Source organism: Phascolarctos cinereus, unplaced genomic scaffold (genome assembly GCF_003287225.1).
Source record: "Phascolarctos cinereus isolate Bilbo 61053 unplaced genomic scaffold, phaCin_HiC Scaffold_4;HRSCAF=312, whole genome shotgun sequence".
Lineage (NCBI taxonomy): Eukaryota > Metazoa > Chordata > Mammalia > Diprotodontia > Phascolarctidae > Phascolarctos > Phascolarctos cinereus.
Genome location: NW_027555847.1, coordinates 376,779,070 through 376,899,770, shown reverse-complemented (window position 1 = coordinate 376,899,770; position 120,701 = coordinate 376,779,070). Strand labels below are relative to the sequence as shown.

General features: G+C 39.3%; 1 protein-coding gene across 1 annotated transcript; it reads right to left on the bottom strand.

The window, feature by feature from the left end:
- Positions 1–36,462: 36,462 nt before the first annotated feature.
- On the bottom strand, positions 36,463–92,317 carry SKOR2 (SKI family transcriptional corepressor 2). Its single transcript, XM_020985790.2, has 8 exons — positions 89,105–92,317; positions 87,970–88,030; positions 87,492–87,566; positions 73,355–73,420; positions 72,878–72,976; positions 55,451–55,518; positions 46,562–46,627; positions 36,463–37,057 (listed from the first exon to the last, which is right to left on the bottom strand). Exons 1-7 carry the CDS (start codon positions 91,856–91,858, stop codon positions 46,565–46,567), a joined length of 3,186 nt encoding a protein of 1,061 aa, XP_020841449.1. The 5' UTR covers positions 91,859–92,317; the 3' UTR covers positions 36,463–37,057; positions 46,562–46,564.
- Positions 92,318–120,701: the final 28,384 nt, after the last annotated feature.

Below are 120,701 nucleotides of genomic sequence, written 5' to 3'. Positions count from 1 at the left end.
AGATGTTCAATTGTGAGAATACTCCTTTTATCAGTCTTAGGATCTGACTGAGTTTCTGGTCAGCATAACTAGGTCTTTAGTTAAGGCTCTCTGTTGTTGTTGTTCGTCCTTCATTTTTGAAGAGGACCAGTAACATTGGGGGTGATGTCTAGATTTGCTTGTGAATTGGATTTAAGTGAGACAAAATTGTGCAAAGTTGTGAGCCCCTCCTATAAAGTCATCAAAATCTAGTGGCAGGACAAAAGTCAGGACAACTGACAATGGCCCAGGATGAAGTGGATGACTTGCTATCTTCAATGTCCAAGTGCTCCACGGCGCCTTCAGCTGCTTTCATGGCAGTTGGAACAAATTGTTCTCATCTGCTCATTCCACTGGGGAAAGTTTTCACTTGCTTGGGGTAGACACCCCCATACCTCACCAATAGGTTTGAGGCCTGTTCACTACCGTCAGCCTGGTTTAGCCAGTATGCCAAGATGGTTTTACTGGGGTGTGGCTGCACTGCGTGCTACAGCTTCTTGAAGCCACAGGTGAGAGTTGAGTGAAAGATGGACACCAAAGGTGGATAAGCAGCCCTGAAAAAGGTTCGGGGAAAAAAAATTCTCTAAACAAGTAGAGGTGATCCAGCTTCCCAGCCACACAGGTCTAGGTTCAAACAATGCAATTAATTCCCACCCTTGAATAAAGTTTTCCCACAAGACAGAGTTGGACTAGACCCGTAATTGAATAAAAAGGGAACTGAGCTAGCTCCAGAATTGAGTCACAAGATGGAGTCAGTGTGGTTCATTCAATTCCCACCATTAACCACTTGCTGTCCTAATGCCCTCAATTCCACATGCCAGATGAAGAGAAGATGAAGCTACTTGTGATGTTTAAGCTTGAGAAGCTAGGACTTGGAGGTGGGGATGTAGGATGTCCACCTAATACTTGAAGGGCTGTTACTTTGGAAGATGGAGCAAGAAACACATCAACGAACAGGCACTTATTAAATGCTGTGCCTAGATGCTAGGGCTATAAAGACCAAAAAAAAAATCAGCTTTCAAGGAGCTTATGATTAGAATTGTTCCTCTTGTTGCCAGAGGATAGACCTAGAACAGTGGGGTAGAAGTTGTCTTAGGCTTTGCTGCGAGTGCCTGCATCTGCGGCCGTGGTCTGATGCCGGCAGAGTGTGAAGAGAGAAAGAATCACTGGCCAGGTGGAAGATGTGAAGAACAAACTTCGTTTATTGATCTGAGGGCTCAGGCTTATATAGTACTGGATCAAGCAATAGTAACATTATTTTTCATGAAAAGCACAAGCTTAATTAAGTGATTGCCTTACTTCCTTGTTCCTTGTCTGTTACTTTCTTTCCTGCATCCTGTCCTGTACCCCATCCGTTTCCTCCCTTCCTGCATCCTGTTCTCAAGAGACGGAACGGGGGTGGGGTGGGGTGGGGGGGGTGGTGAGCCAACATCCTGAGTTTCACAGCTGTCAGGCTTAGTACAAACTACAGGTAAGACCCGGGATGGCCTAAGCCTTCCAACTCCCCAAAGCCAGCCCTCTACAAGGCTCGATGTCAGGAAAAAATTTCTTAACAATTAAAGTTATGCAGGAGTAGAAAGGGCTGCTTTGGAGGGCAGCAAATTCCCCTAAACTGATGGGTTTTTTCTTTTTTTTTTTTTTTTGTCAGGCAATGGGGTTAAGTGACTTGCCCAGGGTCACACAGCTAGTAAGTGTTACATGTCTGAGGCTGGATTTGAGCTCAGGTCCTCCTGAATCCAGGACTGGTGCTCTATCCACTGCACCACCTAGCTGCCCCTTTATTTATTTGATTTTTATATATCTTTTTTTATATATCTTTTTTTAAATATAAATTTATTTGTTTTTAGTTTTCAGTATTTACTTCCACAAGATTTTGAGTTCCAAATTTTCACTCCATCTCACCCTTCCCCCACCCCATTCTACCTCTCCCTTTCTTCTTCTCCTAGTATAATCCTCTCTCATCCCTTAATTTTATTCTCCAGATATGACCCCTTAATCTTCAACTCACTCTGTGCCCCCTATCTATCTCTCTATCTCTCTATCTATACATACATATAATTTTTTTTCCTCCAACTATCCTAATACTGACAAAGGTCTTATGAGTTATAAATATCATCTTTCCATGCAGGAATGTAAACAGTTCCACCTTAATTAGTCTCTTAGGATTTCTCTTTCCTGTTTACCTCTTTATGTTCCACTTGAGTCTTGTATTTGAAAGTCAAATTTTCTATTCAGCTCTGGTCTTTTCATCAAGAATGCTTGAAAGTCCTCTATTTCACTGAATGACCATTTTTTCCCCTGAAGGATTATACTCAGTTTTGCTGGGTAGGTGATTCTTGGTTGTAATCCTATCTCCTTTGCCCTCTGAAATATTATATTCCATGCCCTGCGGTCCCTTAATATAGAAGCTGCTAAATCTTGTGTTATCCTGATTATGTTTCCATAGTACTTGAATTGTTTCTTTCTGGCGGCTTATAATATTTTCTCCTTGACCTGGGGACTCTGGAATTTGGCTACAATATTCCTAGGAGTTCGCCTTTGGGGATCTCTTTCAGGGGGAGATTGGTGGATTCTTTCCATTTCTATTTTGCCCTCTGGTTCTAAAATGTCAAGGCAGTTTTCCTTGATAATTTCTTGAAAGATGATGTCTAGGCTCTTTTTTTGGTCATGGCTTTCAGATAGTCCAGTAATTTTTAAATTTTCTCTCCTAGATCTATTTTCCAGGTCAGTTGTTTTTCCAGTGAGATAGTTCACATTGTCTTCTATTTTTTCATTCTTTTGGATTTGTTTTACAGTGTCTTGATTTCTCATAAAGTCACTAGCTTCCAATTGCTCTATTCTAATTTTTAAGGAAGTATTTTCTTCAGTAATCTTTTGGACTTCCTTTTCCATGTGGCCACTTTTGCTTTTTAGGGCATTCTTCTCACTGGCTTTTTGGACCTCTTTTGCCATTTGGGTTAGGCTGTTTTTTAAGGTATTATTTTCTTCAGTATTTTTTTGGGGTCTCCTTTAGCAAGCTGTTGACTTGTTTTTCATGATTTTCTTGCATCACCTTCATTTCTCTTCCCAGTTTTTCCTCTACTTCTCTTACTTGCTTCTCAAAATCCCCTTTGAGCTCTTCCAAGGCCTGGGACTGATTCATATTTTTCTTGGAGGCTTTGGTTGTGGGAGCTTTGACTTTGTTGTCTTCTTCTGGTTGTATGTTTTGATCTTCTTTGTCACCAAAGTAAGATAATGTAGTCTGACTCTTTTTGTGTTGCTTGCTCATGATCCCAGCCAATTCTTGAGTTTTAAACTCTTTGTTAAGGTAAGAGTCTGCTTCCAGTGTGAAGAATGTACTGTCCCAAGCTTTGGGGGTTTGTATAGCTGTTTTCAGAGATACTTGTAGGGACTTGTAAATTTTCAAGAGTGAGTTCATAGAGTGAGTCTTGGGGAAGTTTTAGATTGCTTTAAATGTCTCTGAGATCCTTTTCCACTGACATTCTGCAATTACAATAGTATTTCCGACTATTAGTGTAAAAATGTTGTTCCCTCAAATGTAGCATGGGGGTGTGTGTCATGTGTGGTTCAAATGGAGGCAAGATTAGATGTATCTCCAGCCCTTCTCCAAAGACTCTAAGCTGATTTAAGACCAGCCTGGCCATTTTTCTCTCCTCTGAGGAGGTCCTAGGCTAGAATTCCATCTTTCTCCTCCCTTAAATATTGTTACTCTAAACCTAGAGTAACAATATTTAAGGGAGGAGAAAGATGGGGTGGGGGTGGGGAACCTGTGGCCTTCTGGGTCAGGGCAGCCTTTTGACTGAGTCCAAGTTTTACAGAACAAATCCTTTTATTAAGGGAATTTGTTTTGGAAATTTTGAGTTCAGTCAAAGGGCTGTACTTGAGGACCTGGAGGGCCACATGTGGCCTCAAAGCTTCAGGTTCCACACCCCTGTAGGGGGTGTAGTTTTCAAGTTCAAGCTGAACTCTTGATTGCTATTTTTTATGGGGAGAAGAGAACTCCGAGCTTTATATCCAAGGCTTCCTTGCCACCAGATACAAGTTCCACAACAAATGTGCTTGGGAAATAGTGAAGAAACTCATTTATCCAAATCAGTAGCAAAACAGAACTCAGAGAAAGTATATGTCATGTACTCAAGGCCATTGTCCATCCTGGTTGCCCTCCCCTTTGTGTAGTCTCCAATTTATGAATGAATGAATAAAGCATTTACTAAGAACTTACTGTATGCAAATCACTGCGTTAAGTACTGAGGATACAAAAATGAAAAATTAGACAGTCCCTGCTCTAATGGAGCCCATATTTTAATGGAGGGGAAATGACACATATGGAAGATTTCAGCTGCAGGTCAGATGGAAAAGTTTTATAGTCCTTATAGAATAGTGACAAAGTAGATGGTAATAACATTTCCTTAATGTTATTTTCAGTGATGAAATCATACCAGTTTCTGATGTTGAGTCATTTGGCAGTGAGGTTTGTGGTTAATTCTTAATTAGCCCTTTCAAAACCCATTGAAAAAATTTAACTTACCTTTTAAGCTACTTATTACTGCAGGGTATCGGTAGCAGTGAGTGAGCAATCTGGCAACCACAGCAATGTGTTAGTTGAGTAGACAGAGAACCACAAGACAGATTCTGAATATTTTTTTAAAAGGTAAAATTAAAATAGAAAATTATAGACAAATAACAAAAAATGAACCAACAATAATGAGGAAAAGCTAAGGTTAGAGCCAAATGTAGTTCTAATAACAAAAGCTGACATTTGTATAGTACTTTAAAATTAACACATTGTTTTATGTACATGAGCTCACTGGATCCTCATACAACTGTGTGAGGAAGGTCTTCATTTATTATTATCTTCATTTCACAGATGAGGAAATCGAGGCTGAGAGATTAAATGACACAAAGCTAGCAGGTATTATAAGTGGAATTCAAACCTTGGGCTTCTGATCATCAGCTTTCTTCCTACTATATCATGCTACTTGTTATTATTATTGGGGAATGTTTTCTCTGTGGAAAAAAATCATCCAATTAATAAAAAGGAGTCTTCTTTCTGCTTGTAATTCTGTCTCCACTGATTCTTTCCTATTTCTCCTCTACATTTCATGAAATGCTTTTGCATTCTAAGCTTATTAAGATTTTTAAAAGGGCCATGCTTGTAGGGAAGTGTGACTGCATGATAAACAGCTTCATTCTTAAAACAGATTTTAAGAAGAAATTTATGCTGATTAAGTGGACATGTACTAATAGGAGTCAGAGCTACCCTCTCTTGCTCCCTGTTCCTCACTTCTAGCCCATTACTTTTGTTGTTGATGGTGGTCCTTAATTTTCTTTTCTTTTTGTTTTCTTTTTTTTAAAATATAAATTTATTTATTTTTAGTTTTCAACATTTACTTCCACAAGAATTTGATTTTCCAAATTTTCACCCATCTTGCCCCTCCCCCACCCCAAGATGGCATGCATTCTGAATACCCCTTCCCCTAGTCTGCCCTCACTTCTGTCTTTCCCCTGGCTTCTCTTGTCCCCTTCCCCTTCTATTTTCCTGTAGGGCAGGATAGATTTCTGTACCTCATTTCCTGTATTTCTTATTTCCCAGTTGCATGTGGAAACATTTTTTTTAAACATGTGTTTTTAAAACTTTTAAAACTCCCTTACTCCCACCCCACCCACCCTCACTGAAAAGGCAAGCAAGTCAATACAGGCCATGCATGTGCAGTTATGCAAAGCACTTCCATAGTAGACATGTTGTGAAAAACTAACTCTGTTTCCCTTAATCCTATCCTGCCCCACCCCATTTATTCTATTCTTTCTTTTGACCCTGTCCCTCCTCAGAAGTACTTCCTTCTGATTACCCCTTTCCCAATCTGCCCTTCTCTCTATCATCCCCCTGCTCTCTTGTCCCCTTCCTCCCCTATTTTCCTGTAGGATAAGACAGATTTCCATACCCAACTGAGTGTGTATGTTATTCCCTCCTTAAGCCAAATCCTATGAGAATAAGATTCCCTCATTTCCTCTCACCTTCCCCTGTTTCCCCTCCACTGTAAGAACCTTTTCTTGTCTGTTTTGTGCGAGATAATGTACCCCATTCTACCTCTCCCTTTCTCCTTCTCCTAGTATAATCCTCTCTCACCCCTTAATTTTATTCTCCAGATATCACCCCTTCATCTTCAACTCACCCTGTGCCCATCTATCTATCTATCTATCTATCTATCTATCTATCTATCTATCTATCTATCTATCTATCTATCATACATACATATAATTTTTCCCTTCCCACTACCCTAATACTGACAAAGGTCTCATGAGTTATAAATATCATCTTTCCATGCAGGAATGTAAACAGTTCACCTTAATTAGTCTCTTATGATTTCTCTTTCCTGTTTACCTCTTCATGTTCCACTTGAGTCTTGTATTTGAAAGTCAAATTTTCTATTCAGCTCTGGTCTTTTCATCAAGAATGCTTGAAAGTCCTCTATTTCACTGAATGACCATTTTTTCCCCTGAAGGATTATACTCAGTTTTGCTGGGTAGGTGATTCTTGGTTGTAATCCTATCTCCTTTGCCCTCCAGAATATTATATTCCATGCCCTGCGTCCTTAATGTAGAAGCTGCTAAATCTTGTGTTATCCTGATTGTGTTTCCACATACTTGAATTGTTTCTTTCTGGCTGCTTGCAATATTTTCTCCTTGACCTGGGAACTCTGGAATTTGGCTACAATATTCCTAGGAGTTTTCCTTTGGGGATCTCTTTCAGGGGAGATTGGTGGATTCTTTCAATTTCTATTTTGCCCTCTGGTTCTAAAATTCAGGGCAGTTTTCCTTGATAATTTCTTGAAAGATGATGTCTAGGCTCTTTTTTTGATCATGGCTTTCAGATAGTCCAATAATTTTTAAATTCTCTCTCCTGGATCTATTTTCCAGGTCAGTTGTTTTTCCAATGAGATATTTCACATTGTTTTCTAATTTTTCATTCTTTTGGATTTGTTCTACTGTTCTGATTTCTCATAAAGTCACTATCTTCCAATTGCTCTATTCTAATTTTTAAGGAAGTATTTTCTTCAGTAATCTTTTGGACTTCCTTTTCCATTTGGCCAATTTTTCTTTTTAGGGCATTCTTCTCCTCATTGGCTTTTTGGACCTCTTTTGCCATTTGGGTTAGGCTATTTTTTAAGGGGTTATTTTCTTCAGTATTTTTTGGGGTCTCCTTTAGCAAGCTGTTGGCTTGTTTTTCATGATTTTCTTGCATCACTTTCATTTCTCTTCCCAGTTTTTCCTCTACTTCCCTTACTTGCTTCTCAAAATCCCTTTTGAGCTCTTCCAAGGCCTGGAATGGATTCATATTTTTCTTGGAGGCTTTGGTTGTGGGAGCTTTGACTTTGTTGTCTTCTTCTGGTTGTATATTTTGATCTTCTTTGTCACCAAAGTAAGATAATATAGTCTGACTCTTTTTGCACTGCATGCTCATGATCCCAGCCAACTACTTGAGTTTTAAACTCTTTATTAAGGTAAAAGTCTGCTTCCAATGTGGAGAATGTACTGTCCCAAGCTTTGGGGGTTTGTGTAGCTGTTTTCAGAGATACTTCTAGGGCCCTGTAAATTTTCAATTCTTCCAAGGTGATATGATAGGGGTCGAGGTGTTTACTCTTTTCCTGGCCTGAGCTCTGGTCTTTCAGTAACTGGCCCCAAGCAGTCCTTTCTCTCTTGGAACTGTGAGGAGGGTTTCCTCTCTCCACAGCCACTACAAGCTCCACTACACCAGTGCTGCTCCTCACCCCAGGACTGCCACCCAGAACTGTGGCACAGATCCACACATAGGCAAAGCAAGAGATTCCTGCCTCAGCACTGCAAAGAGATCCCTGCAGTCCCCCTCTGATCAGCCACTCGATTCCCCCTCAGTCAGTGGGCTGGAAGTTCAGGGCGCAGCCACTGCCCTGGCACCAGGCTCTGTGCTCTTCGCTCTGGAACTGACTCTGACCTAGCTCTTCTCTCACCGCAAAAACAGACTTCCCACTGACCTTCTAAGTTGTTATTGGCGTTGGTGGATTGAGGAGTCTGGAAACTGCCACAGCTGCCTGTAATTCATTCCTCTGAGGCCTGCTCCAGGTTCGCTGTGTGCCCACTCCGAACTGAGCTCCTGTCCCTGCCCCGCGTGATATGTCTTTCTGATTAACCATCCAGGCTGTCTTAGGCTGGAAATTTGTTTTACTCTGTCCTTTTGTGGGGTCTGCTGCTTTAGAATTTGTTTAGAGCCATTTTTTTTTTACAGGTATTTGGAGGAGAGCTCAAGCAAGTAACTGTTTTCACTCCATCTTGGCTTTGCCCCCTAAATGCTCCTTTGGTGGTCCTTAATTTTCAAAGAAGACCAATGACATTACTATATAGGGTACACAGGATGCCTGAGGAGAAATTCGCAGGAAGGACTGTGTAGGAGCTTTTGGAATAGCGGCTCATGTGAAAGTCAAGTGATTGGACTTGGGGAGGTAAGGTTGGGCACGGACTTGTGGCAAGAGAGCTGCAATGACAGCTAGTACAAATTGTAGTCAGGGACCTTCTGGGAACCTACTGAAGTCACATATTCTAGATCCACTAGAGGCATCAATTGAGACGTTGAACTGTCCTTTGAAACTGTGATTTTATTCATATGTCAGGGACTTCACTAACTGGTTTTGTGAGTTTATGGGGACCATATTGAACCTCCAAGGAAGAAAAGGCACTCAGAGAGTGGATTTCTCCAAAAAAAAATTTTATTTATTCATTTTGGTCAGGCTTGGTGGTGGTTCAGCCTGATTTTATCAAGGCAGGGAACTCCCAATATGGAAGTTCCTCTACATCCCACCTTTAATGAAGATTAGTAACCTATCTGCAATTTGTAGCCTTGGGCTGTGATCTGGAGGACAGAGAGTTTTTGCTCATCATCACATAGCTGTATGTGCCAGAAGGATTTCCAATATGTACTAGATATTGGGGATACAAATACAAAATCAAGACAGTCCCTGCCTTCAAGGAACTTAAGTTCTACTGAGTGTACACATGTTCACAGATAAGAAAACACAGCTGTTGGACAAGTTAACACATTGACCACACCATTTCTTAGGCAGGAGACAAAGGAGGGCTTCTAGCACCTCTTTCTCTAGCAGGTTTGTTTTTGATCTGGTCGGACAGGAATGGAGTCATAATAAAGGGTTAAATAAGCTTACTTAATTCTAGTCTAGTCTTCTCAAAGGGAGTTTGCTGATAATGGGAGCACCAACTCCTACAGCATTCCCTAACAACCCTTCTTGCAGAGGCCAGTGTGAAGGGGGGCAACTATCCCTCCGACTCGATGGGGTCAGTCGAGACCAGCACAAGTTGTGCATTCCCCTAAATCCCCTCAAGCCTCAATGGGGGCCAGTTGAGGCAAACATACGGATTCCCTCCCTCAAGCCTTGATGGGGGCAGAGCAAGGCACACACAGCATTCAGCCTGCACATTCATCCCTAAGGGGGTCCCCAGTCACTGACTAGTGCCCACTTGCTTTATAGGGCAACAGATGAAGAAGGCACATTGCCAGTAATAGACTCACAATTTTACATTACTTCACCCCTATATCTATTGCGACTGCACAGTAGAAACTGTTTTGAACCATGATAGTGAGAACTCATATATCTATAACAACTGAGAAGTAGAGATTGTTGTGGCTATGGATGCACGTAACAAAAAATCTGCTTTACATACACTAAAATTCACCTTCCTTACAACAGCCTATATACATCTGAATATAAAGTGACTATAGGGGTGAAGAGGCTAACATCTAGGGGAGGCCATTTTAAGTGTTCAGTCTTGAAGGGACCTGGGGATTCCAAGAGATGGCAGTGAGAAGAGAAAGCATTTTAGATGGAGTTTCAAAGAAAAATATGTTAATACTATTTAATGGGGAAAATAAAGTAAAATAAAAAGTACAAAGCAGAGAACAAAAGAAGACCTAGAAGGAAGCACAGAAAAACTGGGTTGCTTTGAAAACAATGTGTAGGATTTATTACATAGATTTTTCATGAAATTTGAATTTATTGTTTTATATTGAATCCTTTCGTATGTTCTATTGTGTACATGGCAATATTCTTTTTTTCTTTTCTCATTTTGTATTTAAGTTCAAAATGAATAAAAAATTAAAAAAACTATTTAATATGCTCTGTGACTTAGGCTCAAGTATGCCAGAAACACTTTTACTGAATGTATATCAAATCCATTTCTAGTGTGGAGAAAAAAGATATCCAGACCAGGCGTCATCTCCCATGACTTCTGTCATGATTCCCTGACTCAAGAAGATAGAAGTTAACAATGATGAGAATCTTGACTGAAGAAAAGGTCAGAATGTATTAAAATTTTGTTTAAAAATATGTTTTTAAAAGTTTTGGGTTAACATTCTAGAACCACTTGAATCCTTTCTGGACCCACTCTCTCTTAAGAGTTTCTTCCTGTGTCAGTATCTTAACCTTGAATTTCAAAAGAGGACAGACATTGTCCTTATGTGGGTCCTAGTACCAATCACTCACTCCTGGTGGTGAGGAGGCAATCATGTCACCTGTACAACAGTTATGTTTGGTTATCACCCTTACTCTATTTCAAAGGAAGGTCCTAGCCTTTGTTCTTCCCACTTTCCTAAAGGATAGGGTTTGGAAAGCATTTTAAGCTGGAAAAATAGTGTTTCTTTATATTTCTAGAGAAAGTAGAAAGGAGAGTTTAAAAAAATTCTTCAACAGAGAGGGATGCAAAGTCTTGGAGATAAGAAATGAAATATTGTGCACTTGAAACAGCATATAAGTCAATCTGACTAGAAGGTAGAGTGAATGGAGGGGAGCTTCTATAATCAACATGGAAGTGTAGGCTGGAGTCAGTGGTAGAGGGCCTTAAATGCCAGATAAGGCAGTTTGTCTTTTATCTTACAAGCAGTAGGGAGCCCAGGGAACTTTTTGAGTGAGAGGATAACATGGTCAACCTTGAGTTTTAGAAATAGCCTTTACGTAGATATAGAGGATGTATTAGAGAAGGGAGAGACTGTATACAAGGAAACCAATTAGGAGGATCTTGAAATAGTCCAGTCAATCAATCAACAAGTATTTATTGAGCACACACACACACACACACACACACACACATATGTATAGGGGTGTGTGTGTGTGTGTGTGTCCCCTCAATAGAAAATTAGCTCCTCAAGAGTGTTTCTTTTTTGTCTTTGTATCTCTAACAAATGCTTATAGACAATATATAAATACCTACATATATACATATGTGTATGTGTGTACATATATATGTATATAAAAGTACAAAGTCATTTTTGGGGTATGGCTCTAATTGCTGGGAGAATTAGGAGAAATTAGAATTGAACTTTTAGAAAACAAGGGATTCTAAGAAGTGGAGGTGAGGAGGAAGGTGCTCTGAGCATGGGCAGCAGGCTAACAAAGGCACACTGATAGAGTATCGTGGGAGAAACAAGAAGTCTAGTTCAGCTCCAACTTAAACATGTGGAAAGATGGGTTGGATCCAAGTTGGAAAGTGCTTTAAATACCAGAGAAGTTTACATTTCACATAGAAGTAATACGGAATCATTGGAGTTTATTAAGCAGGGGAATGACACAATCAAATGTGTGCTTTAGGAAAATTATTTTGACAGAAGTATAGAAGATGAATTGGAGAGTGGAGAGATTTGAATCAGGGAGATCAATTAGTAGCCTATTGTAATAGTTCAAATGAGACATCTAAATAAAGAACTGATGGAGTCTGAATGCAGATTGAAGCATACTATTATCACTTTATTTTTTTCATTTTTTTTGGTCTGTTTTTTCTTTCACAACATGACTAATGTGGAAATATATTTTACATGATTGCACATATATGTATATATATGTGTGTATATATATATATATCCCATATCAAAGTGTTTACCATCTTAGGGAAGGGGAGAGGGAGAGAGAGAGAGAAAATTTGGAACTCAGTTTTTAAAAAATGAAAGTTAAAATTTGTCTTTACATGTAATTGGAAAAAATAAAATACTACAAAAAGTAGTTCAGGTGAGAGATAATGAAGACCTGAACTAGGGAGGTGACTATCTGAGTAGAGAGAAGATGGACATGAGAGATGTTGTGAAGGTAGAATTGACAGAACTAGAAGTGTCAGCCTCAGGGCTGCCAATGCTCTCTGGTAGGGCTTGAACCAGATTAAAATGTACTTGGGAAATATTTAACAAAATAAATAAACACTAACAAAATAATAAAAATAAATACAAACAAAATAACACAATAAATAAAAATACAACTCCCGTGATTCTCCCTGATTCTCCCAACAGAACATAGATAATATTAATAGGTGGTCTTTTAAATTAATATGTGTCCTGCAGAGACCTTTTGTATGACTTGTGCTCCCCTTTTTATTTGAATTTGATACCATTGGATGAGACCTTGTAACTGATTGGATTAATGGAGGGATGGGGAGTAAAGAGTTGAGGATAACTGTGAATGTTTGTGGCCCTGGGTGACTAAAAAGATGGTGTCTCTCTTAACAAAAATAGAGAAATTCAGGAAAGGGATGAGTCTTAGGGAAAAGATAATGAGTTCTGTTTTAGACATTTTGAGTTTGAGATGCCTATCAGACATCCAGTTGGAATTTTCTGATAGGCAGATGGTGATTCAGGCTTGGACCCCAGGAAAGTAGGATAGGCTATATAAAATCTTAAAATTATCTGCAAAGAGATGGTAATTAGTCCCCTGGGAGTTGAGGTCAGCAAGGGAGAAAGTATATAGAGAAGAGAGGGCCCAGGACAGAGACCTGGGGAACACTTGGGGTTTGATATAGAGGGTTTGATACAGAAGACAGTCTAATGAAGGAGACTGAGGAGCAGTCATATAGGTGGGAGGAGGACCAGGACAACATAACAGTGTCATAAAAAGCCAGAAGAGAGAGCATCTGGAGGTGATCAACAGTGTCAAATGCTACAAAGATGTCAGGAAGGATGAGTATTGACCAGATATTGACCAGATCTGGCAAGACAGATCTTTGGTAACTTTGGAGAGAATAGTTCCAGCTTTACAGATGAGAGGAGAGGATGTGTCAATAATAAGAGTGGCTATCTTTTTTTTTTTTCGAGGAGATTGGCTAATTAAAGTAGGAGAAAGATAAATGGCAATAGCTTGAGTGGATTGTAGTTCCTTTGAGGGTTTTTTTTAAGGATGGAAGAGATAGTAGGGAAGGAACCAGTAGATAGGGAAGGAATGAAGTGATGAAGGACTGAACTAAGTTTATTATGGTGTGAATAGAGAGAAGGGAATGGATGTGAAATAAGTTAAGGAGGTAAAATTGACAAGATTTGATAATGGGTTGGGTATGAGAGTGAGAAGATATGAACCAGGGTGGCTGGAAGTAATGACCTTTACAGAAATGGGGAAAATCAGAGGAAAGGTGGGTTTAGGGAGATAGGTAATGAGTTCACTTTTGGACTTGTTGAGATTGAGGTGACTATGGCGTATACCAGCAGATTGATCATCACTAGAATATGCTATTAAGCCTCCCAAGGTGAGCTTTGAGGAACATTATTCATTTGGTTGTGAAAATTCTGACATTTTTACTAAAAACAAATATATCTCTTTACTTCAAGTGTGTACCATGTATGTTTCCCTCTGCATTCCACACCTAGTATGATATTTGATCTGTAATTGGCCTTTTTACTTCTATACATTATAAAGGAATTTAACAAAAACTGGATTTTAATTCCAAGGTCATCCATTGAAATTTGTTTTCTTCTTAGGAAAGCAACTTCTCTTTGTGTCTCTGTGGGTCATTTGCAATCAAGCAGCAATGCTATAATTAAACAGAGGTAAAGAGTCATATTTCAAAGAACAGTAGGGTCAACAGCAGACATTTTCTGATAGCCACAATCAATCAAAGCCATTTCCCGTCCTATATCCCCCTTAGACTCAAGTAGGAAGAAAAACTTCAATACCCTCTTTAGAAAGCTAATGTTTAGAAACACTGCATTAAAATAAGTTTTTTTCCTTCTAATTGTTTCAAACAAGGTCCATCAGTTATGGCTTCATATTTTAACCTCATAATGAAGATATATATTTCTAAAAGGGACAGGACTGTAAAGATTACATGAAACGGACATCACTTTAATCTCAACAAGATCTACATTGGTATCTCAGTGACCACACAAATCTCCTCTTTGAGTCATTGTATCATGGTGGTCAAAAAGTAGACAAAGTTGTTGACATTAAAGAGGAAAAGATATTTTGTTCTGTTATTAGGAGGTTACCTTTCACTTCATTATATTCCTGTGGTCTCCTTTGACAGAGTAGTCTGTCATCATCAAGGTTTGCTGTAGACTACGTTATTGACAAAGACGACATTGGCTGAACAGGTATTTTTAAGTTAATTTTTATTCTTTTTAATTATGAAATACTTATTGTTTCTCTCACACACTTCCCTCTTCCCCACCCATGCGAAAAAAGAAAGAAAAACCAAACATTTCTGACAAAGAAGCATAACCAAAACAAATTCTCATATTGGCCATGCTTAAAAATGAGTGTCTCATTCTGATTATTAGCCCATTACCTCTCTGTCAGGAGGTGGGTAGCATTTTTCATTATCAATATAGTACTCTTGAGTCATGGTTGATCATTGCATTGGTCAGAGTTCTTAAATCTTACAAAAATATTGACATTATAGTAGAAATTATTTTCTTGGTTCTGTTTACTCTTCATCAGTTCATTAAAATCTTGCAGAATTTCTCTGAAACCATCTATTTCTTTGTTTTTAGCTTACTCCTTACTCCATGTTTATATCTCAGAGTTTCCACTCAGCTCTGGTTTTATCATTAGGAATACTTGGATGTCCTCTATTTCATTGAAAATCCATTTTTTTCCCCTTATAAGATTGTACTCACTTTTGCTGAGTAAGTTATTTTTGGTTGTAGGCCTAGATGTTTGGCCTTTTGGAATATTATATTCCATGCTCTAAACTCCTCTACAGTGGTTGCTAAGTCCTATGTGAGCCTAACTGTGGTTTCTCAGTACTTGAATGCTTTCTTCTGGCTGCATGCAATATTTTTTTTCTATGACCTGGAAGTTCTAGATTTTAAATATGATGTACCTGGGAGTTTTTATTTTGGTGATTTTTTTTTCTTTGGGAGCTGATGAGTGGATTCTTTCTATTTTCACTTTATTTTCTTGTTCTGGTTAAATATGTCTGATTGGTTTTCTTTCATGATTTCTTGCCATGTGATATCCAAGCTCTTTTTTTTTTTTTTGGTAATTGCTTTTAGGTAGTCTAGTGATAATTAAATTACCTCTTCTTGACCTGTTTTCCAGGTCACTTGTTTTAAAAATGAAATACCTTACATTTTCTTCTATTTTTAACCTTTTGAGTTTGTTTTAATATTTCTTGTTGTTTCATTAACTTTTTTTTCAGCCAAAGACAAGGTTTATTAGAACATCATTTATATTGGGCATTTCATTATCTTCTGTTTGGCCATTCTAATTTTCAAGGAGTCCATTACTTTGGTAACATTTTGTACTTCTTGAGCTGAGCTGTTAATCTTTTTTCAAAGTCTTTCTTCTATAGCTCTCATTTCTTTTCCAATTCTTTCCTCTGATGCTTTTCTTTCTTTCTTTCTTTCTTTCTTTCTTTCTTTCTTTCTTTCTTTCTTTCTTTCTTTCTTTCTTTCTTTCTTTCTTTCTTTCTTCCTTCCTTCCTTCCTTCCTTCCTTCCTTCCTTCCTTCCTTTCTTCCTTCCTTTGTCAGGCAGTCAGGGTTAAGTGACTTTCCCAAGGTCACACAGTTAGTAAGTTGTGTGTGGTTTTTTTTTTTGGTGAGGCAATTGGAGTTAAGTGACTTGCCCAGGGTCACACACTAGTAAGTATCAAGTGTCTGAAGCTGGATTTGAACTCAGGTCCTCCTGACTCCAAGGCTGGAGCTCTATCCACTGAGCAACCTACCTGCCCCCAAAAGAGTATGTTCTTTACTGAGGAATTTCTAATCCTGAATCAGAGAGTTATTTGGGGAAACAGATTATGATTCAATATCAAGGGAAGTAGGTTCAAAGATAGTTAATAAAAGGATGGGAATTTAAGAATACTCAAAGGACCATGCAAATTTTTTATCAGTTGATGCCCCTGGTTCTTCTAATGTTAAATGCCTGAAGGCTTTACTTAGCTTAGTGTTCTGTGTTCTAAGGGAGAATGGTCCCTGGAAATGAAGTTTCCTTCTCCAGAGAAAAGCTGCTCATGGCATAGTATTGGTTAACTGGTAGATTCGTCACCATATCTTTTAGCCTAATACTGTCTACTTCAATGGAAAAAAAAAACACTCACCCACACACACAAAAGCAAAAAAGTCTGAAGTTTAAGCTTCTCAGCTCTAAGCTCAAAGGGAATTCTTTTGCGAAAATGAAACACTTCAGCTTAGGGAAAAATCAGAGAGAATCTCCACAACCATGGGCTTAACATAGTAGAACCTACCAATAATAGGACCAGTGGAATATCATCATGCAGAGACTACCCAACACAGAAGGCCAGTGGGGTCTGGACTCAGTGTATGCACTGGAATGGCATCAGCAGAAGACATGAATGATCCTGCAGGGTTAAAGTCATGAGTTATCCCTCCACACATATGACCTGGTCACATGTATTCCCTACATGTATATCCCTCTACATTTGTCCTGACCATATGCGCTCTCAATCTGTGTGTTCTTCCACATTTGTTTCCTAGATGTGATCACTGATGATATGTCTATTTGTGGGAGAGTGTGCTCCAGGTTTGTGGAGGAAATGTTCTAATGCAGCTTTACTTCATATGATATTCATTAATTTCCTTTTCTTTGAACTAGCTGGGTGCTGTAGTTAATTAATAAGAGCATGAAGATTGGTGGGGACTTGTGAGCTATGTTTTGAGTGAATGCAGACCCACAGAGTACCTTGAACATAAGGTATCTTTTCTCAGGGCCCAATGAGTAAGAGGGGGATTCTCACACTAAACCAGCATTTTATAGGAGAGGATACCATAATGTTATAATATTATAACATAACACAACATAATAAAATATTTTTGTTATCATTCGGTAGTTTCAGTCATGTCTGACTTTTTTTTTTGGTTAGGCAATGGGGTTAAGTGACTTGCCCAGGGTCACACAGCTAGTAATTGTCAAGTGGTTAGTCCGAGGCCAGATTTGAACTCAGGTACTCCTGACTTCAGGGAAGACGCGCTAACCACGGCACCACCTCTCCACATGAACATTTGGAGTGGAGACGTCTCTATATATCTCATGTTTCTTTTGAGGTACTGAAATTCTGCTGCGCTCAGAAAGCACAGTGCCTTCTTTGATGCAAGCAGTCTTTTGCCAGTGTCTCCTGTGTCATCAATCAATTCCAAAGTTCTTTAGAGAGATCTTTGGAATGTCCTTATATCACTTTTTGTGACTTCCATGTGAGTACTTTCCTTGTGTGACTTCTCTATAAAACAGTCTTTTAGACAAACATATGTTTGGCATGCAAACTTGAGGCCAGACTATCAGAGCACTGCTCTCTGCAGTAGAGTTTGAGTGTGTGGCAGTTTAGCTTGAGAAAGGATCCCAGCATCTGCTACCTTACCTTGCCAGGTGATCTTCTGAATCTTCCTAAGACAATTCGTGTGGAATCAATTCAGTTTCCTGGCGTGTCGCTGGTAGACTGTCCAGGTTTCAAAGGCATACAGTGAGGTCAGCACAACAGCTCTGTAGATACTCAGTTTGGTAGGCAACCTAATACCTCTTTCTCTCCCACACTTTAAAAAAAAAACACATTTCCACATTAGTCATGTTATGAAAAAAGAATCAGAACAAAAGGGAAAAACCATGCGAAAAAAAAAAAAGAGAAAATAGTATGCTTCAGCCTGCATTCAGACTCCGTAGTTCTTTCTCTGGATGTGGATAGCATTTTCTATCATGAGTCTTTTGGAATTGTCTTAGATCATTGTGTTGCTGAGAAGAGCTAGTCTATCAAAGTTGATCATCGCACAGTGTCACTGTTACTGTGTACAGTGTTCTCTTGGTTCTGCTCACTTCACTCAGCATCAGTTTATGTAAGTCTTTCCAGGTTTTTCTGAAGTCTGTCTGCTCATCATTTCTTATAGCACAATAGTATTCCATTACATTCACATACCACAACTTGTTCAACTATTCCCCAATCGATAGGTTTCCTCTCAATTTCCAGTTCTTTGGCACCATAAAAAGAGCTGCTACAATATTTTTGTACGTGTGAGTCCTTTTCTATTTTTTTTATGATCTCTTCTCTTCCACACTTTCTTTTGGAGCCTACCAAACAGCTAGCTCTGGTAATGCATGTGTTAACCTCATCATCTGTGTGTCCATCACTGTAAAGTATACTGCCAAGGTAAGTAAACTTTATCCACAGCATTCAAAATTTCTCCATTTGCTGTAATCGATGATTCTACATGTGGATGGTGTAGTGCTGGGTGGTGGAGAACCTGTGTTTTCTTGGTGTTAATTGTGAGCCCAAAATTATCACAAGCAGCAGAAAATTGATCCATACTTTGTTGTATCTTGGCCTCAAATGCTGCATTGAGTGGGAACAAAAAATCATGTACCAACTGCCCCTCCTCTTTAGTCTTGGCTTGTAGCCTTTTCAAGTTAAATAGTGTATCATCAGTGCAGTAGCTGACCTTGATATCATTTTTGTCCTTATTGAAGACATCTGACAGTATTGCTGAAAACATTGTGCTAAAAAGCATGGGAGTAAGCACACAGCCTTGGTTCACTCCATTGGTGACTGGAAAGAGTGAGAGCATTGTCCATTATCCAGAACTCGTACAAGCATGTCTTCATGAAACTGATGTACAATATTGATGAACTTCTCTGGGCACCCAAATTTTGCCATGATTTTCCACAAGCCCTCATGATTGACACTATCAAAGGCCTTGGTTAGATCAGCCAATGTTGTGTATGGACCTCTGTTCTGCTCCTGGCATTTCTCCTGGAGTTGTCAGGCAGCAAACACCATATCAACCATTCCTCAGCCTTTACTGAAGTCACACTGGCTCTCAGGTAGATGACTATCTTCCAAGTGAAGGATCAGCCTATTAAGGAGGCTTCTGGCAAGAATCTTGCCAGCAATGACTAAGAGAGAGGGACCACCCCCCCCATGATCTCTTTTCTTTTCCTTCATAGAGATGGACAATGGAGGCATCCCTGAACTCCTGTGAGATATACAATGTAATACAATAAGACATATGATATGATACAATATAATATAATACAATATAACATGACATGATATAACATAACATAACATAATTTAACATAACATAACAATATAATATAATATAATACAATGTGATAGGTCAAGCCTGACTGAGGTTAGTCTAGTAATTCAGGTTTGAGATTGGAACAAAAGGAGAAACTCATAGTCCATTTAACAGTTAAGAAAAGAAAGTTTATTCAGTCATAGGAGGGGATGTATATATAGCAAGGAAATTTCTCCTTAGCTGAGCACAGCTTCCTTGTGCTAGTTTTGCTTAGGCTCCTCATCTCCTCCCTTCTGTGGCTAAACTCCTTGAGAGACCTGTTTATAGTAGGCTCCTTCACTTCCTTTTCTCTCACTCTCTTAACTCCTATAGCCTGACTTCTGACCTCATCATTTAACTGAAGCTTCTCTCTCCAAAGTTATCAATGACCTCTTTCTTTTGTTTTTGCTTGTTTGTTTGTTTTTGTTTTTTTGGCTAGGCAGTGGGGTTAAGTGACTTGCCCAGGGTCACACAGCTAGTAAGTGTTATGTGTCTGAGGCTGGATTTGAACTCAGGTCTTCTTGACTCCAGGGCTGGAGCTCTATCTACTGCGCCACCTAGCTGCCCCCTCAATGACCTCTTAATTGCCAAATCCAATTGCCTTTTCTCAGGCGTCATCCTTCTTGACCTCTCTGCAGCCTTTGATGCTGTTGATCACTTTCTTCTTGATACTCTTTTCTCTGGGTTTTTGTAACACTTCTCTTTCCTGGTTCTACCTGTCTGACCAGTCATTTTCTGCCTCCTTTGTTGGACCTTTATCTAGATGACACCTGCTAACATAGAGAGTCTCCCAAGGCTCTCCTTTTCTCCCTCTATACTATTTCATTTGGTGACCTCATCAGCTTCCCTGGTTTGATTTATTATTTCTGTGCATATTATATCCCAGATCTACTGGTCTAACTTGCTCCTGACCTTCATGTGGTGGATTTTGAACCACACATATATCTTCTGCCCAAAAAACTCTGATTAAAAAGAAAAGCTTTCCATTCCTTATGCAGGTGTGCCATGTTTAAACAGCCCACTCTCCATCAGTCTGTACTCATGTCTCCTTTCACATATGCAGAAAAATTAAATTACATGTAAAATGGAAATAATGGCATATTATCTATAGGGATGAATCTTTGAAAGCACTTTATAAATCTTAAAGTGCTATTTAAATGTGAGTTACCATTTATGATAAACCTTGCATGTGGTAGATACTTAAAAAAGATCTTTTCATTTCTTGCATCCATCCCTTCCTCTCCACTTTTACAATTACCACCCTGGTTCAAGCCCTCATCACCTTTCATGTTGCCCTTTAAAATAACTTATTAATTCCTGCTTCCTGGTTCTTTGTTTTCTAATATATTTTCTCTACATAGCATCCAAGTGATGTTGCTAAAATACAATCTGACTATGACAAGGCCATACTCAAAAATCTTCACAGGCCTTCTATTACATCTCACCTAAAATACAAAATCATCAGCCTGACCTTTAAACTCCTATATAATCTGGTTCCCACCTGTCCTTCCAGTATTATTTCATTCTACTCCACTTTATGTGGTCTCTGTTCTCATCAAACTGCTCTACTAACTATTTTCCAAACATAATATTCAATCTCTGTCCTCTGTATCTTTGTAGAACTGTCCTTCCTGTCCGGAATCTTATTCCTTCTCACCTACTCCATTTTGAATCCTGTATTCTTCCTTGAAAACACAGTTCAGACATCACCTGTTAAAGGAGGCTTTCCTGACTTTTTCCTGACTTTCCCTACCCTCCTAGTTGATGTTCTGTTTTGAAGTTACCTTCTATTACATAGTGTGTACTTTGTATTTACAAATCTATGTACAAGTTATTAGCTCCCAGTAGAATGTAAGTTCTTTAAAGGAAGGGATCATTTAATTTTTTTTGTCTTTGAATCTATTAATACCTGGAACATAGTAGGTATTTATTAAATGTTGATTTCAATTGAATTAAAGCTGGTTCTGGCTACACTGAAGTATTATCAGGATAGTGTTCATAACTGCATTGGCAGTACGATTAGCAGTGTTCTTCCCATACTTGAGGAATTATTTTTTTTCCAAAGGTCTGATCAAGGGCTGCCATATTTTAGAGACCAACATGATGCACAAAGTCTGTAAAGCAGGGAGCCTTAGACCTTTTTACTTAGGTCACAGACCTCTTTGGCAGTCTGAAACCTAGGTACCCTTTCATAGAATAACATTTTGATATGCACAAAATAAAATGCATAAGATTAGAAAGGAAATAAATTATATTGAAATACATTTATCAAAATATTAAGAAAAAAAAACTAATCCACAGATTCCAGGTTAAGAGCTCCTACTCTAAAGTGATGACTTTAAGCAGGTACAAATAAGACTCAATTTTTGGGACCTTGTTCAATCAGAGAGTAAGTGAACAATATTTATTGAGTGTGACCCTCAAGGGCTATAAACTTTGAAAAGAGCTTGCAATTATTGATGAATCGTAAGACTTCTTTTTAAAAATTGGCACTATTGCTCAGCAACATTTTGTTATGACTATAATGCAATAAAACCAAGTCAAGGGAGCATCTTCATGAATACTATGTGGAAAGGAGAAAGATGCTACATCTCTCACTTTAAGTAATCCTAATATACTGGATTTAGAACTTACAAAACTGATTAGGCTAGAGAAGTGATTCCTTTCCTATAACCCAAAGACTTGCATTAAGGGAATTTTCAGGCTAACATATATCATGAGTTAAGTAACTGCGTGGAAGAATATGTGGTGGGGAGTAAATTGTAAGAAGCCTGGAAAAATAGGAGGGGGCTAGGTTATGAAGGGCTTTGAATGCCAAACAGAGCATTTTGTATTTGCTCCTGGAGGCAATAAAAAGCCAATGGAGTTTATTGAATAGGGGAGTTTGTAAAAAAACATATATTTTGATATATGTAGACCTCTCTCCCTGCAGATCTTTTCCACGTGAGCCCTGAGACACTGCCATCTTCTGCCTCCTGACTGTACTTTTGGAGTCACTGGACTTTATCTCTTCCTGCTCATAGTTCTGTGAAGTGGGCTTCTCAGGACTTCCAAAGACACAATAATATCATATGCCACACCATCTAATCACTAGCTGTTCTTAGCAGACCTCTCTCCATCTACTGATACTATACTCACTCCTCAATTCCAATGATACTGAATTCCTTGGCTGCTGAAGACCAAACCCTCATCCCTAGCCCCAACTGTCCATGCCCTCATTCTCATCCACCTGAATCCTATCCCCACAATGTCCTACTAAAGATCTTCCCTTCCCTTTCACTGTGCTCTGGAACTCCTGCTCCATAATTGACAGACTTCTCATGTTAAACCCGTTTCTCTCTTGATCTTTCTGTTTCCTAGCACTTGTTGAGACCTGGTGTTCTTCTGATGACACTGCTTCCTTGGACATCATTTCCACTACTGGATGCATACTCTCTTGTTCCTGCAAACTCACTGGTTGCAGTAGAGCACTTGGAATACTCCTTGTTTCCCAATGCTACTTCTGCCTCTACCATCGTCAGTTCATTCTATCCAAGTTTATCACCCATTTCAGATCCTTGTGGTCCTTATCTACTTATGCCCCAGGACATCCTCACTTCTTCCACAGCGAGTTTAGTACCAGTTTCATAGTCTCACTCTACTTCATTTCCTACCTCCCTAGTAGGGGAATCTTAACATACATACTGATGTTTCCTTAAATACCCCAACTTCCCAGTTTTTCACTACTCAATTCCAATGACTTATACTCGTACATTCTACCTCAGCTCCACACAGGGGTAGTCATACCTCATGATCTTGCCATAATTCAAATCAGTTCCACTTCCATATTTATGGACTCTGGAATTCCTTTAGGGGATTGTAATCTTTCCCCATTTTTCCTTATCCCCATGACTCCTAGCCCCATTCTTCATCCTTACCATTACCTCCAATCCATCCTTCTTCCAGTACTTTCCTAAGCTGTGAACTCTGCACTGGTTATACTCTCCTCCTTTCCCAGTCTTGACCCCTTGGTAAATTAGTTCAGCTCTAGGTTTTCCTCCGCTCTTGAATTCCTTGTCTTTCTATTTTTATCACTGGTCATGGCTGGTTAAAGCCCAAGCCTGGATTTCCAATGTGCTATAGGATGAAGTTTCAGCAAGTCACAAAACCTTGCTGAATGGTTCAATGGCAAATTAAATGGAATCTTATCTCATTTGGGCTCTCACTTCAGCAAAGCAATCCTTTTACTCCTCCTAACTGATTCTCTATTCCACTCACCATAGCACATATTCCTAACTTTCTCTTCTCTTTTTAATCCTTCCGTACCACTCTGCCCTCATTCTCTCAAATGAGTATTTTACCATATACTTCACCATAAACCCCAAATAAACATCAAAAAACCAAAAATCCTTACTGTTGGGTGCAAATTGATGTGCTAAAAGTGTTGGGCAAGATACAAAGACAAAATTAGATGTGGACCCTGTGCTCATGGTGATATGACAAATAACCAAGTAATCCATATGCCAGTGAAACCATTAAACCCTTCTCTCCCAACAGACCAGATTCTCTTTAGGGGGTGCTCAGTGTAGGGAGGCTGCATGTAGTATACCTGGAAATGCCTGTGATGGGAAATAAAAAATGAACTTGATGGGAGAGGCTGAAGGGAGCTATATCCATGAGGCTTTATGTGTATGTATTGGGGGGGAGTTGAATGTGTTAGTCTACATTTGGTGCAGTGCATCCCTTAAGGGGTTTCAAACAGTCCTTTTAGTAAAAATATATTCTAGGGCCTTCAGCTAAACAATAAGAAGATAAAAACAGATAAAAGACTAAGGCAAGGAAATGAAAAACAGTAAGCTGGAAGGTTCCCCAGAATCTTAGGGATTCCACCTTCATAGTTCTGAAAACAGATTTTAGACTCTTCTTGCTTAAAGGACTGACAGTTGGGACCCAGATCAATCCACCTTGAGGCAAAGTTAATCTAAAGTGCCTCAAGTCTGTACCAGTTTCCTTATTTGCAATAGTCCTGGCTTGAGTCTTGGGAGCATAGGGGCTTAACTCACCCCTCCTGAGTTTCACCAATGTCTTGGCCCACAAAGGGAATAACATGATGAAAATGGCATCTAAGGAAGACTAAGAGTGTTTTAGGGAGGGTAGAATCTGGAGATAAGGAGGCAGCCTCCTTCCTTTAGGAGCCTGTTGGGGGGTGGTAATTCAGGTATGAGGTCATGAGAACCTGAACTGGGATGGTGATATAGAGGAACAGATAGGAAGGGAAATATATGAGATGTTTTGAGGGAAAAATCATCAGATTTGATGACGGAATAGATAGAAGAAAAGGGCCCATTGTGTTCTGTTGCCTTTTAATCAGATGGATTTTTTTCTGTCTTTCTATGCTAGAGATAGAATCTTGGAAACTAAGAAAAGCACATTATGGTGGTGGTGGTGGAGGAGGGGGGCATGGGTACAGGTAGCTGAGAGTCACATATTTAAAGTACTCTTTTGGTATTTAAAGCCAGTTTTCACACTAGACCTGTGGTCAAAAAAATCACCATCAGTTTCTTATCACCTCACACTAGGATTACCATAAACATTTCCTAATTGTTTTCCCTACCTGCAGTGTGTATTTTTTTCCCTAGTCTCCTCTAGACACTGGTGCCAGATGCATCTTGTTTCTTCTGATGATAGGAGTTAGGCTTCTGTGGGAGGGGGCAAGGAGAGTGGAGAGGAAGGGAGAGAGGGGGAAGAGGAAGGAAAGAGGAGGAGGGGAGAAGGGAAAAAGGAGGAGATGGGGATGGGGAAGATGTTATTTTAAATCCAAGAATCTTTTTTCCTCTAAAAAAATGGAGCTGCTGACCATTTGTCAAGGTGCTATAGCAGGGATTCCTGTTTCAGGTATGGTACTGGACAGTCTCAGAGGTCCATTCTATCTCTTGATTCTATGACTGAAAGCTTCCTAAAAAAATAGCACTTACACAGAATATTAGAGTCAGCTGCAGTCACATTGCGTCACTGCTACTGAGTTTTATTGTGTTCAGTGGAAAGGGCTTTGACATAGGTCCCCCTGGGCTAACCCAGATAGCCTCCTAGCCCTTGTCAGAAAAATTCAAGGGTCTTCTGGGCTCATAAGCAACTTGCCATACTGGTTATCAGTTGATTTTCTTCTTTCTTGAGTCTTTTGCTTAATATTAAGAAGCAGGCAGAGTTAATGTTCACACCTTCCTTATTTGCTTTATCCCCTCTTTGTTGCCCCCCTTCTGTCTGTTTGGTCCCCTCCACTCAGTACTTTTGTGCTGCTCCTGGGATGACTCCATTTGACCTTGTTCATCCTGAGCAGCATCCTGCACTTCAGACCAGTGGTATAAAACTTGTGTGTAAAGTTATTAATTATGTCATTGCTTGAATCTAGATTTGCATAGTAATAAACCAGACTTGTATTGCTCAGAGACCAGACTAATTGAATGCTTAACTTAGGACTCCATGTCATGCTGACCCCAGAAAACTTCAGGGGATCTAAAGATTGGTGCTTAGAAATTCTAGTTAATTTCTAGTTTTCTGAGAAGCACATTTTAATTAATCTATGTGAAACTTAATGTATATTCCTTATGTGGAAACTTATTATGTATTAACCAATCATATGACTATCTCCTTGCACTATGTAATGTATAACTCTTAGAGGCCTGGGGAGAGCAAGCCATCTCTTTTGGTTTTCCCCTCTGCTGGATGACTTAATAAACTTCTTCCTAAATTTCTTTAGTTTTGAGTTTTGTTCTCAGCCAACAATTTCAAATAGAAATGTCTACTAAACTATATGTAAGGGTCTCTGTGGGCCCCATGTATTCATTTAGAAAACTGAATATAAATAATATTTCTCTTCCATTATATTTTTATTTATTTTGTTAAATATCCCAATTACATTTTAATCTAGTTGGCCTGCACTGGGAGGGTCCCATGTTTGATACCTCTGCTTTAGATTTTTTTGACTTTTATGATCTCCTATCAAAACTTACCTGTCCTATGTCCCATTCTTCAGAGCCTTGCTAGGTAACTAGCTAGCTAATATGGTAAGCTAATTTATGCTAATGTGCCAATAAACAATAATGACTTGGTGATTCTCTTCCCAGATAATATATTTCATATAATTTAGAGCTGGAGAGGACCTTGGAGATGATCTAGTTCATCCCCCTCATTTTACAGATGATGAAACTGAGGCCCACAGAACTGTCCAAGGTCAGTGAATGGCAAAACAAAAATTCAAATTCAAGTTCTTAGACTCCATATCCAGTGCTTTTAATGGTGTACCATATTTGGATTTGGTAAGGGACATTCAGTATCTTAGCACAAAGAGGTAGCAAGTTGGTGGTGATGCTATTTTTGTGTAGACAGCATCTTTCAGAGCTCTCCAAATCACATCATGAAGGTGGCTGCCTACTCTGTTACCTGGGTGTAAAGCTGGTCCCTCATTGTTCATTTGGTTGACCTCAGAAGCACGAGTGATTAAAAAACAGCTGCTCATGAAGTCACTGTTTCACCAATGGAAGAGTTTAGTGCTAATTTGAAGCAATGTGTAACTGTGTTTTAAGCATATCCTTTGGGAGAAATATTTTTGGTTCTTTACAAAGCCAATCTCAGAGGGGTCATAGAAGGATATTTTAATCACCAAGCTAATTATAAGGAAGTGCAAATCAATAAAATTTGCTAAATGGCCTAAAATATAACACAGAAAATAATTATTAACAATCAATCAGGAAGCCACTATACTTACTGAACAGTATACAAGCTAATGAAAAAATTGGGTGGGAAGACTGAGTTTCATTATTTAAAAAATATCAGAAATGAACACTTATCTAAGGAGTGGTCTAAATGCAAAGATGAAATAGATATTAGGAGATGGCATTACATTATTGTTGTTGTTATTATTATTATTTTTTGCTTAGGCAATGGGGTTAAGTGACTTGCCCAGGGTCACACAGCTAGTAATGTTATGTGTCTGAGGCCGGATTTGAACTCAGGGCCTCCTGAATCCAGGGCTGGTGCTCTATCCACTGCGCCACCTAGCTGCCCCTATTGTTGTTATTATCATTATTAATTTTGGCCACCTCCTAGAGCAGCTAGTACAGCAGATAGAAAACTAGACTAAAAGTGGGAGGACCTGCGTTTGAATTCTGTCTTAGCCACTTAGCAGCTATGTCCCTTCTCAGTTGGAATTTTCTTCACCTGTGAAATGGGGCTAACAATATCTGGATTATCTATCTCACAGGACTGTTCTGAGCTTCAAAAGAGCATCTATGTTGAAAGTTCTATACAACGTCACGTATCATAGAAGTGCATGGTGTGGGGGGTAGTACAGTGAACTTAAAGTTAAGAAGACCTAAATTCAAACTTGCTTAAGATACTTTGTGATTCTGGGCAAGTTTCTTAACCTTTATTAGCCTCATTTGTAAAATTGGGATTATAGTACTTATCCACAGGATCAAATGAGATAATGTATGTAAATTGCTTTGGGAACCTTAGGTTGATGTTCAGTCATTTCAGATTCTTCACGACCCCACTTGGGGTTTTCTTGGCAAAGATGCTAGAGTGGTTCGCCATTTCCTGGAAACTGAGGCAAACAAGGTTAAATGTCTGAGGCTGAATTTGAACTCAGGTCTTCCTGACTTCAGGCGTGGTGCTCTGTCCACTGTGCCATCTAGCTACTTGTGAACCTTATAGTGCTATATAATTGTTTTTCTTACTTACTCTGGATAACTACTGTGAAGTTAAGTACACATTAAGGCTGGTAAGGCCCTTAGAGAGACTTGGCTAGTATGGTGGAAAGAAGGCTGAGCTAGATGGCAGGATGCTTGGATTCTAGTTGTAGCTTGGCCACTGACTTGCTATGTGGCTTTTATACATCTGAGTCTTAGGATATGTGATCATGAGGGAATATTTCTGTGTTATAAGAAATGATGAGATTGTTGATTTTAGAAAAAACGTGGATAGAGTTACACAAAATAATGAAGAGCCAAATGAACAGAACCAAGGGAATATATAGTAACAGCAATATTGTTTTAAGGACACTTTGAGTGACTAAGTCATTTTGACTATTATAAATATCCAAATTAACTACAAAGGACATATGAAGGAAGACACTATCTGGGTACAGAGAAAGAACTGATAAACAGAAGTATGGAAAGAATGATTTTACACACACACACACACATACATATTTGTGTCTAATGATAGCCATCTCTAGGGTGTGGGGAGGGAAGAAAAAAAGGGAAAAAATAAAATTTACATAATAAATTTATTATGTATTTAAAAGGAATAGCAAGTTGTACATAATAGATTTGCAGTTTCATGTGCGATCATATTTTTATTATTCTACTATGTTATGGAAATGCTTGTTTTATTTCATAAATTAAAAACAAAATAAAGAATTTTTTTAATGTAAAGGGAGGGGTGCACTAGATGGTCTCTGAATCCCCATGTAGCTTTAACACTCAATGGTTCTATGACTTGAGGACGGAGGGCAGTGAAGCTTAGCGGAAAGAGTGTGGTATTGGAAATTAGTCCTAGGGGGCCTAGTCCTAGCTTTGCTAACTAGATGTGTTACCTTAGTTTTGCAACTAACTAGCTGTTGTAACCTAATTTTATGAACTCTTTCAGCCATAGTTTTCCTCATTTGTATAAGGAATATAAATGCCTACCTTACTCACCTCAAGAGAATAAAATGATGAGAATAGTGTAAAAATGCTTCAGAGTTAAAAGTGCTATACCAATAAAAGGATGCATCATTATTCTGACTGATCATCGATGCCTAAAGGCTGAAAAACAGGATCATTTAAAACTGGCAGAGATGTCAATGTGCTTTGGGAGAGAGAGTTGTTAGTGAGTCAAAGAAGAAGTTGCATCTTGCAATAGGCACCATAGCAAATGTAATGAAATCCTTTATGACACTAATGATGAAATTTACAATGAAATGTTCAGGCTCTGAGAAATTAACTTTGTGGAATCAGAGTCAGAAAAAGAAAGCAACAACTTACTAAGGGCATGTTTATCCTGATTGTCCAAAGTCAGAGCCCACATTCCACATGGTTTTAAATAGTCCGCCATGTTTCTCTTTATACAGACTTGCTGTGTATCTGCAAATACATCCTAGGTTCTAGTCTGAGCTCTCCTATTTATTCATAGTATGACCATGGAAGTCATTTAACTTCCCTGGTCCTTTGTTTCCCCATTTGTACAGTAAATGGACTTCACCAAATGAATAGAACCCTGGCTTTGGAGTCATTCATTTGTAGCCAGTATGTGTTGAGCTCAGTCTCTTAGAGCCAGGCTGTCTATATCTAACCTTTGGGTTCAAATAGGGGTACTTTAAAGGGTATGGGATATTTTTAATGCTAGTAGATAGAGGTCCAATCTATTGTAACTCTGCCCCCTTCCATCACGTTAGCAAACAGTGACTAGCCCCAGTTCTGTCTAAATTAGCTCTTACAAAGGGATAATTGCTTCAAAGATACGGTAGTATTAAAAGCACAAACATTTCCCCCCAACATCTTGGGGATATATTCTTTCCCATATTACCTCTGTCTCCAGGGAGTGGGCTCCAACTTAGCCCAGACTTTACATATCTTTGGTCCCACCCAGTTCATATCCAAATATAGCATTATTGATAGATGAGTCCTCTCAGTTACCACGAAGTTAGATCCAAGGATTGCTCCTCAGTTTTGGGGGGACAGATGCTGGGCTGGCTGGCTGTAAAACCTGGACTTCTGAAACTCCCAGACACACAGAAAGCTCATTCTCTTGACCTTTCAAAATGCCTGTGGTTTCTCTATCTAAAATATGAACAAATGCTGAGATGAAGGACCAAGAATTGTTTTCATGGGGCCACATGTCAGCCTCAGAAGGAAATGCCCAAAGTGCTCTTTCTTTAGAACATTGCCTCTTATGGGACACCATCAGTGAGGGAGTCATACCAAGTACAGGGATCTACCAAGACAGGAGAAGGCTGACTAATCCTTTTGAAGGCACCCCTAGTTCCAATTTCACAATTAGAGCCAAACAAAGAGGATGTGGTCAACCATGCAGTTAGCGGACTGGAAACAGTTATAGAATGTCTATGCATGCTTCAGAGTCTTTAATTAAAAGTGGATAGAGCACTGGGCCTGGAGTCAGAAAGACGTGAATTCAAATCCTGCCTCAGACACTAGCTGTGTGACCCTGGGCAAGTCACTTAACCCTGTTTGCCTCAATTTCCTCATCTGTAAAGTAAGCTGGGGAAGGAAATGGCAAACTACTCCAGTGTCTTTGCCAAGAAAATTCCATGAACAGAGTCCATAGGGTCATGTAGAGTTGGACACAGTTGAATGACTGGACAACAACAAATGTGAATCCCATCTCTACTACTTGCTACCTGTGTGAACTTGTGCAATTCAACTGATGTTGCTGGGCTTTATCTTTATTGCTGGGCTGTTTCTTTATCTGTTATAGTTGATGTCTGAGGTATTTTTACCTCCAAATTCTGAGTTTAAATGATTCAGATTCAGCTTAAGAGCAGTAATAGATATGTGTTTCTGTACACTCTCACTGTACTATAGCATGTTAAGATTATATTGCTCACTTGACCTTGTTTTATTTCTGACCTAGGTTAACGTAGCAAGGAATTTTAAATAAAGTTCACATTTCTTGATTCCTGTTCAGCTCTGTGATATTGGGCAGATCACTTCCCCTTTCTCTCTAGGCTTCAGTTTCCACTTTGGCAGAATGCTGCGATTGGACTAGATGGCCTTTGAAGTCTCATTCGTCTCTGAATCCAAGATTTCTACCTTTGTTTTGGACCTGACCTGTGATGTTATGGTAGAAGGCACTCAATGAGGAAACTTGCTAACAAAGCGGATTGACACCTTCTTTTCAATTTATAGTCTTAAACACTTACCCAAAGCACCAGGAGGTTAAATGACTTAGCCAGAGTCACACATGTCAAAGGTAGGACTTGAGCCCAGATTTTCCTAACTCCAAGGCAAACTCCTTAGCACTCCCATATTCTGATGCGCCTTCTGTTCCCTACACGTCAACTCTATTTTTTACAATGCTGGTCAGTACCTTCAGAACTGAACCTGTATAGTGGCATGAGATGTCCTCCTCCCCTTGCCCATGGCAAATGAATGAGCAAGTGTTCAGAAGGACCTCTCCAAAATGGAAGGACTGGAAAATCATTTTCAGACATCATAGCTTCAGACTGTGACTTGTAACAGGATCGTAGGTGGGATGATAGATTTAGAGCTCAAAGGGGCCTTAGAGATTATATAGTCAAATTGTAGAGGAAATTGAGATGCAGAGAAGGGGTGTGACTCGTCCAAATATTATTCATGCCTGGAATGCTCTCCTTCCTCTGGGGTCCAACTACTGATATTCCTTTAAGTCCCAGCTAAAATACCACCTTCTACAGGAAACCTTCTCTAACTCTTCTTAATTCCTGTGCTTTGCCCTTATTAACTATTTTTTTTATTTATCATGTGTATAGCTTGCTTTGTATATATTTGTTTGCCTGTTGTTTCCCCCTTTCAGTTGTAAGGGACTGTCTTTGGCCTTTTTTTTTTTGTATCCTCAGCACTTAGCACAATGCCTGGCATATAGCAGGTATTTAATAAAAGTTTATTGACTGATAGTATTTGATGAGAGATTTGAGCCCTTTACCTGTAACTCCAACTCCAGGATTCTTTTCTTTGTACTGTGCTGCCTTCCAATAATTGGTTAGGCTAAGCTTTAGGTTTGGTTGCAAAGGCCTATCCTTATGATTATACTTGGAACAAGAACAGAAATTTTGTCTGTGCTTCCTTGAGTCTTTATCAATTAGCATTCCTGTGGCCTTAGGATTCTCCCACAGTGAAACATTCAGAGATAAATGGGCAACATTTTTTCTCCATTGTGAATCTACAAGGCCAAGTCAGTGTGCTCACTTTTCCTTCTGAAGCTTGAAAATGTGCTATCACTTTTTTTTTTAGCATCCTGCAGCTTTTGAGATATGTGACTTGTTAGTTTTCATATTGAAGCTCCAGCAACTGAAGGCATGTTAGCTAGAACAGGAGCAAATTTGAGGTTACATTGTTACCTCTGTGTTTCTAGCTGGGTGTTGTAATGGACAGAGCTAAGATGACCTGAGTTAAAATCCTGCTCAAAGGCACTTATTAGCTGTATAACCCTAGGCAAATCATTTACTTTTTCAGAAGAAGAGAAAGGAAAAAGCATTTATTAGGTGGCTACTTTGTGCCAGGCACTATGCTACCTGCTTTACAAATTGATAATTTCAATTGATCCTCACAACAACTGATGCTGGGAAGTGCTATTGCTCTCCCTATTTTGTTGTTCAGTCATGTCCAACTCTTCATGGCCACGTTTGGGGTTTTCTTGGCAAAGATGCTGGAGTGGTTTGCCATTCCCTTCTCCAGATCATTTTAGAGATGAGGAAACTGAAGCAAGCAGGATTAAGGGACTTGCCCAGGGTCACACAGTTAGTGACTGTCTGAGGCTGGATTTGAACTCAGGAAGATGAGTCTTCCTGACTTCAGGCCCAGCACTCTATCTAGCTGCCCTGTTTTACAGTTGATGAAACCAAGGGAGTCAGAGATTAAGTGACTTGCATAAAGAATAGTCAAGACAACGAACATTACAAGAATGAAAGTAAATAGAGAGGAAGCTACAAAGAAACATGCTAATATAAGAATTTCAAAAGGTAAGAAGACTTAAGTAAATCTCCTGAAGTATTTGAGTATCATAATGAAAGGGAAAACTGCCTTATCCTGATCTTCAAAGTGGGGGGAGGGGGGAAGGAGGGGTCAACACAAACAGTGTGAGGGCAGCATCAGATCAAGAAAATCTGTACTTAATCACAGACAACCACCAGGACTTCAAGGCACTGTTGGCTTACCTACCTAACATCAAATCATCTGGTTGGAATCATGCTTTCCCTACCCAGTCACTTGCTAGCATTTAGCATTCACATCTTGGACACAGTAAACAAAAGTAGAGTTTGACCACAGAACATTGCAATTAAGAGAAAATAGTTAGGAAGGCACTTCTGCCTGTTTTAAACAGCTGGCTGGTAGGACTATCATTCAGAGACCCTCCAATCATTCCCAGAGTTTCAGATTATTTTTTCAATCCCTGCAGTTCTTGTTCTGAAAAGACTGATAATTGGTCCTCTGAGTTAACAGTTGGTTCTTAGGAAAATGAGTTTTGCTGTCCTCTGGTGGCTGGTCACAAAGCTACAGCTTTTTGTCATAGATGAGAGATTTAGAGCTGGAAGAGACTGGAGAGGTTTTTTCCCGCATTTTATAGATGAGGAGGTTGAGACTCAGAGAAAGGGAGTGACTTGCTCATGGTCACACAGGCAGTGAGTAATGAAATTAGGATGTGATCTCAGGTCCTTTCCAGGTCCAGTGCTCTTCCCACTGTACCACCCTACTCTCAGTTGCCCAAGATAGGACTATAGTAATCAAATAAATAATAAAGATTTTGAATTGGTCAATATGTCAAAGACCTATGAATTCTTCAGTGTGGAAATTCCCTCCATTAACATAGATTGCAACTGTTCTATATTTCAGAGTCTTAGGAGTTGTCTGAGGTTTAGGGAGGTTAGGTGATTTGTCCTTGCACATACAGAGCTAGTGTCATAGGTGGACCCCTTTGGCTCCAAGTTCAGCATGTTAGCCACTATTTTGTCCTGTCTCTTTTTTTAGTTGTTTGCCCAGATAATTGTATCTTCTGACAACATTCTCCTAGAGTTTGGTGTTTAAAGAGCTTAGGGCCCAATTGCTGTATGAAGCATATGATTTTACATGGAAGGAAAACTCAGTTTTACCCTAACCTATGCCAGCAGTTTTGAGAATTCTTTCTATGGGCCACAAGGAGGTACTAGATGCATCTAAGTAATTGCTTACCCATTTGCCATAGGTAGCTCAACATAAACCTTACTGGATTATAGGAAATATAGCTGAAAGCATACAACGCAATAACTAAGGATCAGTAGCATCACCTTCATCTATGAAAGGCTGCACATGAATTTTTACTGGTGGTACTGGAGATAACCATCCCAGACCCTGACTCAAATACATATCTGACAGTGTTTCTCTTCCCACTTTGGAGAAGGTCCGTGTTAACAAGCATCCCTACTTTGGCCTCCAAGTGACTAAAATGGCACAAGAATCCTTATTTCAAAGGAATTCTACCAGGTTTCATCAGACTGTTTGTAAGAACTTGTGGGGAAAAGCATCAAAGTGATGATGGGAGGAGGTGAAACTGACAAGGTTCATCTAAGGAGAGAACAGCAGCATGTGGCTTTTGTGGCCTGTATTGCTCACTGGAAGCATGATCCTCACATCTGCAATTGGCTTAATTTTATGAAAATAAGTTGAGTGGAAACACATCTGCAAAATAAAGAAATTTGAATGAAGGAACAAAGGAATAAAGAACAGTGAGAAGAGACAGGGAGAATAACACCAAGAGACATTCTCTGAGAGAGAAATGGTCAAAGGATATGGATAGTTTTCAAAAGATTTGCAAGCTATAAGTGACCATGCCATATTAAAATATGATCTAAATCACTGATAGCAAAGAGCAATGCAAATTAAAACAACTTTACCTCACTCCATATAAATTAGCAAAGATGAGAAAAAGACAAGAACAGTCAGTGATGGAGGGGCTGTGGTAGGATAGGCACATTTATGTGCTCTTGGTAGGAATTATGCAATAAAAGTGATGAAATTATCCATACTTTTAATCCAGAACTCCTACTATTGGGGATATTCACCAAAGAAGGTTAAAAAAAAACAAAATAAGAAATGATATATATCAAAATATTCATTGTACCACTCTTTTTGGTAGCAAAAAATGGGAAACAAAGTGGTTTCCCATTGATTAGGAAATGACTAGAAAAGCTACAGTGCATATGAATACAATGGAATATAATTATGCAGCAATAAATTGTAGCTATGAGGAATTCAGAGGCATGCAGGAAGACTTACATGAACTGATATAAAATGAAATGAACAGAAACAAATGATATGCACAATGACTACAGTAGTGTCAATGGAGAGATCACTGAAGACAAGTTGAACTTTGAGTGATGTGCAGATCCTGGAGAAGAGATAAAGGAACACAACTCCTCCGTCATGGCAGAGAGAGGTAAGTGATTGCTAGGATGGAATGTTACATACATTGTCAGACAGGGTTTATGTATCAGATGTTTTTGCTTAATTATGTTCCTTTCACACAAAGGCGAGTTCAATATGGGGATGAAGTGGGAAAAGATAGTTATATAAAGACAAAAAACATAAATGAAATGCATTTTTATAAAAAGGAAAAGATAGGGAGATGATGTTGATGACTCCAGAATTATAGCTGTCTGTTACCTGCCAAGGGAAAGATCACAGTCTCATTCATTTAGAAGTAGAAGGGACCTAAAGTCTAGTTCAACTGCCTCATTTTACAGATAAAGAAGTGGAGTCTCAAAGTTTAAGTGATTTGCTCACAGTTACACAGGTAATAAGTGGCACAGGCAGGATTTGAACCCAGGTCCGCCTACTCCAAATCCAGTAGTCTTTCCCCAGCAAAAAAGCTGCTAAAAGGATAGTTTCTGGAGCCCTGCATTATCTAAAGTAATCTCTGTCCCATGTGGTTAAAGTCTTGGTTATACCCTGGTTCACCTGAAAGATTGCTCTTTGGGGAGTAGGACACCCACTGGGCATTGGCTTATTCACTGCCTCAGAGGAAAAGGCGATGTTTTTTGGTCACTGACAATCTCAGAGGATCTAGCAGGGTTTCCTTTCCCATACTAGGTCCCTGAGTGAGATCTGGAAGGCTGAGACCAACTGATAATATTCATGGCTATCAGCCTAGCTCTTAATAATCATTTTTGAAGGAGTTCAGTTTTCAAAAATAATTTATTCAAATATTTATGCCAAAATACTTCTAAAAGCTTCCCAGTTGTCTGTATTAGCTCTTCTCCCAAGAAAATGTACATTTAACTACATGAACACAACTATTACTTCATAGCTTTTTATTATAGACTTTTTATCCACATGAATGTTAAAGAAACTACAACAGCATTAAATACCATTTTTGATAACAGTGATTATATTCTTAATTACACTCAATATTAAATTGTAAAATATTTCCAGAGGAATACAATCTTAATTCATACAGCAGGCAAAGTACCAGAGGAGAAGGGGCCAATTGATAGAATATCCACTTTGCTATTGAAAGCAATACATTTTGCTGATGCCTTCCCATCTGTCCAAAATATGATTCTCACCCCCTAGGACAAGTCTTGTGTTTTCTTTACTTTCAAGAATCACTTATTCAAAAGTAAAAGACAATTTTGTAGATGCTCTCCTTGTTTGCAGCATTGAAAGGACCAGGGATTGCCTCCATGGATTATCCACACAATTGGTTAAAAGCATTTTCCATACTCTATGAAGTTCAGTCCTCCTTCTAGAAACACCAAGACTCAAACTTTGGTTCCACCAAAAGATCTGTGACAAGCATTTACTGATCTTGTTTGTTTTCCCCTCCCTCCCCCCGCCTAATAAATGGCTGCTACATTCTATTTTACATGGTTGTCCATGATGCTTTGAGGTCACTTGTCCTTGGGTTCATGTGAACCTGATTATGTATTTTATTCCCAAGCCCTTTCAATTCTCAGTCTGTGTACAAGTCAGGTTGCTCAGTGGTAGGTTGTATCATACAAGAGAACGGTTGCAGGTGCTCCTATGTTCCTGTAATAAAAAAAGAATTAATTAAAAAAAACCTCCTATCATTGATGAAAGCTGAACTTTCTCTATATGAAATTCTAATCAGTATACATTTAAGAGAAAACATTTGTAGCATTGTTGCTTTCCAGAATATAAAAACGAGAAAGTAAAGAAGCAATTCCAAGTGCAGAGCTCTGTCCACAGGAGGCATCTTAATAAATGTTTATTGAATGGAACATGTTTCATAGACCATTATGCACTTTCGTAGGTTGTACATATTAAGAATGAATGTGTAGAGCCAGTGTGGAGTAGTAGAAAGAATGCTGGACCTGGAATCAGGAAGGTCTAGGTTCAAATCCCACTTCTGACACCAGCTATGTGACCACAGGCAGGTAACTTAACCTTTTGGATCCTCAGGACTTATCCCCTGAGAGGTTTGATATTGGAACAAAATGAGACATTTACAGGTTATTTCAACAATTAACAAAAGGAGATCTACTGAGCATGAGAAGGATAGTCAATAAGAATTGAGGACACCTCAAATTGATTCAGCCAAACAAAGCTTCTTTACCCAAGCTACCAAGAATCAAAGAGCGCAACTGAAACTCCTCTTGGCTGTTTTATATGCAGGTGACCATGTAGTATTGTCAACAACCTCGCTTTTAAGTTCCCTGAGCCAAACAAGACTCAAGGATGATTATAATACCTTTCAAGGAAAAATTAGCCTAACTTGCAAGGGGCCTGGGAGTGAATGTGTCCCATATTGTATCTACCACCAAGGTTATTATGAGAATCAAATGAAATAACTACCAGTGCTACATGAATGTCATTTGTTATCTGCCAATAGTAACCCAGACCAAAACTGACCCTGGAAGCACCATTTCTGTTTGTTTATTTTCTCAGAACAGAGATGACCTGTGGTCACCAAGATCTCAAAATGTCATGGCTTCATGTCTGATTCTGTGGTTGAATTGGCCAAATTCTGCTTATTTTTCTTGCTCATTGTCCTACATAGCTATAGAAGTGTTAGATTAGGTTTTGAGTCTGAATAAAAGTCATCAGTTCAATAATGAATTAAATTTTTTTAAGATCAGGTTATATAAGGCACATGAAGTTGGACTCTCATTTCAGGCAAGTTTGACAATAAACCCTTAGAAATAAGATCACTATTCAATTAAACTGTGCAGAGCCCAAACAAAAATCCTAGAATATTTGTACCTCATTCAAAGAGCAGCCTTTAATTTAGACTATTCTTATCTCCCTTTGAGACTCAGGAACTCTAAAACCTTGTTATTGTGTTTGTAATAATTAGTCTAGAAATGAGGTTTAAAAAAAAAACCCAAAACCAAAACCAAAAACAACAGCTCTTAAAGAAGATGATTCATCTGATCATGAATGAGAAAAGTCAATTTGCCACACTTTCTGGCGAGGAAAGCCAGGTTAATGAATTTAACTTAGGGATTTCTGTGGATTGTAAGCTCAATATGAGTTAAGGCTAATGTAATCTTAGGCTTCCTTTAGAGTGGTGTAGGGTCCAGATCTAGGAAGTTTATGATTCCATTCTATTCTGTCTCGGTCATACCACATCTGGAGTGCTGGATTCATTTCTGAGTGCCACACTTTATAAAGGACAACGATAAGTTCTCCACTTGAGAGTAGCCAGAATGGTGATGGGACTTAAGATCGTACCATGTAAGAATAGGGATGTATAGCTTGCAGGAGACTGAGGGGTGGAATATGACACAGTTGTCTTTGCAAATATTTGGAAGTCTGTCATTTAGAAGGGGAAATAGACTTAGGGTCATGGATTTAGAGTGGGAAGGGATTTCAGAAACCATTTAACTTAATCCCTTTGTTTTACATATAAGGAAACTGAGGCTCATGTGGATTAAACAACTTGTTTAATTACCAACAGGTGATAGGGATCAGAGGTGGGATTTAGGAACAATGGGTACAAATTTCAGAAAAGTATATTTAAATTTGATTTTAGGAAAAACTTCTTAAAAATTAGAGGTCCTCCAGAGTAGATGGGCTGCTTTGAAAAGTAGTCAGTTCCCCTTTACTGGCGTAAAAAGCTGGGTGGCCACTTGTCATGCATGTTGCAGAGGGGAGTCTTGTTCAGCTATGAGTTTGACTAGATGATCTCTGAGGTTCTTTTCAATTCTGGATTCTGTGCCAACAAAGCAAAATCAGGTTGACCCTGCTCTGAGGTATAGAACATGATCTCTACTTATCTTCAATAAAGCTAAGCTAATGTGGCAGAAGATTCAACACTGAAGGGGGAGTCAGGCTCTCACTAGGTTCCATGAATAGTCTTACTACTTTTATTTTTTTATTTTTTAGGCAATTGGGGTTAAGTGACTTGCCCAGGGTCACACAGCTAGTAAGTGTCAAGTGTTTGGTCTGAGGCCACATTTGAATTCAGGTCCTCCTGACTTCAGGGCTGGTGTTCTATCCACTGCGCCACCTAGCTGCCCCTAATCATCTTACTTTTCAGATTTGTCAAAGACGTTCTAAATGATTTTGGACAAGTCGTTATTCTTTCCAAGACTCAATTTCTCCACATGTAAAACAACTAACTCCTATCTTAAGGGTCTTATAGGATTTACCTCAATAATATTTGTATGGAATTTTAAGGTGCTTAGAAGAAAATCAGTTAGAGATTGTTTAATTATAATACCCGCTTCATAAATATCTTGTATTACCCAATTATTTACATGTCTCCACCAATAGAATATATGCTCCTTGAAGGCAGGGATAGTATTTTTTTTGGCCTTTTTTTGTTCCCCCAGTGCCTATGACACAATCATCACCTAATAAATATTTGTTGACTGACTGACAGATAGTTAATGTAACAGAATTTATTTTGGGGCATTCTGCAGGGTTTGTGGAATTATTGCTTGAAGAACTAGGTCATAGGAAATATAACAGAGAGGGAGGATGAGTATTTTAAATAGCTTTAGAATAGACACTGGCTTCATAGACAAAGTGGCATTCACACACAGTATCATGACATGTTCTTGAAAAGAGGTAGCCAAGTCTTCCTTAAGCCATTTCCCCTGAGCTACCCATTCCACTCACAAAGCACAACTTGACTACAAATCATAAACGAAAAAGTAATACAATGTCAAGTCTCAAGGCTTGTTTTAGGAGGTAATTTTAAGATAAATAAAATGAAGTCTTATTTTACCCAACTGATAGATTAAATATATTTAACCCAACTGAGGGAAGAGACCGTGCCTTGAAGGACTTAATTCACTCAGTTTTACAATTCTTACCTTGAGGCTTAGGTGACCTGACTGATGAGTCAGTGCACAGAAAACTGACATTACCTACTATATCTAGCCAGTTCCAGGCTCCATACTAACTGATCATGCTTCCAGCCAGACATCCTGGCCTGAGAGGGCAGCTAGGTGACTCAGCCGATAGAGCACTGGGCCTGGAGTCAGGAAGACTCTTTTCCTGAGTTCAAATCCATTCTCAGACACTTATTAGCTGTGTGATCCCGGGTAAGTCACTTAACCCTATTTGCCTCAATATCCTCATCTGTAAAATGAGCTGGAGAAGGAAATGGTAAACCACTCTAGCATCTTTACCAAGAAAACCCCAAATGGGGTCATGCAGAGTCAGACATGACTGAAATGACTGAACAACAATATATAATTGGAGTTGATTCTGTCTGTGGAATGTTGAGACTCACAATGCCTGTGATTTTCCAAACCAAATGCCAGACCCTGCCCTGGCCACCATTCCCCTCGTTATGTTGTCTTCTATTAGATTGCAGGTTTCTTGAGGGCAAGGATACCCCCTTTTTGTATTTGTATTCCCTTGTTTAGCACCATGCTTGGCATACAGCAGTGCTCAATAAGGGCTTTTCATTCATTCATTTGTTGTTATTTCAAGTGATGCTTAGATAAATTCAAGAACAGATCAGATAATAAACATTTATTAAGTGCCCTACTATTTGCCAGGCAATATGGCAATATGCGTGGTGCTGATCAAAAGGAAGTTAAAGATTTTCAGGTTTTACACCTTTACTTTTTGCAGTTTTTTACATCATAGCTAAGAACTATTCTGGTCTTCCAGATGGTCATGCTTTTAGGACCTGATTTGGATATACCATTTTCTTGACTCTTAGGTCCATGTGCAAGGCCAAAAGGGTTTGTAGAAAAGGACTATGTAGCAAAACTCAACAGTTTATTCAATGGGTTGCCTGTGGTTTGGAAAAGATTCTTCCTCTTAATAGCCATAGAGGAATCTAGTGGATGTCAAAGCAGCGTGCCAGCTTAAAGTTCATCCTTGCATTAGACTTTTAATGTATCAGCACTAATTTGGTGACTTGTGGTCACTGAACAAGACCAAATCTCTCCCTCTCCTGGGGTATAATGATTTTTTATTTTGTAATTCCTCTTGAAGCTACTCCTCTCAAGCTTGGCACATTGAGAATCCAAGACTGCCTCTAACAATATGGTTGTGATTCTCTGCTTGGCTGATTTAGCTTAGCATTTAAGTAACCACTAATCTTCTGAAAGCACAAGGGTCTACTTAGAGAAATCCCTGTTGTCTGCAAGGATGGTGTGTTGAAGAAACAAAATCATGAGGAAAGTATCAGTTACTAAGCAGCATGAATAGTTTTTACACACGCATACACACGCATACATGCACACATATGCATACATATATGTATGCATATACCCACAATATGTCACCAGCAGTAATGGGTGGCATATGTTCTCAGTGTTGGTGGTTTCTAGAAATGGAATATGTTGCTGAGAAAAACAAAGGAACAAACCAATTCTTGTTCAAGAAAGGAAGGCAGAATACAAGATTGAGGAAGGATTCAAACATAGTCTCTAAATATGGTTAAACAGCCATCAAAACTACATTTTACTGGCAGCTAGCTGTTGCAATAGAGAGTTGGATTTCAAGGAAGACCTGAGTTTCATTCTGGCTTCAGATGCGTACTAGACAAGTGACCCTAAGGGAAGTCACTTGTCTCAGCTTTAGTTTCCTCATCTGTAAAATGGGCATAATAATAGCACCTACCTCATATGTGAGGGTTGAATGAAATAACATGTGTTATTTATAAACCTTAGAACATAATATAGATGCTAGCTATTATTGTTGATATCTTTTTTCCTTGATTTGAAAAAAATAAAATCACTAGGCTAGGATTATGGAAATTCAGCTAAATTATTTTGCATCAGAGAGGGACCTTAGAGGCCATCTGGGCAACCCCCCTCATTTTACAAATGAAGAAATAGTCAGTAGGATAGTGGAAAGAGCCTGGATTTGCAGGCACAGCACCTGACTGTACTAAATGTGTGACCTTGGGCTAGTTACTTAACCTCAAGTTTTCTTCATCTGTAAAATGGAGGTGGTTGGACTAGAACAAGGATTCTTCATTTTTTTTGTGTAATGGAACACTTGACACTCTAGTGAGACTTATGAACCCCTTCTCAGGATGTTTTTAAATGAATAAAATAAAGTACTTAGAATTATATAGGAAACTAATTATCCATGAATCCACGTGGAGTTAAAAACCACTGAACCTAAATTAGATGGTGTCTAAGGTCCTAGTATCATCTCTAAGTATGGTCCCATAGCCAGCCAGCAAATCACAGAGCTGGGATTTAATCCCAGGACTCCTGACTCCCAGGCCAATGCTTTTTCCATTACTGATATTTTGGGTCAATATTTCATAGTAGTTCTAGAGTTGGAAGAGATCTCAGAGGTCATCTAGTCTAACCTCTTCATTTTACAGATATGGAAACTGAGGCCCAGGGAGGTTAAATGAATTTTCCCAAGGTCATGGCAAGTATTAGAAAGTATTAGAAAGAGAATCTGAGCCCAGGTCCTCTGACTTCAGAATCAATGTTCTTTCTACCTTATTACATTGACTCCTCTTTTTTCTTGGATTGATCTAGTAATTGTCCAGTAATTGCCTTAATCATCCATTTAGCTTTGTTAGTGAAAGCCTGGTCTGTGGTAATGAAGAAGAAATTTCCTGAAGTCAGATTAAGGAATACTACTTGAAAATATAGAATAGAACAAGTCTCATGAACCATAAATGGATGGCTACAAGGAAATACAAATAGAATGAATGATACATTCTGTGGAAAGCTTTCTCCAATCCCTGAGTTGTCTCCCTGGAGTGTCAAGGAGTCCATTGCACAAAGAAATTAAGAACCCCTGTTCCAGTCCAACCTCCTCCATTTTACAACCCTGTGAGACAGGTACTATTATTGTCCCCATTCTATAGATGGGGAAGCTGAGGCACTGAGAGGACAGTTGTAATGACTTTCTAATTGGTTTCTCAGTCTCCAATTTCTTTCCACTCCAATCCATCCTCAACACAGCTTCCAAAATTAGTTTCCTTAAGAACGTATCTAACCATATTACTCAATAAACTCCAGGAATTCCCTGTTGCCACTAGGATAAAATGTAAACTCCTCTGGCTTTTAAAGACCTTCACAACTTGGCCTTAGTTTATTGTTCTAGCCCAATTTTACATTATTCTCCTTCTTGTACTCTGTAGTTCAGACACACTGACCTTCTCTCTGTTGTTCACACAAGGCGCTCCATTTTCTGTTTCCATGTCTTGGCCTGCAATGCACTCACTCCATTTAGATTCATTGGTTTCTTTTAAAACATAGCTCAAATTCCACCTTCTACATAATGCCTTTTCTGATCCCCTGATAGTGCTCTTTTACTAACTACTTTATATTTGCTTTATATTTATTCTGCATATATTTTTTTTCTTTATATACTTATATAAGGATAAAGACTGGAGTCGTGATTCCATTGATATAGAGAACTCCTAGGTGAGTAAACCCTTACAGTGTAGGATGTCACCCTCTCTGCAACTTATAAGTTAAGGGAGTTGCCTAGATCAGTTGTCAAATTCAAATAGGAATAGGGGTCACTAATTCCATACATAAAGGTCCGTATTGACCACATATTGACTTAGTTTTAAAATGTAATGTTAGCTATGTTTTATTGTATTTTTATCCTGTTGAATATTTCCAGATTACCTTTTAATTTGGTTTGGGCCACACTTGGGAGTGTCATGGCCACATATTTGATAACCTTTGTCCTAGAGCAAAGAGGGGTTAAATGACTTGCCCAGGGTCATACAGCCAATATTTGTCAGATATGGGACTTGAACCTAATACTTTCTGGCTTTGAGGATAGATGGTTTTTCTATCCATTCTGCCATGTTTCCTCTACATACATTTGTAGGCATGCATGTTTTCTTTCCTGATGGATTGCCAGCTCCCTGAGATGAAGGGTTGTTTCATTTTTTTGTCTTTGTATCCTCAGTTCCCAGAACCATGTCTGGCACATATGTAGTGCTTGATTGATAGTAAGGGGACTTGAAATCATGCCATTTAAGCATTAGTTGAAGGAGTATTTAGTCTGAAGGAGAGAATCCTTGTGTATGCTTGTGTGTGGGGGGGTGGGGGGTGAGGGTGGAGGGATGGGGGAAGAAGGCAGAGAATAATATAATGACTATCTCTAAGTATTTGAGGAATTGAGGGAGAGAGGGAAGAGGGGGGATTTGATTGGTTTGGCTTGGGTCTCAGAAACAAACCTAGAGCAATGGATGAGAGTTGTAGAGAGAATGCAGGTTTTATTTTAACTTATTATAAGGAACAATTGCTTAACATTTGGAGTTCTCTAAAAGGGGAGTGGGTTACTTTGAGAAGTGATGGGCGTTCTATCATTAGACATCTTCAAAGAGAAGCTGGCTGGCCAATTGTTGGGGAAGCCGTCTAGATGATTTCAGTTCTTGTCCACATTTACCTGGAGGACCTCTGAGATCACTTTCAATTCAAATTCTGTGATTCCATAAAAATTTGGAATAGCGAAATACTTCTCTACAATGAATCCTATTGAACTCTTAAATATTTTCGCAAGAAAAGTAATGAGCAGTGTTATTCAAATGGTAATGAACCAAACTGTGAGAAAAGGAAGCCCTCAGATCCAAAGAGCAATTCCACCTGGTTACTAGTATTAATAGGAAAGTATTTCCAAATACTGAGGCTTTGAATGGAAGCCCAGCCATCTTGTTTTATTTATGGTGTGAAAATCAAACTGAGCTGCTTTTAGACCATTTAGAACATTTAAATTCACCTGTTTAAGCTATTTTCAGCTAAGCTATGTGTCACTATGATTTCTATTTTTAGTCTCATAAGGCTTAATTCAGTACCTACTCTTTCTAAGGTCTGAGTTTTTTCTTAGTTTTAACAATTCCACAAGTCAGTGTGCCTGGGTCATCCTAATGTATTCTCTCAGAAGGAAGGGGTGTGCATCATATTCCCTGCATTTTCTCTAGGCCTGTCCTTAGATATATACCTCTATCTTCGCACAAACCAATAAATGCCTACATCTTTTCTTAGAAGCATCTTACATCTAGTAATTCAGGGATTTTTTTGTGCCTTAAGATACCCATAATGTTGAGAAGTCATTGTCTTTTCCAGGACAGCTAGGGAGGTAGAGTCAATCAAGTGTAGCCTTGGGCCCAATTTAGAGGGAGCCCAGATAGCTACTGTTTGTGATTGGGAGTATAGTCTCTGTTATTCCTTATTGCAAAGGACATATATGTGCTGGGGATAAAATTTTGCTGACGGGAGATAAATTTGTGAGTTATTACGTCTTGTAGACTAAAGAGGGGATGTGTCTTAAGTGTGTTGTATTGTTATTTTTCCTTGGTAGAGAGAGGTATCAGGGGCTACAGCAGGAATCGATCATTGACACCACAAAAGACCCAGATTGTCTTTTTCTCAGCAACTCATTGGAATGTGGCACAACCCTGGGTGCAGTAGAGATTTGCTTGGAGTAAAGAGTTGGTCTTAGTTCCTGGCACTTGTATTTCAACGTGTGATTTCCTTGGTGCAAAGAGTTGGTCTTAGTTCCTGGCACTTGTATTTCAACCTGTGATTTCCTTGGTGCAGGGAATTTCTAGTGGGAAAACCCTCTTCTACCAATGTAGGTTAGAATTTTCTTTGCCACCAACAGTCTTAGAGAATTGCCTGAGGTGTTGAGAAGTTAAGTGACTTGCAGGTTCACATAGTCAGTATGTATCACAAGTGGGACTTTAACCCAGATTTTCCTGTCTAAGGGGTGGGCTCTCCATATATGCTGCCATGCTGCCTTTGTGCATTTATTTGATAAACATTATATACCTACCCAGGAAATCAGCTCGGGGGGGGGGGCTGGCATAAAGCCCTACCACACCATTAAAGAAGAATAGGGATCTGTTTTGCAGACTGAAAAGGTAACTCCCTTATTTTTAGTACCCTACTGTCAAAATCAGAAGAGGCACATGGCTGGTGCCAGACTTTAATTTCAGCATGTACTACATAGTGGAGGCCTCAAAACATTCTGGAGTCCATCAAGACATTTCTTTAAAAATACAGATGGAGCTTTTTCCTTGCCCTTGACCTAGTAATGCATCAACAAGGAGCAATTTCAATCACTGATAGATCAGATTTCCAAAAGAATCTCTCTTTCTGGCTGTCTCACCTTTTAGCTCTTGCTGAGATGTGTACCAAGCTTCTCTTTCCTAATCAAGCTGGCTGCATAGGGGATCTGTAAAAGAAACACAAGGAAAACCACTCAGAGCAGCTATGGAGGATGACAAGGTACCTAATGTAAAGCTCTTGGTAAACTTCAGACAATCTTAATGCAAACAGATCCTTCCCAAGGGTGATATTTTACAATGGAAAGGGCTTTGTTAAAATGGAAAGATCTTCAATTATTCTGGAGTAAGTGAGCTTTCAAATGTGTTTGTTTAAATATCACTGATTTTTTTTAAAAAAAGGACCTCAAAGCTGAAACTCCATTAGTGCAGACATTGGAAGTTGGCCAGTGTAGACAATATGTCAAATCACTATAGGACTTAGAGTGTCCTTTCTGTCAACACTATTATTTACTCTCTCTAGATAAGAAAACTGAGTCATGGGAAAGTTAAGAGATCACCCCAGTCAAAGGACGAGAATGTGCCTAGGATACAGATTCATAAACTGGAATGTGGCATAAGTGGAAATCACAAGTAGTACTAAATCACAACATGTTAAGTACAACATATAGGCATTTTAAAAATAACAAAGAACTAGTAGCATTTATTGAAAAATTACACTTGAAAACATAACCTCTGTATAAAAAAAAGTACAGAGACTTTGAATGGAGGCCAAACCTTGCTTGCCATTTTGATTTATGCAGTGGAAATTCAAGTCACTAAAACTGAAACACTCTTGGATAATTTAGAGTATTTAAATTTGTCTTTCTAATCTATTTGCAGCTAAGGCATCTTTCACTATGATCACTATTTTTATCCTCAGAGGCTCAATTTAACTTTCTAGCTTATTATACAAAAAGAATTTAAAGGATGTGTTCATGTATCATTACTTTTTTTTAAGTATGTCAATGCCAAAATCCAATTGTGTAGTAAGTTGTCCCCTGTAGACAACACATGGCAATTCACTAAAGGATTTAGAGTCACCTTTCAGCTCATATTGTGATTTATTCTCTCCAGCACGTAATGTGAAATTTGCCTGGCATGTATAAGCAGGAAAGAAAAGTCAAGTCAGCAATGATTTTTTAAGCACTTACTGTGTGCTAGGCGCTGTGCTAAGTGCTGGCGATACAAATACAAGCAAAAAGAAAGATAGTGACTGCTTCCAAGGGGCTTAGATTCTATTGAGGAGCCAAAAGTGGAAGGGGAAAGGGAAGGTAGCTGACATAGTGGAGAAAGAAGAAAAAAGGAAAATTATTTGATGGAATTACAGATCTGTACACATGTTTTGCCTGCTCGTGAAACCTTTCTTCCATATCTCAAACAGTGTGTAAAGGAAACATAATCATGGCCAGGCCTGTCATTCCATAAGGAGATGAATAAGATCCCTAGTTAGATGGGACCAACAAGACATCAGTGATGTTTGGAGATGAGACTGTGTCTACACTCATAAGCAATCACCTGTGAGCAAATTTTGATGGAAACAATCAGTCAATTTTATCAATGATTTCATCTCAGTGATAATTGAAAGTAAATAAAACTACTCTTTGTCATGGGGTTGAGAAAAGAGAAGGCTGCCCTTCTGAAATTTTGACTCAACTGACCAGGTGCTTTATACTCATGCATACACAACCCAAATCACAGATATGTGGGTGCAGGTATCTCTGGCTATGGAAGCATGTATCTAGCAGAGGGGATAAATGGTACTGTCATTAATTATTCATATTTTAATGTATAAAAGTATATTGTTCTGATCTTATACTTCAGGGGATAATCTTGATAGAGGAACTATAATATAGAAAGAGTACCTTAACACTTCTCTACCATAGTTACTTCATCCATCCCAGACATGGATAGAGAAGGTTTTGAATCTCAATTCCAGTCATCATGTATTATAATTTCCTAAAGCCTAGGGGTCATTTCTCCTTTTTTTTTGATGTGTGATTTAATATGACTTTAAGTGGGATTTGATACACATATTACAAGATACTATAGGAGACAGAAAGAACACAAAATTTTGAGTTTGAAAATATACTAAAAAAAAGTATAGCTTTGATTTCAGTATTTTTGCTACCTATATCCTTACAAAAAAGCCCCTCTTTCAAGGACTTAGCTTCCTATTTCTGCACCCAAGGTCAAGAAGTCATCTTCAATCACAGGAAAGTGTCTTCAAAGACCAATGATTTTGGATCCAGATAGGGACATCTTTTCAAGAGCAGCAATAAACTATTTCACAAAGATGGAAGGACAAGCAGGAAGAAAGAAAGACAATTTTTTTTAAAGGAAAGAGCTGTAGAGAGTAAGCATACTGGCTCTTAAGGAATCCAGGAATAGAACCGATGTCTGCAGTCATGGTTGCCCCTATTCAGCCTGCTGTGGGTTTCATTGTTCTGCTGTTTTTAAGTAACCACGAATTGAGAGTTGTGATGCACACTGATTCATCATTCCAATGTCACAAATGACAAACCAGGAACACATCATGATCCTGAGATGCTATGGTTCACTGAGGCTATTCAGGTCATAAAAATCCAGGTGTATGCTAAACATGGAAGGTCCTACTTAGACTGATCGGGATCCTGGAGGTTTGCTGTAAGCCAGTCATTGCAGAGAAATCTGTGGTCACTGGGAAATTTCCCTTTTCGTTATGTAAATGCTCCAAATCCCCAAGATTGGGGAGAAAAAAGATAACCTGAATAACATCCTGTCTTAGAATTTCCAAACACCCCAACATGTCTAGGTGGATCAAAAGTGTGAGGTTTGGGGGTATAATAGTGAAGATGAACACTTTCTCAGCAGATTCTTTACCAAAAGAATTGTCCTATTTCAATACTCTGAGTTTGGTCCAATTTCATGAAGGGAGAAAGAGGACAAAGAACGGCCTCTGTAATTAAGTATTCATGGATTAACTGTTAGATGTATGCTAATTAGGAGGAAAAATCAATGGAAAAAGACGTAGTATATTGCAAGCTTACTTTCTGCCAGAGTCTCACTTAGAGCAGTTGTCTTAGAAATCCAGAGCTAGAGAGCATCATAGAGAGAGAGCTTGCCTCAGAATAAAGAAGACAAGGAGGAGAAGATGATCATCATGATCGTGATAATGATCATGATGAACAGGAGTAGTAATAATGATGATGATAAATAGTAGTAATAATAATAGTAATGTTAATAATAATGGATAATACATAAATAATGCTAATACTAATAGTATTAATAAGAGCAATAATAATAACAGAAACTTGCACTTATACTGTCCTTTAAGGTTTGCAAAAAGTTTACATATGTTAACTTGTTTGATCCTCACAACAACCCCATGTTGTAGGTACTATTATTAATCTCCATTTTTTTACAGATGAAGAAACTGAGGCACAGAGAGGTTTAGTGACTTGCCTAGGGTCATATAGCTAGTAAGTTTATGAAGTAGAATCTGAGCTCAGATCTTCCTGACTTCAAGTTTTACACAATATCTGCTGTGACACCTAGCTGCTCCAGACCTAGGTTCAGATCTTGTCTTTGGCACAACCTAGCTGTATGACCCTGGGCAAGTGGCCTGATTTCTTAAGGCTCCAGTCAGTTCTCTAAGATCATAAATAGCCAAATAGTTGATGACCTACATTGGTAGGAGTTTCCTCTTTAGGGGTTCCCTATGCCAGCAAAATCACAGGTGGTTTGGGGTGTGGGGAGGGTGGGTAAGGAAGTCAGGAGCTACTTATCAAATCAATTGCTTGGTAAGTTTCCTTCTGACTGAAAATGAAACTTAAAGAATTATGTCTTCTCTAAGAACCTTTTAACTAGATGAAGTGCAAAAAGGCATGTCTTCACTTAACTTGCCCAAAGTCATACAGCTAAGTGTCAGGGGCAGAATTTAAATTTAGGTCTTTTTGTCTCAAGTCCAGATGTGCAAAAGAAGTCCTTCTACTTCCATTTGAAAACAAAACAAAACAAAACAAAACAAACATAAACTCCTCTGTGTTGAACTGGCAGAAACCTGGGCCAGTTCCCACCAGTTAATGCTGGAGAATCTCCAAGCTAAGGCATTATTGTGGGAGAGCTGGGCTGTGGCCAGCGCCAGCTCCTATGGCAACAGGAAAAGACACATATCCCTTCTCCCAAGGATGAGGAGCTTGCTCCATTCCCCCCAGTCAGGAAGTTGTAAACTGCTTTTTTACAAGTCCTCAGTGAATGAAACATCAGAATTAAATCTATTGATTGAACATTATTTTAATTGAGGCTTTTAATGAAGAACTTGGAGACTTGTGCTTCTCCTGGCTTCTTGAAACTGCAGCTACCTGGCCGAACAGCAGAGGGCACTTGGAGACTAACCCATTTCCTCAGCCTACCTGCATCTCTAGAGTGATGCTGCAAGTTCAAGGAATGTGTATTTTGGTTTAGCCATTTATCATATGCTCCGCATTGCAGTTTTACAGCATCCTTCAAGAACTTTATTGGAGGAGGAGCATATCCTTAACAAATCGAAAGTAGTAGCTAATGCAAAGAGGCACACTTTAAACACTTGTCGCCAAATTAGCAAGCAAATACCTAAAAAGAGACTAATAGCTTTTGTTAGAAGATATCTATCTATCTATCTATCTATCTATCTATCTATCTATCTATCTATCTATCTATCTATCTATCTGTCTATCTGTATATCAATATATACATATATGTATGTATGTAAATATATACACATATACACCTGATCTACATAAACACATATACAGTTATTCCTTCCACATTGTGGGGTTAGGGATGCAGCACCCCACCATCTGGAAAATCTTTGTAAAATTTTTTGGCCCTCCCTTCATACCAGAGAAGAAGTCTGAATTTTTTTTTTTATGGGGCATTTACAGTACCTTATTATAAAATTTGGGTTAATATTATGTAATACTATACTTATATTTTATGCATTTCTGACTTTGTAAACATTTCTGTGTTGCCTGATGGCCTTTGCATGCATTTGCAGCTTCTGCAAAACTTTCCAAAAATTCCCATTTAATGTTTTATGCTGACCTGCAATATATTGAAATCACAATGGAGTAAGTCGTGATATGGAAGGGATAACTGTACAATGTACATACACATATACTTGCAATATACATGCATATATGTGTATATATATGTATATGTGCATATATTCATGTGTGCGTATACGTGGATGGATGGATGGTCAGGTCCTTAAAGGAACTTTGTCAAAAGGCTATTGGCTGGGATTCAATTTGTCCTCTCTTATTTCCAATTCTAATGTGTGTTAATTACTATTTTTTTAAAAAGTAAAATGAATTTCCATTACATCACTTGTGAATGGGTAAATAAGCCTTTTAAAAATTACTATAAGCTTTGCCCAAAAACTGGTCTAATTTTCAAGTCTCTATATTTAGACCTCAGGAAAAATATTTTGTTTTGCTTTTGTTTTGTTTCATTGCAAATCTGGTTTAGAAATAAAAGTTATGAGCATCTAAAATTGTTTTTCCAGAATATTTTTCAACATCTATTTTGATCTGTACATTTTAGAACTTGGATCCTAGTAAGTTATTTTAATTCATAAGTGAACACAGGTAAAAACTATTAACCTAATTCTGTATATGGTTTCCCTCTCCCATGACCACATATGATTCATTTGACTATCATGATCACCACTTCTCATTTTCCTAATGGAATAATGAAAAGTTCATGTTCTGGATGTGATTTTTGAATAAAACGAACACAGTGTAACAATATCATGCAGATTTCCTTAGAAATCTTTGCAGAGTTTGGAGGGATTTATGTATTTGAATTCCTAGTGATTATGGAATTAACACATGCTTTTGTATCATCTCAAGGGTATAAAGAATTGGCTCTTTTCTGAGTTAACAAGGTACTCACTAACTGTAAGAGGATTTATACTCAGTTATTCTAGCCTCAAAGAGCAGATATAATCTCATGGTAACTATATTCACTTATGAGTGCAATGATTCAAGGAAGATGAAAGCTAGTAACTTTAAAGCCTGATAATTTATTAATAGCCACAAAATGACTTGGATTTTCCTTGGGTGCTTTGGGAGGTACAGGATATTGCCCCCTGCCAATTGGTCAGAGGCCAGATAATTTATTTGAGGAATAGTTTGCTGATATCATATGGTGTCCTAATTCTTTGGTCAATAGCTATGAGTGGATAGACTAGGTAGCTGGCTGTGACATCACTTTCCCAGTTGTCCAAAAATAACTTTCCCACCAGCGTCTGAAATGTTCCTTGTCACGGTTACTTAGCTGAGTTAAGGCATTTTCAGGAAGTTGGTAAACTTACTGAGGGCAAGAACTGTTTTTTTTTTTTTTGGCATCTCTAGCATAGTGTCCTGTACGTTGGAACACAGCTGCAATTTCATGGGTGCAAGAAACTCTACTTAATAAGTTTCCTTTACCAAGGCAGATCTCCAGTTTTTCTGTAACTGAGAGTCTTAGCTAGTTGGTTGCCTCTAGAATCGAGAGGTTAAGTGACTTGGCCAGGGTCACACAGACAATACATGTCAGGTGCAGGACTTGAACTCAGGTCCTCCTAACTCAGAGGCTAGCTTGCTATCTACCATGTAATGCTGCCTTTTTGACTTTCAAAGATAACAAATAATATAAGCTTAATAAACACTTAAAGTATTGGCCTTTATTGAAGTGGACATATGTTATCTAAGAGAGGCAGCACATGTAACACTTTTAATATTAATTATTATTTAATTAATTTTTGAGCTCTCTAAAAAATGGTTATCAATTGAAAAAGAGGAAGTCTTTTTTACTGAATTTGGGTACAGCTGCCAAAATAAACAAGCATAATTCAAAAATTATATAATTTAATAATTAATTAACATATTAATATGTTAAACATGGTTGCCTGATATCTAGCAGAGGGCAGAACTCTAAGAAAATAGGAGACCTGGACAAGAAAAATCTCATTTGGGGACAGAGAGATAACAATGATCCCGAGCATCAAGTCCGATTTGAGTAAGGCTAGTTCAGATAGGGGACTACGTGGGACACCCTAGGAGTAACAGGGCCCCCAAAGAGGCCTTCAGGTTTTGGGAGTGAGCCCCTCCTTCCATTAAGGGATAGGACTCTGAGGAGGAGTGGGAACTATTGCAAAATGCTGCCACATTTGGCTCGGGGTGTAACAGTGCATTGCAACTATAATTCAGAGCACTAACTGGGATTCTGCTGGCTCCTAAGGAGTCCCCCAATTTACTAACCATTCTGAATGAATAATACCTGTCAAAACTGACAAGTCATTTCTACAGAATTCTTTGTAAAACAGTGCAATGCAAATTCTTAGTGATAAAACCTTGACTCACATTCCAGGATTTTTAAAGAACTTTGTGTTTTTTACTTCTGACAATAATAATTCCCTACAACCTTGGTGATATGTTGTCTCCATTAAAAAAAAATAGCTGCAGAAGACAAGCACTAAAGTTACATAAGTGACATTAGACAGCTTGGTCAGTGGCAATGAGAACTCTGATTCTACTTTTTATTCTACTAATTTAATGTACTTTTAATGCTTTTGTGCTTGTAGTCAAACCTACACTTGGGTGATAATTCCCCTTTTGTGACTCTAAAAATTGTGCTTTGCATGGTGGAATTTGCAATAACTTTAAGTTCGTACTCCCAGGAACCGCTCCCTCTCTCAAGAAAATAACAACTAAATGATGAACCTTGAGAATTTGAAAGTTTCCCCAAATCCGCAATATAAATTTATAACTCAGTAGGTTGACTAAAAGAGACAATCAAGGATATTTTGGGTGAGAAATCAGCTTAGAACTGTTATGTCCTAGTATATAAATGCAAAAATGCCACAGATAGATTGATTTGAGCTCCCTAAAGAATGGTTATCAACTAAAAAAGAGTAAGTCCTTTTTGCTGAATTTGGGCACAGCTACCAAAATAAACAAACAAGCATAATTCAAAAATAAAAGTAGAGGGATGAAGGAGCCTGTTTAAAAGTTAGGTATCTACTTAGAGATGTGCAGATCTGGCTGAAGTTCCTGAGTGTCTTGGGTCAATGATAACATTGGTAAGATGGATAGATAGGGAGGCTAATAGATTAATATTCAAATAGATATATACATACATATTATGATATGAAGAAGACATGGACAAATGTTAAATCTCAAAATAACAAGCAACATAAATTATAATGATTGCCATGCCTTGAACATTAAAAACATGAGGATACTATCCATGTAGTTCAGTATATTTTACAAACATTTAGGGAGAGAAGTATTTTCCCTATTTTATAGATGAAAGATGACAAGCTTGGGAAATTGTCTTATGAGCATTGTTGAAAAATACCATATAAAAAGAGATCTGTATCAGAAAAGAGTTTCATAGAGGGAGGGTAATGACTTTAGAAAAATAATTCTCATTTGCTTATTATCAGTCAGTCAATAAACATTTACTAAGCACCTACTAGTGTTAGACACTGTGCTAAGTGCTGTTACTATACAAATAGGTCTTGGGTATTATAAAATTATAAGAATGATTATCAAAAGTAAAGAATGGAGTTACATGTTTCATTCCGAAATCCTTTGTTTCTTGTCATCATCTTTTATATGAATTTAATCAATATTTATATGTACACTAAGGATTATATTTGTAGGAAAAGTCCTAGGGTTTGTGTTATACAAATTATGAGGTATTCAGGTAAGTCTCTGTATCCCACACTGACAATTTACACATCTGTCTATTGACACATGTTAAGTAGTTACATTTAGATGAAACATACTGACACATCTGCTTGCCCTGTGTCTAAGTAAATCTCATGGTAATTAGCATTCAAACCAGTTGAGAAGAAAGTGGACCAAAAGGTTTCAGAGAAGAAATCTAGATGTCAAGACCAAAATAAATCAAATATTTTTTGAAGTAAAAGAAATGTATCTTACAATTTGTAACTGTTGTACCATTTCTTCTCGATATGCTAGTTCTCTTTTCATCTGATCCTGAAAATTATCTGTGAGAGACAGGGAAATAAAGAAATTAATTAAAATAACAACATGAAAAATATCCTTTCAGTACATTCAAGTCAAAATACCACTGAAGGCATTTTAAAACATGGCCCAGTTCTTTGGTATCATTCCAAAAAAATTAAATTGAAAATTATTCTGAGAACTGTTTGTTTGTGATACAGTATTGCTGTAACTAGATCAGAAGCTCCTTGAAGCCTGAGATTATATTTCCTACTTTATTGTACCTTCCACAGCATCTAGTGCTGTCTTTTATATACAGTAGGTACTCAATATACATTTGTTGATTAATTCATATAAGTGAATTGCAGAGCTCTTGTATGACTTCCACTGGACCAAAGCATGGGCCAGGAGGAGAGGCACAGTTTAGGGGAAGAGCCAACTCTGGAGCTCTATAGTAATAAAAATGTTTTGGTTGAACTGGGCTTTATTATTTTATAGTGAGAGACTCATGCTGGGTTATGCCTCCTGGGTAAATCGGATATAGGACCATAAAAGATAATTATCCTGATTCACTGAAAAGTCTTAATTCCCAGGAATGGTAAAAACTGTGCCATTGATTCCTGTCTCTGTCTGACTGTTCTATAGAGACAAGCCACAGAAAACCAGGCTGCTCAGATTTTGGATGGAGGATCCCCAGTGAGGTTAGGCATAACATATATTCTTAGCCATTCTCTTATATTCTTCATTGCATCATAGCAGTAATAAATCTTAAGAAATCATCCTGGCTGGGTATGATGATGCAAACCTATGAGACCTGCTACTAGGGAAGTGGAGACTATTTCAATAGGTTAAGTTCAAGAGTTCTGAGTTACATTAGGGCTAAAGCTGATCAGCTGTCCACCCTAAGTCTGACATCAATATAAGGAGCCCCTGAGAGTGAGGGGCTACTGGGTTGCCTAAAGCAGGGATGAACTGGCCCAGGTCAGAAATGGAGTAGGACAACACTCCATGCTGATAAGTAGTAGGACTGGGCATCTGCACTTGTGGCTGAGGCGAGAAAGGGAGATCTAATCTCAAAAACAACAACAACAAAAACAAACAAAATGAAACAAAACAAAAAAGAAAACCATCTTGCCATACTTTATTTGGAAAGTTCTTGGGCTTTTTATAATACAGGACAAATTATTCCTGGATTTGCTCCGAATATTTGTCATATCTGTTCAATATGATTGTTATAAATGTAAGAGCAGGCCGACCATTGACTTTTCTTATTTCAATGACGGACAAACATGACCTCATTTTCCACCTGAAGATTATCAATGCAATGACCAATCATGATTCCATAAGACTGATGATGAAGCAGCCTTCCCACCACTTGGGAGTGAGGTGATGGATGGCAGGAGCAGAATGAGACATATATTTTCAGACATGACCAATGTGTGGATTTGTTTTGTTTGACTATACTTATTTGTTACAAGGGCTTGCCTTTATTTTTTATGCAAAGAGAGGTGCGTGTGTATGTGGGCAGGGAGTGAGGTATAGTGACAGAGATAGAAAACAAAGAAAAGGGCATCAGTGAAATTTTTTGAAAACACAGAATAGAGCAAAAGGAAGGTCAGAAGGGGACATAGACAAGCAGAGTATTTTGTATTATGGTGTTAAATCTGATACAGACCTTAAGAAACAAGCTGTAGGTATAGAGACTAACTTTCATAGACAGTCCTTTTCTGTTCTCTATATAAGGAAATATTCATGTTTGCTAATTTTTGTCAAGTTCATAATAAAAAGAGAAAATTGAAAAACCCCCCGAAGAACAACAACACAAAAACTTCCCTTGTAGATCATGATAAAGTCAGAAGTCATGTAATATAATGAAAAGAATATTGCACCAAGTACTGGGAGCAAGAGGAAAGGGAAGAGAAGGGAGAAGCTGTGATGCCTTGGCTAGGGTGGAAGGGTGCCAGCACAAACACACAAAGCTTTGGAAATGCTGCACAGCTCCTCACCTTGTCTCCTGAGCTGGTGGTTGTGCTCTCCCCCCTACCCCATTTCATTCCTATAGGGATTTCAGGATAAGAAAACTCCTTTATCAATGTAGGTCAGCACCTTCTCTTACAGTGATAGTCTCTAATCTTAGAGAATTGCCTGGATCCCTGAGAGATGAAATGACTTGACTTGGGTGACACAGTCAAGTGTACATTTATGTCACGTGCAGGATTTGAACCCAGTTGTTTAGTATTTTTCAAGATAGAAGAAACCATCCAAAGTTAAAAGTGAAAGGACAAGGGTGTGTGTGTGTGTGTGTGTGTGTGTGTGTGTGTGTGTGTGTGTGTGTGTTTTAAAGCTTTATTCTCTGTTCTTTCTAGGGAGTCCAAGGAACAGTTTGGTCAGGGGTAGGACAAGGTGATAAAATGCCTTGGAACAACTTGTCTAGGCAATCTATAAAGGTCCCTTGATGAATCTGGGGGAAAAAAATGGTAAGGAAGTGACTAATAAACATTACTCAGAACTGTGTGAATGAAAACTAGTATTTATTTAAATGATGGTCTTTGCCCAAAGATAGAGCACTAGCTAGGTCAGTATTCTAAGACATCTACGATTCCATCAATATAAGCATTCCCTTCAGGAATGCTGATCCCAGCCCTTCCACATCTTAAAGAGATAGCTTCATGAGTTTCCCCAGCCGAAAAGCTTCCTTATCTGATGACCAGTCCTCCTGTGGTGAACTTTTTTTTTTGGAAATAAGTTTGGTAGATTCTGGTAGCAGACATGCAAATCCACCAGGGGGTCTCCATGCTGAGCTTTTTCAGGTTGGTAGGACCAAGCAGAATTTATACTTGGTTGGCAAAGGCTTGGGGAACCCAGGGCCGCTTTCACGATGAGGCATCAGAATGAAACTTTGGACTACCCTTATTCTGTCATTGATAGAGATATTTACTGATGAGGAAATTCAGCAAGCCAATGCAGATTACCTGCCCTACAAATTATAGTTTGAGAGGGTTGCCTGGAGGGCACTGAGAGTTTAAGTGAATTGCCCAGAGTCACCCCAGTCAGTCTGTGTTAAGAGGTCAGATTTAAATCCAGGGCTTTCTGATTCAGAAGCCAGCTTGCTATCCACTACACCAGGATGACTCTGGGTGGGAATTCAGTGGAGGAAAATATTATTAAAATGAGTAAAATAAATCATGAAGTTAGCAGTCTTGGTTAAAAGAAAAATTAAGGTTCAATTCATTGGAGGCTAGAGAAAGATGTTGATGCAATGAAATCAAGAAGTTTTGCACTATTCTCTGAGGGTTAGAGAAGACACTGTTTGCTAGGGAGGAGAGGAGGTTATTAAGCTATGATTTCTGCATTCAAAGTAATTCTGACCACAAAAAAATTCTTGGAAAATGATAGTAAAAAACAACAGTAAAATGGAAGAGCACCAGAAATAATTCAGTTCAGTTAGACATTTATTTCCAATGTGCCCAACACTGTTTTGTATAGTAGAGATTTGTTGTTGTTGTTGTTTTGTTGATTTAGTCATGTTAGTCTCTTTGTGACCCTATTTGGGGTATTCTTGGCAAAGATACTGGAGTGGTTTGCCATTTCTTTCTCCAGTTCATTTTATAGATGAGGAAACTGAGGCCCAGGGTCACACAGCTAGTAAGTATCTGAGGCCAAATTTGAACTCAGGAAGATAAGTCTTCCTGACTCCAGGACCAGCACTCTATCCACTGTGCCACCTAGCTGCCCAATACTGGGGATACAAAGATACAAATGGAACAGTCCTTACCCTCAGAAAAATGGCATTCTGTTGGGGAAGGGGAAGGACGCAATAAGGAAAGTTGTGTATTACAAGTGCAGGGAGTTTGAAAAACTAAAATGACTTTGAAAAACATCCAGAAAGTGAAGGACTACATCAGAGATTCTAAAATGATTGATTATTCCTGCAACCCCTAGACCTGTTATCCCTTCAATTATACAATAACAAAAAGTTCCATGGTTCGTCTTGCAGTCTTCTATCACCATCCAAATGTCCTTGGAGCTCTGGTGTCCCTCAGTAGAACCATGTAGGACTGGAAGGGGAAAATAGGATGAAAAGGAGGCAGGAGATCTGGGCTGGTGCTTCTATGGCCTTCACTTGGCCATTCTCACCACTAGACACAGCTCTTCTGAGCTTTGGTCTTCATAACCTAGAATTCTCCGACATCCTGAAGGGTAGTCCCATAATAAAGTGAATTTTCACTCCCAAAAGGGAAGACAGTCATTAACTACCTATCATTGTCAGTAATGGTTTGTCGTGAAGGGGTGGAACCATCCACAGATATATGGAGGGTGTAGATCTCAACTAGGTAAATAAAATTGTGGGAAGAAATCCTTATAACATTTTTGAATAGGAGTTATTTATGTAATCAAAAGAAGGCTATAAAATAAAAACAGACTATGGAGATGAAAAAGAAAAGACCTCACAATTAAAGTCCAGTATTTGACCATGCAAACAAACAACCAGCCTGGAACCCAAGCATGTTGTTGTTGAGTCATTTCAATCGTGTCTAACTCTCCATAACCCCATCTGGGATTTTCTTGGCAAAAATCTGGAGTGGTTTGTCATTTCCTTCTCAAGCTCATTTTACAGATGAGGAACTGAGGCAAGCAGGGTCACACAGCATACACCCACTATATCAGGACCCTACCTCTCTTTTTGATTTAAGAAATGCTGGTCTACCAATGACTTTCAGTTATGCCTTCTCAAATATCCTGGATAATTGTTGTTGTTTTTATATTATACCTATGTGGCAAGATTTGGTAAGCAGCACACCCCTAACTCAAATCAAGCTATCATCCCTGTGGTACTTCCCCTTTGCTTTGTAGAAAGCTGTCAGGGAGCCACTGATATTCAAAAATCTCCTCTCTAGCCTCCTTGCCTCAAGCCTCTACCAGACTAGATCAGCAGCAACCATTTTCTTAAAGTGTCATTTTGATCATGTCAATTATTCATCTCCTTAGATATCTGCAGTGGCTCTCTAAAAACAAATTGTAAATGAGATCAGCTATCTTTCACAGCTATGGCTAAGGGTTAATTCTTAACCAAAAAAGGGAGACAGATGATGACAAAAGATGAAACAGATAATTTTGATTACATTGAAAACTTTTGTATGGATAAGATTAATGCAAGTAGGGATAAGATAAGAAGGGAAGACACTGACCAACAAATGTATAAGACCTAAAACCATTTCCTAATCGATAAGTGGTTAAAGGATATGAGCAAAGAGTTCTCAAAAGGAGAATTACAAACGATTAACAACCATGTGAAAGAATTGCTCTAATCACTCATAATAAGAAACACAGATAAAAACAGCTCTCAAGTTTCACTTCATACCCAGAAAACTGGCAGAGATGACAAAAGATGGGAATAGTCAATATTGAGGGATTGTGGGATGATGGGCACGCTAATTAGCTCTGTTGGTGGAGTTGTAGATTAGTCTAAACATTCTGGAAAGCAATTTGGAATTGTATGAAGAGAGGAACTAAAAATATCCACACCATTTAGTCTAGCAATTCCATTCCTAAACATATATCCCAAAGAGCTCAATGACAGAAAGACTTTATATGCCCCCAAATATTTATAGCTACACTTTTTTGTGATAGCAAAGAACTGGAAACAAAGCAAATTGCTTAACAAGTTGTGGTATGTGAAGGTAATGGAATATTACTGTGCTGTACAAAATGGTGAACATAATAAATACAGGGAAGCATGTGAAGACAAATAAACTGATATAGTCTGAAGTAAGCAGAACCAGGCAAATGCTGTAGACAGCGATGACAAAGCATTCATTAAGGGCCCATTATGTGCCAAGAGCAGAGGATGCAAAATTAAAATATCTACCTTTAAGGAGCTTATGTTCTAATAGAGGGAGACAACACATATAGGGGAGTAGCGGCCTGTGAGAGGTGTTTTGGTTTGGAAAAGTAAGGGCTAGTGAGTGGAGCCAAAGGGGAGTAAATTAACCCAACAACCTCAACAATGTAAATGGAAAGAACAACAACAATAAACAACCAAAAAAGAATGTTGCAAACTTAAAAATACCATGCTTGTTCCCTGATAAGGGATATGAGAAGGCACCTTTTCCCACTTTTTTGTAGAAGTGAAGGACAATGGGTATGAAATATTGCATATGATGTCAGACTTTTTCAGTGTTTGTTAGTATTACTGAACTATTTTCTCTCTCTCTTCTTTTTCATTCTTTGTTATAAAGGATGGCTCTCTAGAAGAGAGCTTGTAGGTTTTAAGGCTCCTCCAGTTAACCTTTTCCTACTCCAGCTTTATCTCTCACTATATCCTACCTGGTGCATTCTGCTTTAGCCAAGCACAACTACTTCATCCCCAGCACGACTCATTTAGTATTTCTTCTGACCCATTCTTCCCCCTCTGCCTATTAATTCATATCCTTTCCCATCTAGAAACATTGCTGACTTAATCAATATTTTTAAAGCAATTTGTTGAAGTTTCACTTCCTCCATGAAGTCTTCCCAGGTTAACCCTATCTGACTCTGATCAGTATCACCATTCTAGGAAACCTTTTAGTGTTTATAAACCACCATGATGAGTTATGTGAAGGGCAGGGTGGCTTAGTGGATAGGATGCTGACTTCAGAAGCAAGAAGAGGTTGGTTGAAGTCTAGTCTACTGACTGTGTGACCCTGGGCAAATCACTTAACCTTTTAGATTCCCTAGGCAAGTCTTAAAAAGAAGATGTCAATCAGTAGAAAAGGGTGTTTCCTCATCTAGGGATTCTCTATGCCAATAAAATCATAGATTGTGACCATATCCACAAATATTTTTATCACTTATACGTGGGTTTCTCTCTCTGCCCCACCTCCCTCTTAGATTTTAAGTTCCTCAAAGGCAAGAATCCTTTATTTGCCTTTCTAATCCCCAAATGCTTTGTACATTGATCTGTACAAGTATGTGCTCAGTATATATTTTTGCCCACATTTGCCTAAATGACACATTGACATCCTTCTCTGAGAATTCACACATTTTCAGTTCTTTTGGAGTTGCAAATTTTGGAGATACTGATCAGCACTGGAAGGGACCTTAGTAACCATCTAATGCTGTTCCCCTCCCAGTTTACAAATGAGGAAACAATGTCACAGAGATTGACTTTCTCAAGTCATTCAATTAATAAGGGACAGTTAGTCAACAAGTACCTACTGTGTGCTAGGCATTGTACTAAGCTGGGACTGGAACACAAGTCTCTTGACTCCAAATCCAGCCCTCCTGATAGGCATGTGCAGAACATTCCTTAGAGTGTTCATGCAGGGACTTTTATTTTATATTTATTGAATAAACCAGAGTAGATGACTTCTGAGGTTCCTTTCAGGTCTAAATCTATGATATAATTTTTATTCTTCAATAAAATTAAAGAAACTAAAACTTAACTAAACTTAATTATTTTTTTAAAATCTAAACACCAGTGATAAAATGCAAAGGTAAAAAAGGGGACACAAAATAACATTTTTTTTGGAGAAATTAGAGTGTGCCTGGGCATACTCAGCATGCCTAGTCAATATACTTATGTTGCTTCAGCTATATTATGTTTTTACAGAGTGATTTTTATGTAGTAGACACACAGGTGTCTGTTGAATTGAACTGAAGTGAATTTTAAAAGGCCCAGCTTTCTCCATTTCATGCTCACATAAAAACAAACAATTCTTGCCTCCGTCTTTCACTTGTGACCTCATACCTGGCACCCTCTACTTTCTTGCTACAAGTTTTTTCTTTGACTTTGCCACAATCCAACATTTACCTCCACTTCATAGAGATGACTCATTCTAAAAGCCAATGACTTCTTCATGCTGAAAGGGAAGAGTCACTTAAGAATCCTTTAGTTTTTCATATACTTATTTATCGTCTCCTTTTCTATGCTTCTCAGAACTTGGTTCTAAGGCACTTCATTGTGGTAACTAATTCAGTATCTTTTCCTGGAGTGCTAATGTGAGGGGATTTCCAGTACTTAATGCAGAGGCCCTGGATATTTCCTCTTTATAAGGGGCCTCACTTCCATCACAGATTCTGAGCCTCGGGGAGCCAGAGTGCCAAAGGGGACTCCCATCAGCAGAGATACTGAGCAAATCCATTGAGATTCTGTGTCTTATGGAGTCAAAGGTTTTAGAAAGCTTTGGAGGACTCAGAGAATGGGAGATGAATGTTTGTTTCACATATGGGTAACTTTTGGATATATGTATTCCACTTCTCTTCCCCTGCTGCCATCTTGAGATGATGCTATGGATCTATGCTGAAAAAATCAGAGAGGCCAAACCTCAAGAAGCCAGAGACAGTAGAGGGCCTGAAGCAAAAGTGTTCACTTCCCTCAGAGATCTCAAGCAGATCCATGTGGTGAAATCACATGCCTGATATTTAATGGCCCAGATATGTAGTCAAGAACTCCTTGCATCCTTAACTTCTTTATCTAGCCCTATGCTGTTTAGTGTTTGGAGGGATAAGCTGGGGAAGCTGAGGATGCCATCTCTGCCCAAATGTGCTCAATCATCACAGGGCCCTGGAAGGTGAGGGCCCTGGTCAACTGGCTCTTCCTCCATCTTATGTCAGGGAAACACCCATCTCTCCTTTGATTATCTCCATGATACAGAATTGCCATCTACTAAAGTGAAAATCCTTTCTCTGATATCTCTCCACAAACTCTCACTCCTATCTACATCCTTTCTGTGCCTCCCCCCAATTCCTATTCTCTGAATGCTTGCTCCATTTCGCCCTTTGACCCATATTCTATTCTATTAAAAAAGTTGAAATCTTTTGTTTTTATATCACCTACATTTCACAATATATCCTAACACCCTTCCCTCCCCGTTCCAGAGAGCCAACCCTTATAATAAAGAGTTAGAAAAAAGAAAAATAGCTGGGAACATTAACCAACCAAGGCAGCTAGATGGCGTAGTAGATAGAGCTAGACCCCTAGACCTGGATTCAGGAAGACTTTAATGCTATAATAAAAACAATAATGATAATATTAGTAATGATAATAATAATAGTAAGTATCATCATTATTATTAAAATGTCTAACTATATGTAATACTTCATACCAATAATCCCCAATCTTTGGAAAAAAGCAGGAGGCAGAGATGTCATCTCATATTGACTCCTTGGACCAAATTTGGTCATTATCATTTCATGGCGTGGAGTTTTAATTGTTTTATTGTTTTTTCTAGTTACATTGTTGTAATCTTTGTGTATGATATTTTCCTAGATATGGTTACTTTACTTTGCATCAGTTCACATGCCTTTCTATGCTTCTCTATATTCATCATACTGATTATTTCTTATAGCATACATAATAACATTCCATGGCATTTTATACCATAACTTGTTAAACCAGTCCCCAGGTGATAAGCATCTATTTTGTTTCCAGTCCTTGGCTATTACAAAAAATGCTGCTGTAAATGTTTTAGTGTATATGGAACTTTTCTTTTTATTATTGAGCTCCTTGGGAATATATGGTTTGGGATATATGTATAGCAGTAGAATCTCTGAGTCAAAGAGTATAGAATTTTAGAGACTTCATTCCAGCCTCTAGTCTTAGTAGACTACACTTTATCTTAGATTTCATATTTTCACATTCCTGTGGTGCCATAGAAACCTTGCCCTCTCTGGAAGATACCATATCTTTGTCTACCTTCTTTAGTATTCCATACCACTGGGCACAGTGGGACAATGAAAAAGAGTTGAACTATTCCTTACTACTTGTGACTACCTCCAGACTATCTATTTGCCACAAGTACACTATAGCTTCTTCTTTTTTTGAGGTTCATTCCATTCATCTAGCTCACCCCTATTGAGAGCCCTGTGGTAATAATCTTCTAAACTTCAGTTTGCTTTCCCTGCTTTCTCCCAGGATTCAGTTCCTGGCTTACAGTCTTCCTCTTCATCCAAACTACCCACAAGATTCATAACCTTGAAATAATCCTGGATTCTCCCTTCTTTCTAATTTTCCATATTTAATCAACTGTCAAGTTTTTTTTCAGCTCTATTGTCTACATTCTCGTGGCCACCAGCCTACTTTAGATGCTGGCTTTTTGATTGATTGATATTGACAATAACTGCAATAGGAATTCAGAGAAGGGTGAGATCAGTATTGGTTAAAGTACTTGTAAGATTTTATGGAGTTGCTAGATCTTGAATTGGTCCTTAAATGCAAAGTAGGAACTTACAAAAGGAAAGGAGATACTTTTCACAAACAAGGGATACTGATATATGTCATGTTATCTCCCCTATTAGAAGGTAAGCTTTTGAGGGTAAGTACTGTTACACTTTTATCTTTGCAACCTAGAGCTTAGCAAAGTCCAAAGAAATCAAGAAATACTTCTTGATTAATTGATTGATAGAGGAAATCACAAAGACAAAATAGACAATTTTGATTAAATACAATTAAAATACTTTAGAATGAACAAAATCAATACAACCAGTACAAGAAAGACTGGAAGGGGGAAAAAATCTTTAAATCAGATATCTGTGCTAAATGTCTGATATCTAAAATGTATAGAGATCTGACATAAATATCAAAGTTGAAGGGTCATTCCCAATAGCTAAATGGTCAGGATATATAAACAAATAGTTTTCAAAAGAAGAAATTAAATGAGCAGTGATCATGTGGGAAAAATGCTTCAAATCAATGATAGTAAAATTTCAAATTAAGATATCTCTGAGGAGCAGAGCCAAGACGGTGAATCAGAGACAACCCAGCTGAACTCTTTCAACATTTCCCTCCAAACAACTTTAAAATAGCACCTCAAATAAAATTTTGGAGTAGCAGAGCCAATAAAGGGTCAGAGTGAGACATTTTTCTGGGCTATGAAAACTCAGGAGGTGGGCAGAAGTTTGTGACACTGGGATGGAAGCTAATCCAGAGCCCACACATGAAATTCAAAGTCAAGAAATAGGCTGAAAAGATGAACAAACAACAACAACAAAAGGAACTTGATCATAAAAAGCTACTACAGTGGCAGGGAAGAACAAGACTCAGAAGAAGACAATAATGTGAAAACAGCTACTAACAAAGTCTCAAGGGCAAATGCTAATTGGATACAAACTCAACAAGAATTCCTGGAAGAGTTAAAGAGATAAGAGTGGTAGAGGAAAAATTGGGAAAAGAAATGAAAGTGATTCAAGAAAATTATGAAAAGATAATCAACAGCTTGGTAAAAGAAATATAATAAGTACTGAAGAAAGTAACATCTTAAAAATAGATTTGGCCTAATGGTAAAACAGGCACAAAAATTCACTGAAGAAAAGAACTCTTTAAAAAGCAGAATTGCTAAATGGAAAAAAGAGGTACAAAATTTCATTGGAGAAAATAACTCAGGGTAGCTAGGTGGCACGGTGGATAGCGCATTGGCCCTGGAGTCAGGAGGACCTGAGTTCAAATCCAGTCTCAGACCAGACACTTGACACCTACTAGCTGTGTGACCCTGGGCAAGTCACTTAACCCCAACTGCCTTGCCAAAAAAAGTAACTCCTTAAAAATTAGAATTAAGCAAATTGAAGCTAATGACTCCATGAGACATCATGAAACAATAAAATAAAGTCAAATGAATGAAAAAAAAATAGAAGAAAATGTGAAATATCTCATCAGAAAAACAACTGACCTGGAAAATAGATCAAAGAAAGATAATTTAAGTACCTGAAAGCCATGATCAGAGAAAGAGCCTAGATATCATGTCAAGAAATTATCAAGGAAAACTGCCCCAATATCTTAGATCCAGAGGGAAAAATAGAAATCAAAAGATTCCACTGATTAACTTGTGAAAGAGATCTTAAAATGAAAACTCCCAGGAACATTATAGTCAAATTCCAGAGCTCCCAGGTCAAAGAGAGCTCAAGCAGCTAAAAAGAAACAATTTAAATATTATGAAACCACAGTAAGGATAATACAAGCTTTAGTGGCTTCCAGATTAAAGGAGCAGAGGACTTGGAAGATGATACTCTGGAAGGTAAAGGAACTAGGATTACAACCAGGAATAATTTACCCAGAAAAACTGAGTGTAATCCTTCAGGGAGAAAATGGATATTTAATGAATCAAAGACTTTTAAGCATTCCTGATGAAAACAGCAGAGCTGAATAGAATATTTGACATTCAAACACAAGATTCAAGAGAAGCATAAAAAGGTAAACATGAAAGAGTAATCATACAGTTAAATTGTTTGCATTCCTATATGGGAAGATGAAACATGTAACTCTTAAGAACTTTATCATTATTAAGACAGTTAAAAGGAGTTTATATAGACAGAGAGTGTGGGTATAGGTCGATTATGTTGGAATGATCTCCAGAAAAAAGAAATGAAGAGGCGAGGAAGATGAAATGCACTGGGAGAAGGGGAAAGAGAAAGGTAGAAAGCAGAAATTTTTCTCACATAAAATAGGCATACAAGGAAGAATTTTTGCAGTGGAGGGGAAATAGGGAGTGGCAGGTAATGTCTGAATCTCATTCTTATCAGAATTAGTTTAAAGAGGGAAGAATATATGTGTGTACACACATGCAGACACATATTTATGTATACACATATACTCAGTTGTCTAAAGAAGTGTGACTTTGCCATTAGGAAATAGGAGGGGTGAAAGATAAGAGAAAGGGGGGAATGATAAAAGAGAGGACAGATTAAGGGAGGCAGTGGTTAGAAGCAAAATAAACTTTTGAGGAGGGACAGGATAAAAAGATAGAGAGAATAAACAGAAGAAAATGGCATAGAGGAAAATACATAGTAATCATAACTATGAATGTGAATGGGATGAGCCCACCCAGAAAATGGAAGAGGATACCAGAATGGATTAGAAACCAGAATTCAACAATATATTGTTTACAAGAAACTTGAAACAGAAAGATGCACACAGAAAAAAACCGATATATTGTTTACAAGAAACTTGAAACAGAAAGATGCACACAGAAAAAAAAACGATATGTTGTTTACAAGAAACTTGAAACAGAAAGATGTACACAGAATCTAATATGCTTCAGGTGAATTTAAAAAAAAGGCAGAGGTAGCGATCATGATCTCAAGATGAAGCAAAAGCAAAAATAGATCTAACTTAAAGGGATAATCAGGGAAACTACATTTTACTGTAGACGATGCAGTAATATAAAAAATTACAGTAAATTTCTCTGACAAAGACCTCATTTCCCCCCAAATATATACTGAATATAGAATTGAGTCAAACTTATAAAAATAAAAACCATTTCCCAACAGGTAAATGGTCAAAGGATATAAACTGGCAGTTTTCAGAAGAAGTCAGAGCTATCTATAGTCATATGAAAAAATACTTTAAATCACTATTTATTAGCAAAAGGCAAATTAAAACAACTCTGGGCACCACCTCCCATCTATCAGAAATGACAAATGCTAGAGGAGATGAGGGGAAAATAGGTATACTTAAATTCTTGTTGGGGTAGTGAATTGGTCCAACCATTCTGGAGAACAATTTGAAACTAGACCCAAAGGGCTATAAAACTGTGCATACCCTTTGACCCAGCAAAACCACTACTAGATCTGGATCCCAAAGAGATGAAAAACAGGAAAGGACATATATGTTACAAAACTATTTGAACTCAAAATTTAAAAAGAAAAATGTTAAAAATAAATAAATAATTTTTTTAAAAAAGAAAGCAATGATGAACAGGATCACTTCAGAAAATCCTGCGGAGACTAAGATGAACTGATACAAAGTGCAGTGAGCAGAATCAGAAGAACATTGTATACAAGTAATAGCAATATTGTATGACAATTAACTATGAATGACTTAGCTACTCTGATCAATGCAAGAGAATTCCAAAGTTCTTATGATGGAAAATGTTATCCATTTTCAGAGAAGAACTATTGCAGATTGAAGCATACTTTTTTACTTTCTTTTTCTTGTTTTGACTGTGTTCTCTGTTGCAACATGGCTAATATGTAAATATATTTTGCATGACTTCACATGTACATATGTGAATCTGCATCAATCTATATCTATATCAATCTATATCAAATTGCCTTCTCAAGAAAGGGGGAAGGGAGAGAGAGAGGGAGGGAGGGAAAGAATTTGTAACGTAAAATAAAAAGAATGTTAATTTTTTACATGTAATTGAGAAATATTTAATGAAATAAATAAAAATGTATTGGGGAAAATATCTCTCAGTTTAACCTCACACCTGTAAAATTGCCAAAAATGATAAAAATGGATGTAGTCAATGCTGAAGGGGCTTAGGGAAGATAAGCCCACTAATACATTGTTGGTAGAAATGGAAATTGGTTAAATTACTCTAGAAACAATTGAGAATTAATGTGAGAAAAGTCACTAAGCTCTTCATGCTTTTTGATCCAACTCTTGCTTTAAATAGAGTATAAGGAAGTTAAAGATACCAAGAAGTATCCCATATATACCGAAATAATCATAGCAGCACTTTTTGTGCTAGAAAAAACTGGAAACGAAGTAGATGTCTGTTGATTAGGGAATGGTTGGACAAATTGTGGTAAATGACCAGAATGCAATACCATTGGATTGTAAGAAATGATAAAAACAAGGAATTAAAGAAAGATGGGAAAACTTGTATGAACTGATACAGAATGAAGAACTCAGATCCAGGAGAACTATATATATAACACAACTACAATAATGTAGATGAAAATAACACTAAAAGGCAACTTATATCAGATTAAATGCAATGGTTAATCTTGGTCCTGGAGGGTTGATAATGAAACACATTCTCTTGCTTTCATGGATGGGAGACAGGAACTATGTTATAGGCTATTTCAAACACTGTCAGACATGATCAATATATCTGTTAAGTTTTGCCAAACTGTTTTTCTTGTCACATGGGAGGGAACATGTCCAGAAATGACCAAAACCCCCACAAAATAGATCAATAAAACTTTATCAAGCATTTAATATAGATAGGTAGATAGAAATATATAGATATATGTATATGTATATATATATATATACATATATGTATATATAGTAAATATCTCTAGGTTGATATCCCCTCACACAATTTCTTTTCCTCAAAGATTTACTTGTTTCTTCTTCTTTGCCTTAATATATGTATATATAGGTAATCATGTACATATATACATATGTACAGACACATACACACATATACACATCTACATACACATATGTATGTATGTATAACAGCACCAAATTAGGACACATCTTTCTCCTACCCCTTGGTTTCTAATCCTCTTAACCTAAGAATATCTTTTATCCTAGAAACCGTTACATGAAATTGGTGCAAGTTCAGGAGTCCTGGACCCAACTCTGGAAAGCAATGTCTTAACTCAATGTGGATGGTCTCTGGGGGCCCAATATACCTACATTTTAACTTTAATGGTTTTGCTTCGGTGTCCACTGTTCATTAAACCTTTGCTCATACTGTAATTCCTGGAATGCCACCTCCTACTAAAACCTCTCAAGGGGATTCTTTTATGTTTTCTTGCTTCCTGGATGGGCTATTTCTTTCTTTCTTTCTTTTTACTGAGTTTGGTTTTCCCCTTATGCTATTTCATTTGAGTAAATCTAAATCTGTCAGCCAGTCTTATGGCCCCTCACCTTCTGTTAAAGAGCACATAATACATATTTGCTATTTTAATCAGGGGTAAAATTGACTGCTCTTTTGTGGTGTGTCTAAACCACATATAATTCAAGCTTGGGTACATACATGCCACTTCCTTGGTCAGTGGAATATGATGCAGATGAAAAAAGAGTGCATTTTATGTGGTTTAATTGGAGTGTTTATATACATGGCGATGACAGAGTATTCATTTTAGTGTAGATCAAAAGGATAAATGGTAGGCTTGAATTGAAACTGGCAGGTGTTACTATACAATTTTGTTTCTTATTTTTTAAAAAAACAATATTATCTTGCAAATACTTTGCATTGTCTGAGTTAATAAGGGTAATCATGTGAAAAGTTACAAATTGTTTACTTTAAAATAAGCAGCATTGTTTTTTGTTAACCCAAATGAGATAAATTGTGCCAATATTGATTTCATGGGGAAATGGGGAGACATATGTGAGGGATCAAAAGACAATTGATCTCCCTGTATGCAGGGGTCCAAAACAGAAACATGAGATTAAGCCATTTTGACAACTGGGATGTCAACATCTCCTCTTACAGGGATAACTTACTGATTTTTATTTGTCCTTAGATGACAGATTTATTCAATGTCATCCAACCTTTTTTTTTCTGATCCATTTTAAGAAATCTACTTAGACTAGGCTTCCTTTAAAATATATCTTTTCCTTTTTAGTATAGAAATCTGGCCTAAGGAAACAGAACTGGGGTCAAGTCCTAGTTACACCATTATCTAACTTTGTGACATTGGGCAAGTCCCTCATTTTACCTTCAAGAGCTACTGATTATCCTGCTTTCCTTTCTGTTGATCAGTCTATCTATATTACTATACCAAGGGTGGGGAACCTGTGGCTTTGAGGCCACATGCAGCCCTCTAGGTCCTGAAGTGTGGCCCTTTGACTGGATCCAAACTTCACAGAAAAAATCCCCTTGATAAAAGGATTTATTCTGTAAAACTTGGACTCAGTCAAAAGGCTGCACCCAAAGACCTAGAAGGCTGCATGTGGCCTCAAGGCCTTAGGTTCCCCACCGCTGATATTCATCCTGCCTTATTCTTGAGCTCCACCTATCTTCCTCTTTAGGCCTAGTCATTGGAATTGCCAAACCACATATCTCCTTCCAGGGCCAAAAAGGGAAATGATGGCTAATGAACTTCTATCAGTGTTCCTTCCCCAGCCTGTTTTTTCTTCACCATTAAGTTATTTCATCTCTCCCTTTTCCTCAGTCTCTATTAGCGTTCAGTGGTTACTACAGTATTCACTTATGGTAAAGCTGGTGTAATTCAAGACTGAGGCAAGCCTTGTAGTTGCATTGAAAGTGACACTCAAGGTCTAGGACTTTCATAGTTGGAGCATCAGTGGCACCACAACTATTGAAAAGCTCTTTTCTGGGTGTCAATTCACTGCTTAAATTTTAAGGGATACCAACTCTAGCTTTGTGATACTCCACAATGACCGAAGTCTGTAATGGGTGTGGGAGGAAGGTTGATAATAAAATTCTAAAAAACAAAATGACACAAACCTCCCCACAAACTGATTTAATTTAAAATGAGTACAAATTAAATTACAAATATGTGTTATAACATCCCTGTGAGGGAATCAGTCCTGTCTAATCAGAGCACGAGTGGTACTCCAAGGTTGTGTAAATAGCCTATGGTAGAGCTAGGATTTGGAGCCAAGTTCTTTGACCTCAAATCCAGCATGCTTTCCCCTTTGCCATGCAGCCTCCATAGAAACCTTAGCCATGGAATATTAGGAAATATCATGAAAACAATGAAATAAAAATGATTTCTTACTGAACACTGGAAAAGATGCATTTCCTTTTAACACTTGGAATTCTTGTTCTAGTCGCCTCCGTAAGTCTATTTGTTCAAACAAAACCTTCTGAAGTTCTTCTAATAAAGAAAAAAGAAGAGTCATTTTACTAATCTTTACAAATAACCCTCCAGAGAACTGTTCTATATGGCAATTTATTATTATAAGACAAAATATTTTACCAGTTTAAAAAGTGTTGCATAGACACAGGATGGATTTTGTGCAGAAATCCATGAATATAAATCAATGTAATGTATTATTTTAAAGTATTATATTACAGTGTCATGTACTGATTGATATGTATGCATTAATCTCAATTATATCCACCCAATGGTCCATATATTATTCATATGTTGCTTGTCAAGTTTAAAATATGGGGCAGAACAAAAATATCCTCATATTATCTCTACAGTCTTTTAAAACTATGAAGTTTTATAGAATTAAAACTTTTTTTTTACCTTTTCCCATATTTTCTACATCCTTTTTGAGTGAATGCGGTGAATTTGTTTCTTGTGTGTGTTCACCTTAGTAAAAAGAAGAAAAATATTATTGAAAAAATTATTTTCTCATAGTTTTGCTTTTCATTTTCTTTGAAAATCTTTTAAAAAGGCTTATTTAACATTAAGCGTTGGATTAGAAATACTCATTTCTAATGTCCTCTGTTACCTGTGCAGTTTTTTCACTTGAAACCATTAGGAATAAGAAGAAAATGAAGGCAGATTTTAGCCTACGAATGACAGCTCAGTGATATGAAATTCTTGTCTTTACCCTTCATTCATGGCCTTATTAAAAAGCTTTGTTACATTTTCAACTGATTAAATACTAGGGCCAGAGGTGGGAGTAAAACTGGTATTGAACTGAAAAATCAAAATGATTTGTTTTTTGGATTTGAGAAAAAAAAAACCTCTTGGCAGAAATAGAGTCAAATTTTTTTACCCAGATCTATAGGTATATACAGAGTTGGGACTAAGTGTGTTGGTAAAGAAAGACCATGCTTTGTGCATGCCTATGCCCATAATAGTAACAACAACCGACATATATATGTCACCTTAAGGTTTCTAAAGTGCTTTACATATATGATCTCATTTGCATATTAATATAGGAATACTAACCCCTACAGAAACAATAGATTCTGAAACAGTAGAAATGTTTGGCGAAGAAAGGGCTGAATGGGGAAAGGTTTTCTTTTCCTTTTGGTCTATCCAAATCTTGGGTGTTGAGAAAAATGGGTAAGAGGAGAGATTCAGATGTGAGTTAGAGAGAACTTTTAAAGCTGGAAATTTTCCCCAAGTGATAATTTAAAAAAAACCAACTGATTAAATCATCATATGGTATTTATTGCTAAATATATTTCAGCTGTTTACCCATAGCCATCTGATCATTTATCTTTGACCAAAAAACCAAAACCCCTAAAATAAGAAATTTGTACTATATAGACAAAGGCTAAATTATACTTGTACTTATTTTCCTCATTATATACTAAATAAGGGGATGGATGACAGCTATAGAAAAGTATTGATCTTTAGTCACAAACTTCATCAACATAACTCAGAAAATCTAATGAAAGCTGAAAAATTCAATTATTCAGATAACCAGATAATTCAATTTTTCAGTTTTCTTTCACAAAGCTGAATGAATTTTCCATTTTCTGGATCCATCCAATCCATCTGGATGTTTGAGGGTTATATAAACCTAGCTATATAATCATAAGACTTGAAGTATCTCTTCTCTATCAACACTATGCAGTGATGATCCTGTTGACTCCTATTCTTTCAAATGCTATCTCTATATAGATGAATTTTGAGTCTGCAATTCCATCCACCTTTCTGTGAATTCCAGATTCACATATCTGACCAGAGCAGGAGTTCTTAACCTGGAGTCTATGAATAAAAACATACACACATATACATATACATAGATTATATGTATATATGTATATATCTATGTATATGTATACATATGTACACACATACACAAACGTATTGATAATTATATTTCAAAATAATTGATTTCCTTTGTAATCCTATGTATTTTATTTTACGCATTTAAAAACCTTATTCTGAGAAGGGTTTCATAGGCTTCACAAGACTGCCAATGAGGGTCCGTGGTACAAAAAAGGTGATGAACTTCTGGATTAGAGGATCATAGTTCTAGACCTCAGAGGTCATCTGGTCCAACCCCTTCATTTTATAGATGAGGAAGCTGAGGCCCAGAGAAATTGTTATATGCCTACAGACACTCAAGTAGTATCTGAGGTGCAAATTGAACGTAGGTTCCCTGATTCTGGGAACTGGCATTATGCCATGGTCATCTCAAACTTAGTGTGTCCCAAACCAAGCTTATGATTTGTCCCCTAAACCTGTGGCTTCTTCTGACTTCAGTATTTTAGTCTGTGACACTTTTCTACCTTCCATGTTTATAACTTTGTTATCTTTAACTCTTTCCTCTCCCTTACCACTCATAACTAATCAATTAAGTATCCCCAGAATACTCCTCTTAATTCTAATAGTTGCCAAGTTGGTATTAGTCCCTACTCTGATAGTAGTTCTTCTCTCCTCTCTTGCCCTCCCCTGTCCTCTTCTCCCCTGTCCTTTCCTCTCTCCTCTCTTTCTTCTCCCCTCCTCTCCTCTGATCACTCCTTTCTCCAACACCTAATACTGCCACTAGAATTATCCATAGATCTGGTTATCTTCATTCTTTTGCTCAAAGTCTTCAGTGGCAAACCAGGAAAACAATAGACATAATGACTAATGCAAAAGGAAAGAATGATAAAATGAAATGGAACTTGCTGTACTTATAATGGCCAACATTGGTTTGGAGATGAGTTAAGAAAATATATCCTCCTTCTTGTATTGGAGAGGTGGGGGATGACAGGTGTGGAATTCTGCATGGAAAAGTTTGGGTTTGCTAAACTTAAAATTTTTTTTTAGTACTTATTAGTAAAGGCTTGCAGAGAATGGAGAGAGGAACATAGGGTTATAGAATCATAGGACCACAGATCAAGATCTAAAAAGAACCTCAGAGCCATTTAGTCCAATCCCCACATTTTACATATAAGGAAATGGAAGCCCAGGTTGGTTAAGTGACTTGCCCAAGATCATACAGATGGTAAGCATCAGAGTGATGTATAAACAAGACTCCAATAAACAAAAAGACAAAAAACTCTATCTAGTGGCTTTCCATTGATTCATGAGCAAAATTCAAACTCCTTTGCCCTAAAACAAACAAACAAAAAACCCCTTTACAATCTGGCACCACCTTGCCTTTCCAGCCTTATCCAATATTCTTCTATAACATGGACTTTATGTTTCAGAAAAACTGAGACTTTCCCAATCCCAAGTCTTTGCTCATTATAGTATCCCATACCCATGCCTTTGCTCACATCCTTTTCCTAGAATGACCTCCCTCTATTTCTTTGCCTACAGTTCCTTACTCTTTTTTTTTTTTTGTGATTCAACTCAGGTGCTATTATCTCCATTAAGTATTTCCCATTCCCGGGATGGTCACACTTTCACCCTCAGACATCTACTAGCATTTTGTTTTTCACCTCCCTAGTACATTTATCTTCCAATATTTAATTCACTCCAATCCAACAAATCTTTATAAAGTGACTAATATGTGACAGGCACAATGCTAAGCATAGATGGAAATATAAACACAAAAATGAAATAGTCTCTGCACTCAAAGAGCTTACATTCTACTAGGATACAGATGTAAAAAAAAAAAGATAAGTTAACACAAAGTAATTTGAAGAGACAGAACTAGAAACTTGGGGAAGGTGGGAAACCTTTATGTAAGACAGCACTGGAGTTGAGCCTTGAAGAAAGCTAAAAGATAAAGCTGGGGATGAAGCCTTTATCTCCCCCCCACCCAGAAAATCTCCCCTTGTGCCAAAAGTTTATAAAAAGGAAAAAAGGTCCAGCAAAGCCAACATCCATTGTTTGACCCTATATACAATATGGAGGAGAGCCTAAGTAAAGAAAGATATGGATGTAGGAGAGTTGGCTAGAGATTTTGTGAAGGGGAAAATTATGAAATGTCTTACAAGGTTAAGTGGGACCCCAGTGGCGGATGGATTTAAATGTGAGGTTAGGAGATTTATATTTTAACCAAGATTTGATAGGGAATCATTGAAGACTTTTGACTAAGGACATTACAAGGTCAGATCTGTGCTGTACGAAGATTACGTGCTGGGTTGTATGTGGGATGGATGGCAAAAATCTAGGAAAGGTATGAAGAGGGCCTGATTGGGAAGAAGGATTTATATTCAAGAGGTATTTTGGAAGTGCTGTTGACAAGGCTTTGCAACTTACTTATTGCTGGAATGAGAAAGAGGGAAGAGTAAAGGATTATTTGGAAGTTGTGAACTTGCATGATTAGATGGATGAGGGCTTTAAGGTGCATAGGAGCAAGGGCCTTGTCTTAGCTAAACTTGGTACCCACCTCTGTGCCTGTTACAGAGTAGGTGCTTAGTAAATGTTCACTGACCAAATGTATGTCCATCATTGCTAAGCTTCTTATTTCTGAAAGGGCAAACTCTGTGGATAGACTAGAATTCATCAGGCAGCATGGGATAGTGGATCAAGGGTTGGCTTCATGGTCAGAAAGTCCTGATTTCAAGTCCTGTCCTGTCAGGGTCCTCAGGAAACCTTCTAAGAATGTAAGTTTCAGAACCACTGCAGATCTGCATTGACTGAGGGAGTTTCCTTCATGGAAGTTGAATTGCAGTCATAGCTTTGAACCAAGAAAACCAAGCAAACAAACAATTTCTCCCTCATTATTTCTGCATCTTTTGTTGTTGTTGGCATGGAATAGAATTATGCCTCTAAGAATACTGGCAGATACAATCAAAGCTGAGGTGGAGGCTGCAGCAATGAAGGGAAAGTCAATGCTTGCTCTAGAGTGCACATGGGCTTCTCCAAACAAAGCTATCCACAGTATCCCTGACATATGGGGCAATCATCATAAATACCATAAAGGGCTATCTCACTCTGAGGACTACCTCATCACATAGAGACCAAGGCCTTATATCAGTTGGGGGGAAAAGGAAGAGGCTTCCCCTATTTTGTTTCCATTTGGTTTGTAAAAATAGCAATGGAATCTTTAAAGTCCATTCTCTCTAAATACACTGCAGAGTAAAATATGAGGCATCATGCTTTTGATGTCTTTTTCTTTGGTTTTCATATGTCCTTTAACCTTGCTTATTCAGTTCCCTTTTCTATACAATATGAAAATAATAAGGAAGTGTCTGTGAAGAATTTTAAACTCCTGATAGGACTCCAAGGTGTAGTATCTTGTATATAGGTGCATTATGAATGTTTGTTTAAGTGAATTGAATTTTATCAATTCAACTGGTTATGCATATCTGTAATGCACATGTGCATGAATACATAAGCAAGTACGTAGAATGTACAATATTAATACTTTAAATTAGGTGTACCAGCCTTTGGAATACAATTCACATACCCTTGATGCACAGATGGAAATATGTCTCTAAAATTTAAGCACTAATTTTCATTTTATTTAGTTTTAATGAGGAAGTTTATTCTTCGAAAACTACACTTGAGTCACCATCTTCTATTTGCGCTATCAAATGAGATGTGGTACACAGGTTCTTGTAATACCTTAAAGCACCACATAAATGGAAGCTCTTATTATTAGAACCGATATCCCTACTGGTCATAGGATATGTACTATGTGTGCCATTTCTCTTAAAGTAGTACATCTCAGTAAAAGAATTAAATTTGAGAATTTAAATAGAATGTTTTCAGAAAAGCCATTTCCTTTCCTATTCATACCTAGTGCTCTATGTGGTTATGAATACAACCGACTACTTAACTGGCAAATGGAAACTGAAGCAAATGCACTGATAATACTAATTTCTGTTTTTCATGATACAGCTTCATGAAAGCTTTATTTTGCATCAGTGTCTATTTCATGTTAATATGTCTCTGCTCCTTCTGGGTAAAATCTGCCATTACAGTGCTCGAGAGATTCAGATGTTTCTGTTACAAGGGGATTTTTTTAAAAAAATGGTTAAACTTTTGATAAATAAATCCAAGCAAGCTTCTTCTGCTGCATTTTGTATATGTTTTACTGGACTCTTGTTTTTCGGCATATTTTCAATCAGTGGAAACCAGATTGTTAACTGTGGTTAAAAATGACCTCTGGGAGCTTGGATTTGTTTATTCACTAGTACTGCTAATGTTTTCCATATGGTTAAAAAAACCCCAGAAGACATCAGTTTAATACTAGATTAAAAAAACAAGAAAACATATTTGATTTAACGGATGGTGCACGTGCAATTTTTGTAAACATTTCAGCAAGTTAGATGAGCTTTAAAATGTCGAATTAGTGAAACCTTAGATTAGGGGGCCATTCATAAATTGAAATGTTTACTCTCCCCTTTCCTTCCTTTAAAAAGGATTCTGAAATGAAAATAAAATGCAAAAGTATCTTAAATTACATTTAAAAACTAATTACACAGACTAATAAGAGGGTAGATGATTTATATTGCTAATAACATCTTTCTTTAGAGGCCTATTTTGAAATATGGTCCAAGAAATACCCCAGAAGAAGTCTGTCTAATATTCTAAACTTAGAAATGAATGAATTTTTTAAGGATACAATGCATATACAATACTGGCTATTTTTGCTTAAGAGTATAGCTATACTAATAGAGAAAACTTACATTTTTACTTAGCTATTTAAATGGCTTATAACTTATATTGTTTCATTAGAGAATGCATCTTAAGTGTAGATGCCAACATCATTCCTAGAGCTACCAAATGCAGTACCAGATAGAGGTGAGCTGTAGGCTAGAAATCCAAGAGCTCTATGTTCTCAGCTTTTCTACCATCTCTGCTGTTCCTAGTCAATGGTGATAGAATATTCTCCACAAGTTCCTATGTCTGTCCTTGACAGCTGATTAGATCTTGAAAATGCAGAAGATGTTAGAGGGGGAGATAGATGTCATTGGTATATAGTAAAAATCCTTGTAAACCAGAAAGAAAATAACACCCCCTTTAAGTAATGGGGTTTTATTTGTTGGTGCTGCCTTTTAAGAACTCAGAGCTTTCTGAGGGTACACTCACATACAATGATTTTCCCAGTCATACAGTTAGTGTCAGAGACACTGTCATTTATTGCTTTCCAATATTTTTGTAAATGTAAGCTTTATCTCATAAACTGAAATGCAAATTTCTTGAGGCTGAGAGCTTCTCTTGTGTTCTCCATAGTACCATGTAAGGGTGAGTACATAGTAGACACTCAACAAACACTTGTTGAACTGAAATGAATTGAATTTTTTTCTAGCACATAATAGGAATATCAATAAATGCCATCTATAATTCATCCCAATTCAACAAATAGGCTTCTGGAATGTTCGCTCACTTCCATGATCTTGCCAGTTTTCTACAAGCAGCATTTGTGATCTGTCTGTACATTCTGATGAAACCTTAGCCTGCATTTTTACTTCCTCCATGAAATTCTTCACGTTTTCACCAGAGAATGGTCCAACTCAAAATTTTATTCCCACATGACATATGAAAAAAAATAGTTCTTCAAGAGAACAAAACAAAAATGCTCAAGAGGTTTAGATTTTAAAATGAAAACAAGGACTCAATTCATAAACTTTCATTTCTTTCTGATAACATTAATGCCTTATGTTTATAGAGCTTCTCTTCTAAGAACTAAATGAAAGGTCGAGTGAGTTATAAGCTTCTTTAGGGCAGTTTCAATTGTTTGTAGTCTTTGTACTCCTAATCACTAGCACAATGACTGGAACCTATTAGGCATTAGACAAGAATGCTGGATTTGGGGTCAGGCAGACCTTACACACTTACTAGTTATGTCACCCAGAGCAAGTCACCTCTCTCATCTCTAAAGCGGAGATAATAATAGTATCTATTGTTGTGAGGATTGTTGTGAGGATCAAATGAGATAATGCATGTAAAACTCTTTGTAACCCTTAAAAGAGATAGGGACTGTAGGATTTCATTAGTAAATGAAGTATACTAGTGGGTGAGGAAAACTTCTACAAATACAAAATTTCTCTGAAATTTATAATTTTAGACAGTTGCTTGGGGCACACTTAAGTGTAAAACTTAAAGCACTAAAAAGTTAGTTATTATTGCTATCATTATTGTTGTTATTAATTGAATTGGTAGAGATAGGATTAGAACTGAGATCTCCTGAACATTTAAGGCCAGTATATCATTTATTGACTAGACTAATTTCTCCTGACTTTTGGTTGAGATTGTCTTCACTCCATTACTAATTTTTACTCATCTGCAGAACTTTTGCTACCAGAGATCCTTGCTTCTTAAAACCTGCCTCCACCAGCTGATACTTTCATCTTCTCAATGATTCATATCCCTCTCACTACTCTATTTAATTCTTGTTGCTGATGGAGTTTTATTTAGTCACATAGGAAAACATATATTAAGAAATATATTCACATATTAAAATGTGAATTCAATAAATGAAGTTATTTTTTTCCTCATACTATGTCCATATGAAGCTCAAAATCTAAAAGGGTAAAAAATTCAGCCATCTATCCAGATGTTTGTAAATAAATGTCCATGTCTGGTGTTCTGTAGGTGCAGTTAGGTAGGAACTACTAATATCATGTACAGTAGCATAAGAGGTTGACCTTAGATGAAGAAGCTCTAAGGTAAAAAAAAAAAATGGAATCAAAAGTAGTCTCCAGAGCCACTGCCCATTCTGTCCTCCCTACTCCATCACTGTAAGCCATTCTGCCTCTTTTCATCAGAAGGCAATATGCTCTAGTTGAAAGAGCCCTGGACCTGAAATTGTGAGATCTAAGATTTTTTTAGTTTCATTCCTGCTATTGACTATGTGACTTGGAGCAAGTCACTTCCCTTCTCTTTAGGGTCTCTTGTAGCATTGACATTTTATGATTTTTATGATCAGCTTCAGCCTAAGGCTAGAGTCTTTGAAACATTGGAAGATCTCTATGGAGTCATTATGAAAAGAGAGAAACACCTCTCAACTGTCTAGTGAACTGGGATGTTAATACCTGATCTTGATTTAATCTATAGTTTCTGGAATAGATGATTTTTTAAAAAAGAAAATGGAAAATTGTATTTGGTTGAGGACAAGTATTAATATACCTACTGTAGTGAGGCGGCACAGTGGACCTAGAGTTAGCAAGACCTGAGTTCAGAAACACTTCCTAGCTGTGTGACCCTGAGCATGTCATTTAACCTTTGCCTCAGTTTCCTCAACTGTAAAATTGGGTTAATGACAGAACCTATGGTGGGGCAGCCAAGTGGTGCAGTGGATAGAGCACAAGCCCTGGATTCAGGAGGACCTGAGTTCAAATCTGGCCTCAGACACATAACACTTACTAGCTGTGTGACCCTGGGCAAGTCACTTACCCCCATTGCCTAGCCCCCCCCCAAATAGAACCTATCTTCCACGATAGATATGAGTATAAAATTAGATGATTTTTGTACAGCACTTTGTAAACCTTGAATGCTATATAAATGGGTACTGCTGCTGCTGCTATTACTACTACTACTAAACTATATATTTATATAATGAAGAGAACCAAGAATTTTATAAAATTCAGGTGAGACATAATTCATGATGGATTTTAAAAAATAATGCTGCCCTGATAAAAAAAATCAATTCGACAAAGTGGGACATTAACACATCATTTTTTCCCTTTCGGTGGGGACGTGGATTTTTGCTCATTTCTTAGTTGATTCCTACCTCAGACTCTTCCCTTATGATGTTTAGCACTTTAGTGAGGTCACAACACAGACAAGGGAAAAGAAAATCAATATTGTTATATATATGACATGCTAAAGCATGAACTAACTATATATTAACTCCATTAGCTTAAAAGAAGGAAGAACAAGATTAAGTAATACCCATGGGGTTTATGGTGAATTAGAAGTTATGCCAAACTTTGCAGTCTATGTATGATCAAATTATATTGCCAGTTTCATACACATGGTTTCTTGAAATCTGTCTATCAAATATCTTTGTTTAGCATGTCTCAAGTATATTTAGAATCCTCTCAGGTTTGAGAAATGTTGTCATTTGTGATGCTGTGATACTAAAGGTTTCTACTGGAGAGTTTTGCATTTCCCTGCCCTCTTCAGTTGGGTTAGATGTTTGAAAACTTGGTAGTAGAAATGGGAAATTTTAATAATATAAAACAAGCTTCATCAATGATGACCCTAAACACGAAGGAGAATATTGACAAAATCACATTTATATTGAAGGAATTCAAAGTGCATTACAGGCATTACCTAACATCACAATATCTAAGTGAAGCAAAGGGGAAAGGTGTCATCATCCCATTTTATGGATGTTCAACTTGTTCAAAGTTATTTAGCAATTAGGAGACTTAGAATCCAGTCCTCCTGGTCCATTTAAAAATATTGTTACATTTTCCAATGAAGAATTGGAGAGGAAATGGAAATGTGTCATTCTTTTTGTATTCATGTGATCCTTTATTTGTTCCAGAAATCAATCTGTAACACCTTAAATGATAGCTATGACAAATTAATTTGAATGCAAAGGTAGCCTAGTGGATCCAATGGATCCATAGCTGGCCTTGGAGTTAGGAAGACTTGAGTTCGAGTCTCATCTTTGACACATACTGGCCATGCAAGCTACTTAACCTCCCAGTCCTCCAGGCAAATCTGTAAGACTATAAATTGCTGAGATAGGGATCTGCATTGGTAGGGGAGTTTCCTCAACCCAAGTTGTCTATACCAATGAAATCATGATTTCACAATTTCTTCCAATTTATATATCTATCTATATCTAGATCTATCAATCTAATATCATATTGTGTTGGAATTCCTATTATGAAAGAATTGCCCATACGAAGGTTCACCTCTACTGGGGTTTATTTCCTTGGCTTGCAACAGCTATGGGTCTGCCTTGCTTGCACTACTGCACTCAGTTTTAAATCATTTGACATAAGCACGAAAGGTATTCATAACAGTGATATAAAAACCACCTGATATTAGACATGAAATATACTCTATCTGCATTGGAGATATTTTTAACCAAATAAATAATCTGTACTAGGACTTATTTTTTATGCTGTGGATCAAATTTCAAAGAGACTTACATAGATAAAGTGCCTATGAACCCTGAAGGAAATTTTGCCTGGGTAAGAATTTCATGCTTGGCCCCTAGTCTAGGTAAAGGAAAGACACTGACCAACAGTCAACAAATGTGAGATTTTGAAGCAACATTTGATAATTTGTTACCTTTAAAATCACTAAAAGCTAACATGACCAATAAACTAAAGGCTAATAGAAGACAATCATCAAATGTTATAGATAAAAGAAAAGTCACTCTGATATAAGAATCCAATATTACTACAAACCTGAACTGAGTAGAGGCACAATAACAATTTTCAGTACTTATTGCCACTGTGTGCATTTCCCCCTTTTTTTCCCCTGGGATGCTGCCCCCCCCTTTTTTCCTTTTGGAGGATGTCATGTCTTGTCTACTTTTTTTTTAATTCAAAAACTGAACTCAGTAGGAATCAATGCCTTTGTGAAAATATCACCAGGTTATCATGCTTTCAAATGACAAGTATACCCCCCAAATAGAGGCCAATTTCAGTTTTTAAAAATCACATTAATTCAGGTAGATTTGCTATGTGTGTATGTGTGTGTGTGTGTGTGTGTGTGTGTGTGTGTGTGTGCGTGTGTGTGTGTGTATAAAGTGGACATACCATAATTTTCTAAAGAAACTTGTAGAAACCAGTATCAGTGTAAATTGAGACTTCTAATGGGCATATTTGTTGCAGTGCTAGTGATTCTATTTTTAAAAATTTCCTCTTAAAAACACACTTGAACTTCTTAAAAGGTTATTATCTCAGGTTGTGGGATTTAAGTTAGCTAATTTATTTTAAGGAAAAGATATATTTTAAAGAATTGAATAGTTTAAACATCAAATTGTCTCAGAAATGGAATAGCTTTGAAGAAAAAATTGTGAACTCTTGTGAAATTATGTCATCTATGACTTTCTTATAAAAGATAATCTTCTTTTAAAAAGGAAATTTAGTTTCATTTTCTTTGAAATTTGCATCCAAGAGCTGTTAGAAATGCCCAAGAATTTCAGACTTGTGGTAATCTCTTGCCCTTATCTTATAGCTAAATGTAGTGTATCCTTCCCCAGACCCCACAATCTAAGCACAGGTTCTTTTGAACTTAAAACATGCTTATTGTAGCTCAAATAGCTCTGAAATGACTGAAAAAATCAACTCTACTTGAAAATCATCTAGGCCAGAGGAATTAGGAAGTAAAAGTAACAACAAAAACCTGTTTAATTTTAATGGACAGAGAATTTATGATCTACTATGTTTATTCTCATAAGGAACTCCAAATTAAAATTACTTTGAAGACTAACAAGAAATCAGTTCTGCCCAGGTATTACCTATTCATCTACCTATATTATTTGCTATGATATTCATTATTGCTCACAAGTTGCTCTATTCTACTGGGCTTTGTGCCTATCAGTCTCTTCAAACTTGTCCACAAAATTGGGTTATTTTAAATTAAACAAATGGAGAATAATCGTCCCTCTCTTTTTCCCTTAACCCTCCCTTGCTTCCTTCTCCCCCCCCCCCATTTTAGGTAGTTCTTGACAAGGCTATTACAATTGGGCTACTTTTAAACCCTCTTTGGGGGTATTTTCCATTTTGACAAAGAGGAACGGAAGTTTCTACTGAGTGTTCATTGGTTGCATTATTGGAGGCTGCCAGAAAGGCTTCCAATCCACTTTAGCTTCTGAAACAGCCTGGGTAAATTTGCATGCACTTGAGTATACATAGGCTTCCCATCTGTGGTTTCCAGGCATGGGAGAAATTGGACTACTTTTAAAGTCTATTTTTAGCTATATAGAGCTGCTAAATATCATTTGATCTCAGACTGAGGAATAGTTCTAAAATTGTTTTTTCATATTCATGAATATGTTGTTTCCAGTGGCTATTAATTTCTACAACATATCAAACAAACAAAAGCAATTGAATGCAGAGAAATGTCTGGGAAATGGTTAGATATTATGGAATCAAATTGAATGAGATTATAAACACTTTTCATGTGTGTCTGTGACTGGGGTGGTGGTGGTGGTGGTGTGTGTGTGTGTGTGTGTGTAGAAATTCTTTCAGTTTCCAGGCCTCAATTTTATAAAACATCACATTGAGAGTAAGGCAGTTTCTTGGCAAATCTAACCTTCTTTGTGACTTCACAGTTTGCATCCTGGATTTGTAGTGTATTGCAACAGTTCACCACATTTTAAAATCTTACCACTTTGGAGAGGTGAGGGCAAATTCTGGAAAGTGAAGGCCTTTGTAAAATTTTGAAAATAAATGTTGGTTGAATGAATATCAATGCTTAATGAAGTGAAACTAACACATAATTATAAACTTGCTACCAAAACAGGAAAGCCTGGAAGCACAGAAAGTAACATTTTGTATGCAGTTTGAAAAAAGAAGACTGGACATAGCTAAGGATAGATATTGTACCACAAAGAATACACTTAATAACTCAAAAATCTCTTTTTTAATAGTCCCTATTCATAATATGATGCTGATCAACATGCATGGTATTGTTTCCAGTGCGGACATTGCTTCATGGCATAGAGACCTCTCCTTACATGATTTTTAAAAAGCCATTCATTGTTTTTTTTTTCCCCTACTCCAAGCATTCACAATAGGTATTTGCTTTCTGCACTCTTAAATAGTGGCATGAAATTTCCTTTAAAAGAAAATAAAAACACAAATGTTTGGGGATCTTTTTTCAATTGTACTTTGCCATTTGTAAGATTTCTTTAAGATCCTATTTTCTTTATTTCTACCCCTCATACAACTCTTTCTCCCTCTCTCTCACTTCCTCGCTTGCTCTCTCTGTCTCATTTGACAGGCAAATTTGCAGACATTGCCCGAGGATAACAACCTCGTTTGACAGTCAATTAACCGTGAATAGTCAAAGCCAAGGCAGTTTGCATTACATAAATGGAAAATTAGATTCCTTTTTCCCAAGAAACAAAACCCTCTCCTTAAGACACTGCAATAGACAACTTAGTATCAAAACTTCTAATCACGTCTTTCCCAAACCCCTTGGAGACATTTAGCAATCAGTAAAAGGTGGTTTCATTTAATTTGTATAATGTAATTTTTGTAAATGTATTATACATTTTGTGTAGAGATCATTATCATGGAGATAATATAAATGTTGGCATAGATGTCATAAAACACCTTTAATGTCTTTCTGACAGATATTAAAAGCAATAAGCTGTGATCCTTTTTAATGGAAGGTTTCTAAGAGAACATTTCAATTATTGTCATTTTATGCTTTTCCAGCCTGTTTCATTGTGTAACCTGATATATTTCTGAAATTTCTTCTGAAATATGCCCAGCAATTAATAATCTTATTGCTATTAATGTCACTGTTTTCCCATTTGCTTTTTTCTTAGTTATATCTACTAGGAATTGTTTTTTGTTTTTACCCTTATACTAAATATTTAGTCCTTTGATTATGAATTTAAGCCCCCCACTAGACAGCCTATTCAGTCTTTATATTTTTCTCAGCCTACCTGCTCTTTCTCTCCAGAAATCTCCTCCTGAAGGTTCTGAATCTGTGATGAAAAAATTATGCTCCTTGTTCTTATCTAGAATCAGAACAAAACACAAAAATCTACAAGTGCCTTTGCTGGCAGACAGGATACAGAATCATCTTCAGTTCCATATGCATATATATGGAAGTTCCTATAGAATTATATGCAAAGGGATATGCTTTTGGGGGGGAGGAGAGGAGACATTGTTAATCGGTAAATTGCTATTGTTTAGAAACTATACACTGTAGAAAATGTTGACTTTTTGAAAAGTATAAAGGATGTGATATTTGAAATATGCTTGATATATACAGAAAAAACCTTATAGAGTGTGTTGGGTTGTTATGTGTGGGGGTAGGGCTGTGAAAGAGAGGCTATGGGAAGGGATTGTAAAGGGAGTGAGTCTCACAATGGTTGTGTTGATTTTAGGAAAAGAAAAAGTTGTTTGTGTTTGTTTTACCTGAAAAGTTGTCTTCTTTTGTAGGCAAAATTACTGGGTTACCTTCCTTAGTTTTCTGATTCTATATTTTTAAAAAAGAGAGAGAAAATTAGGTGTACAAATCAATGCCTGGATAAAACCATATGCTAATGTCAACAGTCAGTAGGAAAAGACATCAATAAAAGTGACTCTTAATGGAGCTTCATGAGATGTTATTTTTTATGATTATCTTTCTTTAATAGTTTTTAAGCTTAAGTACATTTGAATGTATACATGTTATCTTTAAAAGTTACCAGTAGATCCATGATGTTTGCATGTACTATAGGTAGCATGTGAAGATGATATGTATTTACTGGATCCATACTATATTAAGATAGATTTACTCCACCCAGAAGTCTTTGGAATTATGTACATGCACACTTGAGTGAACACTGAATGTTAGTTGCCATCTGAGTTTAGCTTTGGCCTCAAACATAAAATACCTTTTAAAGGTTCCACCAACTACTCTTATTTTAAAAGGAGGTAAAAATTCTTAAGGCGTTATCTTACTTCTTTTTGTTAGGTTTGGAGGGGAGTATGAGGTTGGTCTAGTTGAAAATGCAGTAAACAATGTTTTCTTCTGTCCATTGGGCACAATATCTTTCAGTCATGTCCATTTTGGAAAGAGCTCTCATTTTGGAAGAACAGTTAAGAGAACTGTATTTGACTTTGAGGTCAATGTGATTTAAAATCTCATTGTGTGGGAGGGGGTGGGTGGGCATTGTCCTATGGAGGAGAAAGGGGATTAGTTTATTCAAATTACTTGAGTTTAGTCGCCCAGTTACTCTTTGGGGAATAATTGTTCTCTGCAGGGGAGAGAGGGAGCTCTAGGATTAGAAGACAGACAGGGTCGATTAAGGGGTCTTTTCCAACTCCACAATCAACTAACTTAAATATGGGAGGAATGGAAGTCCCAGGCCCTCAAAAGGCTTTTCGAAAAAAAGATCAGAAACCACATCTTTATGGCAGGAAAGAAACCCTACCAAACACACTGAATATTTCATTTCTGTGGGGAAATCTGGTGATCCATCTTTCTTGCGCATATGTAACCGATTCAGCCTAAAGGTGCATTTAAATAATAATAATTAGCTTGAAGGAGCCTAAAGGGGATATTTACATCTTTGTAGGAGGGCTGCTCCTCCAGTGATGGATGGTGGACTGGGCTGCTGGGGCTGCTGCCTCCACTGCTGCTACTGCTGCCGCTTCCTCCTTTCTGAGTAGCAAGGGGAGGAGGAAGAGGAGGAGGAGGAGGAGGATGCAGGTCTGGACTGCCGTGGTCTCCTAGTTTCTCCTCGTCCTGCTGTAGCCTGGAGGTGTTAAGGACTAGGGGGAAAGAGCCAGCTGGCCGGTCCCGGCTGCCTCCCTTCTCTGTTAGCCCTCGGCCTTGGAGGTAACGGCTGCCTCCGACTAAGGGGTCCCCAAGCATCACCCCTCCTCTCTCTTCCTCCTCGTCGTCCTCCTCGGGGTCTCGGCCTTCCTCTCCTTCGTCGTCTTCCTCCCCTTCGGGGGGCTTGTGGCCCTCCACATCCACTTCCTGCTCCTCTTCTTCATCATCCTCGTCCTCACTGCTGTCCTCACTGGGGTAGCTGCAGCTGGTGCCCCCGGGGGACAGGAGGCGGTGGTGGGGCTGAGGTGGGGGCGGTGGGGGCGGTGGAGGAGGGGGTGGCGGGGGCGGAGGTGGAGGCGGTGGGACCGGATGGTGGCGCTCCGGCCCCGGCTCTTCGGGCTGCTGCTGCAGAAGCAGCAATGGGGAGGGCGGTTGCGGGTGATGATGGTGGTGGTGATGGTGGTGGTGGTGGTGCGGGTGGTGGTGATGGTGGTGGTGGTGGTGCGGCGCGTGCGGATGATGCTGCCCGCCCGCGCCGGCAGAGGCCCCATGAAGCTTGGCCAAGCTCTCGGAGTCGTCCTTGCCCCCAACTGGCCGGAAGGCGCTGGAGTGGTGGTACCCGCCGCTGCTGCCGCTGCCCGCTCCTCCTCCAGCCTTACGTCCTCCTGGGCCTTCAAGAAGATGGGGATGATGAGGCGCTGGCACTCGGCTGCCCCCAGTTCCTCCGGCCCCGCCAGTTCCTCCGACTCCTTCAGCTGGAGGCGTGGATCCGGCGCTGCAGTCTCCACTGCCCGAGGGTGACTCGAAGAGACCGTCGCGCGTGCCGGCTGCCCCCGACGGCTGAGGAGGCTGCCCCGAGCTTGCGCCGTTAGCAGCCGTGGGTGGCTGTGGCTGCCCCGGAGCTGGAGGGGCTTCTGCGCTCGAGCCTCCGTTGCTACCACCTCCTCCTCCCGTTCCTCCTCCCCCTCCAGCACCGCCTGGTTCGGCCAAGTCCAGGAAGGCCTGGCGCAGCAAGGCCGGACTGTCACCCAGGGCGCAGCTGAGAGCGGTCGGGGGCTGGGGAGGGGGCTGTAGATAGGTGGGCACGGGGAGCCCGCCGGGGGTCCGGGGTGGCCAGAACATGCAGAAGGGCGGGTAGAAGGCATCCTTGCGACCCGCAGGCCAGAAAAGCCCCGATAGCCCTGCTTTCTGGGCCCCACCGGCACCTCCGCCTGCCCCTCCTCCGCCTCCACCCAGGGCCTCAGCCCCGGCGGCCCCGTCCTCCTTCTTGTGACACAGGCCGAAGGCGGCAGCGGCGGGGAAGGTGTACGGGTGTGGGAAGAGGCCCCCGCAGCCAGGAAACTTTTGCAGGACTCCCCCGAAGGAGCCTTTACTGGGCACGGGAATGACAGGATAGCTGCGGGGGCCTTTGCTGCCTCCCCCGGGCCCCCCGGCTCCTCCGGCCCCAACGCCCCCTACTCCACCGCCTCCCGCTCCGCCTCCTCCTCCGCCAGCCACGCCGACCCCGGCACTGCCTGCAGCGGCCGCGGCCGAGAGGCTGGCAGCAGCGGCCGAGAGGCTGGCTGCGGCCACCACCGCAGCCTCCTGCAGGGAGTCCTCATCGTCGTCGAAGCGGGGCCGCTTGTGGTGCGAGTGCGGACCACCAGCCAGCTCGGCCAGGGGAGGCGGCGGAGGCGGCGGGGGCGGTGCTCCGAGCAGGTGTGGCCCCAGCAGCCCTCCGCCCCCAGCCACAGCCGCTGCGGCCGCTGCGGCCGCTGCAGCAGCTTTGACCGAGCTGAGAGGGTGGCAGGCTGGATGCGATCCGGGCTGGGGCAGGGCCCTCTTGCGGCTGCCTCCATTGAACATGGCCTTGACGTCCTCCCAGGCGAAGACCAACTCGTCCTGAGGGCTCTTGTCTGTGAGCTTGAGATGGCGCCTCCAGGAGTTGAAGTTGGCGGCGTCGGGCTGCGTGTACTTGGCCTCTGGCGTTCGATGCGAGTGAAAGATGAACTTGTTGGGCGAAAAGTACATGTTGCAATAGCTGCACTTGATGCACTTGGCCCGAGAACTGTTGTAACGTGCGGGGATGAAGCTGCCCCTGCAGCCCCAGGCGCACTCATGGGATACGTCGAAGGCAAAGTTATCTGGCAGCTTAGGCGGCCGGTTTTCCCCCAGGAAAGACTTGCAGAGGCGCTCTGCTTCCCTTTTGGTGATCATACCGCATCGGCGAGAGGAAATGGGCATGGCTCCTGCCCGGCGCAGAATCTCCAATTGCACTGGGGTGCATTGCACACAAGTGATGCCCAGGGCCACCCGCCGGTTATGGATCTCGTTATAGCTGAAGTTCTTCAGTAGAGTGTTGGAGATCTGGGCCAAGCACAGCCTCTCCTGCCCGTCAATCACCAATGACACTATGGGGATCCCGTAGAGAATTACTTGGCCCACCTGGTTGGGCTTCATGCTGGCGTGACTTGGCCGAGGCTGGCTCAGGGCATCAGGCTGGTAGGCGCTGGATGGAGAAGCCAGCAGGATGTCATTGGGGCCTGGAAGAGGACTTGTGGCCATCTCTTCAACCGTAGGCCCTCGAATGGACTCTCCTTGGTCTTGCTTGTAGACTGGAAAATAAAGGAGAAGAAAGCATTGATCTTAAAACATTTTGGTTTAAAACGAGTTGTTAGTTGAGAAAATTGTGATCACTTCCTCTTCGGAAGAGCTGGGATACGATAATACTTTACAATATTAGCATGCTTCAAGAACACATTTATTTCTCCTTTCACTTAAAAAAAACATTATAAAGCAAGGATTTCTCTGTGTTTTTCTTCCTCTTTTCTAAAAACTTAATTGAAACAACTAGGAGAAAAAATCCAAGACACTAAAAGGTTTCTAAAAATTTTTTTAAAAAATGCCATGAGGAGTCCTTTCCTCCTGAGTTTTGAGACCTGTCAAAATAAACTGATTATGCGAACTAGGACTTGCAAATAATAAATACAGCTGATAGCAACTTTAGTATAAGAAAACATGGGAAATTGGGACCTGCCCATAAAATATTTCGGGAAACTACTACTAATTTCCTGCAAATGGCCTAATTTTGGTGGAAAAAACAACCCAACATCCTTTTAAGTGATGGCTGTAGTTTATGTGTTCAGCTTGGAGAAATTCATAATCTGAGTAGAACAATTCAATAAAGTAAAACAAAATCAGGCTTGTGGAATGTCCCTGTTGAAAGTTTGAGGGATAGCAATTTTAAAAACTTATTGTACATCTGAAAAAACTGCATAAACTATGTTTGACTAAAAACAATTAGTTTAACATTCATTTTGCTTTCATATTCTCCTCCCCTCCCCAATTCAGTTACCAGCCACCATTAGCTTATCAGAGCAATTCTGGTTTCTCTTTTCCTGAAGGCCGAAGTAAGTTTAAGCGAAATAAATTGAATTCAAGATAGGCAAACATCTAAAAATGTTTGCCTCCGATTTCCACGGCAATTATAAAGCAAAATAAAGGCATATGTGTTAACATCGGATATTTTTCAACAGCTGAGGAACTAAGCTCTGAATACAGGTTCGAACGGGGTATATTTTTCATCTTGAATGATTGTACAATGCTAAAGGGTAAACACTGATTTAATACAGACCGTCTACTGCAAACACTCTTGGGGTCACTATAAACCTATAAAGAAAGTGAATCTTGGCGTACCTGGGGTACTTGGAATCCACGAGAAAATTCCAAGTGCCATCTCAGATTAGGTGAATATCAAAAGGTGTATGTATTTTAAAAAGCAAGGGAAAGAAACATTTTTTGGTTGAGGTGAGGCTTTCTTTGTTGAATTTCATTCCAGAAAAGAAAAAGACAATGAACAACAAAACGTTGTTCTGAGAGAAAAACGCTGTTCCCACCGTTACTTGTTTTCGGCAATACCTAATGCGCGGGGTTCGGCGCCACCACTGTTTGATAAAGTAGCCACTGCGTTTGTTCCCTCTATTTAGAAATTTCAAGGCTCCCTTCCCTGTTCCCTTCCCACAATGGTTATTCAGACCCTTCCCCTTGGCTTTCCTTGTGATCTTGATTCTTTTGCCACATTGCCTACTTCATTCTCAGCTTTCATTATGCTCCGTGGCCTTCAGGATAGTGGAACAGACCTAGACGTGTTGAAACGAGACAGGAACATAGCTTGTCACTTTGCATGGATCAAAGACAATATTTCCAGTGGACAGGTAGTTAAATGGCAATTCAAGACACCGCTATGCCTGGGCCCCGGCAGAACCAGCTCACCTTTCGCCAAATAGCCCTTCAATGAACAGCTGGTTCTCAAATAAGATTCTTATTATCTTAATAAGATCCTGGGATAACGTGAAACTACTATTCCCAACAATATGAACGTCAAGTACACCTCCGGGAAGTGACACCACACACATTTGATTGTATCTGCATTATATGAAGGCACGAGAAACGTTAACATCAATAGACAGGGAAAAAAGAGCCAATGCCCCTGACGCATCTCTTTCGATTTCTACCCCAAACTCAAGAACTACTGAGGAAGTAGAGAAGCAAAGCAGAGATAGGTTAAAATGGGGGTTGGGGGTAGGGAGGGAAGCTCCTGGGGGAGAAAAAGTTGGAACTAAGAAAGGTGGGCACCTAAATTCCCCATTCCCTGAATAATACAAGTTCCAACTCTTCCTCGGTGCTCCTAGTGAACTAGAACAGTCCCAAGTACCCCTCTCCAATCTCCTCAAGGAAATCGAACTCCTGGTGACCTGAAATAATTAACCTAGACCTGTCTGTCCCGCAAGCGCAGTGACCGCGGTGAAATAATTACCTCCTAAATACTAGTTTCCTTTACGCGTATGTCCTCCTGACCATCTTCCAGGAGGACTCAGAGGGGAAGCATCAAAGCATGTCCTCAAATCAGGCAGGCTGGAGTCTTGCAGGGTTTCCAGTCATATCCAGGCACTCCTCTGCGTTAATGGTACTATAACCCTAGCAGGGTGGAGAATGGCGGTTGTAAATTGTGAGCCAGATCAGTCCCTTTTACCAGATAATCTATGGGTGCGCGCGGAGCCGAAGCAGAGCCCCAGGTTGAGCGTTGCCTGAAAGCGCCTTTCTCTTGTCTCTGAACTCGTGTCGGACCGAGGGGACGCCACCCAGCGGGCAGGGTGACGTCACCGGCTCCCTGACACTCCACATTAAAGGGCTGGCATGTTACAGGGAGAGAGAGCGCGCGAGAGAGTCTGGGTGGAGGAGAACGCGGGGCCGAGGGGTGGGGGAGAGAAGAGGGAGGTGTCCTTTCTCAGCAAGCACGAAAGCAAACACCTAACCAACTCCCAGTAATAACTACCTCACCCCAAAAGGAAAATGCCTGAATGGTGCTCAAGCTGAAGAGCTGAATTGAGGATGGGAAACTTAATTGTTCCCTTGCATCTAGGCGAGCTAGGTCCAGGAGGCCCCCTTCCTGGTGGATCAAAGCTTCCAGTCTAGCTGTTAACTAGCTCTGCTGTTCTCTTCCCCCACGTCCCACCCCTTCCTCCCCGCCACACTCACAGGAGTCATGAATGAATCTTTTAGTGCTTCACCGAGGCCCGTAGCCTAACTCTGTTCCTTAGCAAATGACAAGGCATGCCTGCCTAGAAACACAAATTGTACTGAGCTTACTGGAAGCAGTGAAAAAAGAAGAAAAAGGCTATAGGTTCCTTAACACTTTGCAACATCTTGAATTTTGAAAAAAAATAAATCTGGCATTTCCTACCTGTTAAATACGTATTGTATTTAAAACAAGACTATTAAAAGACAATCTCCCATACTTTCCAAATAGTTTCTTTTATTAAGGTGTGAAGTCCAGTGCGGACATTTATACTTGTATATATCACCAAGTCTAGATTGGAAATAACCACTGATTCTGTGCCATATTCAAAATGACCTCAAGCCCCCAGCCGTCACCACGCAACAGCAGAACATGACAGTAGGAGGGAGGCAAATATGTCAACTGAAAGAAGCAGTTCCCAAAACCAAGATATATGGCTTGCGCAAATGACAAGTTCTCCTTGGGAAAAAAAAAATCCACAGGAATCACGTACAAGCATTTCTTGGAGAAAAATTTTTAAAAAGCAGGGTTAGAAAGAATTTTAAACGACGTGCTTCGTGTAGCAAACTAAGTAACACTCCAGGATGTTAGTCAGTTGTCAATATATTGCTTCTTAATTGACCAGCTGTTCGGAGTAAATATTACATACTGGTTACTTTATCAGGAAAGGAACAAGATTCATGTTCGGGGGACATTGGCTAGTGGATATTTCACTGCAGAGAAAACCACTGTTTTTTTTTTTATCTACTGTGGCACAAAAACTTGAAAATGCCATCTGGTGGGAGAAGGGGTGGATTGGATGATAAAATTAATAGCCATATTACGATGTAAACCAAAGGCAAAGTCGAATAAACCATAAGAGAACTTATAAATCAACCCGCACCGGACTCATCTGTCCTACAGACGGTAAAACCAATTGGTAAATACCGGGATAAATGTGTGAAACCTCACACTTCTTAGACGGTCAATAAAACCAAAGGGAATTCTTGGTTCGAAGCAGAAATGGATTTGCAACATCTTGTTGCCTCGGTAGGAGTTAAAGGCATTTACAATAAAAAGTCCAGAGGAGGCTTGGTTTCGAAGCAGGCAATTGCCGTATTTGTTTGTATGAGGAAAGTTTCAGAAGGCGAAAAGCATTTCTCACATCTGAGTTCTTAAAGTCCTCACTGCAACAAATTAAGATCGCCGTAAGAAGGTGTAGAGTTTAAAATCAACCCCCCCAATAAACAAAAAGAAAAAACCCCAAACCCCAAATCTAAAAGGCATAAAAACTCACGCTTCATTCCTGTATATCCCATTTGCCAAAAAAGTGCCATTGTCATTCACACACAGCCCTTCCTTCTCCGTGATCCAGGTTACTGGCTCCTCAGAAGATTTCTAGAACACGTCCTGATACTTCTTTCCCTCCTTTCCCCACCCCCCTCTTCTCTGGTCTGTGATTTTCCAAGAAGGGAGGCCCCTAGCTCATCTAATGTTCTTATCTCCTAGACACTGGCGATCTGCTCCTGACAGGAAGAAAGCTTAAGTCTGACGAAAAGGATGTCTGGTAACAGGGCGGATTGCACAACAGAAATGGGGAGAAATGAGAAGCACTTTCACTTCTGTTCCATACCACAGGGAAATACCCCAGCACTGCAGGTGCTCTGAGAGTCGCAGTGGCTTTGACCTGCCACACAGTTGCGAATGCTTCTGGTAGCAGCAAGTTCACCGCCTCCTTCCTAGAATCCTTTCTGATTGTAACGTGTCATTTAAGGAAAGAAAACAATCCCCTCCCTTTTAAAACAACAACAACAACAACAATAAATGTGAACTAAAAATGTTTCTCTTCAATTCCACAAAACTCGGTTATCAAGACCTAGGCATTCATTCATCACAGTTACTCAGTTAGTGCAATACCCTCAAGTTACAGGAGGATGTTAAGCACACAAAGAAGTAGGGAGAAAGGATTTTCCTATAAAAAAAAGTATGCTGACATTTTATGGAAAATTAAAGCGTACCATTCAAAATTGGAGTAAGATATTTCTACAAATAATGGAGGGGGGGGAGAGAATGGAGTAGAGCTCAAACTTTAATAAAAGTGTCTGTGGTGTTTAATTGGTTTAGCCTAGATGAAGTAAACTGAGATTCATTATCAGACATCAGTCTGTTATGATTATTCTGTCTTTCTTCACCGTCCCCCTCCCGGACTACAGAATATGAATGTACTTATAGAAGTTGAATGTACAATCAACTTAGAAGCAGTGATGTGTCTTTTTCTCTTCGATCCCAACAACCAGCCTAATAGCCAATAATCAGTGTTCTTGATGCTGTTCTCTGATCCCAGCTAGGGACGGGCATTTTGCAGGTGTTCTGTCTCTCGGTCCCCTCTGAACTCGCCTGACTTAAGAGACCTGTGCTGTCTGGGAAGCGGCAGGTCGGTGACATTTTAATCAATGCTTTCCTATCCTAGCTGACGTACATTTTACACTTCGGGACTCTCCTCCGCCAGCTAATTGATTCAAATTGTTTTATTGGTTAAACTGGTGTCACCCGTTTGCATGATCTATCACCGCTCCGCGGAAAACATTTCCTTCCTTATCTCCGTTCCGAGCGGCTGCGGTTTACCCAGGCCAGGGCCAGGTAAGGGAGCCCAAGAACCGGACTCAAAAGAAAATCACAAATCAAATTACAATCCCCCTTCACCTCACCCCTCCCTGAACTCCGAAGGGTGACAAACTCAGCACAGACATTACTGGGCTACTTGGAAACCTGGGCTAGTAGCCTGGTCCAATATTTCTAGTTTGCCTCCTCAAAGATGAAGCTAACAGAGACTCAGATTTCTCTCTGGCCTCTAAACACTGACCCGGGGAATCTTCTCCTCGGGCTATATCGGCTGGAGACTATAACCTACTGAGCTGCCTGAAACCCTAGAGTCCAAAGGCTGCAGGGAGCTATCCGTGGTCCTGATGCAGTTCCCAGCCCCCGAGGCTTAGCCGACCCTGACAGCCGTCAAAGCTCAGCAGAAGGTATGGGGCCTGCAGCCCGCCCAGCAGGAGACCTCGCAAAGGCTCTCGGTTCAGAGCCCTTGTTTGCTTCTCAGGCTTCAGAAGCAGGGAAGGGGACGATCCAAAACTGTGGGTCCTTCCTTCTACACTGCTTGTCGGGTCATTAATGCCTGAGGAATGCACCCCTTTCTTCCCACTACTTTTGCATAGACAATCGGGAAAGATAAATGCTCCAACACAAGTTAATATCATAGATTCTGATCAGCTGAGCTATCCTTGAATATCCGGATGCTTCCTCAGTTCCCTAAGCATGGGAATTGGGATTTTAATCCCAGTTAAGGTCCAGGTTTAAAAATTTATTTAAATAAATAAATAAAAATGAATGGATAAATCTCAAAACCTTTCTACATTCAATTCCTTTTATCCAAATGAAGTTTTGGGGGTGGCCCTGAGAAGGTGGAATGGTGTTTACACAGAAATGCTATTTGTCATGTTGGCTTTGTTACCTGTATTTCTATATTGGGACAGAAGGTAATATATTAAAGTATATCTCTTGTAAACTCCACCTAAGTGAAGGGAATTCAGACTCTGAGAGCTAGGACCCTACCGCAGAAATGACTGTGAGAGAACTAGCTTCCTCTGAGAATAGAGATAGAATGTTCAAAGAGAGGTGGGGTATGGTGATTGAATCTCACCAGGGCCTCCCAGTAAGCAAATAAGCAGATGAATCCATCTTTCTTTTGAGAAATATCAAATTTCCTGGAAGGAGTAAAAACTTCTGATTACTTAATCAGAAGATTCCCCCTCCCCCCTTTCCCTAAAACTTTGTTCCTGCTGCAAAAAAAAGAGTCTCTTTTAGATTGTGAAAGCTCTGGGTGAAGATCCTGATAAATATTTGTAGAGTGCCTTTTCTTTGCTCTTACCAGTCCATAGTAAAATTAACTGGCAAGATCACTGATAATGAAGGATAGTAGCTAAATCAGTGATAATTATGTGGCACACATTTAGTTCCCATTTGCATACCTGGACCATTAATTTCCCAAGGCCCTTTCCTCTATCAGTCCTGTCAGGTGGGAAGTCTTTAGCTCTCCTGCTGCTGCTCTGGTCCAAGTTATACCAGGAAAGGTCCCAGAATGGGAGACTGGGACCTTGGCAGTCACCAATATCACTAAAGAATTGAGGAAAGCCTCTGAAAGTTTTGTGCTTTCTTCCACCTCCTTGACTCTTCACTAAAATCTCTATAAGTGAATTCTGCTTTTTCTAGGACTTTTTCTAGGATCAGGCCAGAATGTAAAGATGACCTCAGGCTGGAAGACTAAACTAGTAACCTGGGAAAGTTTGGCAAATACAAAAGGATTTCTCCTAGTCATCTTCTAGTTTCTTTTGGAAACGAATCATAGATTCAAAACTACAGGCAACATCAATATTGGTCCCAGAGCATTTCTAGAAAACATGAAGAAAAGCAACACCTTTGCATATCCTTCTTCTCCCTAACACTCCTTACTTAAAAATACGTAACTTCCTTTTATGAAGGCAAAGCCTCATTGCAAAGAAAACTTGTACCATAGTAGGTCAGTGAGAAAGAGCCTAAAGGGAGTGGCTTTTGGGGTTCTAAGGTCAGGGTGTTAGCAGATATTTTACAAGTGGATTTCATATTTATCTTAGGAAGTCCATTGTTCTATGCTGATCCTATAAAAATCTACAATACAGTCTATGTGTGTACATACATGTGAGTACATACATGTGAGTGTAGCCAGGCTGATATATAATGAACAGTAAATACACATGCATTGTGAACTCTGGTGAATGTTCAGTAAATGCTAGTTTGGGATGACCAAATGTACACACTCAGGGATTACACATGCACACACAGAGTTCATACATATGTGATAGATACATGCACACACAATGAATAAACTCAGATAGAACGTGAACAGAAAACCCACAAAGTCTGCAGAATAAATACACCAATGTCTATTGCTGTCCATGTATGTATGTATGCATGCATACACATAGAAAAGGAAAAGCGCACCCACCCCTACCCTCCCCCTTACTTTGAAGGGGGGCATTTGAAATGGAGGTGGTCCCATCTGGAAAACCCCAGAGCTCATTTAGATCACATCACTTCAGGCTTTTGTCTCTGCTCCTGAATAACCTAGGCAGACACAACAAAAGGACAGGCATCTACATGGAGTTTTCATTGGCGAAGACACATCTAAAAGATGCAGCTATAATAATGAATAACGAGGCAAGACGCTCTTCTCTTTCGATTGCCACTCTTAAAGAAGGAAGATGAGAAAGAGAGAGGGGAGAGGGAGAGCTTGGACTAAGAAAAAGAAATTGTAGGAGACAACCACGATGAGTATTCGTGAAGATTTCTGCCAGAGGGTCCCCAGTTGCAACAAGACTCCAGATACTGCTAACAACAGTAAATGAGAGGATTTTTTTTTTAAAGAGCTCTTTTCTTTGAGACATGCATTTATATTGGCTTAAGGAGCAAGTGAGACTGAGGAAAGGGATATAGGGTGTGGATCTGTGTCTCAGTGCTTGGGGAATACAAGATAACAGTCACAGAGGAAGTGAGGAAGAGGGGTTGAAGATCTTCTATTCATATGTCATGAGAGAGAAAATGACATGGATCCAAATTCAATATGTATCCAGTATCTATACCATGGACATTGGTATAAGCATCATTTGGTTTGATTTCCCAGTGAAAAGAACCCTTTCCCTTCCTCTGTCTCAGACTCTGTCACTGCCTCTCTAGCTGTCTCTGTCTCTCATACCAGAAATTTCTGTGTTTTTATGTAATGTTTGATCCTATTGTCACATACACCATTGAATTACCACCATAGATTGATTCTCAGGCTGCCTAATAGATCTCTTGTCCTTGACTTTTCCTCCTGACTGCAGAAGTCAGTGTTAGCAAAAGGTGGACATAGATAATATCAAATTGAACCCTGGGGAAGTGGGAGTGAGGTCTGAGTTATTGATTTCCCCCCTGAAAATTAAGCAGCTGCTAAATATGGAACCAACAGAAAAAATGAGTATGTTTCCATGTGTTTAAAGCAAAGTTGATGGGTTTTGGGGCAACTAAAAACTAGGCCTTCCTCAATATGGCCTAAAGATTCAAAGGAAAAGCATAGCTAACCAGACTATAAGAGATATTATCCCAAACTTTTTTCAAGAGACATTATGTTATCATTGGCAAACTCCTAATATTGGCAAATAATTAAATTTTCCATCTTTTAGAACCATGTAACCTTGGGTGTCTTAGAAACAAATTGTACAAACAAACCATTGAGATGAGCACTGAGAGTTTCAGAGGAGATATAATGAACCAACTTTAATTACTAACTTGAAATTAAAAATGTAATATACAGATTTAAATTTATTTTCACCTAAATTGTGTGTAAAATTATATGGCTTTTGCAGGCTAAGAAATGCTTTGTAACCAGCCATGCTACTAAAAAGTCTGAAGTAGTTTCCAAAACCTAGTTCCCAGACTCACACAGTAATAATGATGCATTTATCATTACTGATGACCACCTACTGGGTAATTATTGCTTTGTTACCACTATTACAATCAAGAGATTTCTTTATTTACTGTTAACATTCACTTAAAACTGAATGTTAATGACTGTTCTGAATTCACCAAAGAGAGTTTTCTGTTATATTTCAGAAGTACTTACGTTCTGGTTCAGAAATGGGAAACCATATCATAATAAAAAGTGGAAGCCTTGGTGATTACTTGGATCACTCTCTCTGTCTCTTTCTCTCCCTCTTTCTCTTTCTCTCCTTCTTTCCTTCTCTCCCTCTCTTTTGAAATTAAAAGGGTGTTCTGAGGATTTCTGCAGCATTTTTTTTTATCAACTCAGAGTTACAAAAGGTTAACATAATGCACATACTTGACTGCACTAATTATACAAGTATTTTATTACAGGAGATTCATTCATTATTGATACTTATTTGCAGCAACTTCCTGCTTTAGAGAGTTGTATTTTGTATGAGAAGTAAACAATCTCTGGGTACTGGATTTGTTCCCTCTGGACAAGGATGATCTCCCACTTTCAAGTTGTCAGTTATGCCTTCTCACCTCTCATGTTTGTTTTCAACCTTTCTCTTTCTGCAGAGCTATTGGAGAGAAATCTTTATGAGAGTAGAAGACCAGTTCCCTATGACCTTGCTTATCCACATGTTTTCTTTAATTCCTACTTTCAAATCTTTGGGCTTCAATACTGGTTTTGGGCTTGGAGTATGGTGGGTGCAGAAGAAATTTGGCAGTAGGTAGGTGAAAATATGAAATATATTGACAGTATTTTAATAGAAGAGATAGCTCTTGTAACATACCTTGATTCTACTAGGCCTGGACTTTAACTTCATTCACTAGTAGTTTTTCTCATATCCTACATATCACATGTGCATGACATAGGGTCCTTCTGTTATACTGACTGTAGAGGTAGGTTACTGCATGATTGGGAAAATGAAAGAGTCTAACATGAAGATGCTACAGCAAAAGTTGTTGATCTACCATAGCCTTTCACCGTGTCTTTCTTCCTTGCTATGGCAGAACTAGGATCCTTCTGAACATAGTCAAAAGATCCAATTCACAGACCCAGAGGTCCCAGTGTACTGTACTCCTTTGGACAAAGGAAAAGACATGATCATTTTGTGGTGGAAAGGTTTCTGAGTGGCCCACTAAGAAACACTGTGCAGCCACTTGGCTAGGGCACCCTCTGGGGCCTTCCAATCCAGCTGTCACTCCTGAAACATGAGGAGGGCTCTTTCAAAGACAAGGGCAAACACTAGTAAACTGAAGCCAAACCCTTAGAGTGAACTCAATCAGGGTGTTCTGGCACAGGTCTCCAAGCACAAGAACAAATGTTCCCCCACCCTCTTGGGTTTTCTTCTAAAGATTGGTCCTCCAAATTGAGTTGACTACTTCTTGGCCTCAGAGAGTCTTTGGAAACCAATCCCTACCATTTCAAAGCCACACTGCCAGGGGTTAGAGAGTAAAACACGTGTTTTTGTTTTTGTTTTTTTTTGAGAGAAAGAGAGAGCTGTGAGAGATTATAGGGTACAGAGCACACAGAGTATGATGATGAGGCTCTGTTATATTTGTAACAATTCACTCATTACTTGAGAGGTAGGGGCAAACAAGTGTTGAATATCCCAGTCATATATGGCTCTGATTTTGACACATAAGGAGGCAAATAATGAACATGTTAGTTTTTGAAGAGTTCTGGTAGCTTGGTTTTGGGGCCAAGAAGATTGGATGAAGTGGGCAGGAAATTAATAGGGTACCTGAGGGAGGGGTGTGTGTGTTGTGTGTGTGTGTGTGTGTGTGTGTGAGCACAGAGCAGATCTTGTCAAAATCTGACTGGAAAAACAAAGCTGAGTTTCACCCATCCCTTTATAAGTCCATCCCTTCCTGGGAATTCAGCTGCCTCAGGGTGTGTGTGTGTGTGTGTGTACAGAAGGAAGGCGATCTAGAGTGTGTGGAAGGAGAGGTTATGTGGTTGTTGGAGGGGAGTTCCTTGCTTACATGCAGAGGGGCTGGGCTGGCGCCTCCCTGGCTGAAACCTCTGCTTTCTTAGTTGCCTGAATCCTCCTCCCATCCTCCCTAGTTGTCCTAGGTAAGCCGGGGGAGTATCTGTGGAACTCTTCACTTGATCTACAGCAAAATGCCGCTCCCAGAAGCTCTTCGTTAATGGTCCTTTAACAAACTCTTCGATCTTTCTCTGTCCGGCCTTGGCCCCTGCCCGCCCTCCTCTCCCTTCCCTTCCCTTCTCCGCTCCTTCCCTACATCAGTTATTTATGACCAATGTTAATTATTCACGAAACGAGAAAACTCCAGCTTTGGGAACTTTTCTAAGAGGCGTTTGTGGATCGTTCCAGCACCTCTTGGGAAGTAGCACCCAGATTCTCCTCTGGGAGCAGATTAAAGGTGGGGCTGGGACAGCCGGGCTGGTGAGGGAGGAGCCCTTTTAAGCACTTTCCTTTGCCAGGATCTAGATTTGAAATGACAGCGGAGGGGGAAGTGTGTGCGGGGGGGGGCTGGGGGGGATGAGGGGGCATCCTTCTCCTGCCCAGCGTGCCTCCTGTGGTCAGCAAGCAGCAAAGAGCAGTGAGTAGTTACAGTCGTGGTCAGGGAGAGTCGCTGTCCCAGGCCGGATGGTGCTGAAACTGTCAGGGAGCCTTAGGGAACAGGGGCATTGAAAATGGGGAGGGGGCGGTGAGAACTGCTTTCTAAAAACACGTCAGAAACTCAAACTCTCTCTCTCTCTCTCTCTCTCTCTCTCTCTCTCTCTCTCTCTCTCTCTCTCTCTCTCTCTGCAAGTGACACCAGAGCACTGTAACCAAAGATTAATTGCCTTAATCAAATCGACCCACCCTCTGCAATTAATCTTTTAGCAACAAATTAGAGACAATTACCTCAACCTCCCGGGTCAGGCGGAGAGAAGAGGTGGGGGTTAGGGAGGTTGGGCTGGTAGGAGATTTAAAGAAATATATAAATAAGTAAGACTATCTGAGCAGCTGAGAGAGAACAGGGTGATGACTTAGGGAGAGGGTGTGTGAGTGGGAAGGGGAAGGGTCCGGTCCGGAGCAATGTGTGTCTAAGAGGTTTTTTGGAGTCCTCAACCCATCGTTTCTCTGCCCTCCCCTCCTCCCATTGGGGGTGGGTACGGAGTGGGAAGTAAAGAGTGGAGAAAGAGCAGCATTTGCTTACCTGGTTAGGGGCGGGTAGATTGGAAGCTCATCTCTTTATCCCCCTCACCCTTCCCTATCCCTCTTTCTCTCTCTCAGTTTCTCCCCCTCTCCCTTCTTTTCTCCTTCTTGCCTCTCTGGCTCTTCCGCAGCCGTCCGCCTCTCCTCACAGTGCAGGCTATCGCCTGCACTGTGGTTTCCGGAGCCCCTGCTTCATCTACAGCCGCTCTTCTCTTGGTCTCCCGGCTGCCTCCAGCCGCTGCTACGGCTGCCTCCGCCACTGCCGCTGCCTTCACAGCGGCTCGACTGCTGCAGTCCCTGTGTAGTCTGCCCTGCTCCCCGCCTGCCCGCCCCACTCCCTCCTCTTCTCGGCCTTGACCCTGACAGCCGCTCTGCTTGACTTCCCCGCCCCCCCTCTCCCAACCCTCCCCGCCCCCACCCCCGGAAGTTTGTAAGTTGCTTGCTTGTTTTGGGTGAGGGTTTGTTTTCTCCTACGTGGCCTCAGCTGACTCTCTCCTCCAGGGTTCCTTGGTTTTCCTTCCTCCTTCTCACACTCCCCCCACCCCCAGCCCCCCAAAGACCTAGGTCTCTGATGCCGCCTATCGGTCAGGCAGAGCAGTACGGATAGAGCTGTTGAGGGGTATGTGTGTGTGTGTGTGTGTGTGTGTGTGGTTGGGGCAAAAGGGATTAGCAACTCAGGTAGGAAAAGAGAGGGGATGAGAGGAGAGGTGAGTAGGGGGCCACAAAATGACATCTTACTAGTTGAATAGGTAGGTTGACGAGCTTTTACACTCAGTTCTCTCACTCAGGAATAGCGCACCCCTTCAGCACCCGACAGTTTTTAATTTGGGCGCATCTCTTTGCGCGAGTTAAGTCCTTTCAAAACCTCTATTCCTCATCCCAGGAGAGTCAGCACCTGAGTTCATGTGATTCCTTCAATTTGAGGCTCAGGAGGGCAGGTGTCTGGTACGAGGTCCGGGGAGAGCGGGGAGTGAATAGGAGTTTTGTTTGTAGTCGCCGAAACTAGGGGCAGAAGAGTGGAAGGGAGGAAGACTAGAAGTCAAAAAACAGGAGGAAAATCCTCGTATCCCTTTTAGGCCCAGTTCCCAGCTTTCTTTCCTCATATTCAAAGGAAGAAGGAACTTTTAGCGTAAGAAATGCAGACTACACATTGGAAACCTCATGGAGATAGATGGACAACTTTCTGGAAGCACACTCCCTTTTCCCGCTCCGTTTTACCGATTGTTTATTAAAATTTCGGCTAAGCAAGGCCATTCATAGCCCTGGCCTGCGGTAGTGGGGAGAAAGGGTATCTAGAAAAAAATTGGTCACAATATACTGTATCTCTAAATGCACATACAGGGTGTCCCAAAAATCTTAGTGCTGTTTAAACTTCATTAAGACTTTTGGGACACCAGATATGTGTTTACTAACTCCAATACTTAAAGTATCAGTGATTTCATCCCTGTGGGTTACTCCTTTTGCTAATACAGATCTCCACCCTTCTTTCCCTCAGTAAACCGTCATGATGAGCAGTTGTGACCAAAACAACAACAACAAAAACCAAAAACCCCAAACCCCTCAAAAAACCAAACAAATAAACAAACAAAACCCCAAAGTTGTCATCTGCTGGCTAGGCTTCTGGTGGTGGATCTTTCTAGATTTAACTGTGCTAGTTCTGGAAGTATAGACACAGTCTCCAATGGAGTCTGGTTTATAACCAGTCTTTCTAGGATGGTAGTTAGAACTTTCTGGATAAAGCTATGCTCCTCTGCTTAGTCTCCAATAACCCAGTAATGCTTTCATTGAGAGGAGGCATTGAAGAACTTTTGAGGAGGTTAATTGTATTTGGATTAATTTATTTAACTATAGCCACAACTATATTTTATTATCGTGTAATAGCTCACACTTCTGACTTCCACTCTATCTCCTCTCCTCATTCCCACCCCCATTTGAAATAAGTAAATGGACTGAAAAAGGGAAGAAGAAATTTGGACATTCAACTCCATTCTCTGTGTGTGTGTGTGTGTGTGTGTGTGTGTGTGTGTGTGTGTGTGTGTGCGTGCGCGCGCGCACGCGAAACCTTCATTTTCACGTCTCTCCTAAAAGTCATTCCGAAGCTCCTCTTCTCCACACCTTTACCCCACAAAGCGTCTTAAAACTATTTCCCAAATCCCCAAGGAGCCTGAAAGCAGCTGCTTCAGAACATCAAAGGGATCAGAGCGTTTTCTCTACTGCTTTCCCCCTACTCCGGCACCGCCCCTTCCCCCTTCCCCCCGCCCCGGCTCATCAGTCCTGCTTTTTCATTCAAAGACTTGATTTACAATATCTTCCCCGCCGCCCCTGTCTCTTTCCCTAATAAACTCTTCCCATAGATTATTCGATGCGGAGAAGGAAGGAGGCTGCTTAAAAAACAAAAAGCCATAGCCCTAATGAGTTCAATTACAATGTGGTAAACACATTGCCTCTACGCTTTAATTAAGCCTGCTGCCCAATTTTAACTCATTAGTAATTCATTAAGAGAACAGCCCTTAGCTGGCTGGGTTGGAAGGCACCGCAGACTGGGTGCATTACACCAACATACGCACTTCAGCGCCTTCGCAATGTCCTCAGCTTCTCTGAATAGGTTTTGCGCCCTAGTAAGCCGGCCTTTTAAAACAGTGGTGTGAACGTGAACTTGAAATCTGTTCCCCTAGGCCGGGACTTTGAAACCCATCTTGCAACCTCCCCCCAAGGGTGACTGAAACCATGCTTATGAACCTGTTGGGCTGACTGGCTGTGGTTGTGCTTTGTGCCCTCTGTACGAGATGGGGCCAGGAGTAATTGGCCTCAAGAATCTTCGGATTAAAGGGCACAAAAAATGAAAGAGACAGTGTTCCTCTCCCTCCCTTTCCGGGCCTCCCCTTGCTTTTACAGTAATAGATTGGATGTTAAAATAAAGTCAACTCTGTATACTTTTTGGGGTTCCTTACTTGATTTTCTTCCTCGACCATCTTATGGAGGTAAAACTGTAGAGGTTCCCTTTCCTCTAGCTTACTTGGCCTCTACCTCTGTACGTTGTCCCCAGAGTCCAAACTTTTCAATTGGATTCTCCTTCAGTAAGGGAAGGAAAAGTTTTATCATTCAGTTAAAACTTCTTTCTTTCACGAGAGAAAAAAGAATTTTGAACCATGAGTCCAGAATTCACCATTTGCATTTTCGCTTTCTTTTTCTCCGACTGGGTTTAGTATTAAGACATCTGTCCAGCCAATGCACCCTCATCATACTTTTTATACAGTTTCAAATTGTTGGTTTATTGGTCTGTAACTGCATCTATTTAGCTAAACCCTATATACTAGAAAAAAGTTAGGTTCATATAGCAATATGTTGGCAGGTCTAAAGTTATACACATATTGAAATTAAGAGCTATTAAAACTTTTTTTTAAGGAATCTGGAAAAGTTCATGTAGGATAAAGAAACCCTAAAAATAATCTTTATAAAGTCTTTAAGATGTTAATGCATTCCTCTCTCAAGAAGCTTTGGAATTGGTTAATCTTTTGGATGAGTATCACATACCCTGGAATTAGACTTTTACCTCAAGGGAAGGTTCTTGAAATGTTTTGTCTAACAGATCTCACCCAGCACCTGTTTGTCGAATGAATGAATGGATATATAGGACCCCAAATTGATATGTATGTGTTGTGTGTATATGCATGCACATACATTATATACACAACATATATATGTGCATATGTATATCTATGTATCTATGTCTATCAGAAGTATCCAAGTATTACACATGTGTATGTTCAGGGGACTAGAGAAACACAAAACACATATCAGTTACATACATATGCTCATTTAAAATAAAGTCTATGTCCATATTTTTTGCATCTGTGCCCCTGCAGTTGTGAAGTGTTCAACAAATGTTTGATGAATGAGTAGATACATGTTACTGAAAAAGGAATGTTCTGGAGACAAGTGATTCATTGTCTCTGTCTTTCCATCTTTCTTTGTCTCTCCTTCTGTCCCTCTCTGTCTTCTCTTTTGTTGTCTCTTTCTTTCTCTGTCACTTGTAGCTTTTGACATGTGCCCTCTCCCGTTTCACTGAATGCAGATTAGTGCTACTATCCTTTTCGGATTTTCCCTTCTAACAGTCTCCCGAGTCAACTGTTGGCTTGGAAGCTGAAGGATTGCAAGGCTGCACTGGAATGGATCACATACAGCTGAGAAAGTGAATTGGTAATTTACAAACCTGGCCTTCCTCACAGTTCCAGGCTCTTTAAAAACAAAAGCAAACAAATCAAAACAACAACAACAACAACAACAACAAAAGGCAAATGGAAATATGTCCATTCTTAGCTGCAGACTTATTTGTGATGCTTGTACTTGGATGTTTGGATGGATCTCTCAGGTATCGCCCTGAGCCTACCTCTTCCGCAGTTCTCTACGACCAAGAAACTTGTAAACAGACTGGATTGTGTTTCTACGAAGATGATAAATGGAATACCACCAACGTTTAGTCTGGAAACTGGAAAGAATCTGGAGGAGTCCATTTGCATTTCTTATTGTAGGGACTTTGGAAGTCTTGATCTCCTCGTGCTCCCCTCGCTGCCTGCCCCTGTCGCCCTACCTCCCACCCCACCTCCCAGCCTTCCTACTCCGTTTCCATGCACCCAGGGCAGAAGCTAAATGAAATTTCCATGGTAGAAGTTTTCCCGTCCATGGCTGAGCCTGGAGCAGTTTGTAGCCTATTCTAGTTTCTTTGGGGAAGATCAGAATGCCGTTAGAATAGAGGAACCCAACCCAGAAAATTCCTGCCTCTTAGAAAATCTTGATGGAATCGCTGATCCTGCGGTGTTTGGAGGCTGGAGGAGCTCTATATTCCCAACCAGAGGATCCCGAGCAAGAAAGCAGCCCTTCTCTGAAACTTCCGGTACCTACAAAGCTTTCTTTCTTTCTTTCTTTCTTTCTTTCTTTCTTTCTTTCTTTCTTTCTTTCTTTCTTTCTTTCTTTCTTTCTTTCTTTCTTTCTTTCTTCTTTCTTTCTTTCTTTCTTTCTTTCTTCCTTTCTTTCTTTCTTTCTTTCTTTCTCCTCCTCCTCCTCCTCCTCCTCCTCCTCTTCCTCTTCTTCTTCTTCTTCTTCTTCTTCTTCTTCTTCTTCTTCTTCTTCTTCTTCTTCTTCTTCTCCTTCTCCTCCTCCTCCTCCTTCTTCTTCTCCCCCTCCCCTTTTTGAAATTTAAAACTGAACTCTCTTCATCCTCCCTAAGTCCTCTGGCAACAATGTCCCCTTACATTCCAGCATTTGACTGATTGAAGAGTGATTTTGTTTTGGAAACAATAACCTCACCAAACCCAACATTTTATTGTATATTTTAAAAAATTTACTGTGTATTTTAAAAAAATACTGAATTCCTTAATTCAGCATAGAATTCCTTCTGTTTTTTTATCCCTGTCCCTCCCCTAAGGCAACCCTAATGTTTTGGTCCAGCAGAAAGATTAGGCAGTCTTTAAGTAAATGATACCTTTGAAAAAGAATCATCTATAGGATCTTCCCCCAGCCCCTGCCAAGAAAGGAGTCTGACCACATTTAGAATGTGGTGTCATTGACATCAGTATTTAATCTTCTTGCTGCTACTTAGAAGGATGTGTTACAGTGGAAAGAGTTCAGAGGACTCTCTGAAGTCCTCTGGGGTTTAACTCCTCTGCTCTTTAGCACCCAGGACCTTGAACACAAGTAATTCCATCTCTTGGGGTTCCAATTTCTTTACCTGCAAAATGAAGGCTAGATGACTTTCTCTCTCTCTCTTTCTCTCTCTCTCTCTCTCTCTCTCTCTCTCTCTCTCTCTCTCTCTCTCTCTCTCTCTCTCTCTCTTTCTCTCTCTCTCTCTCTAGTTTAGAACTGGAGCTTCCATAGCCTATGTGCATCCTGTTGACTGGTTTTCTTCAAAGTACTAAGAAGATTCAGAATCATGCTGCATGTTCACATGCATTGGGATTTTCTGATATGCTGAACTTTCATTAAGTTTTTTACCCACATTGGGTAATGTTGCCCAAGGAAATATTTCAGAGAGGGCCTTCTAGCATTTAATTACCAATTAAATAGATACCTTTTTTTTTTTATTAAATTTCTTCACTGATTTCCCTACCTGTCTTCCACAAGACAATGAAGAGACTTGCTAGGATGATGAAACTGAGACAAACGAAGACAAACTATGTCCCCAAGGATATAGTAAGTATCTAAGGTTGGATTTGAACTCTTCTTCCTGACTCCAGGCTCACTGAACCACCTAGTTGCCTAGTAAATGATTATATAAGAATAATGGCAGAAAAATCAGAGCCAGCCATGCCATCAGGAGGCTTCCTCATTGGATGGGAGTGAAACAGGACTTCTGGAAATGAGTTGGATCCATTTTGTCCAGGCAGCATAATCCCAAGATCTCTGGAGAATGGATAGATGGTGGAAGCCGGAGATCCATAGATTATTCTAAAAAGCATTAAGAGCAACTATTCTGTGTGGGAAGATGTAATTCTCTTTTGGAAAGAGACATTGAGCACTTGACCTGGAAAGGGTCATGGGCCAAACTTAACCTAGGGAATTGTAAAGAGATAAAATTGTTTAAGAAGTACAGAATCATTTTACCAGGCTCTAGGCACATTTCTTTTATACGTATTTATGATTGTCCTAGAGACCTGATTGGTATAGTGGATAAAGGGCTGGCCTTGGATTCAGGAAGATCTAGGTAGAAATTCTGGTCTCTGCTCCATCTCTGTGTTATTCTGGGCAATTCACTTAACCTCTCAGTTTAGGCCTGCTCAATCTTCTAAGTCTATAAGTTGTAGAGACTGTTCAGGGGTATATTGGTAAAAGAAGGCACACTGGTGGATCCATACATTCAAGAAATCATAGAACCAATCCCCTCCCCCCCACTCCCATCCCCAGCCCCAAATTATGATCTTGTCTTGGGGTAATTTTTTTTAGTATTTTATTCTTTATTTTCCCCCAGTTACATGTAAAAATAATTTTCAACATTTGTTTTTTAAAGCTTTGAGTTCCAAATTCTTTCCCTCCCTCCCTCCCTCCCCAATCTGCCCTCATTGAGAAGGCAAGCAATTTGATATAGGTTATACATGTGTAGTTATGCAAAACATACCCATAACAGTTATGTTGTGAAAGAAAACATAGACAAAAAAACTGAAGAAAAATAAAGTTAAAAAAGTATGCTTCAGTCTGTATTCAGAGGCCATCAGTTCTTTCTTTGGGAATGGATAACATTTTTCATCATAAGTCCTTCAGAGTTGTCTTGGATCATTGTAATGCTGAGAATAGCTAAGTCATTTACAGCTGATCATCTTACAATATTGCTGTTACTTTGTACATGATACATTTCACTTTGCATCAGCCCATGCAAGTTCTTCCAAATTTTTCTGAGAGGATCCTGCTTATCATTCCTTATAGTACAATAGTATTCCATCATAATCATATATCACAACTTGTTCAGCCATTCTTGGGGTAATAGTCTTAAATTTGTATATATTCTTTTCCTTTGTGAGTAATCCCTGAAAAATCCTTCTGGTGTCCTAGAGTATATGGGGGTAGAAGGAAAAGAGGGGAACGAGTGCTTGAAATGGGCACCAAAATGTGGGGATAGTGTCAGAAGAGGGGGAACCAGATAATGGGGAAATGGATATGGCAGATCTCTCAACTCAGGTAACTGAAAGGCTTAGGGGTCCAAGAAGATACAGCAGACATAGTTCCTGAAGCTGGGGTTAAATAGTTAGGGAATAAAGAAAAGTGAAAGCCCTGGGGCTGAAGAAGAGGGACCCCAAATGATATCTGAGTACTGAAGCAGAATCCTGGGAAGTTGATTGCCTTTTACTTCCCCTAAGGCCCTTATTTTCTCTTGAACTTTTAAATAGTAATCACCACCACAACAGTAAAAATACCTTGCATTTATTGAGAGCTTTTTATTTTCCAAACTGCTTACCCATCTCCTATCTACATTGAAACACAACCACTGAGTTAGGCAGTAGGGCAAGCTCTATTAGTCTGTGGTATACTAGATTTGGATTGAAGGGACAGAGGTTCAAATTATTCCTGTGTGACCTTTCAATTCTAAATGCTATGATGACTATGGAGGGAAATACAGCATAAAAATCCTTTAAGTTCATTTGTCCGTAACTAAAATGTCCATTCCAGCTGCCTAAGAGATCCCACCATTAGGTGTATAAGTCAAAGAGGAGAATTTCAGAAAGGTCTCAAGTCCATCAAAATGTTCGTGGGTACATTTCTGTGGTAACAAATGACTGGCAACAAAGTTGATGCTCATCAAGTTGGGAATGGCTCAATGAATTGTGAATATAATGGAATATTACTGTACTCAACATAACAAATGACAAATGCAAAGAATTTAGAGGAGCATGAGAAAACTTAGATGAACTGATTCAGAGCAAAGAAAACAGCAGCTAAGAAACCAAGAAAGCAATATACATAATGAAGCCATGTAAATGGAAAGAGCAAAAAACTGAAATTGAACAATTTAATTATGACTAAGCTTGACCCTGGAGTAGACCTGAGAAAATTCCCTCCTCTCCCTTCTTTGTAGAGGTAAATTCTCCAAATGTTCTTATGGACTATTTGTGTCAGACCTGTGGTAGAGTCTTCTAAGCTCCTATTAGTCTGATCAGCCAGTCAGACACTGCATGTTGGCCCCAACACGATGATGTCATTTTGGTCTTCTTTGAGATTGAAGGACAACAACCAACCAACCAGAGGTGAATTATTAACCTGTTGGTTTATGTGGAAGCTTTTCATGTTATAGTAAAACCTCTGAGCTTCTTTAAAGAAACCTCACTTGAGATGAGCACTTACTTTCTTATTTTCATTTTTTAGGCCAATGAGAATTTTTTTCATTGAGATTAAGTGAAATCATTCCCTTCTAGAGAAAAAAAAGGAATTTGGAAAAGCATGTAGTTAACATCTTTCCCTTGAAAGACAATTCCAACTTAGGTTTTATCAGATACCAAAAATATTTTAGGTCAATAATCTAACTATGAACAAAATGGAGGAGACTTTAAATTTTGCTACATAATGCTTGGGATTTAGGCATTTCCAAAGTGTCCTCACTGTGATAAAGCATGCGTTTGCATTGGCATATGTAATTGGAATAGCATATTATTAAGTCTACAATCAGTTCTGATCTATCCTGTTTGGATAATACAGAGACTGAATATGTCCAGCTAGTTCAGTAGCAGAAATGTATTTAGCATTGAAAAAAAAAAGGTTTGAATTGTTGTTACTCTGCCATTACTGGATTCACTTGGTGAGAAATTGTTTTAAAGCTGAGCTATTTCTCTGCATCAGAGGCACTGCAAGCTAGGTCTTCCTGTCCTTTTTTTTTTTTTTTGGTCCAGGGGGACATAGAGAGTGTTCAATTAGCACTGTGATCATCTTTAATATTCCAAGAGCAGAGAAGTTAACTTAATATGATTAACCATGTCTGGAAGTCAGAGTCCAGGGCTATATGGGCTAAATGAAGTGGAGAATTGACCAATTATCTGGAGAAATCTACCAATCCCTCAATCAAGAATTTATTAAATGCCTACTATATGCCATTCAGCTTCCCAGGGTTCTTGTTTCAGTACTTAAAGATCATTCAGGAACCCTTTCCTTTAGGCCCAGGGCTTTCACCTTTCTCCCTGACCACTTGAAGTCTAGCTTGAGGGGCAATGTCTGCTGTACCTTCTTGGCCCCCTAAGCCTGTTCAGTCACCTGAGTTCAGAGATCTGCCAAATCTATTTCTTATTACCTGGTTCCCCTTCTTCTGACACATTTTGGTGCCCATTTCCAGCACTCATTCCCCTCTTTGCCTTCTACCTCCACATACTCTAGGTCATAGGAAGGATTTTCCAGGAATTACTTACAAAGGAAAAGAGTATGTACAAATTCAAGAATATTACTTCAAGATAAGATCATAATTTGGGGTTAGAGGGACTGGATCTGTGATTTCATAAATGTATGCATTCATCAGGCACAGTGAAGATTCTAGGCATACATGGACAAAAGTAAAACAGTCCCTGTTCTCAAGAAACTTATATTCTAATATGAGAGATAACATATACATATGTCTAAAATACACATAAAGCAGATCCAAGGTAGCCTTGGAGTAGGAGGCACTGAAAGCTGAGGGCAGGGACCAGGAAAAGCCTCATGCAGAAGGAGGAACTTGAATCTTGAAGTACATTAGAGATTCTAGGAGGCAAAGGTAAAGGAGTCATTCAAGGCACATGGGGCAACAAATCCAAACGTATAGAGAGAGGAGGTGGTGTGTCATGTGTGAAGAGTAGCCAGTAGGCCAGTGTAGCTGGACTGTAAAGCAGGCAAGAAAAGTAGGCTGGTACTAGGTTTTGAAGACCTTTAAATGGCAAAGAGGAGATTATATTTGATCTTATAAGTAACAGAGAGCCAATGGAGTTTGTTAAATAGTGGTGGTGCATTTTTATGTGGTCAGTTGTGCTTTAAGAGAATTGCTTGGATGGTTGGAACTGGAGAAGATGGATGGATATGGGAAAAGACTTGCAGCAAAGAAACTAACTAGGAGGCCATGACAATAATCCAAGCAATAGTTTTTGGGGAAAGATGAGGTCTTTTGGGGACATTTTGAGTATAAGATGCCCATGGGATAACCATGTGATGTGGGACTGAAATTCAGGAGAGAGACTAAGGCTCGCTATATAGATCTGGGAGTCATCTGTATAGAAATGATAATTTGCTTCCCTCTCCCCCACCCCCATATCACATGGGGCTCCAATACTTGTTCTCCATGTTGGCAAAGTTTAAGACCTTTATTGTATGGACACAGTATTTGCTTGTAGGTTGGGCTATGAGGCTCAGACCATGTCTACCTATTGAGTCTGCTTGGTACCTCTAAAAATTCATGGTGAGTCTTCCCAGGTCTTTAATTGCTGCTAAAAGCAGGGAGTGTAGACAAAAATAACACAATCACAGAATCTCAGTGCTTGAAGGAAGCTTAGAAATCATTGAATCTAATGTCAATGTTTTACATGAAAAAATGGAGGCCTAGAAACATGAAAGGATTTACCCAAGATTACAAAGCAAGTGTGAGGTGGATCTGAGTTGAGTCCAAGTCATCTAGCTTAGTCCCAGAAGAAGGGACCAAGGCCCCCAAAGAGCTGTCCACTGTATCTTTAGACTTAGATTATTTCCAAGTTAAATGATTAATAATAATTTTGATAATAAGATAACAATAGACACATGATACTATAAAGTTGACAAAGCACTTGGTATCTAGTGTGCCACCATGGAAAGAACTCTGCATTCAGAATCAGGAAAGGAATGAGTTCAAATCATGGTAACAGTTTTTAGCTGTATGCATTTTTCCTCCTCTTTTTTCTTCTCAGTTTCCCTTCTCCTCTAAATACTGAAGAGGGAGACACTTGGCTAGACCAGTGTAGAAGGTGTGGAACTGTGGAGGAGACTGTGGTGTCTGGTCCTTCAAACCAAACTTAATTCACTCATCAGCAGATTGTAGCACTTGTTCCAAAGGTAGTACGGAAGATGACATTCATTGTAATCCAGGCTGCCACTAAGGCACTATACATTAATTAATTACCTTGATAAGTGTTTATTAAGTGGACACTATGTGACAGGTTCTGTGGTAGGACTTGGGGATATAAAGACAGAAACAGTCTTCCTTCAAAGAGCTTACATTCATCAGGGAGAGGAGGCAGCATATACAGAGATAAGCAAATACAAAATATAGAAAAATTAAACAACTGAAGGGACTTGTGTAGGTGATGGCACTTGATCTGAGCCTTGAAGGAAGCTAAAGATGGATTCTGAGAGGCAGAGGTGAGGAGAAAGGACATTCTGAGTGGGGTAACAGCCTTGTAATTGCATGGAGATGGGAGATAGAACTCATATACCAAGAACATGAGCAGCTTGGGATGCAGTGTAAAATAGAGGAAAAAGCCCTAGATTTGGAAACAGAGCACTCATATGGCTACCACTCTGATTGAGGTCTTCACTATCACTGCCCAGACTGTGTTGTAGCCTCTTTAATGGGCTTCTGCTTCTGGTCTTTCCCCACTCTAATCCATCCACCATGCAGAGGCCAAAATTCAGAATTTCTTCATCATACCCATATCGACCCTAAAATTAGGCCTTTCTCCTCCCAATTAAAACTTCTTTAAGGGATTCTTTGGTACTGATATGATTAAAGTAATTCACTCTAAGTTGTTGTTCAGTCATTTCCAATTTTTCATGACCTCATTTGGGGTTTTCTTGGCAAAAATATTGGAATAGCTCGCCATTTCCTTCTTCGGCTCATTTTACAGATGAGGAAACTGAGTCAAACAAGTTTAAGTGACTTGCCCAGTGTCTGAGGCTAGATTTGAACTCAGGAAGATGAGTCTTCCTGATTCAAACCTGAACTCTGTGTACTATGGTGCCACCTTGCTGCCAATGAGGCCTAACCCTCTCATGGTTCTTTTCTTCTTCATCCTGGCACTAAAGGTCCAATACCATCAGCCTTTGGTCTATCTTGTCAGCCTGAGACTAACACTTCTTCCATTCCTATGCTACTGGCTTTTTAGCCAAACCACACAGCTCTTCTGCCTGAGCGTTCTCAGGTCTGTGTCTTTGTCTATGCTATTTCCTGTACTAGGAATCCCTTCCTTTCTGAGGGTAGAAATTCCATGCTTTTTTTTTAAGGACCAAATTGAATGTTACCTCCTCCATGAAACTTGCCTTGATCTTCCTAAGATATAAGATTTCGGCCTACTCTGAACTCTCCTAGCACGTTATTTGTACCTGTCCGATGCAATTATTACAATCTCTTTCATTTTATTTTTACCATATGAGTAGGGAACTCCTGAAGAGGAAATGACCATTATCAATGCAAATTGGCACCTGCTTTGCAATTTATAGTCTTAGACTCTAAGGTTTTGCAATTTAAAGTCTTAAAGAGTTTGTTTGGGGAACCCAGAGTTTATATGACTTGCTCTGGGCCACATAGCCAGAATGCATCAGGGACAGAACTTGAACCCAAGTCTTCCTGACTTTGAGGCTGATTCTTTGTCCACTAAACCATTTCCTGCCATGCATTTGCACAGAGCACATAGCTTACTTTCCATACTATGTTATAAACTCCTTGGAGTAAGGAAATGAGTCTTATCCAATGTGGCCACTAGGTGATGCAGTATATAAAGCTGAGCCTAGAGTCAGGAAGACTCAAGTTCAAATGCAGCCTCAGATACTTACTAGCTATGTGACCCTAGGCAAGTCACTTAACCTCTGTTTACCTCAGTTTCCTCATCTATAAAATGGCAATAATAATAGTACCTACATCCCAGGATTATTGTGAGGATAAAATGAGATCATAACTGTAAAGTGCTTAGCACAAGCCTGGCATGTAGTAGGTGCTATATATATGTAGATTATTATTGTTATCCTCCATATCTTCCATAACACTGAGCTTGATAGCTTACACTGTGCAGATATGTAGTAAAATTTGAAATGAATTGAATTGAGAGAGCAGCTTTAGTAACCCAAATGAATATCTAATTTGTGGATTTAGTAGGTGAGGCATTTTTGAGCAAAGAGAGCCTTTCAGTCATTTCTGCTTCCCTACTTCCCTTCCTCTCCCCTTTACCCAAGCAGAGACAGGTAAAGTACATGAAATCAGCATTGTTTAGTAGTAATATGCTACCTGATTCTGATTCTCCCCCTTCCCCCAAATCCAAGATTTGAAGTTTTCCTCAGAGCTCAGTAAAAGCCAATGTCTTCCTGGGGAAAAAGAAACAGCAGTGATTATTATCCCTATTTTAAATATAAGAAGACTAAGGCCCAAGGGAGGTGAGGTAACTTATTCAAAGTCACACAGGTAGCTCATGACAGAGGTGGTACAAGAACCCACATCTCTGGACTAGCAGTCCAGTACCCGTTCCACTTCATTATGGAAAACAGCTTTCAGGAAAAGCAGTCAATTGTTAGAAGGTCTAAGAAATAGCAGTAATGGTATTTGGGGGTGGGAATAGGGAGGTTGAATACGTTGGTTGAAACTGAAATGCAGTTTGGGGGATTTAATTGTGGATTTCCTTTATCCTGTCATCCATATCTGTGGTCATGACAAGAGTCGGATCTAGCTGAGCAACTGAATACCCCTGGCTTTGACGAATGCCAATCATTTTAAATTGGGACTTTCTGAGGGTGCTTCCTTCCCTGCTACCATCCTGTGAGTGTGTAAGAGATGGACAAATGATTGGGCTCCTTGCTGAAGAGAGTTGGGTCTCGGAATTCTATTTCTCTGCAAGTATTCTTTTCTGAGACATACTTTGCCTACAGTTTGGGTGGTGGGGAGTGAGGAAGATAATGTTATTCATATTTCCAGCTATTTGAAAAACTCTACAAATACAATTTGGAGCTGTGAACTCCTTGGTGTTTGGGAACATCATTAGAAACTCACTCCTGGTGTTTCTTGTCATTTCTGAAGTATTTTGATTAGTTTCAATCTAACATGGTGCTGTACTGGGCCCACGCATGTGTGTGTTAGAAATGTTCCTCTCTCTCTCCCCTCTCCCATCTTGGTTTGTGTTCTGCTTGCTAATTACTGATAGAAGGGAGGGGTGGGGAAGTGAGGAAGGCAGGTGTCATTTAGTCACCTGCGTTTGAAACTCAAACAGGCACCAGAGCAGAAGCCACAAAACTGTTTCCAGTGGAGTTCCCAGTAGCTGCCTCCAAAGCGCCTCAGGCTAGGTCTACAGGATGCCAAAACAACCCATTGATAAGGGAAAATTCCAGCCCATGCAATTATTTGGAGTCCTATAAGTAAAAACAGAGGACCAGTTCTTGTACTGAATTTACCTTTAAAAAAATGGAAATTCATCCAGAGGGATTGTAGTCTTTTTTTGTGCTATTTTTTTTTATTATGAACTTAGCAGACATCAACAAACACAAAATCAATATACAAAGAACAGAAAAGATAATTGCCTATTGAACTGTGAACTTTTGTCACAAAGGATTTTTAAAAAAGATGTTTAGTACATTAAAAAGATTGTAATAAAATTGCTTTACTTACTATAGTCTTCAAAAGAGTTTCCCCTCTTTGTTCAGACTTTCCTAAATCAGATTAAATGAAAGTGAAGACCAGAGGAGTCAAATGTTTCCCTCTTATTTTTGGAAAAACAAAACAATTCTCAAATCCTTCAGGCCACCAGACCTACTCTCTGAACTGCATGTTTCTTGTCCTAAAAAAATTGCTTTAGACTTACATTTGCATGTAGGCAAATTCAAAGTCAAAACTTGTGTACATCCATTTGGATGGATTTGGAGCCTCTGCTTGGAGCTGTAAGGTGAAACTTGGTGCCCAGAAAAATGATGAAGTATTCTTGATGAGATGTGAAAGTGCAGATATGAGCACACATGGGAGATTCAAGGCCACCCCAGCCAAGTTGGCACAGCCTAATAGGCACTTTTTGCCCTCAGTCTTAAAAAAAAAAAAGGAATGTGAAAATGATCATGGGAGCAACAAGAAGAAACAAATGGGACTGCCTCAGGAATTACCAAGTCACAGAATCAGAGTGAGAAGAGGCAGTAGAGACCTACCCAGTCTAATCTGCACTTAAGCAGAGATCCCTCTACCACCTTCTCTACTGGGTAGTCATCCAGCCTCCATTGAAAGAGCTCAGTGAGGAAGAGCCCTCTAGAGACAGCTGATTCCACCTTTAGACAGCTGAAATACAGTAAAATCTGTGATATCTACTCATTACTCCCAGTTCTGCCTGCGGTACCAAGCAGAACAAGTCTAATCATCTTCTACATGACAGGGCTCCAAATAATTGAGGGATTATAGACCTAGAGCTGGAAGGAAGGAAATGAGCATTTATTAAGCAAATATTATGTGCTAAGGGCCTTACAAATGTTATTTCACTTGATTCTCACAACAGCCTGATAATGATGATGATGATGATAGCTAACACTTTTTCTAGTGCTTATCTTGTGCCAGGTACTATGCTAAAAGCTTTAATACTATTGCTAGCTAACATTTCCCTGGTGTTTGCTGTCTCATTTGACCCTCACAACAATACTTGCAGGTAGGTGCTATGATCATTCCCATTTATAGATGAAGAAACAGGTAAAGAAA

What these genes read in the sequence shown, in the direction of transcription:
- SKOR2 (XM_020985790.2), bottom strand. Translation starts at nt 91,858, where the DNA reads ATGGCCACAAGTCCTCTTCCAGGCCCCAATGACATCCTGCTGGCTTCT. An exon ending in TGCATCTTTTCCAGTGTTCA is followed by an intron (nt 55,519 to 72,877) that starts GTAAGAAATCAT and finishes TGTCTCTCACAG; the next exon opens with ATAATTTTCAGGATCAGATG. An exon ending in TGGTACAACAGTTACAAATT is followed by an intron (nt 46,628 to 55,450) that starts GTAAGATACATT and finishes TTTCTTTTACAG; the next exon opens with ATCCCCTATGCAGCCAGCTT.